At 56.0% G+C, this 101,697-nt stretch overlaps 6 protein-coding genes across 6 annotated transcripts; 2 read left to right on the top strand and 4 right to left on the bottom strand.

The window, feature by feature from the left end:
• Positions 1-2,468: 2,468 nt before the first annotated feature.
• On the top strand, positions 2,469-31,919 carry WASF2 (WASP family member 2). The gene is given in 10 exon segments (XM_068172565.1): positions 2,469-2,608; positions 19,175-19,328; positions 23,206-23,340; positions 23,835-23,988; positions 25,057-25,174; positions 25,943-26,073; positions 27,435-27,590; positions 29,389-29,809; positions 29,811-29,910; positions 30,334-31,919. Coding segments are annotated over 9 exon segments (1,503 nt in total). The 5' UTR covers positions 2,469-2,608; positions 19,175-19,198; the 3' UTR covers positions 30,492-31,919.
• Positions 31,920-41,404: 9,485 nt separating this feature from the next.
• GPR3 (G protein-coupled receptor 3) lies at positions 41,405-42,494 on the bottom strand. Its single transcript, XM_068172572.1, has one exon. It carries the CDS (start codon positions 42,406-42,408, stop codon positions 41,422-41,424), a length of 987 nt encoding a protein of 328 aa, XP_068028673.1. The 5' UTR covers positions 42,409-42,494; the 3' UTR covers positions 41,405-41,421.
• Positions 42,495-45,056: 2,562 nt separating this feature from the next.
• CD164L2 (CD164 molecule like 2) lies at positions 45,057-49,576 on the top strand. The gene is made up of 6 exons (XM_068172576.1): positions 45,057-45,246; positions 46,865-46,969; positions 47,298-47,375; positions 47,572-47,637; positions 48,289-48,454; positions 48,853-49,576. Exons 1-6 carry the CDS (start codon positions 45,162-45,164, stop codon positions 48,866-48,868), a joined length of 516 nt encoding a protein of 171 aa, XP_068028677.1. The 5' UTR covers positions 45,057-45,161; the 3' UTR covers positions 48,869-49,576.
• Positions 49,577-50,723: 1,147 nt separating this feature from the next.
• SYTL1 (synaptotagmin like 1) lies at positions 50,724-54,876 on the bottom strand. The gene is made up of 14 exons (XM_068172573.1): positions 54,624-54,876; positions 54,161-54,306; positions 53,985-54,084; positions 53,647-53,686; positions 53,285-53,393; positions 53,014-53,114; positions 52,620-52,739; positions 52,003-52,169; positions 51,818-51,920; positions 51,558-51,719; positions 51,414-51,492; positions 51,245-51,344; positions 50,961-51,166; positions 50,724-50,887 (listed from the first exon to the last, which is right to left on the bottom strand). The coding sequence occupies exons 1-14, from the start codon at positions 54,842-54,844 to the stop codon at positions 50,748-50,750; spliced, it is 1,794 nt and encodes a 597-aa protein (XP_068028674.1). The 5' UTR covers positions 54,845-54,876; the 3' UTR covers positions 50,724-50,747.
• Positions 54,877-62,585: 7,709 nt separating this feature from the next.
• On the bottom strand, positions 62,586-67,289 carry TMEM222 (transmembrane protein 222). Its single transcript, XM_068172396.1, has 6 exons — positions 67,143-67,289; positions 65,470-65,554; positions 64,781-64,812; positions 63,987-64,083; positions 63,568-63,698; positions 62,586-62,686 (listed from the first exon to the last, which is right to left on the bottom strand). The coding sequence occupies exons 1-6, from the start codon at positions 67,256-67,258 to the stop codon at positions 62,599-62,601; spliced, it is 549 nt and encodes a 182-aa protein (XP_068028497.1). The 5' UTR covers positions 67,259-67,289; the 3' UTR covers positions 62,586-62,598.
• A 4,871-nt stretch (positions 67,290-72,160) lies between these two features.
• On the bottom strand, positions 72,161-96,620 carry WDTC1 (WD and tetratricopeptide repeats 1). The gene is made up of 16 exons (XM_068172559.1): positions 96,483-96,620; positions 90,746-90,892; positions 88,301-88,384; positions 87,233-87,279; positions 85,972-86,083; positions 85,362-85,549; positions 84,789-84,971; positions 84,402-84,496; positions 83,151-83,266; positions 81,999-82,074; positions 81,316-81,412; positions 79,837-80,010; positions 76,372-76,607; positions 75,830-75,998; positions 75,231-75,423; positions 72,161-75,111 (listed from the first exon to the last, which is right to left on the bottom strand). The coding sequence occupies exons 2-16, from the start codon at positions 90,851-90,853 to the stop codon at positions 74,914-74,916; spliced, it is 2,076 nt and encodes a 691-aa protein (XP_068028660.1). The 5' UTR covers positions 90,854-90,892; positions 96,483-96,620; the 3' UTR covers positions 72,161-74,913.
• Positions 96,621-101,697: the final 5,077 nt, after the last annotated feature.

Raw genomic sequence — 101,697 nt, 5'->3', positions numbered from 1 at the left:
CCCCTGGCCCACACCCTCAGGTGGGAACTGGGGGTGCTAGGGCAGGATGGGGGTACTGGGGCAGTATCCCATGTACCCCACTGCATCCCAGGTACCCTGGGCACGCCGTGTGTGCTGTGCATACCGTGCACCCCAGGTACCCCAGGTCCCCATGTGCCCGTGTACCCCAGGTACTTCGTGCACCCCAGGCCCTGGGCCCCCCATCCACCCCGTGTCCCCCTTTTCATCCTGCCAGGATGCACATGGGGAGCACCAGGAAGCACCATCCTACAGAGGTGGGACTCGTGGAGGAAAGCGATGCAAAAAACAGGCAAGAAATGGCTGTTTCAGTCTGTCTGTGTGTCCATCTCTCCCAGCAGGATCCGGAGGGACCCCGGGGCAGGCACAGGCTGTGTCACAGGGCGGAGGAGGCACGGACACGAGGGACAGGCACGGCTCACACCAGAGTGACCCTGGGCGCTGACTCTGCCATCACGGCTCCGGATTTGTTTGCTTCCTGGCGGGAGCGCCGGTGATTTACTCCCTGTGGTTTGGTTTAAAGCAGGAGCACAGAGCAGGGAAAAGATGGATGTCTGTGCCAGTGCCCTTCATCCCGCTCCCTCTTCTCCATCAAGCCCACAGGCTTGGTTTGATCATCAGGCAGGGAGGCAGGATTTAATATCCAGGTGCACCAGCAGAAACATGGCATGCCATCTGGGGGAATTTCTCATCAGATCCCTGCTCCTGCAGTTTGTGGAGGGCATTAGCATCACCCCGGCTCTGCCGAGGACCAGGATGAGCTGCAGGATGCTGGCCCCACCCTGGAAGTGTTCAATGCCACACTGGACTGGGCTCGCAGCGACCTGGTCTAGTAAAGGTGTCCTGGCCCATGAGTTTGAAGAGCCCTTCCAGCCCAAGCCATGCCAGGACTCTGCCTCTCTGCTGCGCTGGAGAGGGGCAGGGAACAGGGCTTTTCCAGGCCCTGGAGTGACCCCCACGTGCTGCCTGTCCCTGTGGGACTGGGGTGCAGGACAGTGCCCACCCAGCAGCGCCTGTCCCCGTGTCCCCAACAGCGCTGTTCCCTACTCCCGGCTCCTTTAATCCCTGACTCGCTCCCAGCCTCACCAAGTCATGGGGAGAAATCCAGGTGGGAGCAAAGTCAGCATCACCCGGAGGATTCCAGTGGCCATCGCCCCTGGGTGGCCAGCCAGGAGGGCGGGGGGCTGTCCCCAGGGCCCAGCTCGGGGATCCCCGTGATGGCAACCTGCTTTGGGGGCTGGGGCCACCCTCCTCAGGAGGGGCTCGAGCTGGGCTGGGGGTCCTGGGATTCACGGCAGGACTGGCAGCTGCAGGCTCCGCTCGGCGGCACCCCAACAGTGTCCCTGTCACCTGCACCCCCTGCCAACCCCTGCCTCTCCCCAAGGCCCCCGTCCCTCCAGCCCTTCTCCTGCAGGCCTGTCCCCTAACCCCCCACCCTGCACGCCTTGTCCACAACTCCCACCCCCGACCCCAAACCCCGACCCCAGACCCCAAATCCCAGACCACAATCCCCTGATCCCAGACGCCAGCTCCCACACCCCAGACCCCAGCTCCCAGACCCCAAATCCCACACCCAGCTCCCAGACCCCAGCTCCCAGACCCCAAATCCCACACCCAGCTCCCACACCCCAGCTCCCACACCCCAAATGCCACACCCAGCTCCCACACTCCAAACCCCAGCTCCCACACCCCACACCCCAAACCCCAGCTCCCAGCCCCCAAATCCCACCCCCAGCTCCCAGACCCCAAATGCCACCCCCAGCTCCCAGACCCCAGCTCCCAGCCCCCAAATCCCACACCCAGCTCCCACACCCCAAACCCCAGCTCCCAGACCCCAAATCCCACACGCAGCTCCCAGACCCCAAACCCCAGCTCCCAGACCCCAGCTCCCAGCCCCCAAATCCCACACCCAGCTCCCAGACCCCAAATCCCACACCCAGCTCCCAGACCCCAGCTCCCAGCCCCCAAATCCCACACCCAGCTCCCAGACCCCAAATCCCACACGCAGCTCCCAGACCCGGGGCCGCCGCCCCGCCCTGGTTTGACACCCCCGCTCCCCCAGGTGGAACCATAGAGGCGAAAGTCAACACCAAAGCGGGGCTCTCCGGGGGAGGTGCGGAAGTGACAGAGACGCCTTTCCTCCAATGCCACTTGGAAGAGTGTCAAGTTTTGGCTTTCATAAACAAACACAAATATTTTTGAGATGTCGTAATTGTGACTGGTGGCAGGGTTCTCCCCTCTGTCCCAGTAATCTGTCCCCAGACCGCCCGGGGTTCCCCCCGCCTATCTCCCCTCATGGTACACTCCTCCACATTTACTCTCTTTGCGCGGTCGGCTTGGGTGCGGTTCTTCCGCTGCGCCAGGTCCGTACGAAAGTGGCGTAGGACGGCTTTGATGGACAGCGAGCGCAGCCAATGGCGCGGCAGCATCTGCGGGCGGGCAGCCAATGGCGCGGCGGCGCGGCGGCCGGGGGAGGCGGGGCGAGGGCCCGGCAGGGCAGGGAGGGGGAGCCGTGGAATGGCGGACGGGCGGGCCGGCCCGCCCTGGTGGAAGTGAGACCGGGGGCGCGGAGGGCACAGCCGCGGACAGGGTGAGTGCGAGAGGGGCGAGCGGGCCTCCCCAGCCCCGCCGGGCCGTCTCTTCCCGGGAGAGAGAGGCAGAGGCGCTGGAGTGGGCCGCAAGGCCCTTGCCAGATAGTGAATTGTGAGGATGAGGCGGGCGGTGTTTCCTGCCACATAGTGAGCCGCTGCTGCGGGGGTCTGGGGGCTCTGTCCCGGCCCGGGGCTCCATCCCCGGCCTGACACTGCCCCAGCCCCTCCCGGAGGCCGCGGTTTGGTGCGGGGTGTGTACCCGGGCCGGGCTGGCCCTGGGGAATCGGGGCGTAGGGACGGGCTGCCCGGGGGTGCTCAGAGCCCCGGGGGTGCTCAGAGCCCCGTGCTGGGCGAAGGAAATGTCGCCTGCGGGGCTCTCCCGAGGCCTGGCCGGTGTCTGCCGTCCTGGGGTTGTCCCGGAGGTCTGGCGTAGCGGGGAACGCTGCGGGACTCAGGAAACACGGGGGTGCTGCAGGGTGCCTTTGAGGGGGGAGCAGAGGGGATCCCTCCCTTTCCAGGCACTTGCCGCCTGAGTTTGACATTGGGACTTGTGAAAACCTGTCTGTGTCCGTGTCCAGAGTGTGTCTGGGTGGGAGCTGGGTGCCCTCACTGGGGGACAGCTCTCTGTCCTGCCCGAGTTCCAGCCCCGCTCCTGGGTGCACCCCTCGATCTGTGCGGGAACACTTTTGGGTACGTGCGTCACCCCCTTGTCAATGAACCATCCACAGCACATAAAATCTAGAGCTACTTGATGTGACCCCCTGTGGGTGCTGGAGCGTGCTTAGGGAAATGGGTTGGGGTTTTTTTTAACCCTGAAAAAAGGCTTGGGTAAGGTCGGACAGTTCGGGTTAGTGCACTGACCTCCCGGTGGCCTCAGACCGTATTTCTTCCAGAGAAGAAGTAACTTGCTAGGGAATGTCCTTGTGCTTGTACCTCAGCAGCGTTCAGGTTAGTGTTGGGGTTACTTTGGGGTGCAGGTAGTCGGGAGAAAGGTGAGGGTTGCAGCTTCTCCCTGTTGGCTGTCACTTGACTTCAAGGGCCTTCCTGTGGTAGGACTTTTTATTTCCCTGTCAGAATTTCACATTTGGCCTTGCTGCTTTGCTTTCTTTAGAAGGAGCAACAGAATTGGGCACCTCTCCATAGGTCAGAGCACTGGTGGGGCTGAGGGATGTGCTGATGCTGGGAGTTCAGCACTAGGAAGCACGGAAAGTCTTAAATCTTTCAGCACTGCAGATGTTGGTGGACATGAAATTCTATTAATAATGCTTAAAAAAACTTGTGTTAAATACATCAGCTGCAGGCAGAGTCATAATTGATGGAGCCCTCTGTAACCCTCACACTTTTGTGTCCTTCCTGAAGACTCGTGAGAGGGAGAAGTTGAAATTAAAAGACATTGGGAGCCAGCTGAGGGGTACGGATGTGCTTCCCTGAGACAAAACCGATGCGATAATGTTGCTTTTATAGAATCATGGAATGGTTTGGATGGGAAGGGACCTTAAAGACTCCGATTCCACCCCTGCCATGGGCAGGGGCACCTTCCCAGCCCTGGGAAGTCCCGCTTTATGGGAAGTACCGAGTCCTGCGCGCTCGGTCACATGAGGAAGGGCAGTAGTTATGTTTTCCACCCATTTTCAACGTCTGCAGAATCAGCTGCTGCTAAACAGGAATTTATGCTGCAGGAATTCGGAACGCTGCGTTACGACACTTTTCGTTCTGATTTGTCCCTTCCTGACCTTGAGTGGGTTTTGCCATAGAAACCAACTCGTGGTTGAATCCCAGACTGAGTTAAAAACAAACCAGAGCCAACATCTCCCCACGAGAGCACAGCCAGCATGTCCAGAGAGTGACGTTGAATCCCCCTCGCGTCCAGAGCCAAGCAGGAGCGTTATCCCAGCAGTGGGGTAGAGCACACCACACACAACGTTCTGGGCACTTTGGGGGTTTTATTTCTTCTTAAGGAATGTGCTTCAGAACATGAGGTCTGAGTGACAGAGCGTGACCTGAGCTTGCAAGAGCGGCCTGACGCTGATCTTGGCTCAAGCTGCAGTTGTCACTGTTATCCCTGGGTGTGTTGGTGATGCTGGGATCAGACTTTCTGGGATTTACCTTCCCAAGCCTTGATTTCTGCACGATTTAAAGCCTGGAGGAGTGGGTATAGTCACTCCCTTGTAGCCCACCTGACATGAGGTGAAGCCTTGCGGTGCCTTCTAAGTGTGGATTGTAAGAGGATACATTTCTAGGGGTGAACTCAGTGTAAACTTTTACCTAAACTATATATTTTCCTCTGGTTTTAAAAAGAACTATGATATTTTTTTGTCTTGTCTGGTAATGAGATCAAAAACCAAATGTCCCAAATTCCATTATTTTAATTTAAAGAAATAAAACTTTTCTGATGGCTCCTGCCAGTACAGAACTGGTTTCCCTATGACTAATGTGGCACACCACACAGAAATGGTATATTTTTGTGAGTTACAACTCAGAAGGTATTTGCAGACAGTGATTCATGACAGGGAATACAACCCTTCTGATCAGTCCCCACCCAGTTTCTCAGCGTGCTTTGAATATATCTCATTCTTCAGGGCTGGTGTAGGAAAAGTTGATTTCATTCACCAATGTTAGATAATCACAGTGTGTGGGTGGAGGGGTTAAAACTTCAGTGATTGCCTCATGTGCATAAAGTTACAGCAACAAATCCCTTTCCTGGGTTTATTTTTTTCTATTTTTGTGGTGATAGAAGAACAAAGGTTGGTAGGATTAATGTTTTTCAAAAATTCAAGTTTTCTTTGACAGATTGTAATAAAAGATTATTTCAGCAAGTGTTAAGACTTGGCTTTAAGCCGTCTAGATAGTTTCTCTCAGTGGGTTTTCTGGACTCAAAATGTTTAATAACTTTAGATGCAAGGTTTTGGGTTTGCCTCTGTTTGGTTTGATGATAATACTGAGCCCTTGGTCATTCAGCTGAGCAAAATACGTTGCTCATGAGTCAGTCACAAACCAGGAAAGGGATTGAATAGCGATTGTGTTTGCGTGTGCTGTGGATAAAGTTCCTGCTGTCCTCATGCAGAATGGGACACCAGGAAAAAACACTGCCAAAAGCTCCTTCTGAGGGTTCCAACAGCCACAACCGGCCCTGTCCGGTGGCTCAGCTCTGTCCTTGCTCCTTTGTACAGTTTCTACAACAAATGCACAGGAAACAACCCAAAAGTGACACACTGTGAAAACCCAGGAAGGCAAAATGCAGCTATTTTCCCAGCCTGTCTTCTGCTGTGTTACTGTTTTCAACAACACTCTGGCTGAAATGGGATCTGTAGTAAGAAATTTGTGTATTTGAGTGTTTATTCTCACTGTGCAAGGATAAATATTTGTGAGATCAGGGCCTTAGTTACCGCAGATTAACATTTATTTAAATACTTTAGGTATTTATAAACACGGGATTAAAAAAGGCATGTAGCAATGGCTTCTGGGTAATAAGCAAATGACTGCTCAGAACAGAACCACCCTGGTGACATTTACTTCCTTTTGTATTTCTGCAACTCTGTGTAATAAAAAGATGTGTTGGCTCTTTTTTGAGGACGGGAGGCAGATCAGGCTTCACTGTGGAGGGAGTGCTTGGTAGAAGGTGATCCGATTCAGGCCTAATTTTCATTTACATGACATTTCTTTTTCCATCTGAAGGTTTGCAGGATATTTTTTTCCTTTGCCTGGGAGGCAGTAGGAGGGGAGATCTCTTCCCAGAAGAACCTAAATGTGAACTTCCACATTATTTTCTTGAGCAAGCAGCGTGAGCTGTTAATCACATTCTCCATCCCAGCTCTTTCCCCACAGTAATGGGCCTGGGAAATAGTTCATCTAGATCCTACCCTAATTCCTGAAATTGCAGGAAAGCTCTCTGGTGTTAGGTTGCTGCTGGAGAAGTGGTGGAGCTCAGATATCTCAAGTATGCTTCTGCCAGGGGCTTTCATGAAGAAATTCAAAGCACCAGGAAGCTCGATGGATCTCTCACAAATGGGTCAGTGGTGACCTGCTCTGTTCCTTCGGTGTCCTCAGTTCCTTCCTCTGTCAACTCCTCTCCACTGCAGTATCCCAGACCCTTTTTGGGGAGAAGTGGTGCTCTGAGGGATGCTGTGATGCTGAGAGAGGAAGGCGGGAGATGCCCGTGAGGCAGCAGCAGCTGGCATTGGTTCTTGAGGGCTGGAAGTTCTGCCTGGGAGGCTGTTGCTGTGTCACTGCTTCAGGTGAGCTGTTCCCAGGTTGCTGGTGACTTGTTTGCGAGGTGTGGGTTCTCCTGCATTGCTGTTGGAAGCAGTGCACAGTCCACAATGGGTCAGACACAGAGCCAGCCGTTAAATGTGGTTTGTTCTCACTGCTGCTGTAAATCAGACCTAAACCATGAGTTTGGTTCCTACTGAAAGTGCTCCCTAAGAGCTGAGCGCTTCTCTTGTGTTTGATCATAGAACCCAGAACAGTTTGGGTTGGAAGGGACCTTAAAGCTCATCTCATTGCTGTGCCACGGGCAGGGACAGCTTCCATAGAACAGGTTGCTCCAAGGCCTGTCTTGAAGATGGAGCCTGCAGACCCTCTGCTCGGAAGGGGCTTGTTTTATGTGAATGGTGACAAATTTATTTGAACAGCTCCTTTGTGAAGCAAAGCCACACATAGATTGGAGATTGAAATCCCCTAATTGTGAAGGGCATAAAAGGTGTCTTTTCACCTAACATAATAAATATGGGATTTGCTGCCCTATGATCTCATGGATACACTGTTCAGATGAGTTAAGGAACTGATCAGACCAGTTTAGGGAAGTGAAATCCGTGAAGGACAGTTAAATGATAGTGTTTGTTTCCACATGGTCGTAAGGTGCAATGGGGTGCTGCAGCATGGAGAGCTCTAACTCTGTGCTGGCCTTGTTCCTATGCTCTTTTTCTTGCTGCATTTGATGCCTGGCCATGATGGAGAGAGTACATGGGGTATCTGGAGGCTGGGTGATCCAGCGTGGCTGATCCAAAGTCCTGTGACTTGTCTTCTTCATTCACTGATGTTCCCAACGATTTTCCAGAGCGACCTGCCTCTTCCAAGCCTCCATTTCTCCCGGCTCATCGAACTGGGCTAATGACTCTGACCTTTGTTTGTAAAGCAAAAGGAAAAGGATCAACAAAATACTGGAGCTTATTTACTGTCATTACTGAAATGATGAGCAATGCCACTTTGCAGCACTTCAAAGAGGCTGTGCTTGTAAGATGCTGGAAATCCCTTGAGAGAGAAAATGTTTCAGATGGAAAAAGAGGAGCGGGAGTATTCCTCACATTCTCATCTCCTAAGTTCACTCCCCTGCAAGGCATGGAGACACTATCCCCCTCCAGCCCTCTCCCCTTCCAAATGGGCACTTTAAGATAATGCTGACAAAATTTGCTGATTTTGGTAAACTCCAAACTTGCTGGTGTCACTGCTCCAAGTTCTGCATAAATTGTTCCCATGCTGTGGGAGTTGTGCAAAGTACTCTTGTTGACCTATTGTATTACCACTAATAAGATTGAATGTGGTTTTAATTTCTCATTTCCTCTTTCTCTGGATGCCCTTTTCCTTACTGCTTAGAGTCTTACTTCAGGTCTCTCTATAGCAAAAGTCTCTTTCTGTCGCTCAAAGAATGAGCGATGCTTTGCTTTCAGAGCGCTCCGCACTGGAGGGCTTTAAGTGGCATTCAGAGGAGGCTATCAGCCACAATATCTGATGTATTGGTGTGGCTGCAGTTCATGCATGGAGTGCAAAAAATGGGATTTAATTGGGAGGGAGGGGGAATAGCGGCCTTGGCTGAATGGATGGGTGAAAGTTCCCCGACCACCCCTTAGCCCAGCAAATGGTTGAGTGCTTGCCAGAGCGGAAGCGAGTTCCCTTTCAGGCACCCTGCCTTTGTCACCATAAGAAAAAGCACACACGCACTCGTATGGGTTTGGCCTTGCAGCTGCAAAAAAACCCAACCAGGCGAGAGAGAACCATGCACACACCCAGATCCTGTTCTTTCAATACCAGCAGCTGCAGAGCCGGTGCTTTGCTGGAGGAAAGCACAGAGCTATAAACACAGCTTGTGGAAAACCTTTACCTTCTGTCTAGGGCAGCATGAAATCACTGGCCGCTTCCCTTCTGCAAGCTAAATTAAAAACGGCTGTAATTAACTTATACAAAATAGCCTTTTGGTTGCTATTGAGAATTCAGTATTGTATCAAGGAGGTTACATCTAGGGGCTGGCTTCACATGAGAGGTTTCCATAAAGCAGCTTATTATAGACCTTGTGGTAAGCTTGGCTAGAAAGGCCTGTATCCTAAATGTGGTCTAATCTCTCTTTTCCCAAAAAGATCAGTTCAATAAAGTGATGATTCCCCCTGTACTCCAGTACCTGGTCTATTGCATCCAGCTCTGGGCCCCCAACACAAGGACATGGAGCTGCTGGAGAGAGTCCAGAGGAGGCCATGGAGATGCTCTGAGGGCTGGAGCCAGGCTGGGAGAGCTGGGGGTGCTCACCTGGAGAAGAGAAGGCTCCCAGGGGGACCTTAGAGCCCCTTCCAGTTGCCTAAAGGGGCTTCAGGAGAGCTGGAGAGGGACTGGGGACAATGGCCAGGAGGATGGTACGAGGCGGAATGGCTTCAAACACAAAGAGCAGGTTTAGGTTAGATTTTGGGAAGAAATCCTTCCCTGTGAGGGTGGTGATGCTGTGGCACAGGCTGCCCAGAGCAGCCCCCATCTGTGAAAGTGCCCAAGGCCAGGCTGGACAGGGCTTGGAGCAAGCTGGACTAGTGGAGGGTGTCCCTGCCCATGGCAGGGGGTGGAACGAGATGAGCTTTAAGACCCTTTCCAAGCCCAACCATTCTGGGATTTATGGTTTCAAACACCCTTGAATAGGTTTGGATGGTCCAGAGCCTGGAGTTTGCACTGGAGATTACGTAAGGTGAGATCACTGCTGGGCTCAGAACATGCAAAATGGAAACAACTACAGTTTAAACTGAATATTTTTCTGCCTGTCCCAAGGAGATTTCACAGGCATCTGTCACCACAGCCAAGCTGAAACCTGACCCCGCTCTGTCAGACCAGGGGGGCTGATCGAAACAGTGGGGCCTTGCTGGAGTCTGCTGGAAGGTTGTTCGGTCCTGCTGGCTGCAGGGGTGGAGAAAGTGAGTCCAGGGATTGTCATGCTGTTGAGCAAAACCAGAGGACTGCTCCTCGCAGCTTCCTGCAGCTCTGCCTGCAAATCCCAAACGGCAGCCTGGGATCCTGGGCCGTGCCTGTGCCTTGCACAGATGGCTTGTGCACACACAAACGCTGCATTCAGCATTTCTGTGGGATCACCTCACTGGACACTACCGCGGAAGAGCAGGGTAATCCCAGATGTGGAACAGGCCCCTCTCCCCACCCTTGAACAGGACAAACCATGGGTGTGGGGAAAAACCGCCTGGAAAATCCCAGATAGGTGATGGCTTTTGGTCCCGGTGTGATGGGATCGTGCCTGTTCTCCTGTGTTCACAGCAGTGCCCATCTTGCTGGGCTCCTGAGATCCCAGAAGCATATTTGGGCTCTTCATGTGGCATTGTGTTTATATATTTATTTTTTCTCTCCACAATGGAAAGCTTGTGTATTATTTTGACTTTATTAAGATGCTGTTTATAAACCATTTTGACTTAGATGCTTCTGGCTGTTCTCTTGGTTTTTTGTGACCAAAATCCCTGCAGATACAACATTCTGGAAAATATCAGGGAGTCAATGTCCTTTTTTTTTTTCTCTCCCTTCATGTCAAAGGTTGACTTAAAATATTAATGCTGCAAAGATTCATTTAAGATATTAAAACTGTTCAGGCAAGAATACATGTACATATTGTAATTACTTCCTTTTTCTTACAATTAAAGTAATTGGATTATATTTAATGAGCTATTTACATTTAATAATTAAGAAAAGACTTATCTTTCCAGTATTCCCCAAGTGCAGCAGAAGGGTGGGGGCACTCAGAGCTGTGATATAATTATCTAGGCGTGAGTTGAAACTGAAAGAGCAGTTGAGCTCTATAGAAAACACTTGGAACTGGTTTGTTCCTACTCTTTCATTAATCAAAATAGTTTAGTGTGTGGCAAAGAAGGGAAGGCTGAGCTTAGCTGCAAATGAGACAGAGTTTATCTGCTGAAAAGGAAGGTTAAAATATGCTCGAACTTAACGAATAAGTCATTTAGGGGGAAAAAAGCACACCCTCTCTTTCCATATTAATTACCGAGCGCTGCCCAGGAATGAGAATGTGCTGCTGTATTGTGAGTTGGGCTTTGTTAGTGCGACAGACACAAGCCTTTCCTCTGGCCGGGAGCTGCTGGGCAGTGAGGAGAAGAGGCGCTGTGCTCATTAGCGGGAGTTCAGGCCGGGATGGAGGGAGGCAGCAGCCCTGCTGGGCTCCTGCGCAGGCATCCCCGCAGCCAGGGGCTCCTGCTGGACCTGCACGGGCAGCTGTGGGCAGGGGCACTGCTGGCCTTCCCACCTACATGGTGTCTCTTCTAGTCAAGACCCTTTGAAGTGAATTCAGCACTGTTATTGACTGTGAGGCTTGGAAAACTCTGCCCCTCTGTTGCACCCTGGTGACCTCCAGTGCTGCCTCCAGCTCTGGGGTGCTCTGCACAGGAGGGATGGGGACCTGTTGGAACAAGTCTAGAGATGCTTCGAAGGCTGGAGCCCCTCTGCTCTGGGGAGTGGCTGGGAGAGCTGGGAATGTCCAGCCTGGAGAAGGCCCCAGGGAGACCTTAAAGCCCATTCCAGTGCCTAAAGGGGCTCCAAGAGAGCTGAAGGGGGACATCGGGCAAGGGGCAATGGCTTCCCACTGCCAGAGGGCAGGGTTAGGTGGGGAATTGGGAAGGAATTGGGACAGGGTGCCCAGAGCAGCTGTGACTGCCCCTGGATCCCTGGCAGTGGCCAAGGCCAGGCTGGACAGGGCTTGGAGCAGCCTGGGACAGTGGGAGGTGCCCCTGCCATGGCAGGGAGTTGGATGGGATGGGCTTTAAGGCCCTTTCCAACCCATACCATTCTAGGATTGTGGGATTCTAGGACTGAAACCTGCCCAGTCCTCTCCCTACATACTCCTGAAATGTTTTAGAACCTATTGTGTGCTTTCAATACCCAACTACACCAAAGCTACCTGTTGATTGACGCTCGTGATGCCGCTCTGTGTTGTCACTGACCTTGTATCCTTGCCCAAATTATTCACAGGTTTAGTAGAGAGCATTCTGCTCCCTTTGCTGCTCCTGTTTCCTAGGAAGCAACAAAGCCAGAGCTCTTGTGGTGCTGAAGGAGTCCTGCCTCTCTCTCCTGATGTATACCCTCACAGCAAAGACCTTGAAACCTTTCTGTTCTGGAGCTTTAATTCCTGTTTAATCAATAGTTCTATATTCTGAGAATCAAATCCCTGTGACAGCTCTCTTTAATTGAGCTAAACTGCCTTTCTCTTGTCACGTCTCTTCTAGAGTTTTATTTAAATGCATTTGTTCTGCCTGTATCCTAGTCAGGTATTGATAGGAACACCAGGTGACCCTCTTTGTTTAACTTGTTTTTCAGCTAAATGAATGGAAACATTAATTAGTCCAATGGTTTGTTTCTTAGGAATTAAAAAATAAAAGTCTAGGTCAAACTGCTGGCTCTATTAGCACTCCAGCAGAAGCCAGGAGGATCTGTATGTTCCCCATTAGTGACACCCCCATCCTTCCACCCCCAGACAGATTTCTGACAACAGCTCTGAGCAAGTCCCTCTCCAGGAGAGCAGCCTGGTATTTATTCCAGCAAGATCATCTTCAGCAAAGCTGATAACAAAAAGTTTAAAAGGAAGAGCCAAATTTTCAGTCACACCTGTGCAATCCCCTTGAGGGCAGTAAATGATGATGATAATGCATGAGCCAGACAAAAAAACCTGCAGAAAATGGCTTTCTGAGCCTCTTTTGCATTTTTCAGAGCCAGCAGACTGGAGGGGGGGGGGGGGAAGGCAGGGGAGGAAAAAAAAAGGTTTATTTTTACTCTGGGATTGGAGCGGGCTGGTTGTTCGGTGTGTCAAGGACTGCACGCTGTACAGTCCTGGTTATGCTGCGGGAGCAGGGCTGACGTTCCCACTGTCGGAACAGGGCTGTGGAAAAGGGCAGCGCTGCTCTTGCCCCACGTTATTGCCCAAACATCCTCTTTCATAACACCGGCACATCAGGCCTGCAGAGTTCTCCACTTGGTGATTGAAGTGCGTTATTAGTACACAGAGGGGTTGTGGATGTGGATTTTTGTGATCAGCTAAGTGTGTTCTCCCAAAGGTTCTGGATTTTCAGTAGATCCTGCTTCAGGAGAGCTTTTGTGTGGTGGTGGGTGAAAACACAGCGTGTGCCTCCCATCCCACCGGCTGCTGAGAGACGGTGGGCAATGTTTTTTGCTGCGCCCGGGGGGATTTTACCCGTCCGTCTCCCCCGTGGTTTTTCGGGAGAATAGACCACTGTGAAAGGAAGCAGCCCTGCAGCTGCCCTTCACTGCTGACTCCTGCTCAGCTGCTGGCAGGCTGGGCTGGTAATGACAGATGAGCCTGTGATGCATTTTTGGGAATGAATACTTGTTACAGCTGGCGGGATGGAGTAGTTTGTGGCATCACATGGCAGTTTGCTCTATAATTTCGCTCCCTATTGCTCGGATGCAGCACTGATTGCTGGGTCTCTCTCAGAGCGTGGAACTGGAGCATTTCTGATTGCCGCATCCCACTTCTCTGTGGCTGCATTGTGAGCTTGGATATAGCCCTGAGCACTCAGCAGAGCCTTCTGCTGATTTTTTTCCCCCCTCCGTTCTCCCTGTGTGTGTGTGTGTGTGGCTGCTGCTTCCCTTTCTGCAAGTCTTTTGGGGTTACATAAAAGCCAGTCTCTTTCTGGCCATTACAGCTACATGGGGGAGTAGTTACTGCTGAGAGAAGCTTGAAATTTGAAGCAGAGTTGTCACAGACATTAGAAAGAACAGTCGGTCTGCGTTGGCAAGCTACTGAGTTAAGTCTTATTTCATACTGATGGGAATTTCAGATCTGATTATCTCCTTTCCCCCTCATTCCCAGACCTGCTGGTGTGCCTAGTCCCCTGATGGGCACTCCTAGAGGCGGCTCTCCAAAGCGCTTAGCTGAAGGCTTGGTCTCCTTGACTGTGCTGCCTGTTTGTGTCCAGGCAGAGGCTTTTGTAAGCCCTGCCGAGGGCAGGGTGGTTGGTCACCCTGATGTACTTGGAAATCAAGCCTAAATTCCCTTCCCTTTCCCAAAAAAAGAGCTCTGCCCTCCTTAAGTGCTTTGTGCTACACCAGACACTATGACAGATGATCTCACTGCTGGGGTCCAGATTTATTTGCAGATGGTCCCTGATCTAAGAGGTTGTGTGTCACATTGAGTGGGGAATTACCCAGGTGACTCCCAGTAACGCTATGCTAACTGGTCAAATACCAGTGAGGAGAACCTTGCCAGATCTCTCCCTCCACCTCACCTGTTATTTACAGCTCTTTGTGTGCATTGCATCCGCAGGGCTCGCCTTGGAGTCCTGCCTGCCTTCTCCTCTGCACCACCACAGTGACTGTGCTATCTGCCTGCTCTACAAAAAAAAAACCAAAAAACAGGTCTGGTTCCTCTCTTGCTGTGCAGTGCTGTTTTCTGCTGTGCTCCAAACCAGTTTTTAAGGAGTATTTGCTCTGAGTCTCTGTTTTCAGTTGACAGAACTTGCCTTGGAAAGCAAGTACTCAATGCTAAAACATCCCTGTATTGCTTCTCAATAGTTGTAATCAAAGTCTGTCTCCTTTATTGTTCCTAGCAATTGTTCAATTTTACTGTGCCAGCCCTATTTATTAAAAATAGTCAATAAGACACAGCTTTGTGTGAGGGGTTTATGGACTGGCAGTTCTTGTTTGAAACAAACCAATTGTACTTGATTCTAATCCAGAACTGGGATTCCTGAGTGATCTGCTGCAGCAGAGCTCATGGGAAGAGCGGTCAATGGCTTGCTGATAAGAAATCTTGGAGCAGCATTCTTATCTTGGATTTACCTCGGCTTTGCTTAAAGTGCTGGATTTGGAAAGGCAAGAATTGCAAGTCACACGTTTTTCCCCCTTTTCGAGCCTGTGCTGGGCCATGCTTGTTCCCCAGTGCCCAAGAGTATTTACAGAACTAATTGCCAAAGTCAGAATCCTCTTAAAAGCTGGTGAGCAGGACATTCAAGGTGAGAGCATATGGTGGCAGGAGCAGGGTGTCAGATCAGCAGCCATGGGAAGAAGCTCTACTCATGGATCCTGCTTTCTTGGAAAAGCATGAGGCGTCCAAGACCACGATGTGTGCAGTGAGAAAGGACAGGAGTTGTTGGGAAGGATGATGGGGAGCAAAAACCTGATGAATCCTGGAAACAAGGTGCCAGTTGAGGCTGGAAGATCAGTAGGAATGTAGGAGCAGTGAATTCAGCTTCCAGGGTTTTTTTGTGCTCAGCAAACTTTTTTCTGGGCTAGATCAGGCCAGGGCTCGGCAGAGCCTGTGTAAGCATTCTGGGAGAGGGGAAATTATGAGGCATCCTGGCAATGCCCGGCTGTAGGTGGGGCAGCAAGGGGAAAGGAGCTGTGGGGCGAAGAGCTGGGCCTTTTTGGATGGTTTGGCTTTTAGTCACTGCCCTCACAACATCATCCAGACTCTTGGAGCTTTCTGTGATTCAAGTCATAACTTGGAGGCTTCAGAGGAAGTGCTTGGGAGCAGGTAGGAAGGGTCTGGTTCAAGTGGGAGAGGAAAATAATTTGTTTCCTTGTTTTTAAGAAGGTGTGAAGCGCAGTGGTTGGGAGGATGAGTCTTTTGAACGTGGATTGATGCAGCAGGGTTTGTGGATTTTCCTTAGGGCTCTTCCAGCCAGCAGAGATCACTGAACTTCTTTCCTCTCACTGTGTTTCAATTTGATGCCTTTCTTTGTTTTCCATATTCATTAGAAATCTGTTGCAGAGTTTTCTGTTTCTAGAGGCAGTTTCCTTTTACTTCTAACATACTTGATCTCCTCTCCTGTTACACTGGGATCAGGGCAGCTCCTCTGTGCCCATGTCATTCTTGCAGCTTCTTTAAAAACAGTGTCTGCACCCCAAAACTCTACATTCCCAAAAGAAATCTAATCTCCAGCATTCATAAGCACATAGAAATGCTAATCTTTGCCCCAAAGATAAGGATTTTTGGCCTTGCAATTCATTTAAGTTGCATCTGAATGGTAGGATTTAGTTATAATATATGGTCTGTGGTCATTGTGTGACAGTGACTAATGCTTGATGACCAGGCTGGCCAGCCGGGGTGCAATTCTGCTGTGCTGTCATGCCCTGAGCACGGAAAGTGAAGCAGTTCTGGATGGCCCGTGCTTGGCACTGTGCTGTCAGTCACCTCCTTAATGACTCTCTTAAAGAATAAGAGCATGAGCCTTCCAGAAAGCTTTTTTAGCTCTCTCCCTTCTTTTATTTACTGTGTCTCCTCCCTCCCTGCCCCCAGCTCATGCCTTGTGCTGCCTCCAGTGTTTTGTTTCCTCTTCCCCTTTTGCTCTCATACCTTACCCCTTCTCCACACCTGGTTTTCTACCCTACCTGACTCCAGCTTTTGAAATACACCACTTATTTTCCAATCCACACTATTAATCTTTGTCCCGCCTTCTCACGAGGCATGAAGGTTTTACAGGAGCCCATTAGCTGTTATCTCTATCCCTACCCTCCAAACACTCCAGGAAAATGCAAGGTCTTAACAGTCTTCTTGTAGGGGCATCACCTGCTCCTTTTGCAGGTCCCAGATTTCCGTCCTAAAATCTTGAAGCTCCTCATCCTTCTGCTCGGAAGAGAGGAATTTTTGCTTTAAAATGCCTCTTACCCAAAAGCTGCTGGGAGAACAGGATGGTTGTCCACAGCCCGTCCTGCCCTTCCTGCCTCGATCATCTCTGATGCTCCACACGGTTGATTTAATCCCTTAGTTTGCTGGATCCTGGCTGGGTTTAGGGGCAGCAGAGCTGTCCCCATGGCCTTGGGAAGCGCTGCTGTGATCATGAGGGCAAAACTCTCCTTCTGCAGTGGAGTGTGGCTGGGAGGCTGGGGGTGGCTGGCAGGATGAGCTGGGCTATAAAGGGAGCCTTTTTCTTAGCCTTTATCTCTGCTGTCTTGCGCCAGTGCAAATTTGTGCTGTACGTGTGCTCTGTCTTAGTTTTTCTTTTAAGAAAAGCAGTTCTCACCACTACTCCTTGCATTTACTTTCAAAACATGCTTTGAAGGCAAACACTTATGGGGTGTCTCTATACAGGCAATGTATTCAGAGCCTTTTTTTTTTGTTGGTATTGGAGGCACCGCTCCCATTTTCTGCCCTGTTTTCTCCATTTTTGCGGAGATCAGCGTTACCTGCATTTATCCAACCATGCTACCCATCATCTCGGGGGCTTTTTTTGTCTCCTTTTATACAGAACGCTCACATCTCATCTCCCACTTCCAGGCTTATTTTTCCTGTTGCTGTTTTCCCTCTGTCTGTCCTCCACATTGGAAGGTTTCCAGCCAGGCTGTCCAGTCCAGCTCTGCAGATCCCACCATGTGTGCTCCCTGGCCAAGCCCTGGGGAAGCACAGGGGAGAAGCTGGATGCAGGCAGCCTGCAAATGCTGCCTTGTTTATGAGAGCTGCTTGTTGGTGCAGACTGCAGTCTGGGGGGAGCTGGGAAAGTTTGTCTGGCATGAAGCACTAAAGCTGACAAAAGATTGTAGGGCTTGGGCTGGAATCGATAAAACACGGGGTGTTGGGAAGGGAAGGTCATAGCCCTTCCTTAGTTCACCCTGTTCTTTAAATATCCCAGCAGTTACTGATGGCTGCAGTGGACACAGGGAAAAACAACACGGACTCGATCCTCAGAGGGTCTTGCTTTTATTTATTTGGATGCAGATCTGGCTCCCCTGTTCAATAAGGCGTTCGGTTTTGGGGACCCTTTCTGTGCAGCCTGGTCTCGTGGCAGGAGGTTGGAACAGGATGAGCTCTAAGGTCCCTTCCAACCCAAACCATCCTGGCATTCTGAGATGCTGTGAAATCCCTCATGTAGAGGCGTTGCAAAATGGCAGCAACCTACATCTGCTTGTCTGGGAGGTATCCCAGCGCCCGGTGCTGCGGCTCTTGAACTCCTCTGCCTTAATGGGTCAAATTTAGCAATTCAAAATCTGGCTTCTGAGGTAATTAGGAGGGATAATGCCCACTTCTTCCTCTTAACACCCTGATAGAAAAGCATCCAGGAAGGACTCCTGGACCTCAAAGATAAGCTGCCAGCTGCCACAGAGACTATCAAAGGGTGGCTCAAAGTCAAGAGCAAACAGCTGATTTTTTATGGTTCTTGGGTTTTTGCTGGTGGTGACAGGAAGCCATGTTCCCCAAGCTGTTCGCTTCCTGTTTTATTTTTACACCCAGCCCGAACAGATCCGCATGCCTATCACATGGGAGCTGCCTGCTTCTCTTGGGTTGTTCCTCAGCTGACCTAGAAAAGTGATTCTTTCCCCTTCTAAATTAATCAAGAACTTGGGATGTATTTGCTTTCACTTAGTCCTAAAGATTTCAGGCATGTATGATGCTCCTTCTAGTGAGCTGGTCATGCAGGTTTCCTTCTCCCTCTTGGAGCTGGAGCTGCTGTTTGATGCTTAAACATTTAGGCCTGTTAGCAAAGGAGATTTTTGTTAGTTCAAGACACTGACCTGCACATAAAAGTGTCCAAAGCATAACTTCCAGACACTTAGGTTTTCTCTAGGTTTTTTATTTTATTAGTTTTTTAAAGAACTGGAAGTTTGTCCTGCCTGTTGTACAGTCAATCCTGACTTGCCTCTGAGCACGCTCCAGTCCTGTATCCTGATTAGAGCTCCCTCAACCTTTAACTGCTCTAGCACGAAAACAATGGTCCAGTGTAAACCTCATCCCCGGGGGATTTCCCAAGGGAAGAGGGGTGCAGCCTGCAGGATAAGGAACAGTCACCAGAAAGTTTCCTGGTCAGCTGCAAGCGCTTCCTGTTGTTCCAGGAGAGCCCCTTGTGCTGCTCCAGGAGGGAGGCACCACGTGTGCTTTGGCGTGCTGGGAGAAGCCTGTTTTGTTCTTTCTTTTTTTGTGTAATAACATCTCCTGTCTTCACCTCCACGGTTTAAGCAACTATTGATTGCAAGTTGGAAATGTTTCCGAAGAGGAGCTCGTAAGAGTCGTGCCAGGCGCTGTGTGAGCGCGGGAGGCAGGAGCCCTGTCCAGGCTCCGGGCGGGTAGGAAGGGAACAACGGCTGCGGCAGCCCTGGCAGTGTGGGTGAAGATGTGGAGTTCTCCATCTCTGCCTCTGTACCTGGGCTGGTGGGGCTCTGCTGCCACTGCAAGTCAGAGAACAGGAGGATCTTTATTTCTGATGAACCAGTTTTCTCAGGGTGGGGAGCGGGGGAAAGAAGGCTTATAAGTAAAGCCGTTTGAAAGCAGGAAAAACGAACACCATAGCTCTGGTGTGCCTGGAATTTGCGGTTGAGTAATCCTTTCCTGTTTCTTTTTTGGGTTGTTTTTCATCTTTCAGAACAGTGCCTGAAGCAGGTCCACCATGCCGTTAGTAACGAGGAACATTGAGCCAAGGCACCTGTGCCGTCAGACGTTGCCTAGCGTTCCGAGCGAGCTGGAATGCGTGACCAACATCACCCTGGCAAATGTCATTCGACAGCTGGGCAGCCTGAGTGAGTACCATGGCGAGCCTGCGCGTTGCCCTCAGGAGTCGCTACTGCTCTTTATTTAGCTCCCTTTCTACTCTCGTGTTCCTATTTCTCCCCCATCTGCCTTCCCTGGGTAATGCTAAAATGTTTTCCTAAAGAAATCTGATGCTAATTTCATATCCCTGGTCCCACTGCCTTCCTATCTAAGAGAAAATGGGGAGGGGGGTGTGTGTATGTGTGTGTGCATGTGAGAGGCTGCAGTGCAACTGCAGATGGAAGGATGGAGCACAACTCAGGCTTGTAAAATGGGAGGCTCTTGGAGCAGGCAGGATCTTATGTCAGAGAACGTGCCTCTAATTGCATGCGCTACTAAATGGAGCTTGACTCTGTTGAATCTACACCATGTCAGTAGTCTTATTTTTAATGGAAGATAAATAAAGCCCCCACGCAGAAGCTCCAGTTTGCCCCTGCTGCTGTTTGTTGCGCTGTGAGACCCAAAGACCTGTCTGAGCCAAGTGGTGTCTCCAAAGCATCGGCCCTTTGGGGCTGCTCACTCAAATGGCAGCGTGAGCTGGAGCGATGCCTGGCTCAGCTCTCCAGTGGGCTGACCCGTAGCCTTGGAAAAGCTGGAGCGAGAACACAGGCCTACATGCCATAGGAGAAACAAAGAGTTAATTGTGGTGTCTCCAGGATGACTCCATACTCCATTGAAATGCTCTGTGTTCTGATTAACCACCTTTGTCCTTGAAGCAAGACTTTGATACTCAAATTAATCTATTGTTTAGCTTCTCTGGGGTGTTTGCAAGCCCTTCTGCTTGCTCTGCAAAGCAAGCCCTTGTCTTCCGCCATGTGGCAGGCAAAGTTTGGGTGCAGCCTCTTTCCAGCAGTGCAGACCATAGCTGTCACTGAAATCTGGGCCCATGTTTGCTGCCAGTCGGTGTCACATTCTGTTGGGTTGGAGAAATGTCACTGCACAGGCGAGACCAGGCTCTCTGCTTGCGTTCAACTGGCCCTCGTTGTTCATTTGTTAGGTCTGGTAGCCAAGATGGTTGTGGAGTGTGAGTGAAATCCATCTCGTGCATGTGAAATGGTGAGGAAGAAGGCAGTAAAGCTGTGCAAAGCCCAGCTGTGAGGAAGGCTCATCCCTGTTCAGAGTCCTGCTCTGGGTTAGTGTGACAGCCCTGGCCAGATCCCACAGGTTTAGACCTTCTTTGCACAGATACTCAAAGCTGCTCTGCTTCTGAAGCACTGGGAGCCAAATCACAGCCTGGTTTCTTCTTTGGGAAGGTACCCTGAGAGCTGGATGTGGGGATGTGGGGAGAAGGTGTGAGCTGCTGGACCAGTCACAGGTACCTGGGGGGAAAACTGAGGAGAGGTGCCTCCTGCTGACACTTGGTGTGAGAGCAGGGCAGGTGGGAGGGAAATGCTGAGTACCCTCCACTTCCCCAGGGTCAGCAGTATTTTAAATAAAGCAATGTTTAGACTACACTTGCACCCAAATGACCAAACTCCTGCCCCCCACCCTTTCCTCTCTCCAAAAAACAAATTCTCGCTCTCCTTGTACCTTGACTATTACAGGAACGTAGAGCAGGTTCAGTAGGCTGTGACAGCCCTGTCAAGTGAATAATCAGCCATGCCTGGTGCACCACAGTCTCTTTACAAAGATGCAAACATAAATCTTGTCAAACTTTCATATTCCAGTGAGTTTACCCTTCGTTACTTTCGCAGCTGGGAGCACTTTGTATAAGTCGACTGCACGGTTTTGTGTGATTTTACAGAATCCACAAGCTAAAGATGGAAGGACCTATTAAATCATGCTGTCTGTCTTCCTGCCAGTGCATGGCAAAGATAATTCTGATTGTAAGCTGCACTTTTGCAGTCAAAGTAACTAAAGTAAAAAATTAATCTCTGTCTTACCCCATCTAAAAGTGTTTGTGAAGCTCAGGCGACGTGTGAGATGCTGGGCAATAACTCCAGGTGCACTTACACAGGCAAGTGAACACAGACCATCTCTTCTTCTCTCTTCAGGGTCAAAACCAGTATAGAAAATGCTGTTATATATTATTTTATACTTGAAATATACTTTGCAAACCAAAGACTTAATTTTCCCCTAGTGCTTGTTGCAGTTCCTTGTGAAATTCAGAGATGTTTTTCACTTCTTGTGAAAGTACCAACAAAATTACAACTTTTCTTTTTTTGAGCTGTTGCTGGAAGGTTTCGCATTTTCCCACAGAAAAATTTTTACTCTCTTTGGTCAAATAGGAGAGCTGGTCTGTGCTGATGTTGAAAATGGAGATTGCTTCATGAAACATGGCTACAACAAGAGCTACCTGGCCCTTAGATCTCCAAACATAAAATACTTCTCACGAGTTTGGGTTTGTTAATTGAGCATATGTGGAGTCTGCATTGTCTAGGAGGGTGGAAGAAAGAGGTCAGTTGAAGTTAACCTTCAGCATTTGCTTTCTACAAACACTTGGATCTGGCATTGCCACCAAAAGGGGTGGAGAAGGTTGAATTTTAACCTGGCTTGTTCCCCGTGCTTGGCAGTGTAAGGAGATCTCCTGGGAGCAGGAACAAGGAGTTGATATGTCAGGTTAGATAGCTGGGAGTGTTTGTGCAGCTGGGCTTTGGGGGATGCCCTCGCCTTGCCTTGTGCAAGGGGTGCTTTGTCTTTCTGACCCTGTAGACAACCACATTTTCCAAAATTGCTCTTGAAATTAGACTTCCAACTGGTTTTTCTTTCCTGAGTGTCGGAGAGGATCTTTAGGAGTAACAGATTCCAGAACAAACTGTTGACCATATGATGATGCACTTCAAAACCAGACTGCTTATTGGGAGCAGCCTTGTACTCAGCAGCCGTGGCTGGAAATGTTTCCCATCAGTGGGAACACCACGGGCCCATGTCTGCGGTCGGTGCCAAGTCTGCTCTGCTGTCCTCAGTGGTGGGGGCTCCCTGTCTTGGGTTGTGCCTGGGAGCAGAACAAAAACGCAGGACTTGGTGAAAGTTCTTGGGTTTCTTCCAGGTCTCCCACCTCTGTCTACCTGTCTCTTGTGGCACTGTAGGTTTTAAACTCCTGAGGACGGGGCCATGTTCTTTTTACTCCTGTAAGTGATGCGGCTCCTGATCTGAGCCCTGGGCGCTCTCCTGGCCCAAACCATGGATGGTGCTTGTCATAGCAGCCCACTGGGTAGTCCAAGGTGTTCCAGAGAGAATGTCCCTGATTGAGAAGTTCCCCTTTGGTTGTGATTTAGAATCAATGTGAATGCATCCATTTTTCAGACACTGCCACCTGAAGGAACAGCAGGGTCAGTGCTGTCAGCTGTGGTTTCAGCTCCAGCTTCGGAATCCAGGACTGGGTCTGCTCTCTACTTCCAGAGTACTTTGAGCTTGTAAATGTGTGCCAGCTCCCCTGGAGGCAGGCCTGCTGGAGACTGAGAGCCTTTGAGATTCTCCAGAGCAATAAAAATCTAACTGTATTTCCTTGTCTAATAAACAGAACAGCAAAGAATCTTACAGGACCTTCAGATCCATCCACATTCAGACCAGTGTAGTGTTGTCAGCCCTCTTTAGTTTGTTACTTTAATAGACTTTAAAGTGTGTCTCAATTGTTTCCTTATTGCTTGAAGATCCCTTGGAAATGTCAGGTTTTGGTGGAACAAAGCGCTTTCTTCCTGGTTGTTAAACTCAACCCTGACAAACTTGAAAAGAAGAGTGGTTCTTTCTTTCTTTTCTTTCTTTCTTTTCTTTTCTTTTCTTTTCTTTTCTTTTCTTTTCTTTTCTTTTCTTTTCTTTTCTTTTCTTTTCTTTTCTTTTCTTTTCTTTCTTCTTGAAAACAAGCTGGGAGACTGAGTGTGGTCTGATGTGGTTCATAAGGGTAATGGAGACACTTTAATATTGCAGGTAAATCTGCAGAAGACATATTTGGAGAGTTGTTTACTCAAGCCAACACCTTTGCCTCTCGGGTGAGCATTCTCGTCGAGAGAGTTGACCGCTTGCAAGTCAAAGTCACTCAGCTGGATCCCAAAGAGGAGGAAGGTAATGGAGTGGAGCACAGGCGGAGCATGGTGAAGGTTCTCGTTGAGTCAGCATGGTTGGTTCAGCACCGTAAACCCAGCATGACACTGCCATGGGTGTTGGAGTGTGTTCTCTGGAGCTGAGAGGGACCGTTTCCCTGCCTCCCAGTAGAGCACTTGGACAGCTGTTTTGGCTTTGCTCTTCGGTGACTCTCCATGTGGGAACTTGCTCTCCGGCAGTTGGGTGGCAGTGGATGAATTGCTTGAACTTGGTCACAGGGCTTCCAAAGCCCATGGGCCACTCGAGGGAGAGCTGTGTTGATGGAGCAGCAGATCTTGGCAGCACGCTGGAGATTTGATGGGTTTCCCAAGGGATCTCTGGGAAAAGGAACCTGACCTTAAGAACTGCAAAGCATGCCAAGAACTCCAACTGAAATCAGATGTTCACTGCTTGGGCTTCAGTGTAGTTGGCCTGGGTCAAGCTGTTCTTCACTTGTTCTCTCTTCTTCCTTACAGTCTCCTTGCAAGGCATTAACACCAGAAAGGCCTTCAAAAGCTCCACCACTCAGGACCAGAAGCTCTTTGACAGAGATTCTCTCCCTGTACCTGTCCTCGAAACCTACAGGACCTGCAATACCCCTCCACCTCTCAACATCCTCTCACCTTACAGGTAGAGCTCCAATACCTCCTTGTTCCTTTGCAGAGAAGAACCTCTTCCTCCCAGCCTGCCAGGGAGATCCTTCCCTGTGCTGTGCTGGACTGAAGTAGCTGTTTCCACTGGGAAACTGAGTCGCTAAACAAATCCTCCAGGAAATCTCTGTCCTTTGGATTATGTGAAACTTTGCTTTTGAGGTCATACAAATGAGCATAGCTAGAAAATGGTCTCTTTGGTTTTCTGCTGTCACTTTTGTGAGTGCCTTGGGGACAGGTGTGGCTGGCTCTGCAGAGCCATGCTTGGTGTGCTGCAGATGAGGCATTTTTCTTGTGCTCCTCCGTAGCCCAATGGCTCCTTTCCAAAGGAACAGTGTGAGATGCAGAGCATTCACCTGGAGGTGGCTCTCACCCAGGTGGGTGCAGCAGGCTACTGTGATGATTCCTGAGGCCTCCACTGCTTGGTCTGAGACATCTGGTGGGACCTAGACTGGCTGTGTAACCAGTTCTGAGCAGTCCCACTCTGATTCCATCTTGTAGGTAGTAGAAGTAAAGGGGGTCAGAATCCAGAGACTTATCCCACATCCATAAATATCTTCTGAGCAGGTAAAAAGTAATTACAGATAGCTGGAGGCAGCTGTCTCCTGCCAGACGCGGCTGCACTGCAAAGTGGGAGGAGAGGGAGTCTGTGTGCGCTCACTCAGGAGCTTCAAGGACGCTGCTGGTCTGATTTAGGGTTCCTGAGCTGGAGGAGGAGGTTTTTCCACACCAAAATACAGCACAAACAAAAGGGAGTTGAAGTGAGAGACCTGCTGCTCTCCTGGTGATTGTTCATAGCAGTTGAGCTCTTCAGGTGCTGAGTAACGGAGGGTTTGTGTGAGGGCAAAAGGAGTGGGATGTGGGAGAGCTGGGATGACTGAGGTGGGGGTCTCTTCCTGTTCTGAAATGGGGGGCAGAGGCAAGAGCAGCACTTGTGACCATCTCACTGCACTTCTAAACTGTCATCTGAGATAGTGCCTTGTGTTTCCTTCCAAGAAATGTGTGACCTGATCCTTGTCTGTGTGGTTTTTTCCTCCCCCTGTTCCAGGGATGATGGCAAAGAGGCGCTTAAATTCTACACAGATCCATCATATTTCTTCGACCTTTGGAAGGAGAAAATGCTTCAAGACACCAAGGATATCATGAAGGAAAAGCGGAAACATAGGGTGAGGAAGGGAGGAGGAGGAAGTGGGAAGCGTTAGTAAATTTTGGACGCCAAATTTGCTGTCCAAAACTCAGGTTTGCACTTTTGGACTCCTATGGGATCAATTCAGCAGTGAAGTTTTAGCTGGTTTATCCACATTCTTGTTAATTAAAAAAAGAGAACAACAATACCTCTAATTGGTTTTTCCAAATGCCACTGTCTTTGGGCCTTAAATTATATCATAGCATAAGAGATCTAGCTTTAACGTACTTTATTTAGCTTTTGAGCAACTGGAGTATTAAGCATGAAAACAGATTGTGATTCTTCAATGAAAAATAACAAAGGAGAGATGTAGGGTGTGTTAGAATTCGGAGTGAGCCCATCTAGAGCCCAGTTCTCTGTGGGCAAGTGCCCATATTGCAGCCCAGAACGCTGACCACCATGAGGGCGAAGGTGAAACTTGGGCATCTCGCCACAGAGGGCAAAACCTAAATTGATTTGGGAAACTAAGCTTTTACTCTGCCCACAGGCTGCTTATGCCAGGGGGTGATGATGGCATCGTGTCTGGGCTGCTCTGGGCAACCTGATGTTGTCTGGTATTTTTTATGTTATCTGTGCTCCAGCTTTTTTATATGGAAGATCTTTGGAGAGTGCAGCAATCAGAAAAGTAAACTAAAAATCCTCTTTGAGACTGTGTCTTGTTGTAACTGCTCCAGGTCTGTCCTGTTCCTCTCTATTCCCAGTGAATTTAAAGCAAAATAAAGCTTGTGTTTGATTCCTCCTCTCTTAGAAAGAGAAAAAGGAGAATCCGAACCGAGGAAATGTGAATCCGCGGAAAATCAAAACCCGGAAAGAGGAGTGGGAGAAGCTGAAAATGGGACAAGAATTTGTCGAGTCAAAGGACAAGCATGGTCCTGCTGGGTAAGCAGGTCTGGGGCTGGGTGATTGGGATGCAGTTCACCCTGCGCTGCAGCTCCTCCAGATCCACGGATCGATACTGCCACTAATCAGATTCTCCAAAGTAAATCCGCCTGCTGATCTCAAATTTGCCAAATAAATCAGGGAGCTGCACGGTTGGAACAAGGTGGCTCTGGCTGCTCTCGCTGCCTGTGGGCACAGAGGTGTTGGGAGCTTTGGCTCTGCCCCACGGCGATGCCCTTCCCTCACACCCAGCTGAGGGTGGCATCTCGGTGCCATTGTGTGATGGCTTTGTTACATTTCACAAATGGCTCTTCACACCCTAAAGTTGAAGCGGGGGCTGTCCCCATCCAAGTATTTCAAGCTACAGATCTCTCTTTAGCACTTCTGGCTTGGGAATTCATTTAACTTTTGACACCAGCAAGGCTGGAAGCAGACCGAATTCCCCACAATGCTCTTCTTCCTTGCAGCTTCCTTTCATATAAGAAAAAAATCTCTCTTTAAATCACACTCTCCAGCTAAAAATAAAACTTGCTTTTAGTTTAATAAGAGAACAGGTTTGGTTTCTAGCAGGGGAATCGAGCAGCACAACAGCACCATTTTCTTGCTCCTCTCTTTTCTCATGTGAGTGTGTTCTTGCATTTGGATTCACTTGGGGTCCAGAGCCCCCAAAAATAGGGTGGTTCCCCCTCCCCACAGTGAAATGAGTCCGCTGAAAGCATGAGAGTATCTTTTCAGTACTGTTCCAGCTTTGAATACTTGTTTTAATGGCATTGCAGTTTCCATTTTGATACTCTATTCTCGAGCTTATTTTTTGGCATCTTTGAGTATCTCCTGTTTTTGCCACTGATGATACTCAGTGTAACAGCAAGTTCTTTAAGTCCAAGTTGGTCAAAACACTCTTAAGTGCTTTTACAAAATCAAGTGTTAGAGAAAAATGCATTTATTCAGGTGTTTGCTTGTTTGTTAAAATACATACTCCTGCTGTTCTGGTGTGCAGCAGCCATAAACAGGGCAGCACCTGAGCAGATTTTAGCCAAAGAATTACGTCGAGCAAACACATACAGGTGTGTGTGGTTCTCAATATAGGAGTCTCTGAGAAGTAAAGGGGTTTTTTTAATGATGTAAAATCATGTATTGATTTGGGTTGGAAAGGGCCTTAAAGTCCATCCCGTTCCACCCCCTGCCATGGGCAGGGACACCTTCCAGCAGACCAGGCTGCTCCAAGCCCTGTCCAACCTGGCCTTGGACACTTCCAGGGATCCAGGGGCAGCCAACCTCTCTGGACAACTCTCTGGGGAAAAAATGAGCTTTAGACATTGCCTTGAGTTCTTTAAACAATCTGTTTATCTTGCTTTTCCCAGGTACCCCTCCAACATGGTGTATCAGAACGGCAGCATCGGCTCCAACGAAAGCATGGATGGGAACTGCTACCCGCCACCGCCACAGACTGACTCTATTGTGCCACCACCTCCCTCTTTCCCAGATGACAGCCTGCCTCCACCCCCAGTGGAATTTAGGTAAGCCTACGGGATCCCTTCTGTCACCACGGAGTAGTAGGTGGTGTAAAAGGATGACATGAGACAGGCTGAGAGAGTTCAGCAGAACTTCCTAATGGGCGTTGTATGGGAACCAGAATGCTCCTGTCTGGAAGGGAAGTGCAACTGCAGGCAGGGACAGAGGCACAGGCAGCACAGCTCTCCATGGATGCCAGCCACCATCACCATTCCCAGGCAGAAGGGGAGAGCTAGAGCAGATTTATTCCACAGCGGTGTCCCAGTGAATGGCTTGGCCCCATTGCCATGGTTTTCCAATGGTTGTTCCATAGCATGTTCCTTATGTTCCATTTGCACAACGCTCTCAGGCACATAGTGGAATTCCTGGGGGTGTCCTGTGCAGGCCCAGGGCTTGAACATGGTGATCCTTGTGAGTCCCTTCCTACTCGGGATATTCCATGACAGAGCTTTGCAAAGAACAGCTTCTTTAACCTCTTTTGCTCTGATCTGTGAGAAATGCACGATGTGGGCACTGGAGATGGAGGTGTATTTAAGTTTCAAGGACTTGAGCACAGCAGCTGCCTCCTTCCCAGAGACTTGGGTGCAAGTTCAGGTCATTTACTTTGGATTGAATGAAATGGTGACTCCCAGGCACCTCCAGAGATGAGAGTTTCGGTCCAGCAGTGGCTCAAGACGCAAAGGGCGAAACAAGAGTGGACTTTTTCTTTTTTTTAAAGACATTAGAACAGAGTCAAGAGGAACAAGAGAAAGTCTGTCTGATAGACAGGGCTGCTTGGCTTCTCTCCATCTTATCCAAAGGCAGCAATGCTGCAGCAAAGGCTCTTCTGATGTGTCAGAGAGACCCAGCACTGCACTCCGCAGCCTGTGCCTCTCGGGCAGAGCAGACACGAGCTCTCAGATGAAGCTCTCACTGCCTTATGCAGTTGCTTAGATCTCTGCCCAACCCCACAGATCTCCCCTCTTCTGGTTTTGTTTTGATGGTTGTTTTTAAGGAACCCTGGGAGGTAGATTTGATCTCCAGGAGTCTGTTTTGGATCAGCACTGTTAAAAATGCTGATGTTTTTGTGGCAAATGTACCTTATTTTTCTGTCTTGCCATGGAAGGAGGTCTCAGTTTGGGCTTCCCTTGCACAGGATGTCACACTGTCACATGGGCAGTGGAGTCCTGTGGGATGAACAGAGCCTCCACAATGGGAGGTTCAGTCCCTCATGCCTTGGTGTTTTCCATAAGAGCACATTGGGTTCCCATGTCCTCCCCTTCGCTCCCCACGGCGAGCTCTGAGACATGGCTGCTGCACTCCAGCTCCGAGCTGTGGAATCCAGGGAGGAGATCCATTCCCAGCAGGTGTTCAGAGCACATGCTTTCCTGGCACCCCTGCCCTCCTCGTGCAGTTTACGCCGGCAGACATCCCTGATCCCTGCCTGGTGTGTCACGGGCCTGACCTCGGCGAGGAGGGGCAATGGCAGGGGCTCTGGAGCCAGGAGCTGCTCCGAGCCTGTGCCTGCCTGGCCTCTGACAAAGGTGAGGTGGCTCATGTTCTTGTCAGCCTTGGAGATGGGATGGAAGACAACATTCCTGCCATCCTAGAAGCTTTCTGTTTTCTGGAGGTGTAGGCCAAAAGAAACAGGCAAGGGAACCAAAACCAAGGAGTGAGGTCTCATGGAAACATCAGTTAAAGCTGGAACTTGGATTTTTTTGTCTGGACTGCAGCAAACACACATGATTTGCATTAACATGGAGACTGTACAGTCTGATCTGGCCTCAGGGCTGATTCCCTGTCTCTCTCGTTCTTTTGCCACAGCTATCCTGTAGACAACCAAAGAGGTTCTGGTTCTGGAGGGCCCAAACGATCCAGCCTGGTTAGCCCGAGCCACCCACCACCAGCTCCTCCGATCGGATCGCCCTCCACAGCCAGGCCGGGCTTTGCTCCCCCTCCAGCTCCTCCTCCACCACCACCACTGATGGAAAACACCCCCCCTCCACCACCTGCCATGGGCTTCCCCTCCCCGGGCACCCCCCCGCCACCCTCGCCCCCCTCTTTCCCCCCTCACCCTGAGTTTGCTGCCCCTCCACCTCCCCCACCTCCCCCAGCAGTCGACTATTCCAGTGTTCTCCCAGCTCCGCTGCCGCAGCCGGGCACTGGGATTGCACCGCCCCCGCCGCCGCCCCCGCCTCCTCCGGGCCCTCCCCCCCTGGCTTCCAGCGGCCTGGATGGCCCCCCACCCCCCCCCTCCACCCTCCGACACCTCCACATCCAAGCCCAAGTCATCCTTGCCTGCGGTTAGCGATGCCAGGAGTGATCTGCTTTCGGCTATTCGGCAAGGTAAGGTCGTGTTTCCATGCCAGCGCTCTCCTTCGCCTCTGGAAAACCCTTGGGAGCTGTCTCCTGAGAGCAGTGTGACAGCCTTGCTGCTCAAGGCTCATCCCTTGTGGTTCCTCCTTGTCTGCCCACCCTCATGAGCACCTTGCTGGGTTTTATGCTTCCCCGAGCACTTCTGGAGATGGCAGTGCCGGAATTGGTGGGATCCAGGTTTGTGGGGGAAGGTGCAGCACTGGGGTTACCCTGTGGAGGGGCACAGAAAGGATTTGCTTCCCATTCCACCTCCCCACCCAGCCTGTCCTGGCTGTCACCATCGGCGTTACCCCAGCACACCCAGCCTGCCTCGCTCGGAGCACTGTGACAAAGGGGGATTTCAGTGTGACCAAGCCCTCGGCATGATCCCCTCCGTTCCCTTCTCCCCAACAGGCTTCCAGCTGCGCAAGGTGGAGGAGCAGCGGGAGCAGGAGAAGCGGGATGTTGTGGGCAACGACGTGGCCACCATCCTGTCCCGCCGCATCGCGGTGGAATACAGCGACTCCGAGGACGACTCCTCCGAGTTCGACGAGGACGAATGGTCGGATTAGCCACGCTCCCACCCCCTCCTTCCCTTCTCTCCTGGGTTCACTTCTTACAGAATCAGGTGGCCAAACCTCGCACCACATCCTTTTCACCCTGTAACCAAAGATGTGCCAAGGGTTTTCAGACAACCAGCAGCATATCTCCCCTCTCCCTCCCCCTCCAGCCTTGGCAGGACTTCGTGCTCTGCCTTTCCAAAAGGTCTCCTCACGGACACTGAGGATGCGGCGCTGGGATTTAGCTGGAGGGGGTGTAACGGTTGCTTATTTAAAAGAGAGCTAAACCTCCAGATTTTTGATGCCACCAGGCAGAGCACATATAAACCCTCCATCCTGAGGGATTTTTAAAGTAAAGATGGATGATCCTGTTGTGGCCATGTGGCCTTTTGGATGAAGGACATTTTCAGCTGGTTTTCTCAGTGCAACAGCAGACAGTTGATCTGATGGCTCTTCCTTGCCAGTGAATACTGGTAGTGCTGCAAGAAAATGGGCTTTAAATGTCAGTTCTCTGCTGCATCCCACTGTCAAATAATCAGGTTTTTGGCAATAGTGCACAATTCTTTCCCCCCTGACCCCTGAGTATTTAATTCCAGATCACCCTGTGTGGGGTGCACTTCCCAGCTCCAAGGCTGCTGAGTGTCTTGGGTGCAGTGTAAGGAGGGACTTTTTTATTTTAGAAGCTGCCTTTACCTTCCTCAAATCTCCTGGACTGCTTTGCCAAGAGGAGACTTGCACAGAGGGATGTAAAACTGGGGCAGAATGCTTGCTCAGCTTCCCACTCTTGGGAAAGCAGAGCCACTGCCCCACTGGGACACATCCGTGGTCAGCTCTGAGCAGTGGCCAGACCTCGCCAGGCTGATTTTCTCCAATTCATGCTGAGATTGTGTTTTAAAATTCCAAATCCAGTGCCTAAGGCAGGGAGATGGGGTGGGGAGGGGTTCTCTGAACACCAGGCACTGTGGTGGTCTTTGGCCTGCCAGGGCAGTTTGAGAGGTGCTTTTTTCTAGTGGGGTGACTGTAATTTTAACACAGGGACTTAAATGCTGGTGTTGCCTTTGCTTCTTCTCCCTTCCCCCTAGGGAGGGGAGTTCATGTGCCTAAAAACCTGGTGTGTGTGAACTGAGTTGCCCATCAGTTACACCAGACATAACCTACCCTAATTTTGTTATTATAATTCATTAGTTAATTTTAAGAGAACGGTTTTTTTTTTTCTCCTCACTAACCCTGTGGAATAATTCCCAGGCTGCTCACTATAGATCCAGTACTGGCAGGGGAAAATGGGGAATTTGAACTAGCTGACCTCAGTTTTATTGCTGTTTTATGTTACCTTACATAGAATATGAGCATATCTTGGAAATCTAACCCAGATACCCCTATGTGTATTTTAATTTGGACATGACTCAGTAAGGGTCATGCAAAAAACAATTCCAAAGCCTTTTTGAGGTTATGGGTCCAGCTGTTGTGGGATGTGTGTCCCACCAAGACCAACTCTCCCATCTTTTTTGCCTTTCCTGAAGTATTTCACTAGCCTGTGCCTGTCTCTCTTCCCTGCCTCGCCTCCTTTAATGATGTTGCTGATACCTGGAACGCTGGGCCCTGCCCAAGGCTGGCTGGAAATCCTGCTTGGGAGTTGATTGATGGCTTCAGCTTGTGCCATCGAGTTCTTACTGATTCCTTGTGTGTGTGTGTGTGTGTGTGTGTGTGTGTGTGTGTGTGTTAATCTTGGCCGGGGCAGAGGTGGCCTGGAGGATGGGCTCAGGGGTGCAGATCAAGCTGAGACCCAGATTCCCTGGGTGGCAGCGCCATCGGGTTTTGTCTGCAGGCAGGATGCAGGGGGTGTGGGCAGCTGGGCATCCCGATGGGCTGGGAGCATCTGAGCAGCACTAGTGCCAGGTTCTGGAAGAGGGAACAAACCCCTGGAGTGCAGGTGAGCCGTGGTGCAGTGGAGAGACTTGGAAATGCAAAGGGATGGTTGCTGCAAGCTGGGTGAGGGGATGAGAGAGGCACTGCCTCGTTCTGCTGCTCTTTCTGAGAGCATCCTCCTCCGGCTGCTCTGAGAGACAAGTTCCCAGGGAAAACAGGCCCTGAGCTAACCCGGGCTGACAGCAGGATCACACAGGGAAGCGAGGAGCCCGCAAATGCCAAACCTGGCTAAATTTGAGATTGCATTAACTAGACTTAGCCCTTGTTGGGAAAGGGGAAGCGAGTCTTCCTGTCACCTGAAATACCGAAAAGTGCCATATTCCCTGAGCCCCGGTGGATGGTGTGTCAGGCAGGGCAGTGCCTGGGGCGCTGGGGACACATCCCTCACACTGCCTATTGCACAAGGATGCTGCGGGTGGAGGTAGCTCCTCTGGCCTCCAGGCAGCGGGAGGGACACTGCCTTGTCCCTGCAAGCTTGCTGGAAACACCCTCTGCTCCCAAATCCCATCCCAGGGCAGGCATCAAAACTGCAGGATCCTAAACAGAAGGGTTGTGGACAGGTAGGGGAGGTTGGTTGTTGGAGTGTTTTTTAAAATCTCCTTTGATTCCTGCTTTTTTTTTTTTTTTTTTTTTTTCCTAAATCTTTGATTGCCTTAGCCTGTGTGGGGATCCCTGAGAAACAGCTGCTCTGCAGAGGGACCATCTCTGAGTATCCTTGCAAAATCGCAGAGCTCTGGGCCACCAAGTGAGCTCAATGTTTTTGAAAGCAGTAGGGGAGGAGGAGAGGTGCCAAAACCAACCTTTGCGAGACAGAGCAGCTGTGCTGGAAGTGCAGGGCTGCCCTACCACCTTCGCCCTCGTGCTGGGGACTCTTACTCCTTCCTCCCCTTTCGTGGAGCTGGGGCGAATCTCAGGCATTTCCTGAAGCCCAGGGCATGAGCCCTGCTCCCCCCAAGCCGTGCTCCCCCCAAGCTCTGCTCCCCCCAAGCCGTGCTCCCCCCGAGCTCTGCTCCCCCCAAGCCGTGCTCCCCCTGAGCCCTGCTTCCCCCGAGCCCTGCTCCCCTCGAGCCCTGCTGCCCCCGAGCCCTGCTCCCCACGAGCTCTGCTCCCCCTGAGCCCTGCTCCCCCCGAGCCCTGCTCCCCCCGAGCCCTGCTCCCCCCGAGCTCTGCTCCCCACGAGCCCTGCTCCCCCTGAGCCCTGCTCCCCACGAGCCCTGCTCCCCCCGAGATCTGCTCCCCACGATCCCTGCTCCCCCTGTGCTCTGCTCCCCACGATCCCTGCTCCCCACGATCCCTGCTCCCCCTGAGCCCTGCTCCCCACGAGCCCTGCTCCCCCCGAGATCTGCTCCCCACGATCCCTGCTCCCCCTGTGCTCTGCTCCCCACGATCCCTGCTCCCCACGATCCCTGCTCCCCCCGAGCCCTGCTCCCCCCGAGCTCTGCTCCCCACGATCCCTGCTCCCCCCGAGCCCTGCTCCCCACGAGCTCTGCTCCCCCCGAGCCCTGCTCCCCACGATCCCTGCTCCCCACGATCCCTGCTCCCCACGAGCCCTGCTCCCCACGAGCTCTGCTCCCCACGAGCAGCCTCCCGCTGCCCCTCGCAGCCATTTCGCCCATCCTGGGAGCCGCTGGCTCGGGGCTGCAGGTCCGGGCAGGCACGGCCGCCTTCCCTTCCCTGGTTAAACATTCTCCCGGTGTCCTCGCCCGCAGTGCTTGGCTGCTGCTGCCGGCAGCCTCTCCCCCGCCGCCCCCCTTCCCCTCGCTGGGAAAGCCTCGTCCCGGCTCCCCGGGCTCAGCCCGGAGCCGCAGCCGGTGACCTTCACTGCTTCTCCTCTCCTTATCAGAGCCAGAGCACCAGGCCAGAGCCGGGGAGGGGGCTCCCGGAGGTCCCAGATGGCTGAGGAATGGTGCAGAGTGTCATTTCAGGGAAAGGGTAGATTGGATTTTTTTTTTTTTTTTTTCAGAACGTGAACGAATTTAACGTGTTTCTTTTGGAAGTCCCTGCCCTGGAGGGGCTCTGGGACAGAGCTGCCTGGCAGGGCAGATGCAGCTGCCCCGGGTCAGGTTTCACTGCTGTTGGATTTCGGGGTGCTTTCTTCTCTTCCTTTTTAAACAAAGCCTTGAAGTGGAAGTGGATCCGATGTTATTACTGTATTAACATTCATTTTAATTCACTTCAGAAACTAACCCATTTTTCTTCCTGATTAGAATGTCATAGAATTAGACAAGCTGTAACCCCTCCTGAAGTGCCTTATTTTCCTACATGATATAAATATATTTATAAGAGTAATTATTCCACTTATATCTTAGGGGTTTATTGCTGAGCAGGAGATAAGGTGGGAGTGGAGGGATGGGAAGTGCCCTCCACGGACCCAGCCAGGCTGGAGGTCGGAAGGGTGATGTTTGATGGATACTCTCAGGGTGCAGGGGGTTCCTCACTTCAGACCAAAGGAGTTTCAGCAGTGAAACTCTGCTTAGAAAGAAGAAAAAAGGACGAAAAACCCCAAACATGTGAGCAAAATACTGTAGATTTGTCAGGTGTTTTTTTTTTAGCCCTGCAAAATAAACACTGATGGCCGGACTCTGCAGGGAGGCAGTGGGTGTGGGGGATCAGAGCCCGCCCCTGGTCCATCCTTGCACATCCCAGTGCAGACTCCCTGCCTCCTGTATTCCCGTGTAATGTCTGTGCTTTCCCCTGTCGGTTGCTGTATAAGCCAGATTTCCTGCTGCTTTGTTTTGTTGTTTTTAATAATCAGCTCGGTAACCCCTGGATGAAGATCCCAACTGCAAATATTTTGTAATGTACATGTATAAAAAAAAAAAGTAATAATTTTTTTGATTCTTTTTAAAAACTTGATAAAATCTTTCTATCCAGTCGGTGCCTGTGTGTGTTACTGGGGGGTGTGAGCCTGGGCCTGGCACAGGGGCTGCTGTGGCTTTGTGTGTGACTTGGATTCATGGAAAGGTTTGGGCTGGAAGGGACCTTAAAGCTCATCTCATTCCATGGGCAGGAACACCTTCCACTGTCCCAGGCTGCTCCAAGCCGTGTCCAGCCTGGCCTTGGACACTCCAGGGATCCAGGGGCAGCCACAGGTGCTCTGGGCAAGCCTAGCTCATTCCTGGGAGCGTGGGAGGTGCAGGGCCACCTGAGCCTGTCCTTGTGTCCTCAGTGCAGCTACCAGGGCGTCCCTTGGGAAGCCCAGTGTCCGTGGAGCCGCCCAGGGGAGGCCGAGGAAAGCTGGCGCATCCCGAGCTGTCTGGCAGACACCATCGGCACAGACACCTTTTCCATGCCGAGGTGGGCTGAGGGCTATTACCAGTGGGAATTTGAGGGTCACAGCGCCAAGGAAGCCCCAGCCGGGAGCAGCCTCCAGCCTCCCTGCAGCCCTCCCTGCCACAGGAAATGAACCCGGGCTCCATCTTGCAGAGCAGAGTTGCTGCAGCTGGGCCGGGAAGGGGCTGCAGCAGCTTTTTGCCTCCATTTCACAGCTCCAGCTCCCTCGTGCAGTGAATGTGCCTGGCAGTGGTGGCTGCTGGCCCCGAGCTCAGGTGCCTCGTCTGGCCTTGCTCCGTGGAGCTCTGTTTTCTTGCTGGTTTGTGAAAAGCAACAAAAGGCTCTGTCCCTGCTGCTCCTCGTCCCTGCTTTTACCACGGGCTTTGCTCTGCCAAATTCCCTTGGCTTTAGGAGACACCGGTGCCTCGCTCCGCAGCGCTGTGCCTTTCTTGGCTGACAATGGTCCCTGGCTGCAAAACCTCATTAGATTAATTGGCTTTGCCAGCTCCTGAACAGGCAAGGCCTTTAGTCGTGCAGGGGCGCAGAGGGCAGGGGAAGGAGGGAGCTCAGGGGCTTCCACACTCCCTCGAGCTGCATGTCCCAGCTCTTGGCTCCAGCTGGAGCCGGGGAGGAGCAACTGGAGCTCCTGGCCGCCTTTGGATGGGCGTGGCTGTGGCCAGGTGATGCCTCTGCTTTTCTGGGGTGCAGGACAACAGGTAGCCTTGTGCTTTTGGAGCGACAGCCCTTGGAAGTCGTTCTCAGAGTTTGGGGGTGTTGGTGAGTTTTGTGCTGGTTTAACCCCCTAAACAACAGGGAGATCTTAGTTGCAGATCTGCCTTCCTGTTTCCACCCTCCGTGGAGCCGGGAAGCTCCTGGAGGCTGAGGTTTAGCTGGGTGCAGGGAGGAGAAGGCCGGCAGTGATTGATTGTGTGAGCCCCAGCCCTGTCCGTGAGCAGCACTTTGCTGCCGCAGCTGGGGCAGTGTCTCCACAGCTCCGCAGCCTTGGCACACCCACCTTGGCCCCGGCCTTTGATCCCTCTCCGTGCCCGTCTGTCTCTTCCACATGACTCGGCACAGGATCACAGCTGGCCAGGCTGCGGCTTCACAGGAGCCCCCGTCTCCAAAGACCTATTTAATTTTCTCCTTCAAGGTGGTGTTAGCAACACCCAGAAGATGCTGCTGGCTGCCTTGGACGAGTGGGCTGTGTGTCCTTTCCACCACTGACGTCAGCTTCTCTCCCTTAATTCCCCCTCTGGGACCGAAGCAAGTGCAGGCGCTGCCAGCTCGGATCAGCGTTAACAGCCTGCTCTCCCAGTGTGTGGCAGCGCTCCGCCGTGCCAATGTCACCCCCGACTCGCGCTGCTGTCCCTGGCCCAGCAGCCATGGGTGGTGGGAGAGCACTCCCTCTTCCAGCATCCTGGGAAGGGCCCCGTGCCAGCAGAAAGTCCCCGTTCCTCGCACGTAGGTGTGCTGAGATGGCAGCTCAGCCCCTCAGAAATGGCTGACTCCTCTCTCGCGCTCTTGCTGCCTGGTGGGTTTTTCTCTCCTCCTCCCTGCCTTTGCCGTTGCCTACGCGGTTGTGTGGGGAAGGCAATCGGCTCCCGTGCTGCGGATGGCTTTATCTGTAACTCTTCCATCTGCTCACAGCAGCTCACAAATAACCACGGGGTGCCAGAGGAATTATGTTATTTGGAGCTCAAGTTTCTGCAGTCTGGCAGGGCAGCAGCTCTGCGCCGGGCTCAGCCGCTCTGCAAAGGCCAGCGCCGGCATGGCCGGGGCTTAAGGCAGGAGCTGGGGAGGTGGCCAGGGCTGCTTTACTCTCCCCGTCCAGGCAGACAAAGCCCCAGCTCTGAGCCAGCATGGAAGCCTGGTCCTCTGGGAGCTTCCTGTGGAGAGCAGAGGGTCCTGCTGGCCCCGGGTCCCTGCACAGCCGCGGGCTTGTGGCACGAAGCCGCCTTCTGCATCGCATGGGGCGACAGGGATAAAATGGGAGGCTGCTGACCCCCTCTCCTTGAACTCTGCTGTTTCCCACCAAGCACAGCCCTTTCAGACAGACTTCCCTCCCTGGGAAGCACCATCGGCTGCCTCCAGAGCCATGGCTGTGGTGGTGGCCGGGGATGATGCTCGAGGCCGAGCTGTGCCGGGAAATGCCTCCCGCTGCCTCCGGCATTTGGTAAAACACTTACAGCAGGGCCGTGTTTTCTTCATTTCCTGCCTGCTGCCGCTTCCAAGGAAACAAAATCCCCCAAGCTAGGGCTGAGGTTTCTCATTTAAATGTAACCCAGGCCCATAACTAGAGCTGCCAGCCCTCCCCGTGGCCCGGGGGTCCCAGGGTGGTGCAGGAGGAGGTACGTCAGGACTCATGGTCCCATCATGGGCACTCCAGTAAGGCACTGAGAGCAGAGACCCATCCCTGGGATGGGGTGTGGGGAAGGGCAGCTCTCGGCTGTGCCTCAGGCAGGGCACTTGGGGTTCAGGGTGCCAGGAGGAGGTTTTGCAGTAGCAGCAACCTCCTTCCCTCCTCCCATCTGGCAAAACCCCGGTGGTTTTGGCACCAGGGCTGGAGCAGGGTGGTTTGGGACCAGCCCTGGCTCTGTTGTGGGTGCTGCCAGCTCTCTCACCTGCATGGTTTCCAAGGGCAAGTGCTTGGAGCCAGATCTGGGCCCTGCTGCTGCCAGCAGGACCAGGGCTGCTCACTCTGGAGAGGGGGAGCAAACCCCAACCCGCGCCCCCGCCTGCACTGCAGCACGGGCAGCCCTTGGAGGCAAGAGCTGCCTGTGCTTGCAGCATCTGCTGGGAGCCTGGGAAGGGCTGGCCCTGCCAGATGTGCGAGCACAGCTGGGGTGAGGCCGTGCCCACGTCTCTTAGCTCATATTTTAACCCCAAAGTTGGGCTGTTGGTCCCCCCCCCGAGCCTCTCCTGCACATCCCTGACGTGGGGGTGGCTGCTCAGCACTCTGGCACCTTCTTTGGTGGATGTGACTCTTTTTTATAGCTTCACTTTCTGCATCTTTCTCCACCCAAAAAGGGAGCAGGCTGGGCCCTGCTGTATCTCCCCGCCCTGTGCCTGCTCCATCATCCCCCAAAGGCCTGGAGCAGCCGGGAATGGCTCCGGGCTCGCTGGAGTGCTGGGAGGGCCGGGCCGTGCCTTCCTCCAGCCCGTGCTCCCCCCGGGCTTCCCTCCTCCATCCTGCCGGCTGGGAACCGGGCACAGGTAGGAGCCAAAGGGCGCCTCTCCCACCTGGGAAGGGGACACAGAGCTGGGCAGTGGCCACCGTGGTGGCAGCGGGGGACGGGGCCGAGGGTGACCTTCTCGAGGTGGTGGTGACAAGGATTCAGTGAGGGCTCAGCTCCCACAGCTCCCAAATTTCTGCTCCTGGGGAAACACTTTGGCCTGAGCTGTGATGGCTTTTGGTGCCACGCTGTCACTGTGGGTCACTGCGGGTCACTGCAGCTCCTGAGCCCTCTGCATGCCCCTGGTCAGTCTGGGGAGCTCCGCAGCAGCGGCACAGCCCTGCCAGGAGCTGGGAAGGGGGGGCTGCAGCCCTGTGCCCACCCCCACTGCCGGCCGGGGTGGGTGGGAGCCTGAGGAGGGCTTCCAGCAGACCTGAGTGGTGCTGCCTTTGTGCCTTGCACACTCTGCTGTGTCACCCTGTCCCCAGCGGAGGTGACAGGGACCCCAGAGAGTGGGAGGAACTGGATGGGCTTGCACACCGTGGAGAAGCTCCCTCTGAGGACATCAGCAGGGGAGGCACGAGGGAGAGAAAAGCAGCTTCAGCTGCCATGTGATGTTGACATAAGAATCACCAGGTAAAAACTGCCCCTGAACACAGCAGAGCTGGGAATTACGGGGTTTTTCACTGCTGGGGGAGGTAGGCTTGGGAATTATCTCCTGAGGGATCTCAGCTGAGCCCTGGGGTAGAATGAACACCTCCAGCCTCTGGCTTAACCTCACTGGGGACTGGAGGAGCCCGAAATTCCCCATCCCCAGCGCTGAGCCCAGCCCTGGGAGAGCAGGGGACAATCTGTGGGTCCTTCAGCCCTCCCAGCCCGATCTCCCCTCATCACTTGCTAGCACAGCCCCTTGCCAGCGCTCAGCCGAGGGAAATCTTCATTTCCTTTGCAACAAACAGCCCCAGCCCTCGGGGCTGCCACCAGCTCGCCGAGCCCAAGGTGAAGCGGAGCCCCGGGGCCGCACGCGTCCCTCGGCACCGAGCCGGGCCCGGCTGCTCCCGGCCCGGGGCTCTGCCGCACCCCGGCGCGTCTGCGGCTGCACAGGCGCCCGTGCGGAACCTGCTGCTCCCGAGCGGGGCGGGCAGGGGCACGGGGGGCTCTGGGGGCGCAGAGGCAACCGGAGGGGCTGAGCTGCCCTAATTAGCTCTGCCATCATTAACCCCGCCTTCCCCGCGACCAGCAGGCAGCCGGGGCAGCAGGGATGGGGGCGTTCAGATCCTGAGTGAGCAGTGACTTTCGGTGTGGGGGTGCTGGGCACGGCCCCCCTGTGCCCCCTTCACCAGGAGAGGGACTGGGGGGCAGGGATGGAGGCAGAGATGCCGTTCCCTCGGATGGACGGCCACGGTGGGAATGAGTCCTCGCCATCCCTGGCCGGGGGGACATGTCAGATGTCACCAGCAGAGCTGGCTGCAGCCCCTGTGCCTGCTGGGGCTGTGAGGATGAGGATGAGGGGCCTCAGTGCTGCTCCCCCCGGGCCAGCTCCTGCTAACAGGATGTGATGGGTGCGGGAAGCGCTGTCACTCGGCATCTCTTATCCGGCAGCAGGGAAACGGAGCAGGGGGATGGCCCTGGTGGGACTCGGGAAGCTCAGCCTTCTCTGCCCCCTCGGGAAACACCATCCCACCCCCTCCCCAGCATCAAACAGCCGCACCTCATACCACAAATCAATTTATTCCCCTGCCAGAGTTGTAAACAAGAAGCAGCCCCCCACCCTGACCCACCGAGAGGTCCCCATCCAGAGGGGTCCCCATCCCTGGGGGTCCCCAACCCCAGGGGTCCCCTTCACGAGGGGCCCCCTCACATCCATCTCCCCAGCCCAGAAATGTGCAAATCCAACCCCAGTGCAAAGAAAGGCTTTGGCAGGGGTGCCATGAGGGGGGGTGGCAGCACACAGAGGACCCCAAAACGTGTGGGTTTGGGGGTGCAGAGCCTCCGGCAGCCCCCCTCCTGAAGGCAGCGAGCACTAGAGGGCAGCAGGGCCCAGTGCTGGGCAGCGGGAGGGAGGCATGGAAATCAAATTAAATAATAATTCAAATACCAATAAATAAATAAATGGAGTGCTGGGAGAAGGGGGGGAGGGGGTTGAGTCCCTCCTCCTCCGGCAACGAGTCTCTCCTCCCCTTCCCCAAATGTATAAAATATATTTTGACTATCTGAGGTAAATAACAAGGTTGTAAAAAAAAAACCAAGAGGGGGATGAACGTTCCTGGTGTTTCCCCACCCTTAAAAAAATAAAGCATCATAAATAGTTTTAAAGAAAATATGAGGATCAGCCCCCTCTCTCTCACTCATAAATATAGATTATATTACAGATAAAAAATACATCTTTCTCTCTATTCAAAAAGTGGAAAAATAGAGGAAAAGAAGGGGTTGTGCCCCAAAAGGATGAGGCTGGGAAGAGCTGCTTGATTCCAAGAGCTCCTGCAATGTGCCTCTGGGAATGAAAAGGGGGAATCAATCAAATGCCCCGACTGCACAAATGGGTAAGTGAAAGATGCGGGGGGGGCACATCAGACGTCACTGGGGGAGCGGGAGCGGAAAGGCAGCGTGGAGGAGAAGCAGCCGCAGCACACGGCCCACAGCACTTTCTGGATCTCCTGGTTCCTGAAGGCGTAGATGACGGGGTTGAGCATGGAGTTGTAGGTGGCGGGGAGCAAGGTGGCGTAGGTGTAGAGGGCCGGGGAGCTGCAGTCCCCCAGCAGCCCGTACACGGCGAAGGGCAGCCAGCAGGACGCGAAGGTGCCCAGGATGACGGCCAGGGTGGCGATGCCCTTGCGAGTGGTGACGTAGTGGGAGCTGGCCAGGAAGTGCCTCTGGACGGCGATCTGGTGGGCGTGCCGGCACACGATCCTACAGATCTGCACGTACAGCTGGAGCATCACCGCGAACACCGTGAGGAAGGAGGCGGAGAGGATGATGAGGTGGCTCTTGGTCAGCGGTTTGACGATGCTGCAGGCGGAGGGCTCCTTCAGGCAGTTCCAGCCCATGACGGGCAGCAGCCCGTAGCAGATGGAGGCTCCCCAGGTGAGGATCAGCATGATGTAAGTCCTGGTGACCGTCCTCTCCGAGTAGTAGGTCAGGGCGTTGTAGAGGGACAGGTAGCGGTCGATGGTGATGGTCAGCAGGCTGCTGACGCTGGCCGTGAAGGAGGTGACCAGGAGCCCCACGGTGAGCAGGCTGACCGCCTCCGACGGGATGAAGTACACGAAGGCAAAGTGCAGGATCAACCCCATGCCTGCCAGGAGGTCGGCTGTGGCCAAGCTGCCGATCAGGAGGAACATCGGGGCGCGGAAAGCCGGGGTGTAGAAAATGACCACCACCACGATGGCGTTCTCACAGGAGATGATGGTCCCCGAGATGCAGAGGACAACGTCCCACGGGTTCAAGGCGAGGGGTTGCACCACAGACTCCAGATCCAAGGAGCTGCCACTGCCATTCCTGGCTGAGAACCAGCCTTGCTGGCCTTCGCTGGAGTTGGGGGGCCCTTTCTCCATCATGATGGAGGAGGGTGACCTGCAGGAGCAGCCCCTCAGCACCTGCTGTCCACCAGCTGCCCCTGTGCCACCCAGGCGGGGCAGTACTGCCTGCCCCTAAAGTTGTCTTCAGGAGGGTGGGCAGAGCAGTGGAGGTTGAGGGCGTGCTGGCTGTTTGCTCCGAGGGGATGTTTCTGGATGAGACGGTTTAATTTTAAAATAAAATAAATAGGTGAATAAAGGGGAAGGAACACACACACACCACCCCTGCTCCTGCCCGCCTTAGCTGCTGGGGGTTGGGCACTGCAAGATTTTGATGGGTAAATCCAGGGGAGCAGGACTGGCAGTGGAAAACACCCTCCCCCGCCAGGAGTTCGGGGCCAAAGTGAGGGGATCCCAAGCACCAGGTAAAGGGGGTGACCCTCCCCACCCCGATCAGCACCCCAGCGGGAGCAGGCACCCTCCTATCCCCACCATGGCATCCCTTCTTACCCTGGGGGGGCTACCTCTCCCCGGGCGGGCAGCACAGCCCCTGGACGGGCTTTGGGGGGCCACGGCCGCCCCTCGCCACCCTCCCCCTAGCGCGGCGCTCTGCCGGAGCGGGCTCCCCGCTCCGCCGGTGCCCCCCCGCTGCCGGGCACTCACCTGCCGGGATGCCGGGCCCGGGCTGCGCTGGGCTGCCCGCCCGGGGCGCCGCTGCCATGGGCGCCGCCGAGTTATAGCGGCCGAGCGGGGCCGGGGGGGCCCGGGCTCGGCGGTGACTCACGGCCCCCCCGGCCCGCTCGCCCCGCCGTGACGTCAATGGCGCGCCGGAGCCAATCGGCGCCCGCGCGGGCAGCGCGGGAGCGCGCGCGCCGCATAGTAATCGCAGCTCATTCATAAAAAACAGCCCCCACCCCCCCCACCCCCCGCGCCGGCCCACGCCCGCCGCACGGCCCCCCCAAAACCCCCACGCCCCCCGTGGGACCCCCCACCAGCCCGGGGCAGCAGCACGGCCGTGCCGCAGGGGAGGGGACGCGGTGTGGGCTCGCCCCGCTCCCCGCAATGCGGAGGTTCGGGGGCTCCGCTGTGGAGGGGGCGGCCCGGAGTTTGGGGGGGTGGGGGGTGGTCGAGGATGGGTCCTCTCCTGCCCCCGCACAGCCGGGGCTGCGCAGCGCCCTCCCCTCTCGCCGTGGGTCCCCGTGGGACTTTCCCACGGCGGGCTGAATAATTCACGGCGCGGAGAAGCGGGAATGCCGGGCCGGGGGGGGCTCCGGGAAGGGCTGCGGGGAGCTCTCCCCCCGGGGAGGAGGAGGAGAGGAGGAAGGAGAAGGCTGCGCTCCTCGAGACTCTTCCCCGGCGATCTGCCCCGCCGAGGAGAGAGGGGGTCCCGGGGAGCCCGGGCCGGGCTGCGGCTCTGCTGAGACCCCGGTGGTTCCGGACACGGCGGCGGCCGCCCCTCGCAGCCCGGCCGGGGCTCGGTTCGGTTCGGTTCGGTTCGGCGCAGCCTGACTGGTGCTTTTCGCGGTGCTGAACGGCAGGACCCGGGACCCGGTCCCGGGGGGATCGGCCGCGGCCCCGCGAAGGGTCGGAGTGTCCCGGGCACGGGACAGGAGCGGGCAGGGGCCCGGGAGAGCGGGCAGTGAGTGCGGTGCGCGGGCTGCGCCGCTGCGCTGGGCACAGCCGGGTGCAGGCGTACAGGGCGTGCAGGTGTGAACAGGGCGTGCAGGATGCGCAGGTGTGCGGTGTGTGCAGTGTATACAGCGTGTGCAGGTGTGTGCAGCCGTGCACAGGTGTGTTCACTTGTGTGCAGCCGTGCACAGGTGTGTTCACTTGTGTGCAGGTGTGTGCAGCCGTGCACAGGTGTGCGCAGGTGCGCACAGGGGTGCAAAGTGTGCAGTTGCGCACAGGTGTGCGCAGGTGTGCTCAGGTGTGTGCAGGTGTGCAGTGTGTGCAGGTGTGTGCAGTGTGCACAGGTGTGTGCAGTGTGCACAGGTGTGCAGTGTGTGCAGGTGTACACAGGGGGTGCAGTGTGCACACGTGTTCTCAGGTGTGTGCAGTGTGCACAGGTGTGCTCAGGTGTGCACAGGGGGTGCAGTGTGCTCAGGTGTGCTCAGGTGTGTGCAGGTGTGTGTGCCAGGGGGTGCAGGTGTGCACAGGTGTGTACAGGGGGTGCAGTGTGCGCAGGTGTGCGCAGGTGTGCACAGGTGTGCACAGGGGGTGCAGGTGTGCGCAGGTGTGCTCAGGTGTGTGCAGTGTGTGCAGGTGTGCGCAGGTGTGCTCAGGTGTGCACAGGGGGTGCAGTGTGCGCAGGTGTGCGCAGGGGGTGCAGTGTGCGCAGGTGTGCTCAGGTGTGTGCAGTGTGTGCAGGTGTGCTCAGGTGTGTGCAGTGTGTGCAGGTGTGCGCAGGTGTGCTCAGGTGCGCACAGGGGGTGCAGTGTGCGCAGGTGTGCTCAGGTGTGCACAGGGGGTGCAGTGTGCGCAGGTGTGCTCAGGTGTGCACAGGGGGTGCAGTGTGCGCAGGTGTGCGCAGGTGTGCAGCCCGTGCAGCCCCGGCTTTCCCACGGCCGATGGGTGGGTGTGTGTGTGATGGGGGGACGCACCTCGTGAGAGACCCCCACACCCCCGGGCCGGGCCTGCCGGGGCGGGGCGGGGCGGGACGAGGCGGGGCCGCCCCCCCTCCCCCGCCGCCGCCGGGGCCGCCTCCCGCGGGCGCGCAGCTGCTCCGCTCCGCTCTCCCGGGAGATCCGCGGACACACCTCCCGCTGGGACCGGGCCGAGCCGAGCCGGGCCGGGCCATGGCCCCGCCGGGCCCCGGGGCGCTGCGCTGCGCGCTCCTGTGCGCGCTGCTCTGCGCGCAGGGACCCGCTCCCACCCGCGCAGGTACGGCGGGGGGCGCGGGGGGGAACTCGGGGCTTTGCAGCTTTGGGGCAGCTGAACTTTTTTGTGGGGGTCGGTTCTTTCCCAGGGATTCCTCTCGCCCCCACGGGACTCGGTCGCCCGACCTTGGTTTGGGGGAGAGGGACCCCAGCTCCCGCTCGCAGCCGTGCTCGGGGGGCTGGGACCCCCAAGGGCCAGGCGGGTGCGCTGGGCTGCAGCGGGGTGAGCGGCGTGCGGGGTCCAGGCTCCTCCCCAAAAAGTCTCGGGATCTCGTGGACCGTGGTGGGGAGAGGGGACCGGAGCCGTCACCTCCTTCCCGAGGCGCTGCAACTCCGGGCGTTAATTATGCAAACCCCAGGCTTCCTTCTGCTCCCCCTCTCCCATCCCCCTGCTGCTGCTGCAGGGAGACGTTTCCACCCTGACTTATCCCAGCGGGACCCACGCGTGTTCCCAGAGCTCCCCCGGGGAGTGGGGCTGCCCTCGGCCGGCCCCGCTGCCCCCCTTCCTTCCCCCTCGCTCCCCACACCTGACGGCAGGAGCGGGAGTTGACAACGTTGGGCTCAAACGTCTGTTCCTGCGCCTGCCGCGATAAAAATAAATTATAAACCTGCCTAAACCCTCGCGAACAAAGTCCTACTTTCCCATTGGCTCCCGGCAGGTCTCCAAATGCTGGAAGGGGGGCCAGCGGCGTGCCCACCTCCCCCTCCCGTAGCCATGGCAATGGGGCCGCAGCATCTCCGCTTCCTGCCTTACGCCACCGGTTGCCCCCTTGGCTTTTCCTGGGAAAGAAGGAAAGGGGCTTTTCCATCAGGCGCGCATGGTTTTTAGGGAACCCCAAAAGCTGGGGGGCTCGGTGGTCGCTCCAAAGGGAAGTGGTGCGATGGGAAGCGCTGCCGGCAGGGGTGCCTTGTGCCTGTTCCGTCCCCTGGGGAGCCAACCCGGGGGAATGCCAGCCCGCAGCAGCCTCCTGCGAGCCCTGCCGGGAGGGTTTGCCCTGAGCCTGGAAACACATCCAGCGTGGGGAGCGGCTCCCGGCTCTTTCCCGGGATGGAGCAAACGCCGGCGTGGGACGCAGCGCGGAGCAGGCAGGGCCCGGCCGCCGCTCGGCGCAGCCTCCCTCGCCGACAGCCAGCGCTGTAAATTAATGATGAGCGTGTGTGGGGGAAGAGCAGCTCCGCAAACACCACAGTGACTCACCGCCGCGCCGGGCCGATGGGAACGGGGGTCCCGCGGGGTGGCCTGGGGGGGCAGAGGGGCGACACTGCTCGGGTAACCCCTCCCAGGCTGGTGCTGCCGCCTCAGCTCATTTCAACCTCCACCGAAAGATCCCAGACCCCGCGCCGGGGCCGGGGGATGTTTCCTGCGCTGTGGGTGGTGGGGGAGCCCTGTGTGAGCTGGGTGGGTGCTGCCGGCTGTGGGTGTCCCCTCGCTGGAGGGCCGGTGATGCTACGAACACCCCATCGGCACGGGGCTGCTGGGTTTGGTGCTGTGGGATGTGCCTTCGTTCCTCCTGCTGCCTCGTCAGAACTGCCCCTCCATGGGGCTGGGGGTCCAGCCCCACCCCACTGCCGCAGGGATGGGTGCTGGCCCTGCCCTCATCGCCTTCCCCTGGCTTTGGCAGGAGAGTGTGGCAAGCTGAGGTCCTGCGAGGTGTGTACAGCCAGCAGCCACTCCCACAACGGCACCGACTGCGTCTGGGTGGGCTGCGGGACCCCCGAGGAGCCAGGTGAGGGGCTCGGCTGGGTGGGCACAGAGAGGGGCTCTCATCAGCCCTCCCCAGCCCCTGTCACTGGACCGGGGCCGAGCCCGGGTGGTGTCAGCACTCAGCACCCTCGGATGCCCGGCCCCAGCTGCTTTCACCATCAGGGTCCAGCTCAGCTGTTCACAAAGCCCCTGCTCGGGGCTCTGCCCTGCGGGGTGCAGCTCTGAGCCCCCACTCTCAGACCCTCAGGTGGAGGCCCACCCCTGGGAATGAAACCTCCTTATCCCAGCCCCTCAGGTGCCCAGGGTTTGCCCGGGGATCCCCGGGAAAACTCTGCTCCCTCTTCCCGCAGGAGCAGGGAGCTGTGTGCAGAGAGGCTCAGCAGTGCGGGAGACCTGCGCACTCTACAACAGCAGCACCCTGTGCCGAGGTAACCCCAGACCCCAAAGCCCCCAGACCCCAAAGCCCCCAGGCCCTCTGGCCTTCAGGACAGGGATGCTGCTGTGGGTGCCTGGGCCATGGGGACGAAATCCCAACACCGGGACAGGGACGTGGGTTGCAGGGGTGTGTGGCAATGTTCCCTGTCACCCCTTTTACCTCCTTCCCTCTGTCCCTGCCTTCTCTAGCACTGAAGTCTCACACGGAGGAGCCTCCACGATCCCATAGCCAGGAGCCAGTGACACACTCCACAAGTGAGTGGGTCTGGGGAGGGGTGGGAGGCAGTGGGATGAGGGTCCTGGATGTCCCAGGGACCAGTGACTTGTCCCAACAAGGCACTTCCCTCTCTAGTTCACTTCCCTTTGGGAGGGATGAGCGGAGCTGACCTCGCTGTTGGCCCATGGATGTGCCTGCTGTCCCCTCTGTCACTCACAGCCCTGTCCCTGTCCCTTCTCTCTGCACTGGGCAATGCAGTGGCTCGTGGCACCCATCAGCCCTCCAGGAACAAGCCCTGATTCCATCCTTGCTGGGAACTGCCAGCTCCAGCCTGGCTGGGAGTGGAGCAGGAGCCTCTTCCAATAAGGGGGAACTGGAGAGCGCTGGGCTCATTACAGCGGGAAACCGGAGCCTGGAGCCTGCTGAATTATTGATCCCACTGGGATCTTCTTGCTGCTGGCTCCTTTCCTGCAGCTCCAGCTGCTCTGGCATGGGAAGGGGCTGAGCCCGTCCCGACAGCCACGTATTGGTGGGGACGTCCCAGCCCCAAGCTGGGAGCTGCCATTCCTCCTTGAGCAGCCTGGTTTCTTCAGGAGCCCAGATCCCCTCTCTTTGGTGGACACATCTGTAGTCAGGGATGCCAACAGCACCCATGACTCCCCAAACCTCCCATTTTCCCTGGCCACCAGGGACCACCACCACCAGTGCCCCGCTGACGGGCAGCCCCGAGTTCCGCCCGCCCGGCTTCGACACGGCGAGCTTCATCGGGGGCATCGTGCTGGTGCTGTGCGTCCAGGCCGTCGCCTTCTTCATCATCAAGTTCATCAAGTCGAAGGACAGCACCTACCAAACGCTGTAAGGGCCCCACCTGGGATCCGGGACGGAGGGGGGACCCGGGCCAAGCCCACCCTCCAGTCAAGCCTGGGGTCGCCCTGGGGGGGGGGGGGGTCTGTCCCCCCGCTGTGTTGTGTCCCGTGGCTCTTTGTGCCAGTCTGTCCCCACGCTGCAGGGGATGATCTGGGAGATGGAGGGGTTCACGTCCCCCTGCCTGTCCCCTCGCTGCTGTCCGTCTGTCCTGCCTGCTCTGTCTGTCGCTGTCTGGCTGGGTCCTGGCTCTGAGCCCCGCAGGGGGCGGGGGGCGCGGGTCTGTCCCACGGAGCTGGCCCGTGCTGCTCGGGCTGTCCCCGCGGCCCGGGATCGCTGTGTCTGATGTGGGGGCCGTGCCCCCTCTCTCTTTCCTTCCACGCTGCCAGAGAGGACAACCAGTAGGTTCTGGGTGCCGGCGGCACTGGGGAGGGGGTGTCCCCCCGCACCCCAGGGCTTCACCCCTGCCTCGCACCTCCCCGGGCAGGGGGGGCGTGGGCCCTCCCTCCTGGTTTGCATGACGGGTGTTTCCCAACTGGTTTTGCTGTTTCCTGTGAGTCGTCAGGGATGGAAAGGAGGGGGGTCCCCTCTTCCCCGCTTCTGGCATGGAGCCCCTCAGGGGGCAGCCCCTTACAGCCCCTTCTGCCACCCGGGTGAGGTGTCCCCAGTGCCCCCAGCCTCACCCTGAGCCTCCTTGACAGCACGGGGACTGCAGGGCTCCCAGTTTGGCCCCAGTTTGGCCCCAGCAGCCCCCTTCCCACTCTCAGCACCCCTGCCCCACTGCCTCCCCACAGCCTCGAGGCTCCTGGGGCCGGGGGGGTCCCCTCTTCCCCTCGTGGACTCCTGGGTGCTTTTTCCTCTAGCATTTTGGCTGGAGCACCCACCCATGCCCTGACACCCCCCGTGCCCCCCAGCCCCCCGTGCCCGCCAGAGGAGCGGAGCCAGGGCCTTGCTGTGTGCTTTTGCTGTGCCTCTGTGTGCTCTAGGGGGGCCGGGGGGGTCCCTCTCCCCCACCCTCTTTCTGTGTGCTGTTTTGGGGAGGGGGCTGCGTGTCGTGTGCTGTGGGGTGACACTTGTAGCTCGGGCTGCCCCCCATTAAACTCTGCCAGGTGGTGTCTGTGTTGTGTCCGGGGGTTGCTGTGGCTGGGGGGGTGCAGGGGATCCCCCCTCCCTCCAGGGCAGCCCAACCCTCCCCCATGGTGTGGGTGGGCACTGGGACACCCCCAGCACCCCCTCCCTGGGGGGCTGCGAGGGGCTGGGGCCCCCAGGGGGAAGCCCCCAGGACCTTTCCTGCTACGTCTCCTCTCTGTCCAACGCACCAGGATCTGAGGTCCCCGCGCCCCCAGGCTGGGGGGTCGCTGTCCCCGTCCTCCCCAGGTGAAGAGGCCGCTGCTGGTGCCACCCTGCCCGCGGCCGGACTGTCCCCCCCCACCACGACTATGCAAAGCCGGGACACCAGGGTGGGACAGCCCGGCCCGCCCGTGCCCACCCCCGCGCGGTGCCGGGGATGATGCTCCGGGGCTTTGCGCCCCCCGGCTGCTCCCAGGGGGTGCAGCTGGGCAGGGGGGCCCATCCAACCCTGAATTCCACCTTCGGCCCCACCCTGTGCTTGCCACACGCCCAGGGGGCACCCAGGAATCAGAGGACACGTGGCCATGGGTGGCAGTGGGGGACCCTTTGCTGGCCCCAGCCCCACACCGGGCAGAGCCCGAGCCGGAACGGGGGACAGAAACCAGTAAAGGATTTCCCTGTAATTCCTGGTGTCCGTGTCATTGTCACCCCGCAGCCCCAGCGGTGGGGCTGTCCCGGGAGATTCTGGTTGCAAAAAACCTTTGGGGATTTGGCTGCTCTGCCCACAGGGTGGGATTGGTGGGTGGCCCCAGGTGACTCCAGTCCTCCCAGTGACCGGGAACCAGTGTGGGTGTCCCGGTGGGACAGGGCAGCCCAGTGTGGGGTATCCCAGTGAGAAAAGGGACGTCCTGGTAGAGCAGTGCCCCTCCACCCCCAAGGGCCGCACCCAGGGGCTGGAAGGATGGTGATGGAGGGCACAGCCCCACACTGGGAGCCCTGGGACGCAGCAGCTCCAGCCCCACGGCGGAGGGAGAAGTCAGGGTATGGTGGCCAGTGCAATCAACAGCCACCAGCTGTGCCCACTGCAATAAAAAGCTGCCAGATTTGCCCTCTGGTGCCACTTCATTGCTGCTGGAAGGGGAGGGCACAGACCCCAGCCCGCACAGTGACCCCAGGTCCCCACCCCTGAGATCCCACAGCTGGTCCCTGGGGGCTACGCCCGGGGCACCAGGTTGGTCCGCAGGGGGAGCAGCGCCTCCACCCAGTGCCCCGGCTGCTGCAGCAGCTGCTTCCACACGCCCTGCTCCTCGGCCGTCGAGTCCATCCAGCCCACGGGCAGCCCGTAGCTGCTCCCTGCCGAGAGAGCACCCGTCAGCCCCCACGGGGACACTGGGGACACCCAGGGGAGCCGGGCCCTGCTCCTCACCGGTGCCCAGGCTGAGCCGGATGCCGCCCAGCTGGCGCTTGGAAAAGGCTTCGCGGTGCCAGAGGGTGAACTCGGCGCAGGCCTCGGCCAAGTCCTTGGCCTGGAAGCCGTCGTATACCATGGTGTGGTTGAAGAGGGGGTTCAGGCTCCGCTTCACCACCCGCGTCTTCTGCCGGCTCGCCTTGCTGTCATCCGGCAGCACGTAGCTGGGGTGACACCAGGGTGAGGGGGGGACACCCCGGCTGCCCCTCCGGGCGCGCCCAGGGTGTCACCCCCACCCTTACCACTGCACGAAGGCGTCCACGGTGCCGCTCTGCAGCGGGATGAGGCTTTGAGCATCCTTCACCCAGATGTGCAGCTCGCCCGTGGGTGGCATCCCCCCTCCTGCGGGCCAGAAGGGTCAGGGGCACCCTGGCACGCCAGACCCCCCCGGCTGCCCACAGGCCCCCTCACCTTCCGAGCCGGCGGGGATGAACTTCAGCGCCAGGTTGAGGCTGCCACGGCTGGCGAGGCCGTCCGAGGGGATGGGCATCTGAGGAGGATGGGGGGTTACGGGGGCAGTGCACAAACAGGGGGCTGGGGAGGTGAGGAGCTCACCCGTGGCTGGAGACTGAACCACTCGGGGCGTGTGTTGGCCCAGTCCCAGGTGCCCAGTGCCACCTCCACCTCCCCCAGGAAGAGGTTCCTGCCCAGGCTGTCGTGGTGCCACACGGAGAGGTTCAGGGTCCGGCCCTGCAGGTCCCTCTTCTCCAGCTTGTACTGGTGGGGAGGGGACACAGGGTGAGATTACCCACCCCCACCCATCCCACTGGAACCACGGGGACCCCCCAAACCCACCCCAAAGGAGGGTTAGAAACCTTGAGGGTCTCATTGAAGACAGGATCCAAGCTCCTCTTCCTCACCGCGGTCTTGCGCTTGCTGCGGTTGGACTTGTCCGGCAGCAGGTAGGTCTTGATGTACCTGGGGCCAAAAAACGAGGTGGGGGCAGTGGGGCCGCGGGGGACATCCCCTGGGCAGCGCCACCGGGGGCTGGGGCACTCACGGGTCCGAGCGCTGCTTCTTGGCCTCGGCCAGCTCCCGGCAGCGCAGGACGTGCACCTGCAGCTCCTTCTCGGCCGGCTGGTAGCACAGGGAGAACTGCACGCAGCCCCGCACGGCCACCCTGCCCAGCTCCCCCTCGCTGTACAGGCTCATCAGGCTCCCACTCAGCTGCGGGGGGACACAGGCAGGGCCGCTGGGGAGGTGCCCCCTGCCCGCCCTGCTCCAGCCCCAGCCCCAGTCCCAGCCCCAGCCCCACAGTCCCAGCCCCACAGTCCCAGCCCCACAGTCCCAGCCCCAGCTCCAGTCCCAGCCCCAGCCCCAGTCCCAGCCCCAGCTCCAGTCCCAATTCCAGTCCCAGCCCTACAGTCCCAGCCCCAGCTCCAGTCCCAGCTCCAGTCCCAGTCCCACACTCCCAGTCCCACACTCCCAGCCCCACACTCCCAGTCCCAGTCTCAGCTCCAGCCCCAGGCCCAATTCCAGTCCTAATTCCAGCCCCAGCTCCAGTCCCAGCCCCACAGTCCCAGTCCCAATTCCAGTCCCAGCCCCACACTCCCAGTCCCAGTCTCAGCTCCAGCCCCAGGCCCAATTCCAGCCCCAGCCCCAGTCCCAGCCCCGTACCGTGGAGGAGCTGAGGCTGGACACAGAGGAGCTGGTGCTCAGCAGGCTCGGGGGGGCATGGCCGTTCTGTGAGGACAGTGGTTCTGGGGGGTTCTGATCCATCTGGGGGGTCTCTGGTCTCTGGAAATGCAAAGAGGGGTCAGCACCCCCCCGGACCCACTGAGGACACCCAGCTCCCAGCAGTGCTGGTGCTTGGGTACTGCCCATGCTGTGTTGGCTTTGTTCAGCCACCCCAGGTCCCCAAAACCCCATACAGACACCTCCAGATCCCCAAAACACCACACAGCCCCTCCAAAACTCCTTACAACCCTCTCCAGCCCCCCCAAATCTCATACAGCCCCCCCCAGTTCCATACAGCCCCACCAACCCCACAGCACCCCAGCCCCCATCCCACCTGCCCAGCGCTGTGGCTGCCGTGCGCCGAGTCCGGCTCCTCCTCATCCTCATCCTCCTCCGTGCGGGATGGGCCGAAGGAGGTCCCACCTCCCGTGTCACCTGCAAGGACAAGGGCTGGGTGGGGGTCCGAGGCAGCAGGGCTGGGCAGCAGGGGGATGCCTGTTTTGGCCAGAGCAGCGAGGTGAAGGGCTGCAGTGGGGGGCCAGGAGGAGGCTGGTGAGCAGTGCTGGGGGGCTCCAGCCCCCAGCCCTCCACAGCACCGACCCCACCCCACTCACCTGCCTGGGCCGGGCTGTCCTGCTCCCTCGCTGGGATGTCACCCTGCAGCACGGGCTGTGACCTCGGGGTCCCCTCCACAGCCAGGGCGGGGGGGCTGGGCTGGGAGGAAAAGGCTGAGAAGGGGACCCCGGGCACCCCCTCCTCCCCCAGCTGCTGCCCCCAGCGCAGCCCTCTGCGTTCCTGGGGACAGGATGAGGGATGACCCGCGGGACACCCCATGGGACATTTTGTGGGACATTTCCCATCACTCCAAGTGCAGCCCGACCTTGGGATGGCACTGAGGGTGCTGCAGGGTAAACCCCACCCATCACCGGGGTTCAGGTACCGCTCAACCCCCCCACCAGGGACCCACCTGGGGCTCAGTGGCCTCCTGCACCTCCTCTGGGGGGGAACTGCGGGAAGAGACCACCATTAGTTTGGTCTAGATGGTGGACAGCCAGACACCAGGACAGTGGGAGACACTGGGATAAAGGACAGATGGACAGATGGACACTGGGATGCTGGGAGGCAGTGGTGGACAGATGGTGGACAGCCAGACCTGGAATGATGGGATGATGGGCAGACACCAGCACCATCCCCTCCACCGGGGGTTCTGCCCTCCTCCAGCCCCCTTGTGCCACCCCCAGTGGGTACCTGTGAGATGCCACCAGCCCCGGGGCACCTGTGGGGTGACACCCTCCCTTCCCTCACCTCTCGTCTGTCTCCAACGCACCATCCTCATCCTCCTTCTCCTCTGCCAGCGGCTCATCAATGGCCTCCAGGCTGGGGCCGCGTTCCAGGTCCCCCGTTCCTGGGGACACCAGGGAGCTCAGCGGGCCAAGCCCCGGCCCCGCGGTCCCTGTCCCCCCGCGCCGCCCCTCGCCTACCCCGGGGCCGCCTCCTGCGGCGGATGGAGGCTCGGACCAGGTCGGAGCCCAGGCGCTGCTGGTGGCGCTGGGCCCGGGCGTCGCAGAACCAGTCCCCGGTGAGGCTCCGCAGCCGCGCCGGGTCCGACACCGACTTGCGGAGTTTGCTGGTGGGCGGGAGGGGGACGTTGGGACCCCCACGCTGGCAGTGCCATCGGCCCCTGTGCCACTGCCCCAGAGCCCTCGCAGTGGATGGAGCCGCCCCAGCAGGGCCTGGGGGACACCAGCCACCGCCCCCCGGGCCTCCGGGACCCTCGGTGCTGCTGTGACAAACCCGGCTGAGCTCAGCGGTGACCCCATCCCCGGGGGAACAGGGGACCCTCGGCCTGGCTGCTCTGTCCCCAAGGGACGGACCCCAGGCTGACTGCTCCTGGGGGCTCCACGCTGTCCCCGGGGGTGACGCCGACAGGGACCCCCAGCCCACCTGATGCGCCCCTCCTCTCGGCGGCGGAGCTGCCAGTCGCGGTGCAGCACCCGGGCGATGGAGCTCCGCTCCTCCTCCGTCAGGAAGCTCAGGTCCAGCAGCGCCTCGGGCTCCAGCGCCATGGCGAGCCGCGGGGACAGCCCGGGGACACCCCGCGGGGCTGGCCCGGCTGGCGACACGGGGTGCTCAGCGTGCCGGGCGTGCACCAGCGATGCCAACATCTGGAGGGGCAGCTCGGCGCCGCTGGGCACGATGCCCCCCGGTCATCCCGCTGAAAGGACAAGCGGGGAGGAGCTCAGCCCACACCCACACCCTGAACACCCCCGCGACCCCCACCGGCGACAAACGCGGAGCGGGACGATGCCGAGGGAGCCCGGAGAAGGGCACAGGCAGCCCGAGGCCGGGCTCGGGGACACCGTGCCGCTCCTGCCGCTGCCGGCTCCGTGCCACGCCAGCCCTGCCCGCGGCCGCTGTTTGCCCAGCGTGTTTGCTCAGGGCTGGCTCTGCCTCTGCCCGCTTTCCCAGGGATTCACCGGCTGCCAGGGCACACGGACAGATGGCAGAAGGGGCTTGGCTGCCCCCACGATGGGCTGAGCCCGAACCAGGCTGAGACCGTACTCAGCTCATCACATCTCCCAGTGGGGTCTTGCCCCATGCCCGGCGCTGCCTCACCACGGCCCTTCCTGTCCCCGGTGTTGGGAAAGCGCTGCCTGGTGTCACCGAGGGCAGGAAATTGCAGCAGCCGTGGGGCAGGATCTGCCTGAACCGCCCCGGGCACCTCCCGGGCACACCCCAGGTTCCTGGGCACCCACAGAGCCAAGCCCTGGGGTGTCCCACCTCCACCAGCGGCCCCGTCCCCAGCCCCAAAGGTGACTCTGACCCCGCCCCACGGGTGGCCCTGTCCCAGCCTGTCCCCAGCCCCTCGGAGGGTCCTATCCCTGCCCCACAGGTGCCCCTGTCCCAGCCCCCGGGGTGTCAGAAACCCCCCAGGGTTGGGGACCCCAGCCCAGGTCCTGAGCACGGTGGGTGCCAACCCCGCCACAGCCCGCAGCAAACCAGCACCAGGGACCCCCCACCACACACAGGGGAACCCCAACACCCCCTGCCCTCCTCGGGGAAAGCTGGGACACCCACCAGCCCCCTGCGCCCGACATCGCTCTGGGAGGGGTCTCGGGGGGCACGAACCGGCTCTCCCCGGGGCCGGGAAGGGTCTCGGGGGGCACGAACCGGCTCTCCCCGGGGCCGGGAGGGGTCTCGGGGGGCACGAACCGGCTCTCCCCGGGGCCGGGAGGGGTCTCGGGGGGCACGAACCGGCTCTCCCCGGGGCCGGGAGGGGTCTCGGGGGGCACGAACCGGCTCTCCCCGGGGCCGGGAGGGGTCTCGGGGGGCACGAACCGGCTCTCCCCGGGGCCGGGAGGGGTCTCGGGGGGCACGAACCGGCTCTGCCGTGGGCGGGGGTGATGCTGCCGCTGTCTCCCCGCCGCAGCCGCTCGTATCCTGTTTACTACCGGCACACGGGGGGGTCCCCCCACCCCGGAACAGAGCCACCGCCTAAAAATGTCACCTAAGTCTGAGCCAGGCGCTGCTGTCCCCAAAACCGAGCCGTGAAGAAGCAGCACAGCCCCGCCAGGGCGCAGAGGGGTGCTGGGCACACGGCCCCCCACCCTGCACGGGGGACCAGTCAAACCAGTTAAACCTCCCCAACCAGCCGAGCTGGGGGTTGCACGTCCCCTTTTTTCATTGCAGGCAGCCCGACAAGATGGAGGGGAGGTCCAGACGACGTGAAACACCCCCCACGCCCCCTCCCCAAAACGCAGCCACGGCCAGCCCCTCCTGGGTGACCCCCACAGCCCACAGGCAGGTCCCAGTCGCCTGGAGCACAGCCCAGGGCTGCCCGGACCCCCTCGCCTCCTCCCAGCACCAGGGACCCCATCAGACCCTGGCCAGACCGCGGCCTCTGTCACAGCGTGGGGACAAGAAAAATCACGCCAAAGGCGTGACCCGGAGCCCCCAGCCCACGCTCCTCCCTGGGGAGCAGAGGGAGGAGGGGGTGTGGGGGTGCGCAGCCCCCAAGCGGGGCGAGAGGGGCCGGGCCAGCCCCCCCGGGCCGCCGGTGCCGCCCCCCGCGGTGGGCTCAGCCCCGCGCCCCCGCTTACCTGCCCCGCTGGTGGGGTCTCCGTGGCTCGGCGCCCCCCCAGCGCCCCACGGGGACCCTGGTGGGTGCGCGGTGCCCCCGGCCCCGGCCCTGGCTGGGTGCTGTGCCCGGGGTGACTCAACCGCAGCCCTGCGAGCGCCTCCGCGCCCGGCGGCACGAAAGCAGGGACTGGAGCCAGCAGCACCCGCCGGACGGGACTGAACTGGGCTGAACTGGGCTGAACTGGGAGGCGTCAGCGCCTGGGAAGGGGTGGCGCAGTGGGGATGCGCCCCGGCACAGGGGGACCCCAAACCCGGTGGAGACTCGAAGCCAAGGGTGTGGAAAAGGGGATGGGTGGGAGATGTCCCACCCTGGTGTCACACGGGGGGCTGGGGGCAGGATGTGGCTCTGGGGCTCCTGGGAGAGCGCCTGGGCTGCCCTGGGGGAACTGGGGGGACTGGTCTGTGCTGGGCATGGGGAGCGGTACACCTGCCCCCCTGCAGCGCCCTGAAGCCCCCCACCCCAAAAGCCCAGTGTGGAGCAACATCAGGCCCCTGGGGCTTTGCAGGACCCCATCCCCCAGGGTGAACTGGGCTCCACGGCCCCCATCCCATAATGCATTCCCAGCCCACGGGACGGCCCCAGCCCCCTCCTCAAACCGTGGTTCCCCCCCATCCCCTCCCACCCCCACCCCACAGCTCACCCAGCCCCACATTCCCTATCCCACGGATACATGCAGCCCCACAACCCCCGTCCTGCCGGCAGCAAGCCCCTCTTGCTCTGAACGGCCGGGGGTCCTGAGCACCCAGCACCACCCTGGGCGCTCAGCCCCACGCAGGATGGGGCCGGCAGTGCCAGGCAGGGATGCAGCCCGGGCAGGAGCACCACAGCCGGCCCTGTGCCTCAGTTTCCCTCGATGCCAGAGGGAGAGCAGCTGGCGGGGAGTGGGGGACAGGCTCCCCCCCCCATCTTTAATGAGAGATGGCAGCACTTAACGAGCACAGGACCGCAAGAAAAGGGGATTATTTTTAGCCTGGTTTCTCAGGAAATGAGACTTCAGCAGTGGCTTCGTGTGTCTGTCCGTGGGCCACACTCCCCTCCTTCTCCCCTTGCAGGGCGCTCGCTGCTCAGCTCCGGCGCGGGGGTTCCAGAGGAATGGGATCCCCGCGATCCCGGGGGTGTCCTGGGAATGCAGCCAGGCCTCTGCAGAGGGACAATGCTGTGAGGACACCTGAGTCCCCACAGGGCTTCTCATGGGCCGGGGGCTCAGCTCTGGGTCACCCCGGGTGGGCACCAAGCCCCTTCTGGGCATCCTGGACCCTTTTCCCCCGCAGCATCCAGAGTGAGGAACATTTCTGGGACGGAGAAAGGCGTGGGGAGCAGTGGGACACATCCTGCCGTGTGTCCCACCCCATCCTTGGTGGCCCAGAGGCGCAGCGAGTTTGCTGGGTCTCAGCCACAGCCTCGGGTGCTGGGGACGGAGGCTGCCCCAACCCGGTGACCCCCAGGAACACCCTGGCCACCGGCACACCTGAGCCAGGTGCCGGGCCAGCCCTCGGGGATGGTTTTCCTTGCAGGCAGCTCGTGGAGCAGCCCCGGTGCTGCAGCCCCGGCGCAGGTTCTGTCTCACTTCGGCGACGCGTGGGCAGCCCCGAGCCAGCGCTGGCCAGGGGCGAGTCCCGGCCTGCCCCCAACCCTCCCCCCCTGCAGGACTTGCTCCTCAAGTCCGGGAGGAACAGGCAAGTCTGGTTCTCCCGGCGGGAAACTGAGGCAGGAGCATGGGCAGAGACCCAGCAGTGGGTTTTTGGGCGGTGGGGAAGCCCTTGCAGCACAGCACCCCAGCTTTGACACTGCTGCGTGTCCCCCCAAGGGCATGGGGCCACCTGGGCCGTTCCTCTGCTGGGATCTCAGCCTCCCGTGCCCTCTGCCCTCCCAGGCCCCTTGATGTGGCACTCAGCGCTCCCTGGACACGCAGGAATGGTGCCACATCCCCCTGGGAGGGACCCCAGTTCCCACAGGGAGGGACCCCAGCTCTCACGGTGACAGACCCCAACTCCCTGGGGCTGGGGACCCTTTTGCTTACACCTACTTTTAATTTTCTATTTCAAATCCCCACACCAGAGCAGGGACCTCGAGGCGTTTCCAGCTGTGCCTCTGGCTGGGAATGACATTCATGGGAGGCCAGCGCCGGGTCTCACACCCCCTTCCCTCCCCTGCCTGGGAAACAGCGGCGTGAGGACAAGGAGGGATCCACAGCCTGGGAGGCACCGCAGCCCCGGCAGCTTCCAAAGCTCCCAGTGCGCCGGACATCGTTCCTGGGGGAGCCCTTTGATGCACCCCCTAAGGGGGTGACCCCTGGGACCCCTCCCCTCCGGCCAGCTGCCGAAAAGTGACCCCACTTCAAAGGCGGCTCCCCGCGGTGACACTCCCAGCCCCGCTGCTGCCGGGGGTCGCTCACACGCGGCCACCCCAGGCGGGGAGGGCTGCGGGGGGAGCAGCGGGGTCGCTCCGGGAGGAGGGCTCAGGCCATGTGGCAGCTGGGACGGATCCTGACATTCCATTGTGCAGCACTCCCGGCTCCCGGGGCTGCGCTGGGAGCCCGCGGCGGAAAGCGAGGGGAGCAGGGCTGGCGCAGCAGCCTCCTGCCCGCAGCATCTGAGTGGGACTGCCCGGCACACCCAGGCTTCTGGAGGGCTGCTTCCCTCCAGTCCCCACATCCGTGACCTGAGGCACGCGGCTCACCCCACACGTCCCACTCAGATCCCCCGAGCTCCCGGAGGCAGGGAGGATTGTTTGGGAAATCCTGCCAGGCTTGGGAGGGACCCCTGCGGTCCCGGGGGCTTGGCATCCTCACCTCACCTTCCAGCGACAGCTGTGTGCGGGACAAAGCCCGCGGAGCCGCCCGCCAGCCCGCAGGAGCTGAGCTTGCTTGCCTGGAGGGGCTGAGCAGGAGGATCCAGGTGGTTCTCCATGAAATGGCTGCACCATGAAATCCCCTGGCCTCGGACACAACCTAATTTTAAGGCTGATGCAGTCCCTCCCCACAGCTCCAGCCTCTGGATATCAGATGGAACAGAAAATCAGTGGCTACATCTGCAGTCGGCAGGCACAGCTTTCCCTGCTCCCAGTTCAGGCAGCAGACCCTGCTGGGAGAGGGGAAAATGAGTCTGGCTCTTGCTTCTGGCAGCCCCAGGGCCAGGACAGGCATCCCCTCCCCAGGGAAGATGGGGGCTCCGGGCTGGGAAGGGAAAGGAGCTGGGAAAGCAGTGCCTCCCGGAAAAAAGGACACAGCACAGACAAAAGGGAAGCTGTTCACAGCTGAAGGGAATCAGCCTTGGAGAAAAGCATCTCCCACCCCAGAACACTTGGCTGCCCCTGCCCAGGTGTCGAGACCTGGCATTAAATCCCACAAACTCTTCCTGCACTGCAGGGACAGGGAATTCTCCTGCCCCCCAAACCTCCTTCCAGCAGCAGGGTTGTGAGTTTTCCCTGGAGCAGGGAAAAGGGCGAGTTCATAAAGCCAAAGGTGTGGGAGCTTCAGGATCCGGCTCCTTTGGGTAGGAGAGGGGCCAGGGCTCTGTGGGGCAGGGAGATCCCGATCCCAAACCTGCTCTTGGCTGAGGGCTGGCAGCAGGGAAGAGATACAGCACTTGGAAATATCCACAGAAATCAGTTTATTTCCCTGCCGTCGGGATTATGAAACCACAGAAGCAGAGTTTAAATATTTACAAAGAAATCCAGCGCCCCGCAGAGATGAAGGGAACAAAGGATGAGGGATGGGGGCTCGCCCTCGCCATTGCGAACTCTGCTCTGGTAAAAAGCATCAGGAGCAAACGAGAGGGAATTTCACAGTGGGGTTTTGGAAGTCCAGGGGCCCCCCGACACCCCCAAGTCTCAGCTTTGGCAATTCTTGCAGAGCTGGTGGATAAAACGTGGCTGGGGTGGGCAGAGGGGCTCGAGGTTATTGCTGAGGGTGGATCCAGCCCCGGGGCCGGCACTCCAAGGAATCACACCGAAATCAACACCCAGGGAAAGCATTCCCCTCTCCCAGCCGGCTGCCTCGCCCTGGGCACGCTGGGCAGCGGCTCCTGGGCGGAGAACAGAGCTCGGAACACTCCGTCCTTTCAGCCAGGCTCTCTCTGATCGGGATTCCGGCGGCCCAGGCCCAGCAGCCTCCATCCCATGCTCTCACACAGGAAGGGAAGGACTGCACAGAGCAATGCTTCAGCTCCAGGCTGATGGGGAAGGCCACCATGGGGTGACAGAGGGACAACAATGACCAGGAGGCGTACGGGGTGATTTAAGAGTGGCTGAGGAAAAGGGCAAAACACAGAAACGAGCTCAAGAGGAGGGTCCAAGCCTCCCACAGTGGGGAGGGGTTGAAAACCAGCGGGCTGACAGTGAGTGGGCTCTGCAGTCAGAGGAAGCTGCAGATGTGGCAGGGACCCCAGGAAAGCTTTCCTGCTGGCCACAAGCACTCCTTGAAATGGATTCCTTGGAACCCGTCAGGTACTGGAGTAAAGGTGTGAGTGGAAAAGCTCTTCTCCCCCCTCTGCAGTCAGCAGGGACCTGCTCAGCTGCACATGACCCTTCAGCCAGGCTGGGGTTTCAAATTCCCCCTGGCTCAGAGCCCTCCAAAATCAGCACCTGCAGAGCAGACCCAGTTGTAGAAGGGGTTCCAGGTCACATCCAAACTCCCTTCCTGCCTGGCACTCAGGGACAACCCCCCCATGGCCCATCCTGCCCGAGCTGTGCTCCTCACACCAATCCCTGCACAGCACCTGTGCCCAGGTGTGCTCCCCAAAGCTCCCTAAACCTTTCCTCAGTCACCGCCCGGGACCAGCCAGGAGAAAGCCACTGCCCCAGTTTGCTGCTGCAAAGCCCAGCCAGACGGGCAACTTCCAGTGCCTTCACCTCCTCTCTCCAGCTCTAGGCTCAGGTGCTGCTCCCACAGAGGTTTTCCAGCCCCAGGCTCCGGCTCTCTGCCCCAGCTGCTGCCTGCTGGGAGCACGGGGATCAAAGGGAAACGAGTGGCTTGTGAGGACTGCAGTGCCAGATTTAGCAACAGAGAGCCCAAGGAGAAGCAGGAAGTGGCATTTTCTCTGGCACAAGCTAAAAGGGACCAAGGGCTGCCTCCCAAAGCTGCAGCAGGCTCCTGAAGGGTGCACCCTGCCATGAGCCGCTCCCAAGGCAGCCCTTCAGCTTTCCTGCCTTTCCAGGCTCACCAGCAGGACCAGGGGAGCTGGCCCTGCCACGGAGCGTCCCTCAGGAGCGTCCCACCCCAACAGCCTCCTGCCGCTGCTGGGGGGCCTTCGCTGAGTGCTGGGGCACCCCACCCTCCCAGGAAGACCCCCACACTTTCCCCTTTGGAATGTGTGCTGCTGGAGAGATGTGCCACAGGGAAAACAGCAACTCCTAGCTGGAGACCCGGGGAATCTGAGGAAGCGTCTGGTGAAGAGGAGGAAAGCAGGTGACCAGAGAGACCCTCCCAAGGCGTACCTGCTCGTGCCACTGCAGGAGGCAGAGTTTGCCTTGAGGCTTTTCTTGGCACTGAAAGCAAAGGTGCCCACCCCTCTCCTTTCCTGATCCCATTCCCACCTCCCCAGCTGCAGAAAGGGAGAGGGCAGAAGCTTCCAGACCCCTGGCACTGGGAGAGACCATCGACAGAACAGAAACAGGAGGAAAAGAAGCCAGCTCCAGGAGACGAAGATGAGCTGTCACGATGCAGTGGGGCTGCCACCTTCCCTGGAAACGGCTCCCAGAGTCCCACGCCTCCATCCTGCTGGGTCAGTCACAGTTTCTTCCTTTGTGTGCTCAGGCACTGGGGGGTCAGGGCTGCCATCACCGCAGGTGGAGGGTGAGAACCACGGTCACAATCACCCCCAGGAAGAGGACAAAGGGCAGCCAGGTCTTCACAAACCCCCCTATGCTGCAGGAGGGAAAGGGGGGAAGGTTTAAATGTGAGACACCAGCAGAGACAAAAGGATGGGAGAATAACTGGAGGAATCAGAGGGAGACAAATGCCTGACTGTTACCTGCTGCTGGCACTGCCACACACCCCGTCCTGGAAATTTGGTGTTAGAAACTGAGACTCAGTCAGGACCACAATAAATATACCTCAAACAGGGCTGGAGTCTCCTTCCAGCTTAAATTAAGTCAAAGACAAGCCCATTTCATACCTGCACAGACAGGAATGGTGACAGGAGGCCACAAAAAAGAAACCCCATTACCACAGGGCTTGTCATTCCGACTGCTGGTGGATTTAACCAAGACAGCTGGAGCTATCCTTGCCCAAAAGCAGGTAAAGAAGCTCTTCCAGAACAGGGAAGACTCCACAGAAGTGGAGCTTCATAAGCCCTTCCCTAAGGAAAACTCAGGGTTTCCCTCCCCACTCCAGTGGGAAGCTCCACAGCAGCTGGAAATCAGACCAGTTTTTATGTAAACAAGATTCAAGAGAGGGGAGGGAAACCAGTAATCCTTGGAGAAAAGCCATCCTGTGACCTTATGTTCTGACCTAACCCAGCCAGAAGACAACACAGAGTGAGATCTGCTTTAGCCAGCATTTCCCAAATTCCAGGCACTCCAAATTAGCAGCCAGAAACAGTATTTTGGGAGCAGCACCTAGTGCAACCCAGCAAGCACTCCTGCTTCTCTTGCTGAGCACAGGCAGTGACAGCACCACCCACCAGCAACACACCCATGGCTCGGGGGATGTTTCTCCCTTCTCCATGGGCCAGGTGATGCTTCAGAGGGCTCGGGAGAATGAAAGAGCCCCTTCTGCTGCCGAATGCAGGCTGTCCCTCAGCTCACCTGACGTATTTCCCGTAGAGGAGTGTGAAGAAGCACAGTTTCACCATGTTCCAGGAGGTGCTGTTATCGTATCTCATCAAGTTTAAGGCCAGAGCCACGTGGGAATGGCAGTTGTCACAGCAAAGGTTGTGCTGGAACACAAAAAGGGATTAGAAATCCTGCCCCTGAGGTCTCCCAGTCCTGGTGGAGAGCCACAGGTCCCACCCCTGTGGCAAGGAGCCAAATACTGGGGAGGGATCCCTTCCAACCACTGCAGAGATACGGAACGGTGGAATGGTGTGGGTTGGATGGACTTTAAAGCTCCTTGTTCCAACCTGGCCTTGAACATTTCCAGGGATGGGGTATCCAGAATGTCTCTGGGAACTCCCTGGAGCCTCTGGGGGATCCTCCCTCCCTCCCAGCCAGCACAGGAGCTGTACCATGCGGTGCTTGTACTCCTCGGACGCGTCGTGCACGGCCGTGTCCCAGGCGTTGGGACCAGTGGCATAGACTTTGCTGGGATCCAGTTTCCAGTACCTGCAAGGATGAGAAAAGTTTCCTTTGCATTGTTCCACCGCTGCACCTCCCCCAGTGCTTGCTCCTCCCAGTAGGAAGATGGTGGAATCACAGTCACAAAGGAGCCACGAGCATCATCGAGTCCAACTCCTCGCCCTGCACAGGCTTGGAGGACTTGGGTAAACCCAGCGCCTCTGAAACGCACGGAGCCCAGCTCTGGGGGATGAGCAGAGCAGCAGAAGGGCTGCTCAGCACGCCCGGCACCCCAGACAGAAATCACAGAGCTCAGGGACAGCCTGGGCTGCTCCCACCTCCCGAAGGAGCCTCCCGGCCATTCCGAACACAAAGCTGACCTGGGGGACACAACCCCGGCCCTTCTCCTGCCCCAGCACTGGCAGGATGGGAGTGACCCCAGCTCACCAGCACAGCCAGGCAGTGTTTACTCAGAGCACTTGTTAACACCACCCTAGAACAGTCTAGCCTTCTCTTTTCCTTTTCTCTAACAAAGGCTCCACGCAGCTCTGGTTATTAACACCACCACGCTGCTGTCATGCTGCTAAAAAGATTTAATTTAATGTGGTTTCCTGAAAAGCAGAGACACAGCGGCCACCAAGGTGAATGAGGGCAGCTGAGCACCAGGAAAAGCAATGTCACAGCACGTCTGTCCCCAGGAACTGCAGGGCAGTTGGTCGGTTTAATACAAACAGGCAGCACTTACTTCACGGGTTTCCCAAATGCCATGTTGTCTTCCTACAAAAAAAAAGGAGAATTGTCTCAGGAGGTTGAAGCCAATATTCAGGGCATATTGGGGGTGGTGCTGGAGGTCTCACAGTCGGCTGGCTGAGTGATCCAACTGCCCCAGACCCAGCCCCGGTGTGCCTGGGTGAGGAATCCCGTTGTTTCCACACTCCTGCTCTGGGCGAGGGCACCTTTACACTCCACACACAGTGACATCACTTACCTACAAGTGCCTTGGTCCCCTCCCTTTTTTTTTTTTTTAAGTGTTGCTATTTTGTTAACTCTTGGTTGCAAATGTCTCAGTCTATTAGGAGCATTAATTATCCCAAATTAAAACTCTCTTTACTTTCAGAATGCCCTGGACCCTCAGCAGCCTAAGAGGCCTGGCACACACCTGATGTGGAGCAGCACGACAGAAACAACCACGCTGAGGCAGCTGCAGGCACTTCTGCTACTCAGAATTAAGAGAATTTAAGTCCTAAACTCCTAATTTAGAGCCTGGAACACAAGATTTTTTCCCCCCCTTCTCCTCACCAAACCAGCCATTATTTATCAGGCCCCCAAATGAGCTCCAGTGGAGCAACAGCGAGGATCCCAGCCCCCTGGAAAGGCCCTGAAGGCGTTATTTGAGCAGGAGAGGGCAGGGGCCCGGGGTGCAGGGGTACTCACGGACACGAAGTAGGGCCCCGCGAAGTCGCGGATGACGCCGGCCGAGGTGCAGATGCCCATGTGGCCAATGATGGGGAACAGCCACCTGCGGGGGACAGGGCCCCGTCAGGAGGGCTCCTGGCCCTGCCCACACCGCGGGGAGCTGGGACACAAAGCCAGGCAGGGGCTGGAAGGGGCCCAGGGCGCAGGGAAAACACCAGGGGAGCGGCCCCAGGCGCCCTGGCGGGAGGCTGGAGGAGAACAGCACCCCCCGAGCGCCCTGCCCAGGGCAGGCACGGGCCAGCCCAGCCCCGACAAACGCCGGTGTGCAGCCAAGCGCAAAGACCAGATCCTGCAGGCACTGCCTCGGCAGAAAACCGGACTTTCCGCTCCAGCAACCAAAACCAGGTCACCCTGCCCGCCTTCCCATCACGCTGCAGCTTCCCACAGCAACCCAGACTCGAGCTCTCCAGACAGAAAACAGAGCTCCTGGCTCCAGGAAGAGCATTCCCTCCTCTAGAAGATGCCACTGTGTCACAGACCTCCTCCCTGATGGATGTTTACAGCCCCAGGGAGCAGCAGACCAACATCCCAGTCCTCTTCCCTCACCAGATCTGTATCCCAAACCCTTTCCCTGTCAGACCTATATCCCAGTCCTCTTCCCTCACCAGATCTGTATCCCAAACCCTTTCCCTGTCAGACCTATATCCCAGTCCTCTTCCCTCACCAGATCTGTATCCCAAACCCTTTTCCTGTCAGACCTCTATGCCAGCCTCCTCCACCACTATCGCGCAGGAGTGAATGCTCCAGGTCCCGTTCCAGCCCTCTCCCACATGCTCCAGCACCCTCAGCTTTCCTCGTCTCCCTGATTTCCCTCTCCTTTCTCCCCGAGGGCCTGAACGGCTCTGGCAGCTCCCTTCAGCTCTCCCAGCTGGGGTCAGGAATGTTAAAAAGCTCTGGGAAAATCCTCCAGCAAAAGGCTGAGGTGAACATTTTAAGCAATCACAAAAGAAAAGAGATTCAAAAAGATAAAAGAGACGGCAGGAGGGGAAGCGCAGCCTCTCCCGGGCGAGGAGAGCTCCGGGCGGCCGTCCCCGTTCCCGTTCCCGATCCCGTTCCCGGCACGCCCCACACCACAGCCTGTGCCTGACTCAGGTACAAGAGCAAACATCACCTGAGCACCCCGGGGAAGCGGCAGGTGGGAAAACAAGAGAACAAGCCTCGCTGTGCCCGCACAGCCCCAGCTCTGCACCTTCCCACGGCCGGAGCTGAACTCCCGGGCTCTCCCCGGAGCCGGCCCACGCTCGGCTGGCGAGCCCGGCGAGGCAAAGCAACGCACCGAGTCCGCCCGGGGGCCCGGGCCGCCCCCAGACCCCGGCGGCCAAGCCGTGCTCCACAACCGCTCCCCGCGTTGCCCTGGATCGCTCCCGCAGGGACAAGCCCGACCAGCACGGAGCCGTCCCGCACTCGCCAGCGCTGCGAGAACGAGCCCGTCCCCGCGCCGGGCACCCCGGGAACGGCAAGCGGGACTCGGCGGGGGCAACGGGAACCGGGAGGGGCGAGGGGGGCCCGGGAGAAGCGCGGGGCTGCCGGGACAGGCGAGGGGAGGCCGCGGGGGAGGCGAGGGGCTCCCGTCCCGGGCCCGGCCCCCGCCGCGCCGCCCGCCCCCGGCGCGGCCCCGGCGCCTCGCTCACGTCAGGACGGGGATCGGGGTCCACACCACGCAGTGCGGGAAGCGGCCGCGCTCCGCGTCCGGCGCGGCGCCGGCGCCGCCATTGAACTGCTTCATCCCGGGCTCCGCCGCCGCCATGCCCGGGGCGCGCCCGCAGCGCGTCACTTCCGGCGGGCCGCGCGCGCTTCCGGGAACCGGGGAACCGGGGACGGGCCCGGGACCGGGAATAGGACAGGACCGGGAATAGGACCGGGACCGGGAATAGGACAGGACCGGGCCCAGGCCCGCACGGGAACGGGCCCGGGAATGGGAACGGGACCGCACTGGGAACGGGCCCGGACCGGGACCGGGAATGGGAACGGGACCGCACTGGGAACGGGCCGGGAACACAACAGGACCGGGAACGGAACTGGGAATAAGACCGCACCGGGAACAGGAATGGGAATGGGACCCGGAACGGGCCCGGACCGGGAAGGGGAATGGGAACGGGCCGGGAATGGGACCGCACCGGGATGGGGCCCGGGCCGGGGCCCCGGGACCAGACCCCAGGTCCGGCCCCGACCCCCATCCCAGCCCGGACCCCAAAGCCCGCCGGGCTGGCCCCAGACCCGCCGGGCTGGCCCCACACCCGGGTCCGGAGCCCCGGGACAGCCCCTCCTGCTCCCTGCGCCCCTCACTGGGGCCACCACGAGCCCGGGGCTGTCCCCGAGGCCAGGAGCTAGAGGAGCCCCCGTAAAGCCCCCGAGGGAACACAGGAGCAGAAATCATCAGAAATCATCAGAAATCATCAGAAATCATCATCCCACTGAGCCTCCCGGGACGGGGGAGGAACTGCCAGAGCAGCAACAGCATTTGCAGAGGGAAAGCAGAGGGTTAGAAAAATAACAACTGCTTTATTAGGAGGTTAAATTGGAACTACACGAGGGAGCTGGAGAAATGTGTTTATTCCAGATTTCCACCCACCAGAACGCACTCGGAGCACAGAGAGACCCCTGGGGCTGGGGGAGGCACAGGGAGGCCAGGGCTGCCCCAGCCCAGCCAGGACAGGGCTGTTCTGCCCCGGGGGTGCAGGAGAGCTGCCGGTGTCCACCTTCCAGCTCTGCACCCTTCCCCGTTTTCCTTGGAACCCCGTTTTCCTCGCCCAGGGGCCGTAGCCGTGCTTCCCGTCCAGGCACGGAGCAGCCAGGGCTCTCCAGGAGAGCTGGGATGTCGCGCTGCCCTGCCAGGGCCTGGGAGTGAAATTAGCAGTCCTGGCCCCTTCCTGCACGTGGTACAGGGGCAGCGCAGAGCCAAGGTGGATCTGGGGACGGACACAGCCCGTTCCCAACGCTCACCGCAAACCTGCAGCTCCCATTTTTCACCCACGTTCCTCTCCTTCACCAAAGGCTTCTCCCTGCTTCGTGCCCTGCTTTCCCCTCCCTGCCTCGTCCCACCTGTTAGGCTGAGTCTGGCCATGGCTGTTCTGTGTTTCAGGACAGAACAGCACTTCACAGCGAGCTTTAGAGCCCTGAGGCCTCCAGGGGAAGGCCCGGGAGATGGGTGACCTCTGCCCGCCTCGCAGGGGCCACCACCTGGGGTCCTTCCCTTTGGAAGGGCCACTGGGGCAGCAGAAGATGTCACTGAAGTCTCCTGTCAGGGTGGCCTCTCCCCACTCAAGCCACAGCAACTCCCGTTGAGCGTTCAGCTGTCTGATGGAAAAGGAACCACAAAATAGTCTGTCTCCAAAAGACAGAAAGCTGAGGAAATCAAACACGTGAGAGCGAAGCCGTGGCTGGTGCTTTGGTTTCTGCTTTCCTCTTTCAGGACAAAGAGTAATGGGTGCAAACTGAAAGAGGGAAATCAGATTGGATAAGAGGAAGAAATCCCTCCCTGTGAGGGTGGGCAGGCCCTGGCACAGGTGCCCAGAGCAGCTGGGGCTGCCCCTGGATCCCTGGAGTGCCCAAGGCCGGGCTGGACACTGGGGCCGGGAGCAGCCAAGGCAAGGTGTCCCTGCCCTGGCAGGAGCTGGAGTGAGATGCTCTCTGAGGTCCCTTCCAACCCTTAACATTCTGTGATTCCATTTTGGCACTGGGGATGGGAGATGCACACAAAGCTTGTGTTTCAGTGAACACTTTTTGTTCGACAAAGAAAAAAAAAAACCCTGGCATCGATTTGCTCCAGGCCAACATAAATATCAGAGATTGTGAAAAAGCCACAAATGAGGGCCAATGTTCACATCAGCTAATGTGGTCCTGGCACGTTTGTCGGATTAGGCAATGGATTTGCTCTTCCTGCTCGTGGCTGGGAGGCTGCTAAGCAGGATATCACCAGGGAGCAGCTCCTTGGCAAAGGCGCAGAGCAGGGACAGCTCTGACAGGACGTATCCCCGCAGTGCCACCTCCCGCCTGGGCAAGGGGCAGCTCGGACTCTTCACTCCCTCGGGAACCAAGTGCAGGAAGGCAAACCCCGCTGCCGGAGCTCGGGAAGAACACAGCTTTCCCCAGGCTGGATTAAAAAAAAAAATAATAATTAAACCCCAAATCAATAGAGCACTGGTTTGCTGTGCGGCTCTTTGTGTCTGTCGGGGAAGCACAAGGGCTCTCCAGCCCCGGCAGAGCACGGCTGAGCTGGAGCTGACAGCAGGGTCTTCCTGGTGACAACTGGAAAGCTGCTGCTGTTGTGCTGCTATTGATCTAAGCAGAATACAAAACACCTGAAGTCAGCAGGGAAAAATAGCTGCAGTTGGAAAAGGAACTGTGGGGGGGCGGACAGGGAGGGGAGAGCAGGTAAGAAGTTCTCCATGCATAAAATTAAAGGCCAGGGTTTTATTGCAGCTCTCTTGCCTGACTACAGCACTGGATCGATGTGCAGAGCAGGAATGGTGCCATCATTGTTTGTGCAAGCTCTCATTTGAGGAGAAACAAAAGGGTTTGCCAGGGACTTGCCACCGATGGCTCCTCTGCCTGCCCTCGGCCAGACACGCTCAGGACAGCGGGGACACGTCCCCGCTCCCGGCGGTGCCAGCGGGCTCCTCGGGCTCAGAGCCGTCCTGGGGGGAGCCACGGGGCGATGGAGCGCCCGGGGCTCGGCCCAGCCCAGCCCGGAGCCCGGCCCGGCCGGAGCCGGGCAGCTCCCGGTCGCTCCCATCGGGCTGGGGCAGAGCCCGGGAGCAGCGGGCGCCCGGCCAGCTCCTGCTCGGCAGCGCTTCCCTGGGAACCTGCCCTGCTGTGACAGCTCCAGCACCGGAGAGGCACTGCCAGAGCCACACACTCCGGGAGGAGATCCCCTCCCCCTCCCGACACTGGCAGCAGGAGCTGGCTGGAAATGTCACCGAGCCTGGGTGACACCGGCCCCGCGTCCTTCCCGGCCCGCAGCGGAGCCTGGGCTGGGCGGGCTCCTGCTGCTCCCCTGCTGTGGTCTGTGCAGCCCGAGAGCCTCTCCTGGCTCAGCGAGAGCCCAAACGCCCCTCGGGGCTCTGCTGTGCCACTCACACCGCGCCACGGGACGCGCCAGGCTCAGCCACCCTCCCCAAAAGCGGCCCTGAGCCACCCCGGCTCTCAGCTCCAGCCTTCGGGGCTTTTCTCTCTCCCCGTCACTGGAAGCTGCATTTCCTCCTCCCCCTCTCCAACCCACACAGCCAACCCGCAGGGCAGCTTCCCTGGCTAAAGGAAAAGCCACCGGTTTCTCAGGGACAAGGGGCACACGTGGAAGCGCTCCCAGAGCCGAGTGCTGGTTGCACTGCTCAGCCTTGAAATCCAGGACAGAACCCAGCTCCCCTCCGGGCCCCCCAAGGGGGTCCCCATCAGCCTCCTGTCCTGCAGGCAAGGCCTGAGCAGCCCCAAGGGCTGAGCTGCTCCCAGCACCCACAGCAGGCGCATTCCAGCACCCTGCTCTCATTTTGCTCACACGCAGGACCCATCTTGAGCCCTCTGCAGTTTTGTCGCTGGCACTGCCAACAGTTCCATCAGAGAAAAGTGAATTTGTCAGTCAGGCTGCAAATATGTTCCTCCCCCCACATCCCAGAGCGTATCCCTCCTCTGCCTCCTCAGCCCAATCCTCTCATCCTAATGACAAATAAAACTAATTTTCTGGGTCCTTCTACCCATTTCCACCCACAAATTCAAACACTCAGCTTCCAACCACTCACTCCAAGAGCTGACCCAATTAGCTGATTGCCAATTCCAGCTATGGATGCTCATTGCTTTGTTACAGCAGAACTGCCTTTTAAAGCAATAATTTATATCAGACAGGATTTGAAATGAAGAGGCCTCAAAAGACCTTCGGCTGAAAGGTGTCCAACGGGAACTTTTAAGAGAAGAGTTCAGATGGATTCTGAGAATAACAGCTTGGTTTTCTAACTCTCCCTTAAGGCCTGCAGATTGGACAGCAAGGAAATACTTGGGAGGCTTTGCAGCAGGAATCCGGAGGAAAAAGTGAGTTTGTGAAATCCTTTAGCAAAGGAACATCTCTGGACACAAAGGCTGGTGGTGGGCGCACCGTGTAGGGCAGGGGATGTGCTGCTGCTGACACAGGAACCCCTCGGGAGCTCCCTCAGGAAGGTGGAGGTGACCTCGGCTCTGCCCGAGCCCCCAGCCCAGGCCAAGGCGCTCCTGGGAGCAGCTCCAGGGCAGGCTGGGCTCGTGCAGCTCTGTGCCTCCCCGTTTCCCTCGGGCTCCCGGGCCCAGCAGGGCCTCCCCAGATTTCAGAGTTCTGCTGTCTCAGAGCAGACACAGGGACTGCTGGAGCAGCTCTGCAGGACGTGCTTCCTCCCCTCCTCCCATCCCCACCCCAAGGCTGGCAGCTCCAAACCCTCGCCCCACTGACAGCTCCGAGTTCCCAAACATGGATAAATTACCTCAGCACTGACTCTGTGGCCACCACAGCCTAAGGGCCACATTTTGGGCTCCCCAGCCCCCTTCCCACGCAAGTTTTTGGAGCCTCTGTTCTCTGAAGAACTGACAGGACCTGGCCCAACCAGGCCACCCTCCACCCACCCTCACAGAGGAGAAAGGTAGAGCAAAACCACAAGGATCCCCCGAACAAAACACACCAAGAAAGAACTAGAACAAAGAATTGTTTAATCGCTTAACCCCTTCTCTTCCAGGGACCAGAGAAACAAGTTTTCTGCTCCTTCTAATGAGGGCAGTAAGGCTCGTGTGTTACCTCTACAACTGCAGGGGCAAAGTTTACGAGATGATCGTCTTTAGTACTCAAAAAAGCGAGAAGCAATGGTCACTGCAACACTAAGAGAATCCTAGAGTCTCCTAACGGAGAGCCCATTGCTAGAATACAAAAATAAAGGAGGCGTCCCTGCATATCCCAGGCTAGAAAGAGTTAACCAGAAAGAGCAGGAAGAAGCTTTCCCAAAGAGGGGGTTGAAGTAAACAGCAGAGGTCAATAAAGCAACATCTTCTCCTGACTTCCCCAGCGTGTTTTTTTTCCTTCACCAATAAATACAAATTCCTCGTTAACAAGCGACAAGCAGGTAATCTGCCCACAGCAAGGGGAAAAGGGGCTAGAGGCAGAAAGATTTTTCTCTCCCCTTCTCTCCTATTATTATTAATCTTCCTTTTTTTTTTAACCAAAGCAGCCATTAAAAACAGCAACCCACTGCAGAGGCAGGGAATCTGGTTGCTTTCACACTGCAACTGGCAGGTAAAAGAGCTGCACTGTCTCACAAGGGTAAAAAAAAACCAAAAAATAGCTGCCACAGCAAAAGGTGAATGGGGAGGGAGAGGTCTGTTCTCTTCAGAGCTTTCCATCTCAGTCTCTCAGTTTAAAAATCAAAGTCTGCAGACGTCTACTGAAAGCTGAAAAAAAAAGTTTGAGTGGGAGGAGAAGAGGGAAAAAAAAAAAAAAAGAAGAGGATACGTCTAGTAGGAAGCCTTAAGCAAAAAAAAAGAAAAGGGCAGACCATGTCAGAAAGCCACCCAAGTGAGGAGAATTTTCTGCTGCCTCTGGGTTTGGAAGAGCAGCAAATGCCGGGGGTGCAGCTGGGCACGCCCCCAGCCAGGTGAACTCAACAGTCACAGGTACTGCGTGAAAACAAACCAACCTGCCCCAGGAGCTGAGGGACACCTGGCCCAGGTGAGCTCTGCCTCAGCACGAGAGGGGAGGCCGCTCCTGCCCCCACAGCCGGGCAGAGCACGGGGAGCTGGGCCCTTTGAGGGGCTCCCGCAGCAGCGGGGCGGGCGCGGGCTTGGGCTTCACCCCGGGACAGAGCAGCAGAGTCTGTCTGAGGGGCACCCTCGGGTCCCAGCCCTCCCTCTGCAGGAACAGAGAGATGCTGCCAGCTGACCTCTCTCGCTCCTCATCTCCAGGATTGTTCTGGAAGGCAGAGACAGCCCTGGCTCAGGCAGCCCTGCGCAGCTGCGCTCAGCAGTGCCTGGCAGCCAGAGGCAGCCAGGGGAGGAAAGGGAGGCCTCTCATCTTTCCACGGCAGCAACAGGAAGACCAGGGATTGCACCACATGGAAGAACGGCACACACACATGCGCACACACTCCCAGACACACACCTCACACCCCTGGGACCAAGGCTAACATGTTCAGACCTTCGGCAGGAAGAGACACGAGACAGCGCAGAGCGGTTCAGATCTCCAGGGGCTCTTTGGTCTTAGTTGATAGTCCTAGAAAAAACAACCTCCAGAGGTGGTTGTAGCACAGCTGTGTAAGATCTGTGGGGTATTTAGTGTTTGGCAACTGCAAGAGGTGAAAACAGGGCTGTGTGTTACAGGAGGGGGGAGGAATGGAAGTACAGTGCTGTGTTTCCAGGTGTGCTCCTGGCCGTGCAGCCAGCCAGGCCGTGGGGACTGGGAAGAGGAAGGAGGGCTCCTGAGAGGACCACGAATCCATCTGATGTTACACCAACAAGGAGGCAGGGAAGGCCCACCTTGGCCAAGACAAAGCAGCTGGCTGCACAGAAATGCTGCTTCTGACGGCTCCAGACTGTAGCTGTATCATTCACACGGTGACAACATCCTCAGCTCCTGCCCAGGTGACATGGAGAGGAGGAAGCGAACACAGCTACACACCTTGGGCAATGGAGAGGGGCTGTCACCTGCCCTTTTCCTCAGCAGCTTTAGCTACACAAGTCCTGGGCCTCTGATCCAGCCTGTGCCCATTGCTGTCACCTCCCTGCAAGGGCTCAGGGACCACAGGAGGGAGTATCAGAACTGGGCAAGCTCATTCTGCCCCGTGGAGCTGCACACACCCAGTGCCTTCACTGACCCCTCAGCTACGACAGGGGGACAAGACAGGCAGCCTCCAGTCCTCAATACAGCACAGCTACATCTGCTGACGTGTCTGAGATGGAAGCCAGAAGAAAGGTGTTCTGGGACAAAACAGGTGTTTCATGGCCAACATCTGTAAATCGGGGGCCTCTAGACAGGCTGGTAGCACAGTCAAGCTTTCAGCATCACTGCAGTAAATTCATTCCATAACCCCTGCCCTAGGTTTGTATTTTATTCAGGAATTTAACATCCCCCCTGCAATGCAGGCAACAGCCCCTGTACCAGATCATACAGCAGCTCTGGAAAAATAATCACCAGTTACACTGCTCACAGACAACTCAAAGACCCCTGTTGGGACTAAATTCCACTAAAGGCAGACCCCGGACTGCACTGCCATGGAAGAGGAGGAGGAGGAGGAGGAGGAGGTGGTGATGGTTTAGAGACGGCCGCTCCTGCCCCTGCCAGCTTGTCCTACCCTGTGCATAGTGCGAAACAGTGCAGTCATTCACCAGAGAAAGTTCAGGACCAAGGAAACTCGGTTCCCTTTCAGCCAAACATTTAGAGGAAGGAGAGGCAGTTCTGTTTTAGCTGGGCCGGCACTGGACTTGCCCCTCTGAGCTGTCTTCATCATCTGAGCCTCCAGCCCCACCACTGGTCAGTCCTGTGATCCGGTAGCCCATGTTCAGCAACATCACCTCCAGCGGGTCCGCGTTCATCCGCCGCTGGTTGGCTTGGGAAGCACCTTCCATGTCCACGACCACGCGGCCGTTGAGGGTCTCACTCTGCAAGACACCAGGGGAGAGCACTCAGGACCAAGGAGGGGCTGCTCCTGCTGCTGCAATGGTAAAGCCCAGTGAGAAAAGACAGCAGGAAAGAGGGAGGCTCTGGCTGCAGCTCTTACCTCCGGCCTGGGGTTCCAGAGTCGCACGACCGGGTCGATGCCGCTGGTGGCCAGGAAGCAGTAGCTGGGATGAGGCTGGAGACAGTTCACAATGGACTCGTCTCCCTGCAGCACACGCACCAGGTTGGTGGTTTCCTTCTCCCAGATGAAGAAGGAGCCGTCGTCCGAGCCGCTGACGATGTACTGGGCGTTGCTAGGGCAGAGGAGCAGAGCCTGGGGGTCACGCTCAAGAGCCAGGCTCCAGCAGGCTGAGAATTTCACATGGCTTCTATCATCAGCAGGCTGACATCCCTCACACTTACACATCCAGATAAAGCTCCCCATGCTGGTTCCCTGCATCCCCGGGAGCCCTGTTTTCAATCCCAAATGGATTTCTGAATTGCTAGCCCAACCAGGTCCTCTGTGGATCTGCTCCTCATCAGCTGCTCCTGCAGCAACGCAGGAGGAGGGTTCCTGTCAGCTCCTCCCAACCCTCCAAACCAGCGTCCGTGTCATTTTATCAACAGTAACATGGGACTACACGTGAGGCTTCCACAGAACAGATCATCCTGCTGCTGCTCGCTCCTGTCCTGCACCCTTGCTACCATCTGCCAGCATACCTGCCAAAGAAATTGGCCTCCTTGATGTCTGTTGTGGTGTTACAGTGGCCGCAGTACCGGAACTTGTAGTCGTAGCTGCGCTCCCTCAGCACCATCTCATCCTCAGAGATGGAGTCCTTGCGGCCCGTGGCTCGCAGCCGGATGGGGCCACCCCCCTTCTTGTCTTCAGCTGCAAGGACAACACGTTTCCCTCAGCACCCCTGGGGGAGTTCTAAGCAAAACACACCCCAGGAGACCCCAGCAGCCTTAGAGAAGAGTTAAGGACGATTCCAGCAGGAAGCAGGGCTCAGAGCATGAGCTTCCTTCCTTCCAGATTATCTCCTGGCTACATCAGACTCCTTTTATCACATTCTCACTCAAGAGCCAACCAGGACCAGGCACAAGGAAAGAACAGGCTCCGGCTAGGTTTTGTGCACAGCAACAATCAATCTCTATCAGAAGTTGGAGCTTTACTTCAGAGGGGCAGTTTAAGGAGGGAAGTCCTTGTGTGCTCATTAGATTTCAGTGTAACCTTGGAGAAGCCCAGGAGCAGCAGCACTCACCGTTATCAGTCTTGGAGAAGAGGGCAGCATTGATATCCCTGTCTAGTGCATCGCAGGCACTGCTGTGTGCTTGTTCTGGAAACTTCCCTTTAAAGTCATCCAGACACTCCAGTGCTTCTGCCACGTACTTGAGCTCAAAGAGACAGCGGGCGAGGCGGAAGTGGGCCTTCAGGTGGCATGGATTTAGGGATATGGCCTTCAAGCAGTCCCTCAGAGCATCGTAATGGTCCCCATCCCTGAGGAAAGCAGAGCGGTGGATTAGCCAGCCCAAGCAGCAACAGCAAACATTTTCCACTGCTGTTTCCCAGCCCTCATTTCACTCCACAGCTTGTTGTTTCCAGCTCTCTACACAATCCCACACCCCAGGAGCTCACTAACAGCATTTGCTGTGACTCGGGGGCACCACCTGACCCAGCCCAGCCTCCCCAAGGCCTCAGCAGACGCCCACAGGCAGCTCTGGGATGTGACCACACCAGGCTGCCCCGCCAGCCCTGACCTGCCATTTTAAATCCAAGAGAGCAGAGCTCCCTGCTGCAGCACATTTCGGGAAGTCCTTTGAAGATGGAGGATGCAGCAGCCCTCTGGCCAGGCAGCACAGCCCTCCCGTGCCAGGCGGGCTCCCTGTCACAGCTCAATCGTGCCCCTGTGTGGACACACGGCACAGCTCCGGCCCACGGAGCCCCGGCCAGCAGCTGCAGGGCCTCCCACCACCAAGGGACAAACGTCTGGAGCAGGAACCTTTTCTCACCTTTACAGGAACAAACGGCAGAGTGAGCGTTACAGCAGATGGACGGTTCTGGGTATTTGTATCTGTTTACAGCCTGATTTCCCCGAGCTCAGGGCTCTGGTAGTGAGGCTGTCTGGCTGTGCTCTGGAAGCAGGAGGGACTTGCTTCCTGCACCCTGTGTGGTGCCCAGCTCAGGCTGGCAGGGCAGACACACCTGGGGTACCTCAACTGCTCAGACACCACTAGCTGCCTAAACAGAGTGCCAAGGCTCCATTTGATGGTTAATAATAGTAACAATAATAATAATAATGCTAATGTTTCATATCTGTGATCTACATGCCCCACTGTGACTGCCCCATCCCTGGAAGTGTCCAAGGCCAGGCTGGACAGTGCTTGCAGCAACATGGGATAGTGGAAGGTGTCCCTGCCCATGGCAGGGAATGGAATGAGATGGGCTTTAAGGCCCCTTCCAACCCAAACCATTCCAGAATTCTGTGCACTGAACCCACCAAGGTCCAAAACACTCCAAGGAGAGGATGAATTCACAGAGCAACAATTTTAGATCACGTGAAACCTCTGTCAGGGAGCCACAGGAAGGCTCAGGTTGGAAGGGAGCACTGAAAGTCATGCAGGACTCCTTCCCTGTACAAACAGGGCTCCCTGCAGCACATTCCTCAGGATTGTGTCCAGACTTTGATAATCTCCAGTAAAGGAGACTCCACACCCTCTGCAGGCAGCCTGTCCCAGTGCTCTGTCACCCTGACAGTGAAGAAGCTCCTCCTCATGCACAGGTGGAACAGGGAAGAGCTGTCTCAGTGTCTGGACTTTTTAAGGGGAGCTCCGAATCTTGCAGGAGCTTGTTTTGCAATCCATGCACCCTGCAGCTCCCTCCTGTCCAGGTGGGTCCTGGCCACTCCCCAGCACAGCCCTGCCAGGGTTAATTCAGGACACGCAGCAACAGGCCGTTTTTAGTCACGGAAAGAGGGAATGCAAGTTACCTGTTAGGGTGACAGACAGGTGTCCCACACTTGCACACCTGACTGGGCTTTTAAACTGCTTTGCCACCCTCAAACATCCTTCAAGCTCAACTACCAGCATTGGCAGCCCAACAGACTGGTGTGAAAATGGACATGGTAAGCAGGCTCTGACTTCTCCCTTTGTTACAGGATTGACTCATCTTGTGCAAAACTAGAAATCAGCGCAGTACTGCCAACGTGGACTGCTGAAAGCAATCCAGAGGGGGATGCAGTTGGCTTTTAGGAGCAAAATTTCAAAGGACAGCCTTAGAAGTGCTGGAAAATATGAGCAGCGTCTTAAGGGAGATGAACAAGGGGAGATTAGGAAATTACAGACCTTCCTTTTTTTCCTTGCTCTGTTATTCAGAGAATGAGGCCAAAGCAGAACCTGCAGGGTTCTGAGGGTGGCCTGTACCTGTTCCTGCTCCAGACATCAAGAACACCTCAGAGACATGTGCTGGTTCAGCCTGGGTCACTGTCTGCCTCTCCCCCTGCTCAGTGACATCCCAGCCACCTTCCCCACACTCCACAAACTGTTCCTAGCAGAAAAGTGCCCCTTTTCTGCACCTGGCAGGTATCACCTCACTGCTATTGAAATCCTAGCCCCTGCATGCCACAGAAACCCACTGTGTATGTTTTCCACATCTTCCTGCTACCCAAAAGTGTGGCAAAGCAGTAGCTGACACACTGAAAGGTTCAGATGTGCCAGCACCCTTCGGGAAAAATGATTCCTGTAAGAAAAATGTCATTCATGAGATCAGCACTCAGCTTCTGTGTTCCATCCCTTAATCCCAACCTATTGTTCTTCTCCTTCTGAACACTGAGGTCTTTTTGAGGCAGCTCCCAAATCTCTGCTATTGCAAAACAGCCAGTAGGCCAGTTACCAACAGTCACAACAACTGCTGGCTGCTCTTTATCTTGGCAAGAAGAGAGGAGAATTCATACTGGGGATTTCAGCAGGGAGAGGAGAAGGATATCCTCACAAAGCAAATGGAGATGAAGGACCACAGCTATTTTAAATATGTTAATGGCAAGTCATGGTACTCAGTCTAACTCTGCTCAAGGGGACAGGCACTAAAATAACTCAGCTGTATCTTGCAGATGCAGCTCTGGCCACTGGTCAGAGCAGACATTACCTACTGCAGAGGCTGACAGGGTGTTTTGCAACCAGCAGGGCAGAATCCTCTCCGGACTGCAAGGATCTGCCACCTCCCCAGACCCCTCCCAGAGGTTTGTTTCCAGTCAAAGGAGTGTGGGTTAACTGGGGTAACACAGGAAGCACCAGGTCTGAGTGTCTGCAGTGTGAGGTTCTTGGATAAAGCAGCAAGCAAAGCCACCCCAGCAGCCCTAAAACAACCTCCTGTCATGGGATGTTATAAAGCACAGTCACCATTACGTCATGTGTTGACAGCAGATTTAAGAGCCCTTCTTTAATGCAAATCAGAACCATCCAAAGAAACACAGACACCCTTGGAGACATCCAGAATGCTGTGATTCAGATGTGGATTTTGGGTTTCTTTTTAAACAGGAAAGGATCAGGATTTCACACAGCACATCAGTAGGTGGGCTGTGCCTCCCCAGAATTTGTCCAGCCCAGACTGCTGCACCATCCCTGTGTGCCAGAGGTGCCCAGTTATGTTTCAGCGTGACAACCCCAACCCTGCCTGCCAGAGGGACCAAGGTGGCCCCTGGGAGTCACCTGCAGTGACACTGCCCCCTTACCACTTGCGCTTCATGTAGGCAGCAGCTCTGTTCCCATAGAGCATGGCATTGTTGGGGGCCTTCTGCACAGCTTTGCTGTACAGCTGGATGGCCTGCGTCCACAGCTGGCAGGCAAAGGCCTCGTTGGCTTGTTGCTTGATCCTCTCCAGGTACGGGGGCAACTCCACCTGGGGGCTGCAGGGGAAGAAGGGAGCAGCACAGATAAGTTGTACGTTCTTCGCTCCAGGTCAGAGTCTGCAGTGTTTAGTTCCAGCTTAGCTATGTTTGCTAGACTTCCTAATAAAAGATTCAGGAAAAGGCAGAAGGCATTCTGGACCTGAAGAACTGGAGTTTAAGAGGAAAGTTTGGTTTTGACCACAGAATCCCAGGATAGTCTGGGTGGGAAGAGAATTTAAAGCCTATCCAGTCCCACCCCCTGTCATGGGCAGGGACACCTTCCACCCCCCCAGGTTGCTCCAAGCCCCATCCAACCTGGCCTTGGACACTTCCAGGGCAGCCAGAGCTTCTCTGGGCACCCTGTGCCAGGGCCCCTCACCCTCTGGCAGTCTCACTACATCATCTGACTGTTTCCAATTTTTATTCATCTACAGAGACACTCCAAATTGAGCAGTGGGTATTTTAAGCATCAGACTTCACCAATACGTCTTTGTTTCGACTGCATAAACAACGTTTCCACTGCTCTTTTAGCAATGCACAACAATGCACATGCAGAAGCATCTGAGCTCACCAGGCCCATGCTCCACAACCCAAAATTCCAGCCCCACTGCTGCTGCCGCGGTGGAGGGGCCATCTAGAGGAGAGGAGCTGAAACAGTCCACAAAGCGCCTTCGGAGGAACCCAGACTACCCATATATGGTATTAAATAAGTGTCTTGACTTTGAACCAAGTCTCATCAGCTGGAAGAAAAACAGCCACCAAGATGTGCTGCTGCTCCTTCACCCCAGTTGCATTTTGCTCCTAAAGAAAGAAATCGGCAGGAGCAATAGAAGAGGCTCCATCCAGTCCTAGCTCCCATGTTAGGAATGGCACTAGTGTTCCAGTGTTGTCACAGAACAATTCCGGCTGCTTCAGTTCAGTTTGCAGCAGGCAGGTGCCCAAAAACTGGCAGAGGGAAGCAAGGTTCCTTCACCTGCCAGCCTCTGCCACTATCAACACACAGTTCCTGCAGGCCAGGAAGCAATCACCACTCAGGACACTTTGCTTCCAGGCCTGAAAAATCATTTCTTAGTTTTGTCCACCTTAATTCATCATAAGAGGAAATATCCTCACAGACAGTTCCTCCTAGGATGCTCTTGCCTGCTCTGACTCCTGTTCACAGCCCAGGCACAAGAGGCCAACACAGCCCCAAGAACAGAGGCCACTAGGCAATTCAGGAACAGGGCAAGGGATTTGCACTCACACCTTTCTGGCAGCACCTCACCCTGTGAGAGGCAAAGGACAAAGCCACAGAAGCCCCTGGAGGGGCAGCTGTGCCCTCACCTCACGTGTGCCCTTCCCTCGGCCAAGCGGAAGCCGTTGCTGTGGAGATGGATCCCATTGGACACTCCATTGGTAGAGGTTTTTCCATTCTGCACTTCTGAAGGTTAGAGAAAGATATATACAGCCATGCTAAGTATCAATGTAGATTAAACAAGCTCAGGGTTTATTTTACAGCAGGGCCAACCCAACACAACAGCCCCATTCAGAGCAGAAACAAAACTTCCATGAGTCCACCTGCTCCAGCCACCTGGATTTGATTTGTCCTCTTATATTTACAAATCTCTGCAGTGTCCTTTGCAATACAATTCTAGATCAAAAAAGCAGACACGCAGAGAACTAAGTGCTACGGGAATTACCTTTGACTGATTTCAGGACTATCATGGAATCCTGGAATGGTCTGGGAGGATACCAGGACCTCAACCACTGAACAGTCAGCTTAATCCCTGAGCACAGCTTCAGGCACTCTCAACTCACACACACCCCACCCTCTCCACAGGTCACTTCTGCCCTCATGTTTTGTCCCACTGCAGAAGGATTTTGGCACCAGGGTATGAACTGCACTGCAGAAGCAGCCCAGCAACACCCACAGCCTGCTTCATTCTCCTCCCGCACCCTGAAAATGAACTGTGCAGTACAGAACTCCCCTCTGCTGTTCGCTCCCTTTGTGACTGCATCACACTTACCTCCTGAAGTGTGGCACTTCTTTGGGAGGAGAAAAGTGTATGGTCGCTGCTTGTATGTCAGATCAAACAAATAGACCTGAGGAAAGGAAAAAAGAGCATGAGACAAGTCTGCAAAACAGAGACGCTCAGGTCAGAAATAAAAGAGGGCTCAGTAGGTACACAGATCCCTGTTTGTGTTTGCTTCTTCCAATTTTCTCACTGGGAATCTTTTTTATAGATGGACACACAAGGGATGGCAGCAGTAATTGGGGTGTGTCCCAGTCCAGCCCAGTTCAGAGAGAACAACACTGACTAACAGGAACCTGGTCTTACTCCACACCTGCAGAATTTAAAAGATGACCTGACCACTGACCAACCTGCTCAGAAAGCTTCATATTTCAATTAAGCAACTGAGATATTTCAATTAACACCATGATAATGAAGAAACCAAACACCTATTGACAGAGAAGAGGCAGGACACTGAGGAAAAGTCTCTCTAAGATGAAACCAGTATTTCCCGAGAAACTCCCAGGGCAGCTCTGTGAAATCCTAATTTATAGCTGTACTGGGACAGGAATGCACAGCCCAGGCCAGACCCACGGTTCACCCTCTCCTAAAGGGACTGAGTGCACGTGTGAGAAAGAGCTGGAGAGGACAAGCACAGTGCAACCTGCCCACAAGCAAAGGTCCTGTTTAATCCACGCTGATTAATGCTGTCAGGAGGATTTTCTCATTCCACTGATAGGCTTTACAAAAGATCCATGAATATCACCCAGAGCTTAAAATTAAAGCAATCAATATTCCAGGTGAAGGCCTTTGCTTCTCCAAGTTCCTCATTCACTACATTCTATTACAGAAGCAGTCTGATGTTTCAAGAATGAGTTATGAAATCCTTTCTAGGTCAACAAAGGTCAGTTCCAAAACTGGTTTTGTTTATTTTCTTTCCCCTCTTCCAGAGAGTGAAATGTGAATTGGAAAACCACAACAGAACGTGGTTTAACTTTGATCAACGACAGCATAACAAATATATCCCTAATCCCAAGTATTTAGTCTGAATTAATCAGAAAGCAGTTTAAAATCAATCGCATTACCCACAGAGAAGTTGCTGTACCTATTTTCAATAGCACACAACAATGTCCAGTGACCCAGTGTGAAGCTTTTTTGCCTCCTTACCTGCTCCCCTCCCATGTTGACCAAGAGCTCGGTGCCATCGGGGCTGAAGGTGACGTACGTGGCCACCAGGACCCTCAGCCGGTTGTTGTAGTCTGGAAGCTTCACTGGGAGGTGCCCTGTGGAGAGGACAAGTCCAGAATTATTGGCTTAACTCTTAACTGTTGTCTTTGTCCTACTCCAGCTGCTCCCTTTTACAAGAGCAAAGTCACGGAGCACAAGCACCCACGGGATTTCCCATTTCCCGCTGTTTACGGGATCCTTCCACGAGGAACCAAACCATGCACAGGGGCCTTTAATTGATGCCCCACCTCTGGAAGTGTCCAAGGCCTGGCTGGATGGTTGGATGGAGCAACCTGGTCTAGTGGAAGGTGTCCCTGCCCACGGCACGGGTGGAACAAGGTGTGTTTTAAGGTCCCTTCCAACCCAAACCAGTCTGTGATTCCATGATTCCAATTTTGCACAGCCACCCCACATGAAGACAGGCATCATAACTGCCTGGTTAACAATGAGCCTCCAGAACCCAGCAAATCTCAGTTTTGGGGATTCACTAGGATTTGGCTTTTGCGATTTGTGGCCATCTGCAAATACCTCCATCCTCAACCCCCTAATTAAGTTTCCTTAATAAAGCCCTCAGCACAAGGAAACCAAAGCTCCTAAATATTCAGCTCACACACAGGTTCTGTTCTTCAGACAGCAGATGTGTTGCATGACCAATTCAGGGGACCTGAGGAATCCTCTAGTGGGAATCATCAGGAGCAGGACTGTCAGAACTGGTCTGCTGAACATGCTGGTCTGAGATATTGTAAAAAAAAAAAAAAAAACAAAAACAAAAAACAAAAAACCCAAACATTTTGGAGTAAAAGATAGTAAATAATGAGCACTGGAGAAAAATGTCATCTAGATTGCTCAGATACTGCATCACTGATTCTTCATCTGCAAGATGAGGACAAGTCACTTCTGTGCCAAAAAGATTTTGAACGGCAGCTTTGCTGGGACCAGTTCCAGGAGAGCCTATAGAGCCCAGGTGATATCCAATCCTTCACTGCGCAGTAGGAGTGACAAAAACACATCTATGCTGGACAAAAAGCAGCAAGGCTAGCTCACCACCCCAGTGAAGTAACCTGCAATTCCACGGAACATCCCATGGCAGAGCTCCCCTGAGCAGGGGTTTGTGTGTGATGGGCAGAACTCTGTTTCTGCAGGCAGTGGAGTCCCCGGTCACCCCCGTGCCAGCCCAGAGCAGGGACGTACCTGCCACGTAGTACTGAGCCGCCCCGTCCGGGAGGGGCTTCTGCCGGTCACAGAACGTGTGCACTCCAGCTGAGGGACTCTGCTTCATGCTCTTCCTGCCCAGAGAGAGGAAGAGCCTTATGATAACCACAGCATTCAGCTGCTGGAAGCCTCATCTACTCTGGCTTTTCTTGTCCACCCGCGAGGACAAGGCCTGCTGCCCACACAGCAATGGGGGCACCAGCCTCACACCACCCCGGTGTACTCAGCTAAAAGACTTTGACAGAAAAAATGGAGCGAAACTTCCCAGAAAGAGGTGAGTGCTGGACACCTGCAAGTCCCTCTTCCCACCAGAGCCCTGAGCAGATCCCTGCACCAGGAAATCCCCCAACAGCCAGGCGCTGTTACCTGTGGTTGTGGATCATGCGGATGTCGTAGAGCCGCACAAAGGGCCCGCTGGCCCCCACGGCCAGGTAATTGTTGTCCTGGGGGTTCACTGTCAGGCACTTGGCCTCCACCAGCTGCCCGCAGTACTCAGTCAGGTCTATCAGCACCTCGGAACGTTTGCTGTTCTCCCGCAGGTCGTACTGCCTGCAAAGGGGTGGGAGTGAGGCAGACATGTCACGGGGGAACAGAAGCAGCAGGAAGAGACTCATGCAATGTCCTGAGCTGGGACAACACACACTAGGCCTCAGTACCAGGAGAATCATTAAGAGCAGATCTATAATGTGCACAGATTTATTCAAGTTCCAAATTCAACTCCCAAGTCATGACCTGTTCCTTTCCCGGCCTCCCTTTCCAGCAGTGAGGAAAATGAAGGAGCTGAGGAGAGTATTTATGACTCTACAAAATGTATCTTTCCAGTTTTAGGAAAGGGAGAGACAAGCTTAAGCTGTTTAGCACAGAGACAGCCTCCCTTCAGGTCTGTGCACAGCACACATTGTGATGGTTCCCAAAACCAAACCAACTGCAATTCTGTACCTGATTAAGCCATCTTCTGCGGCACTCCAGAAGGTGTTTGGCCACATGGGAGCCGTGGCAATCCGCTTCACTCTGTTGGTGTGATCTCCAAACATGTGTACGGTCTCCTTGACAGTCAAGTCATGGACGTGCACCTTGGAATCTGCAGCTCCCGTGATGAGGATCCGATCCCCCGAGTGCGGCAAGAACTGCGGACAGGGATTGGACACTCAGCCTGGAGAAGCACTGGGGCTGCTCACATGGACACCCTGGCAGTCACAGAGCAGGAACTCTGCTTCAGGAACGTGGGCCAACACGTTATTCCCTACTACACAGGTCAGTATGCACACTCAAGAGTCACCAGCTACAGCAGGACACACAAGAGTGTCTTCATCCCACATCCCAATTTGCTACAACCATTTCCTTCCAACTCACTGAGAGAATAAGCTTGGGATCTGCATAAACTAAGTGCAATATTAGATTTAATACTTTTCCCCATAATTAGAAATATTCAATTTTTTTTTTTTGCGGGGGGAAACTGCTTGCAGGAAAATGTTTCCCAGCAAGGATTTATCTTTTTACTGCTCAGGTTGCTGTTTCTGTTAGCTGCTCTTTCCTTGTAAGCGCATACCTTGACAGAAAAGATGTTTGCAGTGTGTCCTGTGTGCATAGAAAGGAGTTTCTTGTGGTGCAGAGGATCCCACACAATGGTATGCTGGTCATCAGAGCCAGAGGCCAACAAGCTAAAAGGAACGGGAGACAAATATGCACCATGAATTCTTCTGTTCCACACCACGGCCGGGTCTGTGGAGCTGTTTGACCACAGACATCCATTAAATTAATTCAGCCCTAACCATCCCATTTCCTCTCTTCCCTCAGCTCTCTGTTCTTGCTGCTCACTGTGCACCCATCCCTTCAGCCAGGTCTAGGAGCTAAAGCAGACAAAATAGCAGCTCCACAGGAAACACAGCTGACCAAAGGATCTCACCCGCATGGCAATGGGAAAGCAGGAGTGTTTGGTCAACAGCACAATGCAGGGCCTCCACCTTCCCTACCACCCTGGCTGTGTTAACTGCTCCACATCATCTCTGAAGCCCAGCCAAGGCATTCACTCCCAGGCTCCAGAGGTGCCCAGGCAGACCCAGGGCTCGTGGGGTGAACCACAAACTGCTTTTAAAGTCATTGCAAGGTGCTCTTGGCCTTGTCCATCCATCTGCATCTGGAGCAAACGAATCTGACATCTGCAACTCTCAGCTCTTCTAAACTTAGATTTTTTTCGTAGCCATTCTCTTTCAAGCACATGAGATTTTCACTGGTAAATAATTCTGAAGAGTATCAGAGGGCAGACTTTGGCTGTTGTAAGAGGCATGTGCAGAAATACCCACTCTTCCTCCAATGCACTCATTTCTCACACAGAAACTCTTCATTCCACTTGGTTACTGGAAGTTGCTCTTTAGAGTCCCTCTAAAATTGCAGAGGGGTGAATTCTCTACCTCCTTCCTTGGATATCTGTCCCCCAGCAGCAGGTTTTAACAGCATGGTGAAGGGGGTGGGGAAATGTCACCACCAGCTGGGCAAATCCTAAAGATCCATTATAATCCATAATACCACTTAAGAGAAGAGAAGAGAAGCAGCCTTCAATCTCCACTTCTTAGTCTGACCATTTCCCTTCTGAATTCACTAAAGGGCCATTTCTAATAATATCCAGATATATTTAACAAAATAAAGCTTCTTTTGAAGCGTGAGCTCTACTACAGCTCAAAATTTGAGCTTGAGCTCCACTTTACTAGAAATGGGAAGCAGCTGCTTATGATAACATGACCTACATCCTACTCTTGGGAAAACCTGGGGTTATGGCTTTGTTGATTCCCCAAATGAAGCCACATACTTACTCTCCTTTTTCATTCCATTCCAGACAGTTGACACACCCAGAGTGACCCTGAGGGAAGGAGGCAAGGGAAGATGGCATTACTCAAACTTCAGATGTATCAAACAGAGCTGTCCTAAGACAAGGACACAGTGAGCTCCTCACAAATAACTTCCTCCAATAAAAGCAGGTTTTTTTTAATTCCAACCCTGCAAAGAACTCCACATGCTAGATAAGCACCTCCAGAAAAGACAGACATGCTAGAGCAGTTGGGGTAGAAAAGGCAAAATGAAACAAATAGAAAAAGGTAGTGTTGAATAAAATGGCAGTTGAGTCTCAGAGGCTACAGCTGAAATCCTGCTGTACACACAGAAAGGTGACTTTGCTTCCAAAGCCCTTGGCTAGGCTGACAAATTACATGTACAGGCACTCTGGGAACACAGGGAAAATGCACTTTTGATAGCTCTGTTAGAAGCACCTTGCTGCTGGGTGACTACATCATCCATCTTCATCCACATTAACCAACAACTGCACCAGGAAGTGGGGGAGTGTTGAGCAGCATTTGATGTGGGAGATGTGACTGAAAAGGGGGACAAAAGAATCCTTTTCTCCCCCAAACCAAGATAATTGATGTGTGAGAGGCTGGCTCAGTTGGGTGGAGCAGGGTGTTGTTAATGCCAAGGTTGTGGGTTTGACTCCCAGACGGGGCTGTTCACTTAAGACTTCAATGATCCCTGTGGGTCCCTTCCAACTCCAAATATTCTGTATAATCTTACAGTCCTTTCTAAGGTGTGTCAGAGTGCACTACAACCTGTTCCTTAGGGATCCCATTAGAGCTGGGCACGTTCAACAGACGACAACTGTCTTCTTCAGGCATCAGTGCTGAGATTAGGTGTGCCCACCCTGTTAAAGGTTCTCCTGTAGGTGCACCAGGTAGCGCAGAAAGCTCACGCAAGCTCTCACTGAGCTACTCCTGGCTCTGATGCAGTTTGGGGGACCAAGAAATCAGCACTGACCTCACAAAGCAGAGCAGTTCATACACTCCTGCAGCAAGGTGCACTCCAAGGAGCTGGTCTGCTCTCAGGACACTCACCTGCAGCTCAGCCTCCAGCCCCAGGCGGCGGATGAAGGGGTCGGTGACGTGGTAGTGGCGCTCGAAGCCCAGCGCTCCCCTCTCCTGCAGGAGCAACAGGCACCACCCTGAGCACGGCAAACACAGCACTCCTCCTGCCCTCTCAGAGAACATTCTTCAACTTTAAAAAGCACACCAGCTATTGGGGTGTCCCCCCAACACCACATTGCGGGTCCTGTACTGTAGTAGGGAGTCACAGAATCCCAGAATGGTTTGGGTGGGAAGGGACCTCAAAGCCCCTCCAGCACCACCCCTGCCATGGCAGGGACACCTTCCGCTGTCCCAGGCTGCTCCAAGCCCCGTTCATCCTGGCCTTGGATCCAGGGGCAGGCACAGCTGCTCTGGGCACCCTGTGCCAGGGCCTCACCACCCTCACAAGAAAGAATTTCTTCTCAATATCCCATCTAACCCTGTCCTCCTTCAGCTCAAGGCCATTCCCCCTTCTCCCATCACTACACATTCTTGTTACAAGTCCCTCTCCAGCCTTCCCATCCTCTGAACATCTCCAGGTGAGCAGATCTTTGCCCCTGAACCGATTTAAAATGCTGTGTAACTCAGTGCCAGGCTCCAGCTGAGGAGCCCAAACCAGCTCTGGGAGGCCCACACTGAGGCAGAGTGAGCTGACCCTAATTGGGGCCTGAAAAAGAAGACATGGAAGAACTTGGGAATGCCTGCTATTATCCCTTGGCAAGGATTTCAGCAGGACCTCCATCCTGAGCACAGCAGTCCTGGACCAGAGCTGCCCAGGAGAACTGTGCCATTGCAGAGCCTGTCCCGAGGCACCAGCAGCATGGGGTGAAGAGCTGGGGAGTGGAACTGGCCAGCTGCCTTCAGGGACGGGTTATTCCTCAGGCAGGGAGCAGAGCTGCAGCGCACAGGCTGTTCCAGAGGGATGGGAACAGCTGCCACAGAACTGCGTCAGTACAAATGAAGGTGAAGGAAAGCAGGACAGTTGTTTCCCCTGTGATCTCACAGGGCTCACAGATGCATCAGCAGATGGCTCTGATGAAAGAAGGCCAACTGCAGAGGCAGGAATGAAGGAGAGAGAATGCCAGTCAGATTTTGGATGGAATATCTAAATGGAGATCCTTCCCTAGGACTTGACCCAGCTGTGGTCTCACTCCATGCCACACTCATCAATGTAATCCTTTGTCATCAGCACTTAGAGATGGGAGCACCAATGTCAAAATCACCCTGGTGGTGCCCAAGAAATCACCCTGGTGGTGCTTGGAGCACATCAGCAGTCCCAGAGCAGACACAGAAGTGCTGAATTCCCTTTCCAGCCCAAAGCTCAGTAATGAACTCCACACACCAAAAGCTATTTGAAGACAAAATGGAGACAGACATAAAAGGGTTGGAGGCAAAACAAACCAGGCTTTTTGTAGGAGCTTCCATGACAGACTTCAAACCCCTTGATGTACTTTTGTGGAGAGCATTCCTAAAGCACTGCAAGGCCCATGCAAGGTGCTGCAGGCATAATACTGTGCTACTGCAGCCTCAGTGGCTTTGTGAGGGCTGTGGGGTAGGATACTGCTTTTCCTACAAGGAACTGCCTGACTTAGCAATCTTCCCAAGGTCACACGTCAAAGTCTGACATGCAGGCAGTCTGAGACAGTCCCAAGCTAAGGCTCAAACCACAGAACCAGCCCTTCCTTGTTAGGGCAGCAAAACAAATCTTTGCACATGGATTGAATTACAAGCTTATAACAGAGTTTATAACAGTTGGTACCAAACTGCAAAGCGAGCACTCGAGCTCCCAGTTCCCTATTCTGGCCACTCACAGATCCTTTCCTGAATGCTGATTATCAGCAAAGCTGCAAATGATTTCAGGCCTCTGAGTCCCAGCAATAATTGCCTATTGTGTCTGCTGCAGCCAGTCCTTTCACGTTGATATTCCACCAAAGCAGCCATCAGATGACTGATCCCACCACTGCACAAGTTTTTTTTTCCCGACACAAAGGAAGTAACACAGCACTCTCTAAAGAAAAGGAGACAGAGAGGCTGTGACAGAGATCATTAGCTTTACTACAGTCAGAAATACCTCTGATGGCAAGATCACACGGGGAGAACACAGAAAGCAGAGAGGGAAGCTGGCTAAGGGCCTTTGTGGTGCCCAAACACAAGCAGCTCTATTTCTCTCTTCAACTCAGAAGGAAAAGAGCTGCTGATGGCAAACCAGCCCAGGGAGAGGAACTGTGCTCCTGTCATGCCAGACTTCATCCCAGCTCTCCTTTAAGGACAGTGACAAGTCCTGTGTGGTTGTTCTCCTAAGCTCCTTACAGGGCTTATCAATATGTAAGTAACAAAGATCTCGTTCCCAAGTAAAGGCAACACCAGGAGCTTTTCCCACTCCAGCACTGACTCCCCCCTCTCCACCAACACCAGTGAACACGGGGTCACACGTACCTTGATCTGCCTGTGGATGATGTCTCTGGTGATGTTGGCTTTTGCCATCTTCTTGCAGTGGGGCAGACGAAGAGAAGCTGTGGGAAGAGCTGCTGTGCATCCAAGCATTCCAGCCGGGCCAGGATCCGCACCGAGGGCGTCAGTTACCTGAGGGCAGCACGGGGGACAGGGCAGGGACAGGGCAGGGACACCACACGTTAGGCCACTCACACAGTGCCAAGCTCCCAGGAACAGCGGTGGCTAAGAGCTGGAACGTTTGGAATAAAGGCTCCTGAAGAAACTCAAGGAAGGAACAATGGGAGAATGAATGTCTGGCTCAAGGACGTTCCCAGTTTGTGGAGAAATTCATGATGAGCAGAATTCCAGGACTATATCAGCCTGGAAAATCCATGTTTCTATCCCAGCAGAGACACTGTGAGTCGGAAGCAGTTTCTTGTCCCAGGTTTCCCTCCCACCATTCCATGACCACTCATGTCCAATGTCATGTTTCCCAAACTCTACAACCAACAAAGATTATACTATGCTGTGAATAAACACAGCACTGATGCTTTTGGCCACATCTTCTCTCTCATTTACTACATTGGATTATCAGCAAAACACCCCTAAAATATCCAGAAGGACATAAACATTCCTTGGAAATCACAACAGCCAGCCATGAAGTCAGAACTGAACACCTAATTACCTCAGCAAGAGAAAAGAGGTGACCAGTTAAAACTGAATTTCCAGGAGAAATTAAGAGTTTTGCACACTCTTAATGGAGTTGAATGTACTAACCAAAATAATTGAAACCCCATGGAATTGGCTACGTCTGCTAAAAAAACATTCAAATTGCAGAGTGATGGTCACAACCCTGAGCTGGACAGGCTGCCTAGCAAAGGACCAGTCAGTCCCTGAGAAATTCTGCAATTCCCCCAGTTTCCATCCCACAGCCTGGCCCATTTAGGCATTTCTACTGTTCTCTTTAAAATGACAAAAAGAATAAAAATGAAATTTCAAACGCCCATTTTGTCCTATGTAACCTTCTAGTTTAAAAACATTTCCAAGCAGAAGAAGCCAAAATTTTCCTCTTCTAAATGAGGAAATGCTGATTCATTGAAACAAGAGCATTTCACAGGAACGCCACAATAAACAGGAGCCCTGGCAAACCTCATCTGATTCTCTGCTGCCACAGGAGGGCTTCCGCTGGCCCTCCTGTCCCACCCTGCCACGGGCAGGGACACCTTCCACACTCCCAGGGTGCTCCAAGCCCTGTCCAGCCTGGCCCTGGACGCTTCCAGGCATGGGGCAGCCACAACAACAACTTCCCTCAGGAATGGCTCCCAAGGACAGGAAGGGGAGGAAGCAGCAGCATCTGGGCACAAGGGCAGGTGGATCTGCTGACGCTGCGGCTCCTGAGGGGTTTCTGAGCTGCTTCCCCAAACTTCAGGAGAGAGACTGAGGAGCAGGAGAGTGTCCAGGGAAGGGAACGGAGCTGGGAAGGGGCTGGAGCCCCAGGAGCAGCTGAGGGAGCTGGAAAGGGGCTCAGCCTGGAGAAAAGGAGGCTCAGGGGGGTCCTTCTGGCTCTGCACAGCTCCTGACAGAAGGGGACAGCCGGGGGGGGGTCGGGTTCTGCTCCCAGGGAACAGGGACAGGAGGAGAGGGAACGGCTTCAAGCTGTTCCCAAGTCCATCCTCAAAAGACACAGGGACAATATCCCAGCACACCTCAGCACCTCAGTGCCTTCCACTCTTCTTAGAGCCTCCCTACAACACTGCCAGGCTCTGTCCACACTCTCCCCTCTCCAAACAACATCCAGCTCCCTCCTCTTCTTCCCTGCCAGGCAGATTTCTTGTCTTCCTCTTTGAGAGCAACTGGATTTGGCTCTTACGACCCCACTGTGCCAGTGCCAGGCAGGCTGTCACCTCCCAACTGACAAACACCCCACTGCTCTTTTGGGAGTATTTTTGTCACATTTCCTACCTCTACTTATTGCTAATTTCTAATCAGCTCCTTTCTCCTCCAACAGCACCAAACAACCTCAAGGACACACACGGAAAAATGCACGTGCATGGAAAGATCCAGATCTCCCATACACAGCCATAAATAACGCACACCAAGAGGCCAATTTAGAGCTAAATAAGTCACTGCAAAACCATTAATACTGTACAAACAGAGAGAAGGAATATCCAAACCTCCCAAAACCACCGCTCCTTACCAGACCCAAATTCCCTGGTGTTTCAACCAAGGCTCCTCTGTGCCAGCATCTTCTACCTTGTGGAACCCTGCCCGGGTGGGAGCAGCAATACAAAGGAGCTGGCTATTTCTGGGAGGGTTTTTGGGATTACTGATGTGCTGTGGAGCTTCCCAACTCTCTGGACAAGTCACTGCCAGCTGTGGTAACTCAGAGGTGGCCCAGGTCTCAGGATATCAGCACATCTTAACTTCTTAAAAAATACAGGCGAGGAAAATCATCCAAGAAATCAGACCTTGAGTAACAGGCTTGGATAAAGCTCAGTCCAACAGGAATGCAGGAGCCTAAGGTGTCTCTCTTTCCAGGAAAGTGCTTGATTTGGCAACTGGATGCAATAAAATGCTCAAAGGTCTCCCAGATCTTGTGCCTTTGCTTGGCCAAGAAGGCTCCAAGAGCCTTTCCTCCTTTCCCTTTGCTATTTTTTGTTGCTCAACAGGTATTCCACAACTACAAAGGCTCTGGCAAACTTTAAAGTATCATGGAAACACAGACGAAGGATTAAGAAGCCCAAAATCTCATTCCAGATCACATTTTGAGCATTAGCCACAACTGATCACAATCCCAGACTCCGAGTCCCCATGGATATGACAGTGAACTCATTCAAATATTAAATAAATAAAAAACAAGCAAATAAAATCAATATTAAGTGTTCTTAACACTAAAGACTATTGACTCCACCACTGTACAGGTAGATCCAGCCTCCAGTTTCAAACTGGAATAAAACAAAATCTCCCTAGATTTGTAGATCTCCTGCAAAATATATGTAACAATAAAAAAAAAAAATCAGACAAAAATCAACTGTGCCTCCCAATTTCTTAAGACACAAAGGCTTCCAAACATGAAGCCCCTCCAAAGAGTCTTTGTCACCACTAAAGGAATTGGAAATTCCTTGGAAACTTCCACCATGGAAATTGGCAAAGAATGTTCCTCTTTAGGCAAAACCACCGTGCAAATTCTGCTCTAACCCATTCTTGCAGTTTCTGGCTTTTAACTAACCCGGCACAACCAGGCTCTGGTGGAATGAGGGATTAAGTCCCAGGGCGAGGGACAATTTAGGACAAATCTGCACTGCTGCTACCAGGGCTGACTCCACGAGCAGCTTCACTTTGGCTACACGTAAGAGCTAACCTCGCCCCTACCTCTCTCTGCTCCAGGCCAGGCTGGACAGGCCTTGGAACAACCTGGAAGGTGCTCCTGCCACTGCAACAAAATCATCTGTAAGGTCCCTTCCAACCACACCATTCCATGCTCCCGTGACCTCTTTGGGGTTATTTCTTGGGTGACACCAGGGCACATTTCTCTATCACCCTTCAAGGACAACTTTCCCTCATCCCGCACTGCTCCAAACCTGCCTGGGACACCCCAGACAGGACTAAAAACCCGGGATGCAGTAACTGCTGTCACCTCCTCCAGTGACAAGCTCTCCTCAAGCTGCTCCCTGGAGCTCACAGAGGATCAGCCCACCTGCAGCTCCTGCACTTTCCCCTGGACTCTCAGGCCGCTGCCACACAGAACTCCAGGGCACAAACGGAACTTTCGCAACGCTTAAATCCACAGTCAAAAATTAACAAGGCACAGTTTTCCATGGGCTCCAAATCTGGCAGGCTCTGTTTACACGGACAGTCACTTAAAAGCCCCTTAAGCTCCTGGGAAAGTACGCTTCCAAAGGGTACTCCAGGCCATGGAAAGGAACACTCACTCCAAGCCTGGAAACAAAACCTTGACACTGATAACAAATAATTCCATCAATTTAACATCAAACGCTCCCAACACAGCCTGGATTTGGGGGATGGCTCCTTTGCTGGATTGTATTTCCCTCTCATGGAACCACCTGAGCACCTCCCACCCACAGCAACACAACGACAGCAATGGGCTCTGCACTGAGGGGGCTGAGCCCCAGCCTTGGCACCAGCACCCTTTGGGAAAGCTCCGTCTGCCCCAAGGACTCCACAGAGCAGCAGGACTCCTGAAATCAGCACTTTTAAACAAGCAATCCCATTCCTAACTGCTTGGATGAGCCCAAGTGTCTCAGGCTCCAAACTCAAGGTCACTGGAAAAAAGCAGCACTCTGCACACCAGAGCCTCTGGATACACGGCTCATCCCAAGGGAGGATTCCTCAGACCCTTCCCTTCAGCACCTATAAATTATTTCACCCATCCAAACACCACCCAGAACCCATCCTGAGAGGCTTCTTTATCCTCACAACTTGTTTCCCTGCCTTCTTTACCGTGACTTTCCAAGAGGTCACCGATCAAATTAAAATACATTAGTGTAGATAGGAATATATTTTTTTTTTTTTAGGAAACCTGAAAAACCAAGAGGGAATGCCCTGGTTAGCAGCAAACACCTTGTTAAAAGAAGGTTTTTCTCCAGCTGAAGGAGTTGTCAGGAGCTGGAGCAGGGAGCCAGGAGAAGAGGGGAGATGGGAGCCCTGACAGAGCCAGCACAGGGCACTCTCAGGGAAACTCTGACACACTCAGGCCACACAGTGCTCGCAGCTCAGCCCTCCCACTGCAATCCTGCCTCTCCCCTGACCCCCAGCTGGCACATCCACGGGAAAAAGGGAAGAGGCCAGGCAACCCCGCAGCCCCGCACAGGCAACACCCCAGCGCCAAGTCCCACACGGCCCAGCAGCTCCAGGAAGGAGTTTAACTGCAAAGGAGGAGAGGCCGATCCCCTCTGCGAGGAGAGGGGCTGCAGGACACCCACAGGGCAGGGAACGCTTCTGTGAAGGCTTTAGCCAGGGGACAGAGAGCAGAGGAGGGAGCAGGGCAGGGTCACACCCAGGAACAGGGAGAGGAATGTGAGGACAGGGCAGTGCCAGGGCTGGGACAGCGAAAGGAAGCCAGAAAGCAGGAGCTGCACCTGGCAGGGAGGCACCAGCAGATGATGCAGGGCTGGGGGGAAGAGGGCCTGGGGAAAACGGGGGTGAGGGGCTGGGGTGGGAGGATGGATAGAGGAGAGATCCTTAAGGGCAGTCAGACTCCTGCTGAAGAGAAGGGGGTGACACCTCGGGGGAATAAGGGGACACCTGACAGAGCCTGGGGTGGGGGGAACTGATGGGAAAGACAGGGGTGGGGGGAAATGTCAGGAAAGGGAGGTGAGACAGCTGAGAGGGAAGGGCTGCGGGGGGATGTAGCTGTCAGGGAAGGGTTTGGGGCCTACAGGACAGGCAGCTGACAGGGAAGAGGGTACAGGGGCACAGCTGACAGGAAAGGAAGGCCGGCTGACAGGGAAGGGGGACGAGGTGTGCTGGACTGGGGAGGGAACGGGGGGACGCAGCTGCCAGGGAAAGGGGCACCGGGGGAAGAGAGAGCTGCCAGGGAACGGGGCACCGGGGCCGGCTGACAGACATGGGGCCCGGCAGATGCAGCTGCGAGCGAAGCGGGTACAGGGCGCAGCTGCCAGGGAAGGGGGCACCGAGGGGCGGCGGGCAGGGGAGGGATCGGGGTGGGGGGGTGTCCGTCAGGGCGGCGGGGCCCGTCCGGCCCGCGGGGGCCCGTTACCTGTCAGGCCTCCCGGGCGCGAGCGCAGCGGGCACTGGAGGTGGCGAGGCTCCATCCATGCGGGGCAGAGCGGCACGCAGCGCAGGGGCCGCGGCGGGGCCCCGGCCGTGCCCCCCGCCCCCGGCCCTCGGTACCCCCGCCAGCTGTCCGGGGCTGCGCTGCGCCCCCCGCCGCCGCGCGCTGCGCATGCGCCACGCCAACTGCGCAACCGCCCCCCCCGCGCGCCGCCGCGCCCCGCCCCGCGCAAAAGGCGTAAATCCCGTTCGTGAATGCCGCCCCTTCCTGCCTGCCGCCGCGCCGGAACTGACAGCTCACCGAGCCAATGGAAAGGGAGGAAACCCGTCCGGGAGAGCCGCCAATCGGCGCTGAGGGGGCGGGAGCGCGGCGAAGGGGCTGCTGGGAGGTGTAGTCAAGGAGGGGGAGCGATGGCCGCCGGCTCCCCTGCCCCAAACCCGGGGGTTAAAGCCCCCTGAGCTCGGACCGCTCCACAGCGGCGAGGATGGTGAAGGGCCGGGAGGGGAAGCCAGGAAGGCATAGGCTGAGGTCACTCAGTTTGCCCAGCCTGGACAAGAGGGGGCTGAGGGTCCTGTTCCTGTCCCTGGAAGGGCCCCGTCCCAGCCCTGCCATGGCAGGGACACCTCCCACTGTCCCAGGCTGCTCCAGCCCCGGTGTCCAACCTGCCGTGGGCACTGCCAGCGATCCAGGGGAGCCACAGCTGCTCTGAGCACCTGAGCCAGGGCCTGCCCACCCTCACAGGGAACGACTCCTTCCCAAAATCCAATCTAAACTTACACTCCACCAGCTTAAGGCTATTCCTCCTTGTCCCGTCACTCCAGACCCTTTTAAACAATCCCTCTTCCTTGCTGGCTCCTTCAGGGGCTGGAGAGCTGCGGCTGGGTCACCCTGAAGCCTCCCTGCCAGCCTTTCCTCTGGGCACCCCTGGTGCTGCAGGGGCCCGGCGGGGTCTGCCCGGGCCGTGTGTGCCTCCCGGAGCCCCCGGGGCCGGGGCCGGGCCGTGTGTGCCCCCCGGAGCCCGGCGGGGTCTGCCCGGGCCGTGTGTGCCTCCCGGAGCCCCCCGGAGCCCGGCGGGGTCTGCCCGGGCCGTGTGTGCCTCCCGGAGCCCCCCGGAGCCCCCGGGGCCGGGCCGTGTGTGCCCCCGGAGCCCCCGGGGCCGGGCTGGCGGAGCCCGGCGGGGTCTGCCCGGGCACTGTGTGCCCCCCGGAGCCCCCCGGAGCCGGGGCCGGGCCGTGTGTGCCCCCCGGAGCCCGGCGGGGTCTGCCCGGGCACTGTGTGCCCCCCGGAGCCCCCCGGAGCCGGGGCCGGGCCGTGTGTGCCCCCCGGAGCCCGGCGGGGTCTGCCCGGGCACTGTGTGCCCCCCGGAGCCCGGCGGGGTCTGCCCGGGCACTGTGTGCCCCCCGCAGCCCGGCGGGGTCTGCCCGGGCACTGTGTGCCCCCCGCAGCCCGGCGGGGTCTGCCCGGGCACTGTGTGCCCCCCGGAGCCCGGCGGGAGAGCCCAGCCCGGCTGCCAGCAGCACCGAGCCCGGCTTCGCTCGGAAAATACAGCTGCCATGGAGAGGCAAGAGCCAGGCGGTGGCAGTGTTGGCAAAAGCCTTCCCTTGGCCTTGTCACCGGCCCTGCGGACACCGAGGACAACGGCGTCCCCTCCAGTCCCCGTCCCCCGAGGAAACGGTGGGGAGCCCACGTTGAGGCGCTGCCTTTCTTTTACACGCCTCCCCCTTTTTGGGAGGGTTCTGCGAAAAACGGCAATCACCTGTTTTAAAATTTAAAAAGTTTAACAGCAATAAAATGGTTATAAAAATAGACTAATAAGAATTTGGACAATCAGAGCTAGGACAATAAAAAACAAATACAGAGAGTCTGGGTGCCTTCCTAGGTCAATTAAGCCCCGAAAGCACACTCATTAACACAGGATTAACCCTCAAAAGCAGCAGCCTGTTGCATATTCATATATCTCATACATGAATATATCATATTGAGGTGGTATTATATGACTGGCTCTTTGCAAAGGAATACTCAAGGTGTTATGTTGTATTAGTTAGTATTGCTGTATTAACCTTTTTTCAAGTAGTGTGGTAGACATACTTTTAGGTTATAGCATAATGTTATAACAGAAACTATGTAATGTAAGATATTTTTTAACTAGCTCGAGAAAGGGATGAGATTATCAAGAAATCATTCGCACAGAGATAACAGCAACAAGACACCTAAATCCTCCAGAAAAGAGTTACCGCCTCCTTATTGGAAAAGACAAACATTCTTCCACCTCCTCTCCGTCTTTGATTAAGGGGAAGAAGTTGACAATAACCAGAGAACACCCTTTGTTTGAAAAGAATTTATGCATCATGTATGAGATATATGAATATGCAACAGGCTGCTGTTTTTAAGGGTTAATCCTTTGTTAGTGTGTGTGCTTTCGGGGCTTAATTGCCCTGGGAAGGCACCCAGACTGTCCATATTTCTTTGTTTTTTATTGTCCTAACTCTGATTGTCCAAATTCTTATTACTCTATTTTTATAACCATTTTATTACTATTCAACTTCTAAAATTTTAAAACAAGTGATTGGCATCTTTCACAGAACCCTCCCAAAAAGGGGAGGTGTGTAAAAGAAAGCAAAACTTACCAATTTACCTCCCTATAACTTATTACCAAAATTAAACATTCCTGGAGTCTGCTAATAAAGCGTAATGAATAGTTTAAATTTTCATTTGGAACTTAATTCCCTGGCTCCCAGATAATCCCAGCTGCATGGCAGAAGAAAATTCCTACTTGATTCTTCCAAAAGAAGGAGGAAAAGCCCCTTAAATCAGAGACATCAGGACTCTTCCTTGCATCTCCAGCCTCATAAATGACAGCTGCAATGATTTGTCTCCATCTTGCAAGTCATTAACCTATTCAGCTGTTGTCAAAGTCCTTTACAGAAGGTAATTGTTAATTGTTGCCTCTGCATCAGTCCAGACTTTAATTAAACAAATAATAATCGGGATCCATCCTCACAAAAGGGTTTTATCTTCTTTTCTCAGATGCCATCTCCATGGGGACCCGAAGCTCCACACAGAAAATCAGGCAGGCTTCAGATGTCCTTGACGTGGAAGTTTTCCTCGCTGGTGGAGAGAAAACTGGGGCATGGGAGCTTGATTTTTTCTCAAGCTGGTGACAGGAATGCCAGGGCTGGAACCAAGGAGGACTTGCTGGTTCTGACTGCCAGACCTGGAGCTTTGTGATGCAGTCTTGAAATGCTGGGGAATGCAAACAAGGTGTTCTCCCAGCAGCACAGCTCCTGCAGGAGAACTACACCTTGGAGAGGATCCTTGTGGAACAGGGCTGTGGCTGTTCCAAGGAAAGGGACAAGGAGCAAGGAATAAATCTGTCTGAGAGCTTGCCCTTTTTACAGTTGAAGGGAAAACAATTTAAGTAAAACAAAAGACATTTTTTATTATTATTAATTTAGAAAGGCATTTCAATAAATGTCTCCTTTTCTATCCTCAACCTATGCTACACGGAAAAAAAAAAAAAAAAAGGAAATTGAGTGTAAAAACCCCACAACACGCACATAAAGTTCAATTTTACACCCTGTGCCAGAGTTAGGATGTCCCAGGGTGCAAATGCAGTTTCACAGACACGGATCTTACTCTGTAAGTGGTTTGTCCTGCAGACACCTGGAGCTGGACTAGGATTTGTTTGCAGGTTAAAACGGTCAGGCCGAAGCAAGGAGATTTCCTCTTGGCCAAGAATCTGCACCAACCAAAATCCTTAGCAGAGCTCAGCAGGCTGACAGGCCCTTGTCCAACCGAGACAAGCAGGGACCCGCTGCCAGAGCCACGAGGCCATCCCTGGATGCTGCACCTCCCTGGCCATCGCCCTCCACCACAGCTCCGGCTGATCCAGGCGCGAGGAGGGAGCAAAAGCCGACCCAGTTATTTCACAGGAACGTTGTACCTGTTCTAGCTTCTAGGAACTGTTCCTGAGAGCCAAGCAGCCCCCGTGGTTTTGCCTCAAGGAGTCTCCCGCTGCCAGAGCACAGTCCTGCCTCAGCCCAAACATCACCAGCCCAGGCTTCTCACCCAGATATGACTAAGCCCTTCAGAACGAGAAACGCTCAGGGTTTCTTGCTTAATTGCTAAAACAGATTAATTTGACTACACAGCACACAGCCAAACGGAAAAGAGGAATTGACGCACCTAGAGGGTTCCTGCTGGGGCTGATCATCTGCTTTAATTGATGGGTCACGTCTGGGGATGATTTTCCATCCCGTAGCTGCCACAGGCTCCCCTCCTGCCCTCCAACCACTAGCGCTTTGGGAGGCTTAAATCAAGAATGTAACTGATGCAAACCAGCAAATGTCACCTCCAAAGCTCGAGGCTCAGCTGCCACATGTCATGGAAAGGGCCCATGCCTTCCCCACATGCAGTTCTTCCAAGAATTAGGGGCTGCATCTTTACCAAAAGGCTCCTTGGTGCCTAAAGTTTAGGCAGTAAACCAGGTAAAAACTCCTTTGGGTTGCTCTGGTCGCACACATGTGACAGTCAGGACGTTGGAGGAGAGCCAAGAAATCAGGGTGGCTGAGCCTGGCCGCAGTGCCAAGCGACCCCCCCACACTACTCCAGCGGTTTTACTGGAGCCTTATCAGATTTCCTGGTGACTCAGAGCAAGCGGTCACCGGGGAGAAGGGCACGGCCACAGCAGCAAGCAGAGATGGGGTTACAGCCCCACGGTGGTCCAGAATAGCAGCCAGGCCCCTCTGTCCCCCCAGAGCCCCCCACCCCAGGGCTCTCCTGCTGCACACTGAGGACAAGCAGAGCAGGCTGTGCCTCTGCCCTTGCAGCAAACACAGGGGCAGCAGCTGCTCAGAGAGCCCAGGGAGCTGTGCCAGTCCCCCGTGGCCTGGCTGGTCCCCACAGGGTGGCTGGGCACCCCTGTGTCCCTGCTAGCCCCCCGCTGCCGGGCACAGCACAGAGCCCCCCTCTGCTCCCCTACAGCAGCAGCCACCGGCTTGCAGATCCCGCTTTCCTCCTGTCCTCTGGCACCCCGCCCTTGCTTTGGGGCCTTTGATTCCCGCACAGCTCCCCTCCCTGTGCAGCCCCTCTTGCTGCCCCCGAGCGAGCCTTGAAGAGCACCCCCTGTGCCCCGCACCCCCTCTGTGCCCTGCACCCCCTGCCCCTGCACCCCCCCTGTGCCCTGCACCCTCCCTGTGCC

The sequence above is a fragment of the Anomalospiza imberbis genome, chromosome 25 (assembly GCF_031753505.1).
Source record: "Anomalospiza imberbis isolate Cuckoo-Finch-1a 21T00152 chromosome 25, ASM3175350v1, whole genome shotgun sequence".
NCBI classification, from domain to species: Eukaryota; Metazoa; Chordata; class Aves; order Passeriformes; family Viduidae; genus Anomalospiza; species Anomalospiza imberbis.
Note: the sequence above shows the minus strand (reverse complement) of the source record. Positions and strands in the feature narration are given on the sequence as shown.

Coding starts and splice junctions, on each gene's coding strand:
- SYTL1 (XM_068172573.1), bottom strand. CDS start 54,844: ATGTTGGCATCGCTGGTGCACGCCCGGCACGCTGAGCACCCCGTGTCG. Junction 53,687..53,984: donor GCGTTGGAGACAGACGAGAG/GTGAGGGAAGGG, acceptor CTCTTCCCGCAG/TTCCCCCCCAGAGGAGGTGC. Junction 52,740..53,013: donor GCAGCCACAGCGCTGGGCAG/GTGGGATGGGGG, acceptor TTGCATTTCCAG/AGACCAGAGACCCCCCAGAT.
- GPR3 (XM_068172572.1), bottom strand. CDS start 42,408: ATGATGGAGAAAGGGCCCCCCAACTCCAGCGAAGGCCAGCAAGGCTGG.
- WDTC1 (XM_068172559.1), bottom strand. CDS start 90,853: ATGCTTGGATGCACAGCAGCTCTTCCCACAGCTTCTCTTCGTCTGCCC. Junction 87,280..88,300: donor GGCTGGAGGCTGAGCTGCAG/GTGAGTGTCCTG, acceptor TCCTTCCCTCAG/GGTCACTCTGGGTGTGTCAA. Junction 80,011..81,315: donor GAGGGAAGGGCACACGTGAG/GTGAGGGCACAG, acceptor CTTCCCCTGCAG/CCCCCAGGTGGAGTTGCCCC.
- CD164L2 (XM_068172576.1), top strand. CDS start 45,162: ATGGCCCCGCCGGGCCCCGGGGCGCTGCGCTGCGCGCTCCTGTGCGCG. Junction 46,970..47,297: donor CGGGACCCCCGAGGAGCCAG/GTGAGGGGCTCG, acceptor CTCTTCCCGCAG/GAGCAGGGAGCTGTGTGCAG. Junction 47,376..47,571: donor CAGCAGCACCCTGTGCCGAG/GTAACCCCAGAC, acceptor TGCCTTCTCTAG/CACTGAAGTCTCACACGGAG.
- TMEM222 (XM_068172396.1), bottom strand. CDS start 67,258: ATGGCGGCGGCGGAGCCCGGGATGAAGCAGTTCAATGGCGGCGCCGGC. Junction 64,813..65,469: donor CGGGGCCCTACTTCGTGTCC/GTGAGTACCCCT, acceptor TTTTTTTTGTAG/GAAGACAACATGGCATTTGG. Junction 64,084..64,780: donor GCATTTGGGAAACCCGTGAA/GTAAGTGCTGCC, acceptor TCATCCTTGCAG/GTACTGGAAACTGGATCCCA.